Consider the following 144,179-nt stretch of genomic DNA (forward strand, 5'->3'; position numbering starts at 1 on the left):
TAAAAGTTACCAACAGACTTTACCCTACATTTTCAAAGTGAACTTAAGTGCATAAGTTTGCTTAAAAAACTCCAAGTTTAGGGCCCTGATACACACACAAGTTCACCGGAACAAAGTTATGCCTGCTCTATCAAGGACATAACTTCTGTGGGATAACTTACATGCGTGGGGTGAATTTTCAAAAAATTACGAATGTAAAAATTAGCATATACCTGTGGAAGCATCTACTCGCATATTCCGTATTTTATAAAAGTAAAAAATACGTGTGAATTTTTACTTTTGTGCACACATATACAGGTGTAAAAAATGGGAAGTCTAGCGGTACCAATTTATTCGCTTATTTGTAAACCAGCTAATTATCTGGTGTAAGTGATATTAAACATGTTTATTGTGTAGTTCTGACTGGGTGGGAGATCTGGGTGAACTGAGGGGAGGTCAGGCTGAAGAACCAGGCAGGTCTTTGAAAACCTGGAGAAGGACAGGGTGAATTGGTAGACTAATTGGTAAACTGGTAAATTTCATTTATGTGCTCATGGTTTAAAATTGGCTGACTTACACAAGTAATTCCTATTTCACGTTTGTGTGTAAAATATGCAGGCATATATTTTTAAAATAGGTAGGAAAAGTATACGTGTTAATGCATTAATATACATAGTTTAAATGCAATGCTTGTATTCATGCATAAGCCTGCATACAAGTGTATGTTGTGCGGTAGAGATATGCGTGTTTTATAAAATTCATATGCGCTTTACAAATACTTGTGTAGATCTGCTCGAGGCCATATACATGCGTATACGCTGCTGCGCATATTTGATTGAAAGCTATCCTCCCTCTTTTTAAAATAAAAGAAAGGGGAGATCATTTTCAAAGGAATTACTGGTGTAAATGTAACATACTATTGTAGCAATTTTCAAAAGCCCATTTATGTGCTAATGGCCCGATTTTCAAAGGCTGGCGAGCGTAAAAAATGGGAGATACGCGCGTGGCTGGGCCGCACACGTGCCCTGGGCATTTTCCAAGGCCCGTGGCCATGCGTGTATCTCCCTGTATGCGCGGAAGAGGCGGCTTTGAAAAAAGGGGCGGGGCATGAGTGGGGCGTGGGCGGGCTGGGACAGCGCCATTAGGCACTCTCCTAGTGAAGCGCGTTGCCGGCAGGCAGCCGGCCCATGCAACCTACACCTGCTCCAGAAAGCAGGTAAGTATTGAAATTAAAAAAAAAAACTAGTTAGAGGGTTTTTAGGAGTTGGGGAAGATAGGGGAAAAGGCAGGCAGGGTAGGTAGGGGGTGTAGAAAGTTCCCTCCCAGTCCGCTCCCGCCGCGCACATTTTGTAAAATGCCCCCCCCTTGCGCACACGAGTCGGCACTCATGCGCGCACACACGTGTGCTAATATAAAATCGGTGCGTCCATGTGCGCGCGCCGGGAACCACGCGCACGGGTATTAAAATTCCCCTTTATGGAGGCAATTTTAAAAGGAGTTACACGTGTAAATGTGATATACTATCATAGCAATTTTAAAAAGCCATTTACACGCATAAAGTGCACCTACACGTGAATATCCTATGGACAATTCAATGGCATATATTGTAGCAATTTTCAAGAGACCACTTACAAGGGTAAAGTGCATTTACATCTGTAAAACCTAATTTTAAGCATGTAAATGCTTTTGAAAATCAGGCGCTTACAGTGCGCATATGTGTGTAAAACCTATTGACCACTTAATAGAATATACTGTAGCAATTTTCAAAAGCCCACTTGCATGCGTAAAGTGCATTTACACATATAAAACCCAGTTTTAAGCACATAAATGCTTTTGAAAATTGTTATTAGCTACCATTACTTCTTCTATGTAATCTGATTTTATTTGTTCTATCTTCCTATTGCTCAAATAAACTCACTGTCCTAAATACCTGGCACCGTGATGAACTGAATCACAGTTTGTATGTGGCTCTTTGTGTAGGGCATAAACTCCTGGGTTCAAGCCCCCAGGTATAATCCCAGTAATTGTGTGTGGCTACTTGTGTAGGGGATAAGCTCCTGGGTTCAAACTCCCAGGTATAACCCCAGTAATTGTGTGTGTTCATATGGGATAAGCCCCCCATTTCAGAGCCCCTGGGCAGGATACTAGTGTGCACGATGTGAGCCCGTAACACAGGGCCAGAAGTAAAGTTACACGGATAACAAGCCAACATGTGCCATGGTCAGCTTTTTAAAAATGTGGACTTAGCATGTAAGTCTTGGCCCCTCCCAGAATACCCATGCCCCACCCGTACCCCATCCCTTTCCAACCCCCTTCTTCTTGACATGTGCACTGATATGTACGCACGTACTTCACGGCTTCTTAAAATGCATGTTGCTCATACAAGGTCCACATACGTGTTTATGTGGCCATTTCTGCATGAGCAACGCTTTTAAAATCTACCCATATGTGCATAAGTCTCAACTCCACGTTCTAGAACAGTGGTTCTCAACCTTTTTCCCATCATGACACACCTGACGGACAATGCTCATATGTGTGACACACTGCTCTTTACAATCCATGGCTGAAATATAAAATAAAGGTCCAGTATTATTTTTATTGTTAAGAATAACACAAGGGAAAGATAAGTACTCTGAACAGAAATCACATAAATAGTAAACATCCCACACCAAAACAGCACCAACTTCCAGCACTCAAACAGTAACCACCTTACCTAAGAAAAGGCAACACTGAAAATATTACACCAGGCCTTAAAACTCCAATACGCCTCCTGTTAGTATAACGGAACAAGCCAGGCTACTATAGAGCCCTACACTGGAACTACATGCCAGCAGAATACATCACCTCAGTCACATGTGCAGGACCCTCACCTCCAAAGGATAAAGAGACCAAAAAGCATATCAAGAAACATGCAGCCGAAAACTGAACTCGAAACTGCAACAAGCCAGAGAGACTGTATGCAGTGTAACAAAGGAAAAAGAGAAACATTACCAGATCTCATAAAACAAATCAAGAAATATAAAATCAATAGCAGTAAAACCATACTATTAAAAAGAACAGATTATTTCAAAACAGCTGATGAAAGAAATAGCCAATAATGAAAAACTCAAATAAAAATTTTCCAGACACCAATAAAATATTTCAAAACAGCAGACACAAAGACCAAATTAAAAATAATGATAAAAAAATGCTTTGCTGTCCATACCTGGGAACATTTGACATCCACTTGCCCTCAGGTTGTTTTGAATTAGCAGGAGGGGTGGAGGGGGGGGGGGGTTGCTTTCAACTTTGTCCTCTCTCTCACTCAGTCACACACAAGCTCTCTCTCTCACACTGGCTCTCAATCACACACATATACACATGCTCTCTCTCTCTTACAAAGGCTTTCAATTATGCACATATACACATGCGCTCTCTCTCTCTCTTACAAAGGCTTTCAATTATGTACATATACACATGCTCTTTCTCTCTCAGTTACATAGGCTCTTAATCACACATTTACATACATACTGTCTCACTTTCTCTCACATACACAGGCTCTCATTCACACACTTACACACATGCTCTTTCTTTCTCTCACACACATGCTCTCTTTCTTTCTCTCACTTACACATGGGCTCTCAATTGCATACTCACATGCTCTCTCTCACCTACACAAGTTCTCAATCACACAGACACACATTCTCTCTCTTACTTATACATACACATGCTGTCTCACACATACAGGCTCTCAATCACATTTTTACATACATGCTATGTCTCTTATATACAAAGGATGTCAATCACAAACAGACACACACACAGGCTCTCAATCACATGCAGTCTCTCTCTCATACACACACACATGCTCTCTCACACACACATCCTCTCTCTTTCACACACACAGGTTTTCAATCACACAGTTACACACATGCTCTCTCTCACACATATACCACACAGGCTCTCACACACTTACATACATGCTATCTCAAACACACATGCTCACAAACTCACTCACTTTCTCGCTCTCTCTCTCTCCCCAACCAAAGAACAACTGGTGGCAGCAGCCTCCTCTTCTTCCAACCCTCTCAGCCTTGAGAAAGGTGTCCCATTGGCCGTGGGGGCTGACATTGTTCCTCTTTTTGTTCCGGGCCAATGCTGCCCGCACTTGTAAATTACCATAGTCTCTTCTTCCAGCGCGCACGGCAGCTGCACACCACTTCCTCTTCCAGGCCGCGGGGGGCAGGAAGAAGATGCCACGCTGCTGGTGCCACTGACTCCAGCTATCCTGCCACATTCCGCCTGGGCTATCAGCATTTGAAGCCCAGACGGAAAAAGAGATTGCAGCTCGCTGGGGTAAAGGGGAGCAGCAGGACCAGTGGTGGCCTGGGAAGTGTGGCGACACACCTACATGTGCTTGGCGACACACTGGTTGAGAACCGCTGTTCTAGAAGGTCTCTCCTTAGTGCATGTAAACGTATGTGTGAAATCGAGTACTGCACAAACAGTTACACATACTGAGCTTCAGTACAGCCATTCAGAACACGGCTCGATATGCATAAACAGCTTTGAAAATTCACTCCCTAATGCAGAGGAAGAGTCAGTCCAGCCAAGAACTCAACTGCATTCTATATTAGGGGAATCGGACAACAGTCCAAAGAAGACTTGTTGTGCTTATGCTCTGAGTAATATGCATTTTTCTTTCCTCATTTTTGGGACAGCATCAACCTTTTTTATGTTCATAAAAGCATTAGAATTTCAAGTGGAGAATGAGATATTTAAATTTACCAGAACATGTTTAGTTTGTTTCTGCCCTTCAGATATCTTTTTCATCCCCATATGCTTACCTTCTACCATCACCATATGAACACAGATGTGAATTTTAAGACCCCCGCATGGGCACACATGTGCGCACTATTGTTGGCGGGCGCATGTGGACGAGGCGATTTTATAACATACACGCGTGTTATAAAATCGAGTGTGCATGTGTATATATGCGTACGATTTTATACTGACACGTGCCTCACGCGCGAAAGTGGGTGGGGGGGGGGGGTTTTAGTAGCTACGCACACTGACACAATAGCCCTTTTACTCAGTTCGCTCCCAGTTTGCCCCAGTAAAGGAGAGGACTTCCTAATATACCTAGCTAACTTGCTTCCCTTTTACCCTACTACCCCCAACCTTTAAAACCCCGCTGACTAGCCTATTTCTTTTGATTACATGACTTACACGCTGACCACTGCAGAAGTAAAGTTACGTGGTAGGGGACCCCAGAGTGCGCTTGTGCGCATAACTACTTACACGCTGGATTCATGTTACAGACCTGGCCTGCCCATGCCCTGCCCAGACTACGCCCCATCCTTTTTTGTCAAAAAGCTTTTTGTGTGCCTAACGGGAGATACATGCGTGGCTGTGGGCCTTTTAGAATCCACGTGGTGCACTCGGGTCCAAGTCACGTGCCTATCTCCAGGTTTTAGCGCACAAGCTATTAAAATTGACCAGTTTGTACAGAATCCAAGGCCAGCTAGCATACCTTCATTGTGGCTTTGCAGTATTCATACCTTGATTCATTAAATTGTGCTAATGAGTTTCTGGATGTTTTTCATCACAGGTTCCATTATTTCAAAAGGGGGTCTTATTCACTAATAATGTCTGTTATCAGCATTAACGCACTTCAGTGGAACGGCCTATTAATGACTTACAGTATATGCAGGTGTACCTTGCCCACCAGTGCTGGAAGAATAAACTTGGGTAGTTTATGCTCCCGGCGCTATTATTGATACAAGCGGTGCAGAAGCCCTGGAGCAGTAAATGTACGTACTCCCGGCAGGACTTATACTAAATCAGGGAAGATGAGGAGGGGTCAGGACATCCAGGGGAGTGGGGGGCCAGCCTCCTTTTACGTATAGAGAATCGGAAAAGCAAGCAGAGGGAGGCTCAATCTGTGGACTGGGGCAATGACTGTAAATGTAGGAGGGGTCTGGAGGGTGGGGGTGCACAGCCCAGCAGAACCTGATTTGCATTTTTTGAGAGGATGGGAGGAGATCAGGCTGCAAACCCGTTTTCATTTGTTGGTGTAAACAGTGCTACATAACCAGATATCTTTTGAAAATATACGATTAAGTAGGAAGTTATCTGACCATACAAGGCCAGATAACTAAAAAAGCCTAACCGGTTATTTTGAAACATAGTTGGTTAGGTTTTTTTTCAGTTATCCAGCTACATATAGCCGGATAAAATTAGGAAATGTATCCCGCTGAATATACAGGAGAAGTTATCTGGCTAACATTAGTCGGACAACTTCCCTACTAACTGGTTTACTGAATACGGTCTTTCAATTCTTAAGTGGAATATGATTATGGATTCTTCAAAGATTGGTGAGATTACTGTGACATTTTTGCTTCTGTGATGATTTATTGCATGCTCTGTTTCTTTTAACAGTTGTTTTATTTTACTGTCTGTATTATTACAATTGTGTGTTGCCATTGTTGCTTGAAATATTAGGATAACTGTAAACTATTTAATGTTATTAGGTATGGAGTTTATTGTAATTGCCTGGATGTGGTTTTGACAAGCAGTATATCAAGATAAATAAATAGTAATAACAATAAAAAGTTATCTGGCTAAGTTTAGCTAAATAACTTGTCCGCTCACCAGCCTACTGAATGTGGACCTCATGTTTCTTTGAGAGCTATTCCTTTGTTTTCCATTATTTTCTTTATTTTTCAAAGTTTGCTAGGTTGGGACTGGACCATCAAGGGTCCATCAAGCCCAGCATCCTGTTTCCAACAGAGGTCAAACCAGGCCACAAGAACCTGGCAAGTACCCAAACACTAAGCAGATCCCATGCTACTGATGCAATTAATAGCAGTGGCTATTCCCTAAATTAACTTGATTAATAGCAGTTAATGGACTTCTCCAAGAACTTCTCCAAACCTTTTTTAAACCCAGCTACACTAACTGCTTTAACCACATCTTCTGGCAATGAATTCCAGGGGTAATTGCAATGCTTGGCAGACAGTAACAGAAGGGAAGAGACTCAGGATGTGGGAAAAATAATGTGAAAAGTAGCATAGGCCACAGATAAAGGTTCCCTTATCCGAGAAGGATAACGAGAGGACCTGAATGATTTTTCTTACTTTGTGGGTACAGTTTAAAAGAGGAATTCTCATAATATCATAAGGGAACAAACTACCCAATGGCTGCCAATATTTAGTTTCTGTTTCTCCACTGGTTTCCAAACAGCAAAACTCCACAATTATTTTAAATTTGTCTAGAGCATTGTCAACATGGTAAGGTGAACCAAAACTAAAATCTGATAATGATGATGGACAGGATGCAGCAGTTTCTTTCTTTCATGAATACTGTTATTTTTTTATGTTATGGTTTTTAAATGATTTTATAACCATCTGAGAGGTAAAAAAATGCATCTGGAGAATTAAAAAAAAATAGCATGAGAGGGCAAAGCATACATGCAGAACTGAAAAAGGAAGTAGAAAGCTGAGGAGTAAACATTTCAGGAAGCTTTTCACAATGCTTTCAAGCTCGTCACAGAGTGCCAGAAATGTGTCTGGTTTATAGGCTCTCTGCAGGGAATATTCATGAGATGTGTTTGCCTATGGTGGTTCTAGTTTATAATCAGTTTACATATTTTCGCTTTGGTGAACACCAGACTTCCTCGTGGACATCAAAAATTGAGTTTGAAAGCCCACATGCCCGGTGCACAAGGAAAACATAGAAGTGTATGAAAAATGCTTATCAATCATCTTCACCTCCTTCAACCACAAAATACACGGTGGTTCTGCCCTTTTTCCCCTACACAGAGAGAGCAACTGCAGTGTCCTGTATGTGCTTCTATCATGAAATTACGGTACAAACGATGGAAGAAAGGGAGTCCATTAAGAATCCTAGGTAGACCCAGATTTGTCCAGTTTTTCTGATCTGCAAAAACCACATGTCCATAGAAGAAACATCTTACTTTTAGTAGTATATCTTTTTTTTCCAGTAATAATTCATCTTTACTTCTACAGCAGTCTCTAAACATTTCAAGCAGAAGAAAGAAGCCAGTCCAAGAGTGCTCTGAAATGACATTGGTGCTTCCTTCCAATGGTCTCCACTGTCCCAGAGAAAGCTATGCAGAGCTTCCGCTGCTCTAATACTGAGGGGCCCAGGGTGGCTTGGCAGTTGTGCAGGCAAGCATCCAATCTGTTCAGCCTGAACAAATGAACGAGAGGGAGCTGGTGGGGGTCGCGGGCAGGGGGAAAGGGGCATCCAGCCAATCAGCATCCAGAAATGAAAAAATGTCACCTATGCGCCTCCACCCACTGCTTTCTACGGTGCCTCTTTTTCTTTTTGGGAACATCTGCTGAGCTTCATCTCTGCCAGCTGAATATATCGTACGACGTTGGTATCTGGAGTTGAAATAAAAAAAATGCTGAACAAGAGAAATCTCACACACACAAAAGTACATTTTTAGTGTCTAAGATTTTACTTTACAATCTGATGTCTTTAAAAAAAACTCTGATAAAAATGTGTTACAACAGATGAGATTTTTCCAATAATATTACCCTTTAAGAAATGATACACGATACACTATTTGTCTGTTAGTCCTTGCAGTATGCTCAAGGATTCCTAAGTCACTTGAACATCTAGGACAGTGTTTCTCATCTAGGTCCTGGATGCACACCTAACCAGTCGGGTTTTCATGAATAAGCATTAGGTAGATCTGCATATGCTGGATCTCCCAAGTGTGCAAATCTATCTCCTACATATTTGTATGCCTGCCAAGGGTCACTAGCATGCTTCAGTAGATTCTATAGCTTTCTGGATGATTCCTGGTGTCCAGGGTTCACCCAAAGTTTAGGGGATTCTGTGTTCGATGTAGAACTCTCTTGCCTTATGCAAGCATCCTTTATAAGGAGGGGTACTAAGGGCGATGCGGTAATGCTGGTTGCAGACTATAAGATGCAGGAAGGAGATAGGATAGTGTCAGGGGGACGTACATTTCCTTCACAGGGAATGAGTTGGAGAGAAGTTAAGATGCAGTGAGAGGCATCTTAAAGGAGAAGAGTATAGGAGTACTTTGGAGTGCCAAGTCTTAAAGACAAATACTTGGTGATCACAGTACCATATCTTCTGAAAGCCCATTAAAATCACAGGTAAAGAAAGCATTTGTCTGATCTGTTAAGTGATAGAAGGCCTGAGAGATCCACTTGTGAATTCATCCTGCAACAAACAGTTCAAAGCAGCAGCTATAGGAAATGTCCTCAATCTAGGCTCTCCATAGCTTGAGGTATAGCATTCAGGCCGATACAGTAAAAGTCACGGGAGAGCGGGCGCTCTCCCGGCGCGCGCACAGGCCACTCTCCTCTGCGCCCGATTCTATATTCAAATGAGGTCCCGCGGCAAAAAGAGGCACTAGGCGATACTAGCGCATCCCTAGCACCTCTTTTTGGACAGGAGCGGCGGCTGTCAGCGGGTTTGACAGCCAATGCTCAATTTTGCCGGCGTCGGTTCTCAAACCCGCTGACAGCCACGGGTTCAGAAATCGGACACCGGCAAAATTCTCACGGGCCGATTTCAAATTTTTTTTTTTCTTTAACTTTTAACTTTCGGGACCTCTGACTTAATATTGCCATGATATTAAGTCAGAGGGTGCACAGAAAAGCAGTTTTTACTGCTTTTCTGTGGCACTTTCCCGGTGCCTGGAGAAATTAACGCCTACCTTTGGGTAGGCGCTAATTTCTGAAAGTAAAATGTGCGGCTTGGCTGCACATTTTGCTTTCTGAATCACGCGGGAATACCTAATAGGGCCATCAATATGCATTTGCATGTTGCGGATGCTATTAGGTTTGGGGGGGGGGGGTTGGACACATGTTTTCGAAGCGCTATTACTCCTTACTGAATAAGGGGTAAAGCTAGCGCGTCGAAAACGAGCGTCCAATCGCGGGTTAACAGCGCACAGTACTGTATCGGCCTGATTGTGACTTAATCAAGATAAAAAAACTCAGTGGCTATATCTGAAGTCATGATTCACAGGCCTAATTCTAGCCACAGGCCTCTCTATACCTTCTCCCAGCCTCAACAACTGCTCCTACCCACACACGGCCACTGTATATTTATGTGTGCAAGACACAATTTACAACTGCTTATTTTCAGGATTAAAGTTATGCTGTTTCCAGCTGCACGGCTTATAATTACACAACATGTTTACTTTCAGGAAATGCATATTAAATACAGCACGTCAGAACCTCCTTGCTAACACTGCAGATGCTAGAAAGCCTCAAGCTTGCAGAAACCTGTTGACTGAGGAGAGCCTGGCATTCAGAAAATAGCTTGGCTGTTTCCCATTTCTTTCTCCACTTTTGCTGAAAAAGCCTGGTGTACGGGAAAACTAAAATGTTTTGTTTTCCCATGTCAGCCTGGAGGAAGAATGTGAGAGAAGTATGAATGGAAAGCGGTCTGTGCAAGTTAATCCAGACCGCCTGGATCCATCTCAAAAACGTCTTCTCAACAGTACAGTTTATCAGGAGCAAAAAAAAAAAGAACTAGGTAGGGCAACTCAAACAAAAAAATAAATAAGGAGGTGAGAGCACAAGGGTGTCACCTCACAGTCCTACTGCAGTTATTCTCAACCCTGCCCCGAAGGCATATCTAACTGGTCTGATCTTCAGGATATCCCTACTGGGTACGCATAAGATATATGTGCATACACTTTCAATGTATGCAAATATATCTCACGCATATTCATCATGGGCATCTTGAAAACCAAACTGGGTCGAAAATCTCCAGGGCAGATTGAGGACCATTTTTCTGATATATTCCTCAGCCCTGGCTCAACCTCATTTCTCTTTAAATTAAGCAGCTGTCTGTGTGTTTGCTCACCAGCTCGGGGGCATGGAGATCAGAGCAAATACCTGTCCCACAGAGTGCATGGACAGCATTAAAACAGCACTTAGGCAAAGCCTGCAATTACTCAGCAATCCTTTCTAGTAACGAGACAAAGAGAGGTATTCCCAGAATACCTCAAGACCTGCCTAATCTATGCCCTGTCCATTTCTCTGTTACAGACATGACCAGCAGTTCCAGAAATCCACTTCTCCCATTTGCGTATTTGGTTACCACTGCCTTACAGCCACACCTAATTGGAATGAAAAAAAGGGAAAAAGAAGTCGTTGCATTGATTATAGCACAAAATGTCTACTGGGGACCAGAAAACGGTATAAACCTTAAATCTGATTTCATTAACAGGCACTCAGCCACTGATTATTCTGCAGAATGAATACTTTGGCTTTGGTCTTATTTCAGGAACGATCTTGTCATTACTTTGATGTCACAAAAAGATGCACTATAGATGAAAAAAAGGCACAACAAAGAACTGTTAATTGGATCATTAATTTCTGACAGTCACTCAGTGGAAGACATCTTGAATTAAGGAGAAGCATCTGGTAACCTTTTCTGTGCTCATTATACAAGTTCTGTTGTACAAATGTCATTTTCAATGAATACCTGAGTTTTCAACAGACAGAAAATTCTCCCAGTAGCGAACTTCTAACCCAGCCAAAATAACCTTCATGCTTGTCACAATAAGAACCTTAAGAGGCATTTAAACTTCACTAACACCAAGTTGGTAAGTTTCAAATACTTACTGAGAACCTATAATGTTGCAATACAGTTCTAGACAGCTTAAATGGAGATAATACATTTTGAAATCAAATTTAAGATTATTTTCTCTGTAGTTTTAGGCCCCTTGATCCCTTGTGAATCCCACCTGGGAACTGCTGCTACAGGAGTGTGCGCCTATGTGATAGAGAACCAATGGGCTGGAGGAGAAACGGATATACTCTTGCCATATGCCAAGCCTTAAATCTTGCAGAAACTAGCAGTGTGTTGAAAATAAAGATACCACTCGTGCCGGAGGATCTGCCACTGTAATTTGGCACAGCCCCGGCTGGGCCGCAGGGAGCAAGACCCGGCTGCTGCAGCCCTATCAAGGCAGTAGTCAGGGGACATGGAACAAGGACCGGCTGCTGCAGCCCTATCAAGGCAGTAGTCAGGGGACATGGAACAAGGACCGGCTGCTGCAGCCCTATCAAGGCACTAGTCAGGGGACATGGAACAAGGACCGGCTGCTGCAGCCCTATCAAGGCACTAGTCAGGGGACATGGAACAAGGACCGGCTGCTGCAGCCCTATCAAGGCACTAGTCAGGGGACATGGAACAAGGACCGGCTGCTGCAGCCCTATCAAGGCACTAGTCAGGGGACATGGAACAAGGACCGGCTGCTGCAGCCCTATCAAGGCAGTAGTCAGGGGACATGGAACAAGGACCGGCTGCTGCAGCCCTATCAAGGCAGTAGTCAGGGGACATGGAACAAGGACCGGCTGCTGCAGCCCTATCAAGGCACTAGTCAGGGGACATGGAACAAGGACCGGCTGCTGCAGCCCTATCAAGGCACTAGTCAGGGGACATGGAACAAGGACCGGCTGCTGCAGCCCTATCAAGGCACTAGTCAGGGGACATGGAACAAGGACCGGCTGCTGCAGCCCTATCAAGGCACTAGTCAGGGGACATGGAACAAGGACCGGCTGCTGCAGCCCTATCAAGGCACTAGTCAGGGGACATGGAACAAGGACCGGCTGCTGCAGTCCTATCAAGGCAGTAGTCAGGGGACATGGAACAAGGACCGGCTGCTGCAGCCCTATCAAGGCAGTAGTCAGGGGACATGGAACAAGGACCGGCTGCTGCAGCCCTATCAAGGCACTAGTCAGGGGACATGGAACAAGGACCGGCTGCTGCAGCCCTATCAAGGCACTAGTCAGGGGACATGGAACAAGGACCGGCTGCTGCAGCCCTATCAAGGCAGTAGTCAGGGGACATGGAACAAGGACCGGCTGCTGCAGCCCTATCAAGGCACTAGTCAGGGGACATGGAACAAGGACCGGCTGCTGCAGCCCTATCAAGGCAGTAGTCAGGGGACATGGAACAAGGACCGGCTGCTGCAGCCCTATCAAGGCACTAGTCAGGGGACATGGAACAAGGACCGGCTGCTGCAGCCCTATCAAGGCAGTAGTCAGGGGACATGGAACAAGGACCGGCTGCTGCAGCCCTATCAAGGCACTAGTCAGGGGACATGGAACAAGGACCGGCTGCTGCAGCCCTATCAAGGCAGTAGTCAGGGGACATGGAACAAGGACCGGCTGCTGTAGCCCTATCAAGGCAGTAGTCAGGGGACATGGAACAAGGACCGGCTGCTGCAGCCCTATCAAGGCAGTAGTCAGGGGACATGGAACAAGGACCGGCTGCTGCAGCCCTATCAAGGCAGTAGTCAGGGGACATGGAACAAGGACCGGCTGCTGCAGCCCTATCAAGGCAGTAGTCAGGGGACATGGAACAAGGACCGGCTGCTGCAGCCCTATCAAGGCACTAGTCAGGGGACATGGAACAAGGACCGGCTGCTGCAGCCCTATCAAGGCAGTAGTCAGGGGACATGGAACAAGGACTGGCTGCTGCAGCCCTATCAAGGCACTAGTCAGGGGACATGGAACAAGGACCGGCTGCTGCAGCCCTATCAAGGCAGTAGTCAGGGGACATGGAACAAGGACCGGCTGCTGTAGCCCTATCAAGGCAGTAGTCAGGGGACATGGAACAAGGACCGGCTGCTGCAGCCCTATCAAGGCAGTAGTCAGGGGACATGGAACAAGGACCGGCTGCTGCAGCCCTATCAAGGCAGTAGTCAGGGGACATGGAACAAGGACCGGCTGCTGCAGCCCTATCAAGGCAGTAGTCAGGGGACATGGAACAAGGACCGGCTGCTGCAGCCCTATCAAGGCAGTAGTCAGGGGACATGGAACAAGGACCGGCTGCTGCAGCCCTATCAAGGCAGTAGTCAGGGGACATGGAACAAGGACCGGCTGCTGTAGCCCTATCAAGGCAGTAGTCAGGGGACATGGAACAAGGACTGGCTGCTGCAGCCCTATCAAGGCACTAGTCAGGGGACATGGAACAAGGACCGGCTGCTGCAGCCCTATCAAGGCAGTAGTCAGGGGACATGGTACAAGGACCGGCTGCTGCAGCCCTATCAAGGCACTAGTCAGGGGACATGGAACAAGGACTGGCTGCTGCAGCCCTATCAAGGCACTAGTCAGGGGACATGGAACAAGGACCGGCTGCTGCAGCCCTATCAAGGCAGTAGTCAGGGGACATGGAACAAGGACCGGCTGCTGCAGCCCTATCAAGGCACTAGTCAGGGGACATGGAACAAGGACCGGCTGCTGCAGCCCTATCAAGGCAGTAGTCAGGGGACATGGAACAAGGACCGGCTGCTGTAGCCCTATCAAGGCACTAGTCAGGGGACATGGAACAAGGACCGGCTGCTGCAGCCCTATCAAGGCACTAGTCAGGGGACATGGAACAAGGACCGGCTGCTGCAGCCCTATCAAGGCAGTAGTCAGGGGACATGGAACAAGGACCGGCTGCTGCAGCCCTATCAAGGCAGTAGTCAGGGGACATGGAACAAGGACCGGCTGCTGCAGCCCTATCAAGGCACTAGTCAGGGGACATGGAACAAGGACCGGCTGCTGCAGCCCTATCAAGGCAGTAGTCAGGGGACATGGAACAAGGACCGGCTGCTGCAGCCCTATCAAGGCAGTAGTCAGGGGACATGGAACAAGGACCGGCTGCTGCAGCCCTATCAAGGCACTAGTCAGGGGACATGGAACAAGGACCGGCTGCTGCAGCCCTATCAAGGCACTAGTCAGGGGACATGGAACAAGGACCGGCTGCTGCAGCCCTATCAAGGCACTAGTCAGGGGACATGGAACAAGGACCGGCTGCTGCAGCCCTATCAAGGCACTAGTCAGGGGACATGGAACAAGGACCGGCTGCTGCAGCCCTATCAAGGCACTAGTCAGGGGACATGGAACAAGGACCGGCTGCTGCAGCCCTATCAAGGCCACTAGTCAGGGGACATGGAACAAGGACCGGCTGCTGCAGCCCTATCAAGGCACTAGTCAGGGGACATGGAACAAGGACCGGCTGCTGCAGCCCTATCAAGGCAGTAGTCAGGGGACATGGAACAAGGACCGGCTGCTGCAGCCCTATCAAGGCAGTAGTCAGGGGACATGGAACAAGGACCGGCTGCTGCAGCCCTATCAAGGCACTAGTCAGGGGACATGGAACAAGGACCGGCTGCTGCAGCCCTATCAAGGCAGTAGTCAGGGGACATGGAACAAGGACCGGCTGCTGCAGCCCTATCAAGGCACTAGTCAGGGGACATGGAACAAGGACCGGCTGCTGCAGCCCTATCAAGGCACTAGTCAGGGGACATGGAACAAGGACCGGCTGCTGCAGCCCTATCAAGGCACTAGTCAGGGGACATGGAACAAGGACCGGCTGCTGCAGCCCTATCAAGGCACTAGTCAGGGGACATGGAACAAGGACCGGCTGCTGCAGCCCTATCAAGGCACTAGTCAGGGGACATGGAACAAGGACCGGCTGCTGCAGCCCTATCAAGGCACTAGTCAGGGGACATGGAACAAGGACCGGCTGCTGCAGCCCTATCAAGGCACTAGTCAGGGGACATGGAACAAGGACCGGCTGCTGCAGCCCTATCAAGGCACTAGTCAGGGGGACATGGAACAAGGACCGGCTGCTGCAGCCCTATCAAGGCACTAGTCAGGGGACATGGAACAAGGACCGGCTGCTGCAGCCCTATCAAGGCACTAGTCAGGGGACTGGAACAAGGGACCGGCTGCTGCAGCCCTATCAAGGCACTAGTCAGGGGACATGGAAACGAGGACCGGCTGCTGCAGCCCTATCAAGGCATAGTCAGGGGACATGGAACAAGGACCGGCTGCTGCAGCCCTATCAAGGCACTAGTCAGGGGACATGGAACAAGGACCGGCTGCTGCAGCCCTATCAAGGCACTAGTCAGGGGACATGGAACAAGGACCGGCTGCTGCAGCCCTATCAAGGCACTAGTCAGGGGACATGGAACAAGGACCGGCTGCTGCAGCCCTATCAAGGCACTAGTCAGGGGACATGGAACAAGGACCGGCTGCTTGCAGCCCTATCAAGGCAGTAGTCAGGGGACATGGAACAAGGACCGGCTGCTGCAGCCCTATCAAGGCACTAGTCAGGGGACATGGAACAAGGACCGGCTGCTGCAGCCCTATCAAGGCAGTAGTCAGGGGACATGGAACAAGGACCGGCTGCTGCAGCCCTATCAAGGCACTAGTCAGGGGACATGGAACAAGGACTGGCTGCTGCAGCCCTATCAAGGCACTAGTCAGGGGACATGGAACAAGGACCGGCTGCTGCAGCCCTATCAAGGCAGTAGTCAGGGGACATGGAACAAGGACCGGCTGCTGCAGCCCTATCAAGGCACTAGTCAGGGGACATGGAACAAGGACCGGCTGCTGCAGCCCTATCAAGGCAGTAGTCAGGGGACATGGAACAAGGACCGGCTGCTGTAGCCCTATCAAGGCACTAGTCAGGGGACATGGAACAAGGACCGGCTGCTGCAGCCCTATCAAGGCACTAGTCAGGGGACATGGAACAAGGACCGGCTGCTGCAGCCCTATCAAGGCAGTAGTCAGGGGACATGGAACAAGGACCGGCTGCTGTAGCCCTATCAAGGCAGTAGTCAGGGGACATGGAACAAGGACCGGCTGCTGCAGCCCTATCAAGGCACTAGTCAGGGGACATGGAACAAGGACCGGCTGCTGCAGCCCTATCAAGGCAGTAGTCAGGGGACATGGAACAAGGACCGGCTGCTGCAGCCCTATCAAGGCAGTAGTCAGGGGACATGGAACAAGGACCGGCTGCTGCAGCCCTATCAAGGCAGTAGTCAGGGGACATGGAACAAGGACCGGCTGCTGCAGCCCTATCAAGGCACTAGTCAGGGGACATGGAACAAGGACCGGCTGCTGCAGCCCTATCAAGGCAGTAGTCAGGGGACATGGAACAAGGACCGGCTGCTGCAGCCCTATCAAGGCAGTAGTCAGGGGACATGGAACAAGGACCGGCTGCTGCAGCCCTATCAAGGCACTAGTCAGGGGACATGGAACAAGGACCGGCTGCTGCAGCCCTATCAAGGCAGTAGTCAGGGGACATGGAACAAGGACCGGCTGCTGCAGCCCTATCAAGGCACTAGTCAGGGGACATGGAACAAGGACCGGCTGCTGCAGCCCTATCAAGGCACTAGTCAGGGGACATGGAACAAGGACCGGCTGCTGCAGCCCTATCAAGGCACTAGTCAGGGGACATGGAACAAGGACCGGCTGCTGCAGCCCTATCAAGGCACTAGTCAGGGGACATGGAACAAGGACCGGCTGCTGCAGCCCTATCAAGGCACGTAGTCAGGGGACATGGAACAAGGACCGGCTGCTGCAGCCCTATCAAGGCAGTAGTCAGGGGACATGGAACAAGGACCGGCTGCTGCAGCCCTATCAAGGCAGTAGTCAGGGGACATGGAACAAGGACCGGCTGCTGCAGCCCTATCAAGGCAGTAGTCAGGGGACATGGAACAAGGACCGGCTGCTGTCAGCCCTATCAAGGCAGTAGTCAGGGGACATGGAACAAGGACCGGCTGCTGCAGCCCTATCAAGGCACTAGTCAGGGGACATGGAACAAGGACCGGCTGCTGCAGCCCTATCAAGGCACTAGTCAGGGGACATGGAACAAGGACCGGCTGCTGCAGCAGTAGTCAGGGGACATGGAACAAGGACCGGCTGCTGTAGCCCTATCAAGGCAGTAGTCAGGGGACATGGAACAAGGACCGGCTGCTGCAGCCCTATCAAGGCACTAGTCAGGGGACATGGAACAAGGACCGGCTGCTACAGCCCTATCAAGGCAGTAGTCAGGGGACATGGAACAAGGACCGGCTGCTGCAGCCCTATCAAGGCAGTAGTCAGGGGACATGGAACAAGGACCGGCTGCTGCAGCCCTATCAAGGCAGTAGTCAGGGGACATGGAACAAGGACCGGCTGCTGCAGCCCTATCAAGGCACTAGTCAGGGGACATGGAACAAGGACCGGCTGCTGAAGGCACTAGTCAGGGGACATGGAACAAGGACCGGCTGCTGCAGCCCTATCAAGGCAGTAGTCAGGGGACATGGAACAAGGACCGGCTGCTGCAGCCCTATCAAGGCAGTAGTCAGGGGACATGGAACAAGGACCGGCTGCTGTAGCCCTATCAAGGCAGTAGTCAGGGGACATGGAACAAGGACCGGCTGCTGCAGCCCTATCAAGGCACTAGTCAGGGGACATGGAACAAGGACCGGCTGCTGCAGCCCTATCAAGGCACTAGTCAGGGGACATGGAACAAGGACCGGCTGCTGCAGCCCTATCAAGGCACTAGTCAGGGGACATGGAACAAGGACCGGCTGCTGTAGCCCTATCAAGGCACTAGTCAGGGGACATGGAACAAGGACCGGCTGCTGCAGCCCTATCAAGGCACTAGTCAGGGGACATGGAACAAGGACCGGCTGCTGCAGCCCTATCAAGGCACTAGTCAGGGGACATGGAACAAGGACCGGCTGCTGCAGCCCTATCAAGGCACTAGTCAGGGGACATGGAACAAGGACCGGCTGCTGCAGCCCTATCAAGGCACTAGTCAGGGGACATGGAACAAGGACCGGCTGCTGCAGCCCTATCAAGGCACTAGTCAGGGGACATGGAACAAGGACCGGCTGCTGCAGCCCTATCAAGGCACTAGTCAGGGGACATGGAACAAGGACCGGCTGCTGCAGCCCTATCAAGGCAGTAGTCAGGGGACATGGAACAAGGACCGGCTGCTGCAGCCCTATCAAGGCAGTAGTCAGGGGACATGGAACAAGGACCGGCTGCTGCAGCCCTATCAAGGCACTAGTCAGGGGACATGGAACAAGGACCGGCTGCTGCAGCCCTATCAAGGCACTAGTCAGGGGACATGGAACAAGGACCGGCTGCTGCAGCCCTATCAAGGCACTAGTCAGGGGACATGGAACAAGGACCGGCTGCTGTAGCCCTATCAAGGCACTAGTCAGGGGACATGGAACAAGGACCGGCTGCTGCAGCCCTATCAAGGCACTAGTCAGGGGACATGGAACAAGGACCGGCTGCTGCAGCCCACAAGGACCGGCTGCTGCAGCCCTATCAAGGCACTAGTCAGGGGACATGGAACAAGGACCGGCTGCTACAGCCCTATCAAGGCAGTAGTCAGGGGACATGGAACAAGGACCGGCTGCTGTAGCCCTATCAAGGCACTAGTCAGGGGACATGGAACAAGGACCGGCTGCTGCAGCCCTATCAAGGCACTAGTCAGGGGACATGGAACAAGGACCGGCTGCTACAGCCCTATCAAGGCAGTAGTCAGGGGACATGGAACAAGGACCGGCTGCTGCATCCCTATCAAGGCAGTAGTCAGGGGACATGGAACAAGGACCGGCTGCTGCAGCCCTATCAAGGCAGTAGTCAGGGGACATGGAACAAGGACCGGCTGCTGCAGCCCTATCAAGGCACTAGTCAGGGGACATGGAACAAGGACCGGCTGCTGCCTAGAAGGCACTAGTCAGGGGACATGGAACAAGGACCGGCTGCTGCAGCCCTATCAAGGCAGTAGTCAGGGGACATGGAACAAGGACCGGCTGCTGCAGCCCTATCAAGGCAGTAGTCAGGGGACATGGAACAAGGACCGGCTGCTGTAGCCCTATCAAGGCAGTAGTCAGGGGACATGGAACAAGGACCGGCTGCTGCAGCCCTATCAAGGCACTAGTCAGGGGACATGGAACAAGGACCGGCTGCTGCAGCCCTATCAAGGCAGTAGTCAGGGGACATGGAACAAGGACCGGCTGCTGCAGCCCTATCAAGGCAGTAGTCAGGGGACATGGAACAAGGACCGGCTGCTGTAGCCCTATCAAGGCACTAGTCAGGGGACATGGAACAAGGACCGGCTGCTGCAGCCCTATCAAGGCACTAGTCAGGGGACATGGAACAAGGACCGGCTGCTGCAGCCCTATCAAGGCACTAGTCAGGGGACATGGAACAAGGACCGGCTGCTGCAGCCCTATCAAGGCACTAGTCAGGGGACATGGAACAAGGACCGGCTGCTGCAGCCTAGTGCAGTCCTACTTGGGCCACAGGAAGGAGGACCCACCACTGGAGTAGGGGGGAAAAGGAAGAAAATAGGTGGAGGGACGGAAGAGGATGGGAGACAAGGGTAAAACGAGAAAGCAATCACTCACCTTGCACCCCGAAAAATAAGAAAACAAGCAAAAACACTCTACCCTTATTAAAAAGAAAAAGATCACACTTTTCTTGGTTCCTAAACATTGTGCCTGGTGCCTATCTTTTCTAAATATTTTTCCACTCCTGTATAGAGTTATAGTTCCATAGATTCTTTTTTTTTAATTTGCTGTTTATTAAGTTTTTCAATGATATAACAACATACATTGAATAGAAACTGACATAACATGATATATAATTTATTTTTATCACATGGTACTTAAAGGAAAATATTATATTCATAATCGTACCATCCAATAGCCCACAATACAAAAGAGAGATCCATCACCAGAAGATGACTTATTTTGTACAGGCAAAAGAAAAAGAAAAATAGCATTCTTTATGAAAAGCGCTATTCAGGAGCAGCATTATTTTATAGAACTTCCACCTACTTTATGAGGTTATTTTTCAATCTCTGGACTAAACATTTAGCTCAGCCATATCCACAATTCTATCATTAACACATTTTTTCAATTGGGAGGGCTGGAAAAAAGTATAAGTAAAATCTCTATACTTTATAAAACATTTGCAAGGAAATTTAATAAAAAATTGTGCTCCCAAATTCACCACACTAGATTTTTAACTCAAGAAATTCTTTTCTTCTAAGTTGCGTTTCTTTAGTTAAATCGGGGAAAATCTGGACTTTCAAGCCAAGAAAAGGTTCACGTTGACTGCAGAAGTAAACTTTAGGGATCCAATCCCTATCCAAGTCCAATAGAAATGTTATTATTAATGTTGCTGGTATAGGTTCTTCCTCTGTAGATGTTTCAAGGATCTCAGTTAAATTAAAATTTATAGGAGACAACTGCTGCATTTCTTTTATTTCCAATTGATGACTTTTTTCTTGTAGGCAAATAATATATCTTAGAAAGCGGTGGTAGTGTCGCCTGTGGTATCTTCAAATTTTCTAAAGCATATTTTGTCCACATTTCAGATGGTGTAGTCGTCAATTTCCTTGGGAAATTAATTAGTCTAAGATTCTTTGCTGATTTTCTAGGTTTTCTATTTTTGTTAGCAAATAAATATTGTCCTTTGCCATTTCTTGATACTGATTCTTCAATTGCCCCATATCTTTTTTTAGCATGTTCATTTCTTTTCCTGATTCAATCTGCTTTTCCTTAACTGTCTTGAGCTGCTTACTTATCTGACCCATTTTGGAAGCAACAGAAGTTATCTGTGCTGTTACATTTTTATTAACAGTCTCTATGGCCAGCCAGATAGTTTCTAACGTAAAACGATCTGGTCTTACCAGTGGCATCGAGATAGGTTCCTTTTCCTCGTTTTGCCAGGCCAGAATCTCCTCCAGAGATTGAGTTTCACCTCGGTAAGTTTCTCCTCCTTCTAACCCGGCTACTGCTGGGGGCTCCATTCTATTCGGAATTCCTTCCGAACGTCGTGGGGACTCCTCCTTGGCGTCATCCAGGGACTTCTCCGGTCGGACCAAGGTAGCTGTCCGACTTAGTGCCGGGTTTCTAGGGGCCATTCTTTCCACCGGGGATAGAGATGTTAATGAATCTAGGAGGCTGTCGGATATTGTAGCATCTCCACGACTAACCTCCAGCGATTCTTCACACTGCTTTCCGCTCCATCTAAGGACATGGGCATCCATTGGTCCTCTTTGCGGACCCGGCGTCGAGGCTTCCAAAATCAGCCTCTCGCGGGCCCTCTGTTTTCGTCCTGAATAAGGCATTTCAGGAAATATTCACCAAGGTAAGGAGAGAGATGATATGCATCCTGTCTCTAGCGCGAAGACTATAGATTCTGTTATTTCCATAGATTCTATGAAGGAACTTTCTGGATTACTTAGCCACAGAGGTCAGATCAGTGTATATATCTCTTAAGTATGCACAAATTAGTTAATAAATTGGGCACTGCTACTTCAAAAAGGAATTTATCCCCATGGAGGGTGGAGTTTAAGTGCCTTTCGGTAAAAGAAAATAGACTTGACATTGAGCCTCAGACTGAAATGCAAATACACTGGATGAGGCAGTAGAGAGGTGCATTACTCAAGTCTAGAATTTGAAGAGGACAAATACAGTATATGCCTGCGGTAAATATCTACACAATAGAGCCTACAGATTCTTTTGTAACAATTACGTAGCCCGTGACCTCTGAAAGTTAATGAGTCCTTTTTTACAGTAACATAGTTGAGGAAGGCAGAAAAAAGCAGCTGCTCCATCCAACCTGCCCAGTTACTTCCTGTCTGTACTGTCAAACTTATCTCGGAACTGCCAGCCTTAGAGCGTGATCATGTGTAGGATATCACTCCTTATCTAAGACAGATTTGGGCACCATCCTCCACTGTACTCCCTCCTCCTGAGCAAGCAATATCCCCTTTTTAGTTCACACTCAGTTATTCCTCCCCTCCCATGCCCAACCACAAGGGACTACAACAAATCCAAAACAGCCACCAACACCAGTGCGGCGGTTACCTGAACCTCGGGCCTCTTAGGTACCTCGTGGCATTTCCAGATGCTACCCCATCACTGCTTACACAACTCATCGACCTGGGCAGCGTGAGGCGTGCCCAGCCTGCTACGGGAATGCCTGCATTTTCACTAGGACTTCTGGTGGGGGGGGGGGGGGTTATCGTGCAAATTTCAAAAAGACATCAAGCAAAATAAGTCTGAATTGGAAAATGACTGTTAATTGATCAGAAAATGCACAAAACGGAAAAGAAAATAACAGAAAATTACCACTTTGATTAATATTGTGATGCTAATCTGCTCTCTTGCTGTTTCCCATTTCACTCCTGGAATTCCTGGTTGATTATATTTAGTGAGGCGGCTTCCTCTTAAAACCATGTACAGGGGGCTTCAGGAATTTACAGTATGAGCACCTCTGCTTTATTTATAAAAAAGGACAAGGAATTCACAACATGGAAGTGTTCTGAGACAGGCTCCCCTCTAACCCCTTCCAACCACTTGTGAACTTTTGTGAACATTACAGAGAAAGCTTGACTGCAAGAAGCCATTGCTTTTCATACATTTCCTCTTCTGTACCATCTATTTTCGGGGATCAGTAGCCTCAATCATCGTTAGCAACCACGAGATCAAGGAGATACTGACGCCACCACATCCACATTTCCTTGAAAAGAAATTCGGTAGAAACAAAGAGAAAGAAAGCTATAGGAAAATATATTGGGGGCAAATTTCAGTAAACCACCTAGCGGCAAAATACACAATTACTCCTGCACCTACGTAAGTTTCTTTTTGAAAATGCGTTAAAACTTAGGTTGCCCCTGCTATATTTACAGATGGACTTTGCACTGGAAAATGCACATGTATGTTTGAAAAAAGGGGGCTGGGCAAGTAACTTTCAAAGCGTCAGCACGCGCCCAGTGTTTTTATAACTTGCACGCACATATGTGCATCCGTGTCATTGCCAGCTTCACCAGTTCGTCCACCACTTTGCCCAATTAAGAGCGAGGTCCTCCAAGCCCCCTTGGTTCAATAGCCTGCACTCCCCACCAGTAACCCCCAGAACATTTAAACCCCTCCAAAATGGCTCAATCCTGATATTTTATTACTTACACGTCATCCATAGCAGAAGTAAACTTACACGGCAGTGGGCCTAGGCACGTGCTTTGGTAATCTATCTAAAGGGTAATCTTCAAGATTACCCTTTAGATATGAAGAATAGCCCTTGGCGAGGTCAGAATCCTATGAGGTTGGTTCATATTTGACATCATACTCCCCTGAAGAAAGATCAGTATCTGAAACACGAACTGTTTGTGTCGGGATTGGATTTCAATGCTTGAAGATAACCAACATTAACAGGGAAGTCGGTCATGTACCCGCTTTAAATTAAAGGGTAATCTTGAAGATTATATCAGTTTTTTCTGCGAGGAAGGTAAATACCAGCATTACCACGGATGTTTTTGAATTGTTTGGGATTATATTTTCAATTCACAAAAAATTTTTTTAAAAAAATTTTTGTTCTCTTGGAGGTAGTGGCAGGTTGATGATTATAACCAATCATATATTGGTGCGGAGTCGCCTACACTATATATGAAACTTTCCACTCTCTCCATAAACATATTTTCAGCTTTTTTTGAAAAGTTTCTCTGAAATTCAGATCCACAGAGTGTAGGTTGATTGAGTAATTTTTGAATTTATATAAAACAAGATATTAAATAATTTACTGTAAAACACAGTTTGGCAGCGACAGAGCAGTTTTTAGTTGCTCTTGATTTATTTTCAACTCCTTAGTTAGGCAACTAGATGCATCTGAAAATGTACCCCACTATTTCTGTTTTGTCTTCATACCTGTTGGCTGTCGGCTCCTGGACTCTTTTAGGTAGTGTAGTGCCTTATCATAGTCCCCAAGGTGGTAGAATGCCACGCCAGATCGATAAAGTGCCTTGAAATTCTCCCCTTCCTTCTTGAGTACTTTGAGGCAATACTCTTTGACTCGCTCATAATTCACCAGCTCAGCCTGGAGCAGACATGCTATAGAAATGACAAAGAAGGAGAGAGGAAAATTAGTAACAGCCGAGAAGTTACTGCCATCAAATCTGTCTTGGTATCTAGCAGGTCAGTCGGGGAGGAATGAGTTTGAAAGGCAGTTAATGTTTGATAGACGAGCAGGGACTATTGCAGCAGACCAATCGCTTAGCCTTCTTTATGTCAGAGAAGTTGATCTGTATGATCGGCCTTCACATGATGTCTGTAGTACAAGGAGATATGAAGTATCTTAGCTGAAATATGTGTGTGGGGGGGAGGGGGGGGAGCTTCTGGTCTCTCATTTCCATAGTTTCTCCCTCCTCAAATCCTTTTTCCTCTGCTAGAGATATTTTTATGGAGGCTTTATTACTACCATTACAGAATTGTTCCTGTGCCTCTGACAATTAAATATTCTGAGATGTTCTGCATGAAAGTCGCTATAGTACAGAACAGAAAATCAAACTGTAAATAAAACTATTGTATTGCACCTTGCCTGATGAGCTGTAACTGAACAAGGCAAAGGCTGCCATCAGGCTTCTGCTTTTAATTTCAGAGGGTAATTTTATAACATCGCAGGTAACTTATGCGACAGCTATGTGTATATAAATTTTCAAAATGCACTTATGAGCGTAAGTTTGCTTTGAAAATTAAGCGACAGCACACACACAACTCCACCTGCACCAAGTTACACCTGCTCTTTGCAACATGGAACTTGTGCCTGTGAATTCACGGGCAGACTTTATAAAATACAAAGTGTGAGCGAGAATCCAAATGCCACGCCATCTCCGCCCTCCCAAAATGTTTCCTTTTTTGGGTTTTGTGCATATTTTTATGCATTCAAAGCCTGGGAAAGTTTACAACACCCAAAAGAAAGATGCACAAACTAAGCCAAAGCAGTATTATCTTATTAAAGAGGTAAAGTCACAAAGAAATACAATCCCAATTTTAACAAGAATATGGATTATATAAGGTATCAGCAAGTCATGTCGCATGCGGTTAAGTGGAACTGCTGCCCGATTGATCAATCATTTACCCCAAACATCCAAAAGGCCGGACATCAACCAAAATTTTGTGGATTGACTGCATCAGGGGCTAAATTTAAAGACCATACTCATCTGTTAAAGAGTCTTTCAAGCCATTTCCGTGCATAAACCCATATTTGATGCGTGTAAATGATTTTGACAATTCAGCCCTGCATCGCTATAAGCTACCAAAATGCATTAAAGAGATTAAAGAACCGCCACCCCCCCCCCCCCCCCAAAAAAAAACCCACTGTGTGTGGGAAGAAGCTGGCGGTGAACAATTTGTTTTGGACCCAATTTCCCAATGTGGAGGGTAATGGTCAGCAGACCACGGAGGGCTAAATTCTCTGGGTATTTTTTCAGAGCAGACTTGTGTGCCTAAGACCACTTTGAAAATTCCCGGGTACTGCGCTGTGACCTATCATGTGTACATTTACACCCCTACCAGCAAAAATGAGAAAAGGTTTTCCCTGCCCTGACTCCACTCCCCCCCCCCCCCCCCCCCCCGGCACGCCTCTCATTAATCCACAGAAAAGTCCAAGTGAAATTGTGTTCCATGAGCACTTTTCTCTGGAGAGTTTTCAAAAGCGGATCAACACGAATAAACCGGGCTTTATGCATGTAATTTCTTCTGAGAATTCCTCCCTCGAAGCTCTGATATTTTGAAAAAAATATTTTTGTAGGCTGATTCTACTTGGAAAACAGTTCCTAATATAAAAAGGCATTAACAAATATTTCTGTTCGGTCCTGGAGCAGGACCACATAAAACAAACACAAATAAGATTGGAAGTCAGGTAAACCTCAATCGATTTTCAGAACAGTGTGTTCGTGAGGAGCTAAATAAACTTAAAGTAGATAAGGCGATGGGGCCGGATGGGATACATCTGAGGGTACTAAGGGAACTTAGAGAGATCCTGGAGGGCCTTTTCAATGCTTCTTTAGAGTCTGGGGTAGTCCCAGAGGACTGGAAAAGGGCAGATGTGGTTCCTATTCATAAAAGCAGGAGTAAGGAGGAGGCTGGGAACTATAGGCCAGTTAGCCTGGCCTCTGTGGTGAGCAAACTAATGGAATCTCTGCTAAAACAGAAAATAGTGCAGTTTTTGGAATCCAAAGGTTTGCAAGATATGAAACAGCATAGTTTTACCAGATGAATCTAATCAATTTCTTTGATTGGGTGACCAGAGAATTGGATCAAGAGAGAACGCTAGATGTAGTGTACTTGGTTTTCAGCAAGACCTTTGACACGGTTCCGCACAGAAGACTTATAAATAAATTGTGTGCTCTTGGTATTGATCCTAGAGTGACTGACTGGCTTAGAAACTGGCTGAGTGGGAGGCAACAAATGGTAGTGGTAAATGGAGTTTTCTCTAAGGAGGGAGTTGTTACTAGTGGTGTGCCTCAAGGATCAGTCTTAGGATTGGTTATTTTCAACACTTTTGTGAGCGACATAATGGAAGGGTTGTCGGGAAAGTTTTGTCTTTTTGCCAATAATACCAAAATCTGTAACAGGATGGACAGCCAAGAAGGAGTGGAAAACATGAGGAGGGATCTAGTGAATCTCGAGGAGTGGTTTGAGTTTTGGCAGCTAAGATTTAATGATAAAAAAATGCAAAGTAATACATTTAGGTTGCAAAAACCCAAGGAAAAGGTACAGTGTTGGAAGTGAAATTCTTCTAAGCACAAAGGAAGAATGGGATCTGGGGATAATTTTATCTGATTATCTTAAGGTGGTCAAACTGGTGGATAAAGCCATAAAGATGCTTGGCAGTACAGGGAGAGAAATGGTCAGCAGAAAAAGGGAGGTGATATTACCCTTGTATAGGTCCCTGGTGAGACGTCACTTGGAACACTGTGTATAATTCTGGAGACTACACCTTCAAAAGAATATAAACAGGATATAAAAGAATATATAAAGAATATAAACAGGTCTAGAGGATGGCTACTAAAATGGCCAGTGGTCTTCATTCTAAAGCATATGGGGAAAGACTTAAAAGATCTAAACATGTATTTTTTTGTATGTCAATTGTTTTTTGTATGTCAAGTGTATGGTGGATTACATGTATGTTATTTTATTATGTATGTTTTTACTGTATATCGCCTAGGCCTGCTTGTGTTAGGCAATTAATACATTTTAATAAATGAAAATGAAAAATATACACCCTGGAGGAAAGGCAAGATAGGGGAGATATGATAGAGACATTGAAATCTTAAAGGATTCCATGCACAAGAGGTGAGAGCCTCTTTCAATGGAAGGGAGACTCTAAAACAAAAGGTCATGCAATGAGGTTGAAAGGGGATAAACTCAGGAGTAATGTTAGGAAATATTTCTGTACAGAGAGGGTGCTGGATATGGGGAACAGCCTCCCAGTGGAGGTGATGGAGATAAATACAGTATCTGAATTCAAGAAAGCTGTTACGCCGGTCAGCAGCAGGAGCCACGACCGACCGTGCTTACCTCCCCGGTCACTGCCGTTCCAACCCATTGCAGACCGCCGAAGTCGCCCACAGCGTGCCACATCGCGTTTCCTGCCTGCTCGGGCCTGCAGGCCTTGCCTCGCGGCAGGAATGCCGCCAACCTCAGGCTCCACCCCCTGATGCCTGTTAACGCACGCACGCGTGCGCCACACAAGGGAGATTTAAAGGGTCCAGAGCGGGAACCCTGGCCTAGCCTTCCAGATGACATCATCCTGGGAGGAGTATTTAAACCCCTTCCTGTTACTCCTCATCGAGTTAGCAAGGATCGTGAATGGACTTGAATCCATTCCTGTCTACGCTACTCTGCCACTTCCATGCTGCCGCTGGAAGCTCTCTCTACCCTTCGGGGCAACTGTTAACCTGAGTACCCATTCCTCGGGGGCCCTCTGCTTTATTTCAGGTGCCTTACAGGGAACAGGTACTCGCTCCTCGAGGGTCTGCTCTCCCTGCCTCTGTGCCTGCACTTTCTTCTTCAACCTGGTGGAATCGCAAACCTACTGCAAACACCTAGTGAGTACTCTTAACTCTCAGTCTATCTCACCCACAGTACTACCTTGCTGGGAAACCTGCTTCGGAACCTCCCTATACCAACAGGGTGAGAAGGGCTTCCTCTGCCGAGGTCCCTGAGACTGCTCCTACCAACCTGCCTCACTACTGCCACCTCTGGTGGTACTCTTCAAGCTGTATAATAAAGAACTAACTGTGTTTGTGCATTCTGAGTCTAGCCCAGTACTGTGGCTCCTCACGGGGCTTCTCCCCGTGGGCATGGTCATCTGCCACAGCAGAGTAGCATAGAGAGAAGCGGGTCCAGATGAATCCCCGTAATCAATCCTTGCTAACTCAACTCGTAAGCGCAAGTGAAGACCTTTTATGTTGGAAGCGGATGACGTCAATACAGGGGGACGCCCCTGAGGTTCGCGCCCTGCTGGTACATACTCGGAGCGTGCACGCGCCCTACGTCATCAGGAACATGGCGGATCCGCAGTGTCGAGCTGGTCAGGGGACGCTGGGGAGAAGCGGCATGGAGACGCCGCGGCAGCAAGCCGTCCATCAGACCTGGAGGGAGTCGCCACAGAGGTAGAGAGGGTGGAGCGAGGGTGAAGAGCAGCCTCGAGCGCAACAAAGGGGCATTAACTTTCTCCAATCCTGGGTCATCAATGCTTCTCCCCAGCCTCCCACCTGCATAGGCGCCATCCCCCTGGCTTCCCCTTCCCTCCCTTCCTCAGGGGCCTTACTTTCCCCATTCCCCTCAACTCTTTGCTAAAGCTATGGACCTTCATTTTTTCCTCATCTCTTTGCTAAAAACTGCACCTGGGCTTAACTAGCAGGAGAGAATGGTAGCAGCAGCTATACTGCCTTATCCATAAGAGTGAAAACTAGGATTACAGGACTGCTTCTACGGCCAGGTTCTTGTGACCTGGTTTGGCCTCTGTTGGAAACAGGATGCTGGGCTTGATGGACCCTTGGTCTGACCCAGCATGGCAATTTCTTATGTTCTTAAAGATGTGCAGGTTATGTTATTGCTTTTTTGTTGTGGGGTTGTTTGGGAGAGAGGATAAGTTGCGAGATGTAGTGAGGAGCAGGGAATGTAGAGCTATGTAAAACTAACAATAAGCAATAGAAGGACATTTTGAAAAAGATGTAATGCCTAAGAGAGTCTGTTCAATTTCAATATAGACATGGGAAATCCTGTTGGTCCCTGTGATAAAAAGACGCTGGCAAATTTAAGTTTGGCAAGAGTGATGATCTGGACCTTAAAGTACTGTCAAGTAATATCTTGAAGGAAAAGAAGGATATGAAAGACACAGAGAAGCTTTAATAATTTGCCCATACTGAGAGACCAAAAGAGATATAATGATGGTTGAGAGCAAACAGATAGTATGCAGAAATGTCACTTACCCTTCCAATATTGAATACCATGATCACAGCTTATAAACTTCTGTTTGTATCTGCACTAAAGTTTTGGTTTAAGGAAGGAGGATGCGAGGGGTGGAGGGGATAGAGACTTAATTAAATAAGATGGGAAGTTCGTACAGTTAAGGTATATGGCTATTAACAGAAAAAGAAAATAGGTGCTTCCAGGATTGATATGGCAGAGAGTGCATTAAATCACAGCCGAGGTTTAGGCTGGGAGGGCCTTCATTGTAAGTCCATTTTCAATTTGTTATCGGAGCAGAATGGAAATATATTTCTCCTGGGAAGAAGAACAGTGTTAAATGCATTTCCTGGAATGTGACAGAAACAGGATCTCCAGTTAAGAGACACAAAATACTGCAAGCAATAGAGGTACAAAACACATTGCTATGATACAAGAAACTTATTTAGACGACGGAGACATTCCAAATGAAAAATATCGGGTTAGTCTCATCTGGTACCAGGATGCAGGTGTAGTAATTCTTTTTCATTAAACTTTTTTCTTTGAACTTAAAGAAACAATACAGGAGCCCCAGAATTGTTCTGTTATTGTATTGGTTCTCTATTGGGACGGATGGTAGCTTTGTGTAATATATATGCATCAAATATCAATAATTATAGTTTTTTCAGTAATTTATTAAAAAAGAGTTGACAGGGAGACTTCCAGTACTTATGGGAGAAGACTTACTGTGTGAGAGAGCCACATCCAGATAGATCTAGTAATGCTCACCCAGAGAAACTGAGAGCCAATAAAAAGATTAACATTTTTTATGTAGAAGTTTTGATTTGTTGATATCTGGAGAGAGTAGCATCCCTCCGAAAGAGATTACACCCATATTTCACATCCAGTTAAGTCAATCTAACCTTGATTATCTACTAGCATCTAGCAGATGTTTTGCAAAAGTTATAGGATCAGAAAGAGGGTCACTAGAAATATTGGACAAATGGATGGATTTGGAATTGACGTCCCCTAGAACAAGGATCCAGATTATTGAAATAACCCTTATATATTTTTGCAGATTCAAAATTTACAGGGTAAATAATACCAAAATGAAAAGCATTTCAGGAAAATAAGGAACACATTGAAGCACCAATGTTATGTTGTGGATAGCAAAAATCATGATAAGAGAAGAGATCACAACATTTACCATTAGAAGGAAAAAATAAACAAGAATATTTTGAGGATGGAAAAGTAATTAAAAATAGACAAAAAGAAATGTATTGCCTCTTCTACTACCTTGACAGCGACTCAAACAATTTTAAACACCCTATTCCACTAATGAACTAAGATGTCATTGTTATTCTATAAACATAGGAAGCGTCATTTCTTAAGGTATTTCTGTGACTACAAAGTGCTTTTCCGGTAGAAATAGCCTGTTATAAAATTGCCCCCGATATGCAGATATACATACATATACATCCTGCTCTGCCAACTGCTATGTAAAAATGGTGCTAGCTGGCCTTACAGCTGGTACCATTTTGTTCTCAGACATGCATGCACTCTTGTGGTGCCACCCAGTAAACCCAAATGGTATTAGGCCTATTGTAACATGTGCTAGGTGTGGGTTTGGCCCTTAAAAAGTCTTGCGTAAACTAAATGACAATAATGAAATAGTAAACTTCCCATACAAAAACAGTACTAACTGGCAGCACTCAAACAGAAACAACCCTATCTATGAAAAAGGCAACACTGCACATATTACACCAGGTCTGTGGGAAAAACAGAACAGGCCAGACTGCTATAAATCCTTACGCAGAAACTACAAGCTAGCAGAATACCCTACCTCAGTTACACATGCAGAAGACAGAATTTCACCAAATACATAATAAAGAGACCATAAAGTATAAACAGAAACGTAGACAGAAACCAAACTGGAAACTGCAACAAACCAGACTCTGTATGCAATGCAGCAATAGAGAAACAAACGTCACCAGTCCTTATAAATCATTCATCAAACAATAAAATCAAGAAATACAAATCAATCATATTAGTAAAGCCGTACTAATAAAAAGAATATTTCCAATGAGCTGATGAATAGAACATCCAATAATTAAGAGCTCATACAAAATATTTAAAATTTTCCAAACAGCAATAAAATATTTCACACAGACACCCAATAATTTAAACTGATAAGCATGGAAAATTCACTGCTCTCCAAACTTTTCATGTCTAGTCACCCTCAGCATGTCGTAGATTAGTGGGGCAGCACAAACCTTCTTCACACACACACACACACACACACACACACCCAGGCAGTCTCCCATTCACACACACCTCAGACAAGCTCCTATTCATACACACACACACAGAAGCAGGATCCTCTCCTATTCATATCCACAACCCTTCCCCCGAGTAAGCTTCCATTCACCTACAGACATACCCCAGTCAGGCTCCCATTCACACTTACACCCTCACCCACACCTCAGTCAGGCTCTCATTCATTCATACATATACATACTATTGGGAGCAGATGGAAAAGCCCAGTCAGCTGCTCCTCCTTGTAATCTGGCCCCTGTGCTATTCAAATCTTGCAGGGCTAGCACTTCCTCTATGCTGATCTCGTGCATTGTGAGATCAGCATAGAGTACGTGCTAGCTGCATGTGTTTTGGATACCACACGACCAGCACAGAGAAGAAGCAGGAGAAGTGCTCCTTCCCAGTGGGTTCCTCTTCTTTCTTTGGCCGCCAGTGCAATGGGGCCATTGGTGGCCTCGCGAGTCTTCTCCTCTTCTCAGCCACCGTTGGGATGGGGTCTACCATGGTCTTGCAGGCCTCTTCTTCTCAGCCACCCCTCTCTCTCCAGGAGTGCCGCCCTGTGCAATTGCACGATGTACACACCTGGTAGCACCAGGCCTGGGCGGCAGTATGCGTCCTCTTCGCCCCCCAAAAAAATTCCTGCTGCGACCACCTTATTTTCCAGCCAAATAAGAGAGTCCAACCCCAGCACTTGAACAATGTATTGACATGCTGGTGGGGTTCCCACTCCCCACTGGCAGGAAGAGTGTGCTGCACTGACATTGCCTTATTTATCACGGATTTCACTAATTCCTCTCTATAACATGACTCTCTTCCAGACTCTTTAAAACAGGCCTCAGTCTGTCCCATAATTAAAAAACCATCAGCTGATCCAGCTCTCCTCTCCAGTTATCACCCAATTTCTTCCCTATCATTCAGGCAAAAATCATAGAGACAGCAGTTCTCTATTAACTCTGTAATTTTCTTGAATCTAACAATATCCTTAACCAATACCAGAATGGTTTCAGAAAACACCACAACACCGAACTACTATTACTCTCTAGCTTTGACATGGTGAGAAGAGGTTTTGATTGGGATATAGCCTTCCTCCATATCCTACTTTCTAGGTTGCACTCTCTTGGGATAACTGGTTCTGTTCTGTCCTGATTTTCTTTGTACCTCACTAATAGGGTCCAACAAGTTCACATTGATTCCTTTACCTTCTCTTGGACCCCCCTCAGTTCTGGTGTACCTCAAGGCTCTCCCCTTTCGGCGGCTTTATTCAATGTCTATTTAACACCATTATGCCGTATTCTGGCCAGCCTTTATGCTGATGACATCCAATTCTTTTTTCCTTTGAAAGAAACGGAATCATTTCTCATCTGCTGTCTTACAACCATTCAAAAATGGCTTCACTGTAATAAATTAGCGCTTAATATCTCAAAACCAGAAATCATTATTCTATCACGCTTCCCTGTCAAAAATACTCCTACGGGTTTTTCATTTGATAACCATACTATCACTGTTTCACAAACTGTTCGTAACTTAGGAGTCACCATTGACCCTTCTCTGTCTCTGCGTCAGAACTGTCACCCAGTCATTATTTCATAAACTCTGGCTGCTCCGTCACCTTAAACCTCTTCTTGAAAATTCTGATTTTCGTTCTGTTTTACAATCATTCTTATTCTCAGGCATAGATTACTGTAATTCCCTTCTAACGGATCTCCCAATATACACCAATCATTCTTTACAAATTATATAGAACACTGCAGCAAGACTTTTAACCAGTACTCATATCCATGATCATATTACTCCTGTTCTTGAATCATTACACTGGCTTCCAATATCATACCGTATACAATATAAACTGGCCAGAATCATACATTCAACTATTCGTAACATCCATTCCCCTTGGATTTCCTCTGTCCGAAAAATCCATATCCCTTCTCAGTCCCTTAAATCAGCAAGTCAATCGTTTCTCAATGTTCCCTCCCCAAAACTAACCCATCTCAATGAAACAAGAGAGTGTGCCTTCTTTTCAGCAGGTCCACTGTTATGGAACAGCTTACCAAAAGAAGATGCCTTCAGGATAGAAACTTCTTTAATAAAGCCCTAAAGACCCACCTTTTCAAAAAAAAAAAAATTTCCCAAACATAATCAACAATCCATAGCCCTGTGGCGTCCCTTCCTTCAAGCAATATTCATGCAGTCCTTCCTGGTTCCTCCGAGGGTTTTTCGCGTAGCAAAATGTATTGATTTACCGTATGTGCTTACCTGATTTGTTTTGTTTCTGTAATGTGATTTAATGATCTGTTATTTTAATTTCTACTGATTTTATTTTATCAAGGTGTAATTTTGTTATTTACTATGTGTGTTTTATTGTACACCACCCTGAACATAGGAAGAGCAGGCAACAAATGTTTTTAAATAAATAAATAGTAGAGTTCCATCCGAAGCTCATCTGGAGAGAGCGTTCCAGAGTAGTGGTCAAGCCATTGCAAAGGGTCTTGCATGCATCTCAGCCAGCCATTTTATACGGGCACATCTAATAAGCCTCAAAGCCTAGGATGGTCTGTAAATCCTTAATAGTGTGCTAATATAAGCTGGCACATCGCTGCTCAAAGCCTTATGTATAAATGCTATTCTCCACTGGATAGGCAACCATTAGAGTGACTGCAAAACAGGTCTAAGCCTAGATGATCATAATCAGGGTGATCCAGTACCGAGCGGTAGGAAGAGCTGCGTTAGTGCCTACGGCACCCGCGGTTACCGCCCGCACAGTGCAGCTCACCTACCGCTCGATCCTGAAGCCTAATTATATGTAAATGTAAGCCGCGTCCGAAAAGCCTTAGTCCCGCGCAACCCAGGATACTGGATAGAGCGCCTATACAGGATCCTGGGTGCGCGGGCCTAAGGCTTCACGCCACGCTGGTATCTGTCATTTCAAATGTCATTTGAAATGACAGATACCAGGAAGTCTGGTCCGATCGGGTGCAAAAGTAAGTTGCTTCGCCGCCGTCAGTTTTCCCCCCCCCCCTCCTCTCGGAGCAGGGAGCGAAAAGCAGCCTTGCTCCGGGAGGGGGGGGACACTGACGGCGGCGAAGCAACGCAGAAGCAACGGCGAAACGACTTTTCAGTGTCCCCCCCCTCTCGGAGCAGGGCGCGAAAAGCAGCCTTGCTCCGGGAGGGGGGGGGGACACTGACAGCGGCGAAGCTTTCCCCCAGCCCGGACACCGGCAAAACTTGCTGTTTTGCAGCCATGAGCCACGAGCAGGAACGCGAAGATCTGGCTCCGATAGCTCCTCCCGACAAGATGGCCGCCTGCACGGGGAAAGAGTACAATTGGCCGCTCAAGACGTGATGTCGTGATGTCACGTCTTCAGCGGCCAATTGTACTCTTTCCCCGTGCAGGCGGCCATCTTGTCGGGAGGAGCTATCGGAGCCAGATCTTCGCGTTCCTGCTCGTGGCTCATGGCTGCAAAACAGCAAGTTTTGCCGGTGTCCGGGCTGGGGGAAAGCTTCGCCGCTGTCAGTGTCCCCCCCCCCCCCTCCCGGAGCAAGGCTGCTTTTCGCGCCCTGCTCCGAGAGGGGGGGGACACTGAAAAGTCGTTTAGCCGTTGCTTCTGCGTTGCTTCGCCGCCGTCAGTGTCCCCCCCCTCCCGGAGCAAGGCTGCTTTTCGCGCCCTGCTCCGAGAGGGGGGGGGGACACTGAAAAGTCGTTTCGCCGTTGCTTCTGCGTTGCTTCGCCGCTGTCAGTGTCCCCCCTCCTCCCGGAGCAAGGCGGCTTTTCGCGCCCTGCTCCGAGAGGAGGGGGGACACTGAAAACTCGCTTTGCCGTTGCAGTCTCCGTGGCAGCCCCAGTCCGGACATCGGAGGGGGGCTGCAACGTTTTTTTTCGCTTTTTTTTTTTTTTTTGGCTTCTGGAGGAGGGGAGAGGACTGGGGCTGCCACGGAGACCGGCACCCATGATCGCGGCCGGGGCAGGTGAGCGGGGGCTGGGGGAAAGCTTGCCACCTACCCTTACCCATGCCTCTACCGCCTGGGTCAGGGTAGGCGGTAAATTTGCAGGTTAAATGCGCGACAAAACGGCAGGGAAAGGTAGCGTTAGTCGGGGCGCGGGTTACGGGATGCTAGGGGAATAGCTAATTGGCTCGTTTGCATGCAATATGCATGCCGCGGGCGGAAGGGGTTACCCGGGGAATTTAGGACGCGGTAGGAGTAGGTTAAAGGGGATTCGGGATCGCAGGAAGGGCTAACGCGGCCGAAACGTGAGTTAGAAGCGGCTTAGGAGCAGGGTAAACACGGCCGCACTTTACAGGATAGGCCTGAATGTATATAATGACACTTTTGCAGGTGGAAAAACAACTAGTAAATCGCTTAGACATGAGGCATACTTTATATGAAAGACCTAACTCCCTACCCAAGCATTTGAAAAACAATGTTATAATACATTTATTAAGACAAGCCTGGAAATGTCTGAAAAAAGTTAAATCAAAAACACCCATATCTTCTAATTATTATTTGTTATCATGTAAAGATTTATAACAAGAATTTACAAGAAACATTTCTTGTAAAGAAATGCATGTATTATAGTGTATAGAAAAACAACATTAAAAAAAAGAAAGAAAATCCTTAAGAAAAATATGAACAAAATCAAGTCCTCAACAGGAGGGAAATCCAGTCTCAATTGTCTAGCTCTAACAGAAAATGTAAAACTAAAAAAAAAAAAGGCAAGGATAACATACCCTACCCCACTTCTATAACAATATCTCCATGATAAGACCTACGTCAGCAATACAACCTTCAAAGCAAGGATAATGAGCTTTAATAGACATGCTCTGCAACCAAAGGAGCCTTACTCTTCATAAACACATCCAGCTGTGCTGAATGCACAGATGCTTGGAGAGCAATAATCCAAGTCACTTCTGGGGGTAAAACTACATTTTAGCTGTGTAAATGGGCTTTGGGATTATTGCTCACTTTAATCGCAGGTAAAAGCATCTGCGCAAGTCAGCTATGTGGGTACTTATACCTGTGTACCTTTGGAGGTGTTTCTTAGGCAGGGTTTGACTGGGGAAAGACACTTTAACTGGTAGTTTTCAATGATCTAAAGTACCTCCACAAAAAGTAGGGTCACATTTGTGCAGGTACTTTTCATGGAGCAATAACCAAAGCAAAACTGCCCTTGTAGCTTTGCTTTGATTGTTTTAGCAAACTGAATAGGTAAACATTATCCATGGAATTTGCCAAAATGCAGACAGTTTGATTATTGCCTCCATAAAGAGTAATCTTCAAAGGGATTTCCACATAAATCAGTTGTCTGAAAATTGTCCATCCTGGATATGGGTAAAAGTACATGGATAATAGGGTTGGCAAACCTCTGGGTTTGCCAGCTCCGGCTCTGGAACGGCTCTAGTAGTCTAGTTTCCAGGTTGGCTCCTGAGCCAAAAGAGGACCCCCCCTCAGCTCCAACTCCAGGAGTTGTTCCAGTGCCAGAGCAGGGGTTCCTGGAGCTAGAGCTGAGGCTTTCCCTTGGCTCAGGAGTGATCCTGGAGCTGGAGCTGAAATACTTGTGCCAAGCCAGAACTGGCAAACCTGGAGCAAACTCAACTCTAAAGTGTAGTTCCATAACCCACGCACTTTTACCTGCATCATAGTAGAGAAACTCCAGGGTGGGATGAGGTCAGGGGAGAAGACTATAAGCCCAGTTTTAGATTCTCAAAACTATGCATGTATTTTTCATCAGAAAAGATATCTGAAAAAAAATACAGATGCAAATCTGCACAGGAACTTTTCTCTTGGGCAATTTTCAAAGTAGAAGGTATGTGCACAAGTCTACTTAGGACATCAGTGCAAAGACTATGGGTGAAAAGCACCCATGGACTTTGCAACAATGCGGGTAGTAACGAAAATTGCCCCCATTACAGTCCCCCTGGAATGTGATCAGGAATTTGTAGGTGAACATTAATAAAATTCCCCTGCAAGTGAGATCCATGCTCAGTGCATAGCCAAAAACATCTTCGGGCTTGGCCTGAATGCCTGACTCACATCAGGAAAAATTCAAACATTGCATCCCAAGAAATTAACAGCTCTGTGACAGAAACAACTTCTGAGAGTAAAATCAAAACGAGAAAGAAAAATCCCAAACAGATGGAGGCCAAGATATCTGGAGAAAACAGAAAAAGTGGAGAGACTTGGAATGATTAACTGCCTTTATCAGCCAGTACTATAAGCTGCATTTCCTACCATCTAGTCCAAGATTCAGCATTGCTATATTTTTTTTTGGGGGGGGTCCCCCAACATTTTCTTCCTACTTCTATGGGCTTCCAGCTTGACCGGACCTGAGACTGGGAAGTGGTGCCGTGAGGTTTTTCTCACCACCATCCAGGAATCTTTTCCCCCCATTTTTATATTTCCTTCCCCACTCACTTAACTCAAGTCTCTGAAGATACAGTCCATGGCTGGGAATGATGCAATCATGAGTCCTAAATCTGACCACTAGATGTCACTGTTGCTCAATGATTGAGATTGCCTACCCCACCCCCACCCCAACCCCGGGGCTGTGAACAATACCTCTGTGCCTTCCTAGCCCCAGCTGTCCAGAGGAGCAGAAGCCCTGACCCAGGAAACAAATCCAGGTCCTCCATCATTCCACTGGGCCAGCACTAAGGTTCAGCAATGCTGCTGTCAGGGTAAAGAAAGGCAGCCTAGCACATGGTGACAGTACAGTATTTCCAGGTCTGTGCACGAGTTGGTGGTGTGATAATTTCAGATCATCGCGTAGGAGGATACTGGAATGTTTTTAAGCTATCATGTATGATGGTGCAGTATTTTCACGTTAGCATGTGGGATGATGGTGCAATATTTTCAGGTTTGTAACGAGGGATACACTGGCAAAAGTCCATCGGTACAGCACACTCCAGGCTTTGGCTGCCACTCTGCCAGCACTTGAATTGCAGCCGTAATTCACTACTCTGCAATTTATGCTTTGTGCGTGGGAGCTGTGAAGCAGAAAGGGGCAGGAAAACAAAGCAATGGAAATCTCCCAGGAAGGTGGTGGGGAGAACAAATTTTAATGTTTCATTATCCTTATTTCCAGTTGATACGACTTCCTGAAGTATATTTACAAGCAACAAATGTCAGCTTATGAATGCTCCGTTCACTTTTTTCCAAGGAGAATAGATTATCCATTTGTCAGCCTCAACTCTTTTTCTTCTGTGCCCTCATCCGCCTCTTTCTTCAAACCAGGCACTTATAGGCCGAGGCAGGCATGTATTAGGGTTGGCTTCAATGCACTTATCTCTTGCCTGAATCCATCTTACAGTGGCTTGGGTATTTTGACTATTAATCATTCTAATCTATTTCCTTTCTCATGCATCTAGTAAAGAAAGGTACTGAATTAGCAGACTGAAAATGCAAGCTCCCTATGCAGCCCAATCTATTATTACTACTTAACATTTCTATAGCGCTACTCAATGTACACAGCACTGTACAAACTGGCATGTAACTCCAAACACTCCCTTGCCAATGTTACTAGCTCCTAGTCTGGATGGAATATCATTATATTTGATACTTGTAGGTTACAACCCTAGCAGACTACGCCTCTAAGAATGCTCTGAGGTAACATGCACGGATTGGTGGTTACAACTCAAGCAGCAGTGGCAAAACTGCATTGGGCTTCCAAGAAGGCAATGGTGTAACTTACATGAAGTGACCATGGTTGAAACCCAAACTTCAATGAGCATGGAGAGGCTGGATGTTTCAGACAATGGCTTTGCTAATTTTGGTAGCTGTGTGGATTATTAGAAAACGTGGTATTAAAAAGTCAAGGGGACCTGTGCCTTGGATTTAGTGTTTATCTTGTAAGAATGATAGAGGAAGATGACAAGGCCTAAAATGACCTAGCATGGAAATGGTAGATGCCAATACTTTAACAAATTCTGGGCACTCTTGAGACTGATACAGAAGGCAGTGGTAGAAAAGAGATTAAAAGTTCAAGCTAGTGTTGAGTTCAGTATGGGAATGTATATGCTCATCTAACCAAAGTGTGTTGTGACCAGGGGGTTGTGAACCCTTGGACCGAAGGGGGTTTGTATGACTTTTAGGAGATGGCTCCTAAGGTTCCCCCGTCGGTTGGCGAGGCGGAAGAGAAGTTGGAACTGGCTGGGTCTTCGCTGTTGGAGACTTAGATGGGTCCTTGGAGAGGGCGAAGCGGCGTGAAGACGGAGCAAGGAACAACTGGATCTTCGCCACTGGAAGCCCGCGGCCCCCCCGGGAGGAGCCCCGTAGGGACCCGGGCCGCTGGGACTTAGGTGGGACCTTGAAGATGGATGCTCTGGAAGGAGTCCGAGGTCGAGTACCGGGGGATCACCACTTGCCAGTCCGAAGTCACACACTGAGGGTTCACCGCTTGCCAGTCCGAAGTCACACACCGAGGAATCACCGCTTGCCAGTTTGAAGTCACACACCGAGGAAACGTCCGAGAAGAAGCAGGAACCAGGAACCAAAGCACCAGGAGACTCACCAGAGCGAGCAGACTCGTTGCCAAGTCAAGGAGTGACTGAAGGAAGGCTCCTTAAATACTTCCCTGTACCTGGCCCACCAGAAGCAAGTGAAGGTAATTTAGAGGACGAGGTCCCTTTAAATTATCAGAGGAGGCGCGGCCTTGCGCCTAAGGGCAGGGTGGCCATCTTGGACCCGCGGAGCAGTGTGGAGTGGCCTGGCACCGCGAGGGGAGCCCCGGGGCATCTCCCCCGCTGATAATCGCTGCAGGGACCTACGCCGAGGTGCGGAGGCGAATGGGGCCGGACCCCGGCGGCCTCCCTGACGCTACGGAACAGGTAGGAGGTCGCGGCCGCGGGGCCGCGAGACACAACAAAGTGGAAGAATCACAGCTGGGCAGACTGGATCGATTAATTAGGTTTTTCTCTGCTATTGTTTACTATGTTACTACAGTTGAGAAGTGAATTTTCTGTAGCTATTTAATCTTTCACCTCTCTTCTGCTCAACAGGTTGCTAGCTATTGGGGTTATTTATCAAAGGCTTATCGCACGCGATAAGCCTCTATCGCACGCGATAAGCCTCTATCGCACGCGAAAAGGCCCTTTTCGCATGCAATAGCATGCAAATTGGGGGGAGGGGAGAAGTTGGGGTGGGGAGGGGGCGGAGTCGGCAGTGTCTTTGCTGCCGGCAATAACGTTACCCGCCCCCCAGTTTTCGCTGGATTCATCATTCAGCGATGAATGATGAATCCAGGCCTGTGATGGTAGTGGTAGTGATATAGACATATGTCAATGGAGAGTTCGCTCTGCATAGACCATGAACATCCATTAAGGGGATACTTTTCAAAAGGCCTTCTCTGCGTAAAACAGTGTTATAAGAGCAGAAGTGGCCTTTTACAAAACTGCCCACCAGATATGCAGATAATTTATTCACAAATGAGCTCTTCAACATAATTTCAGCTGGACTGAATAGAGTTATTTTGGGGGGCAGATTTTGGGTGGGGTTTGGACTTGTGTACATGCTTTATAAACTTAACAGGATGTGTGTAAATTTCCAGGAAAATTCTGTGTGCACCAATTAGCAGAGGTAATGTTTGTGGAGTAGATTTGGGGGATAATTTTCAAAAGCGGCCTTAGGTGCTTAAGCCCACTTCGAAAACTGGTGTACTTTATAAGCTTATTTGTAGTATTAGGTTATGTGGGATGTTTGAAAACCTCCCTCCCTGACAGCAATTTTCAAAGCCATTTATTTGGAAAGAAAACATTTTACCTGCAAAAATATCAGCCATCTGAAAATTGCACCTCCTCACTGCACATTGAGTCCAATCCTCAATCATCTGCGTAAATCACCAAATGTGCTTGTTAAGTAAGAAATTTGCTGTAGTAGAAGTCGCACAGTTAATAAAATACCACATATTTCTGAAAGTACATATGTTTCAGAACTTCATGTATATTTGTAATGCAGGAAAACACATTACCAATTTTATAAAATTACATGCATATACTTTACGTTTATAATAATATTCATATATGCGCAAAACAGCCCGAGTTATGTGCGGAGGGATGTATTTTATAAAGAACGTGCATACTCTGCTTCTGAAAATACTTGCAGTATTCCAGACCGTAACGCGTGAGGGTGCTGTGCCGGCAAAGCAGATGTCCACACAATCTGAGCACAATCCCCTCTCAGCTGTCTCTACTCCAAGCTGAAGAGCTCTATTATGTTTAACCTTTCTTCACAAGAGAGCTGTTCCAACCCCTCTACCATTTTTGTTGCCTTTCTCTATTTTTTGCAGTTCTTCTAGATCCTTTATGTAACTAATTTTATTATATGTTTTCCCCATTCTGTGCATTTCTAGAGGAAACTTTTGGTAAATGAGACTTTTGGTAAATGAGGCTTAAAGGTTTCATAATGCTGTTGTCCGGAACAGAAATGGGTAGTACTTAGAAGTGAAGTTTAAAATGAATTACCATCTCAAAATGACCCACAGAGACATAGATCAACTCAAAATCGGTCACAGTAAAACTTGGATTCAGAGTCATGATCTTGCAGTAGACAAGAGACACTATTACTTCTGTTCACAAGCACGGGTGGAATTCTAATGGTATTAGGAGTGAACAAAACATGCAAGCATGCATAAACCCCTATTCCCCCCTCAATTTGTATGTTATGAAATGTCCTTGATGAGAACTGAAAAGGTCTCCATGCTACACAGATACTACAGAAAGACCTGACTTCCAACTCTTGACAGCGAAGAAGGGGGCCTGCTGTAATCACTGCTGGAAACATGTTTTACTGTAATAGTTTACTGATTACTAGAAAACGATTTGTCTGTTTTGTATGTCACAATAATATTGTAAGCTCCATGGAGCAGGGACCATCTCTTTAATGCATCTGTACAGTGCTGCATACGCCTAGTTGCAGTATAGAAATGTTACGTAGTAGTGTAGCAATCACTGGCCATCTGATTCCAGCAAAGGACAGCCAGCGGGAAAACAGTGAAATTGCATTGCAAACCCTTAGATCACAGAGTGCACTGAAATATAATGAGTTATCTAGCCCAAAAACATACTGCTAACATGTTTTTAAAGCAATGCTCGAAATATTATTACTTTGAGTTATATGCTCTTGGAAGAGGCAATCTATTAATATTTCAGGGGATTGCCTCAAAAACTTGACTACTTTTTAAATTAGTTTTTCTTTATCCTTTTCTTCAGGAATCTCATGGATATCTATGAACTTCTTGCCTTGACAGAAAAAGAGCTAGTCTATAGTTAATTGCCCCCTACCTGGGACATAGCCACATGATCAGTATACTCCTTTTTCTCCCTCTCTTTCATCTTTTATTGTGACTATTTTGGAGATAATTTTGTAACAGCCTGCATTGATTCAAAGTCAATTACCCACAGACTTTACATCAGTTTTCAAAGGGAAAGTATGTGTATATTTTCTTTTTGAAAATTATCGCAGAAAAACGACAGGCATGCATTTACCTGACACGTTGTGTGGGTAGCTTTTCTAAGAAAATTTATGTGCATGCTTTTGAAAATTCAAAAATATGGAAATTGCTTCCTTCAAAATTCCATGAAAATTCAAAGCGTTATGTACATAAAAGTTAACATATACGTGCATTAGAAGCCTGTACTTGCGTAATCGGTATCTTATAAAAGTTGAAACTGCATGTGTACTTTACCTTTTGCGCACACAGATACGTGACTAAAAAAGGGGTGATCTAGGGATGTTCCAGGGCAAGGCCATGCATAAGTTACTATTTAAAAAATGCTTACATATGCACATCTGGCAACTTACTCACGTAATTTTACACCTGCTAATTATCTGGCATAATTATTTTTATTGTGTATTATTGACTAAGTGCAAGGTCTGGATGAAGGGAAATTCAGGCTGAAGAACCAGGAGGGTCTTGATGATCTGGAGAAGAACTGGTGGAATAATTGGTAAACTGACTTGTGTGCGTGAATCTGGTTTTACATTAGCAAGTCCTACTTTATTTTTGCATGTAAAATATATGCATGTATATTTTTTCAAATAGCTAGGAAAAGTACGAGCATTCAATGCAGTGAATGTTTTCACGCATAAGAACATAAGAAAGAACATAAGAAGCACACATACACACATATGTTCCAGGGTACAGTTGGGCATATTTTGTGATATACACAGGTTATAAAATACTCTTGTAGTGTACATGCCGCAGTGTGAAGTTGTTTGAAAGTTACCTTCCTTGCGTGTAAATGCAAACCCCTCCCCAGCATATCTGATGGTAACACGTCTCCACACTGGGGTAAAAACATGCACATCTCGCAGAGGCAATTTTCTGGCTTTGAAAAAAGACGCCCTTGGGGAGGCAATGTTAACTGTCCTTTTTACACCACAGACTTTGCACTGATTTTGAAAGTGAAACTATGCACCTGAAAATTACCCCAGTAAATGTACCTGCTAGCTTGTGTGGGTACTTTTCATGACAAAAACTACACTTGTACTTTTGAAACTTCTAAAGTATGCACATAGTTCCGAACCCTATTCCCGGGCAAAGTTCCCCCTCCTATGGGTAAGAGTACACACGTAGAGACTTTACACACTTTACTCACACATAGAGCAGGCAATTTTCTTGAATCATCTGTGTGAGCTGTGAAAGTTTGGGGCACGCGACAGAGCTGCTAGCGGGAGAAGGAGGGTCTGTGCACTATTAGCTTTGCTTAAGAGAAATTAAAGCCACAGCAAAACACCAAGAATACTTGTAAAACTCACAAATAACAGTTCCAGTATCAGAATTTATAATTCCCAAATTGCAGATGAAGAGCATAATTTGGTAAACCTCTCTCACTCTCCCTAACTTCACTTTGTTTCCCCATTTCTTTCTCCTCCTCGAGAAATTTACTCTCATATTTACAAAATTCCAACAAACCTTTGCTTTATAATATGAACATTGTACAAACTTCTCTTTTGAATGCCTAATGCATTCAATAAAAACTATACAAATATACCAATTTACAGAAGTGTCACTTACAAATCTTTGTTATTAAATCCATTAATGTACAAATCTGACTTTTCTAAGCCTTCAACAGGGAGAGGGGAGTCCGTGATGGACCCCCATCTAATCTAGGTACAGACCACAGTAGAAGAAGTCCTCTCTTTCATCCTTATCTGGTGTCTCGCAACACATTTTACTGAGTGTCTATCTACCAACAAGGATTGCCATATACAGTTAACAAGCATCTTAGTTTCAAAATCTGCTCGCTTTTTTTTTCTCACTTGTAATGCTGTGGTACTGGTAATGAAAGTTGTACAAGAAATGACAAAATAAACAGGGAACAGAAAACACACAAAAATCTTACAAGATGCCCCATCTTGATAATATGGGGACAGAAGCAGTAGATACGAGAAGACATAGGGCTGTCCTCAAATACTTGATATTTAATCGGGGGTTGGTGGGCATATGAAGGCTGAGAAATCCAACTAGTATGAACTATATGTTTTTTTCAAAAGTGCATGTATCATATTCTCATCTAGATTATCTCTTGATTGTCAAAACTTTAGTGAGGCAAATGATGGAAGTAAATCTGGGGAATATTACATGGTCGGACCATGTTCAAGTGTGGCTATCTATAAGGACCAAGAAAAGCAGTAAAGGCACACAGTTTTGGTGGCTGAATGACAGTCTTTTGAAACATAAGGCATTTAATGTGATGCTTATGGAAGAGATGAGAGAATATCTTAGCATTAATAACACAGTGTGAACCTCTCAGTGATTCTATTGGAGTGTATGAAGGTGACGGTATGAGGCAAGTTAATTTCACGAGCCTCATATCTGAAGAGAGAAGAGGCGGGGCATGCCTGCAAATTATGCAAAAAATTGCAAAATTAGAGTTGAGCCACAAGAGATCTCCAGGCCCTCAGACATTACATAGGCTAAAGGAGGCAAAAAGGGAATTGCAGTCATTACATTTGGCTAAAGGTGGCATTCTAACCAGATTTGGTAAAACAGAATCACTTTGAGTTTGGAAACAAAGCAGATAGATTGCTGGTGAAGCATCTAAAGGAAAGAATGACTCAAAATCATATTACCAAGATACAAAATAGAAAAGGCAAATTTGTGTATGATTTAGGAGACATTAGCAAGTATTTTATACAGTTCTATAGGGAGTTGTATGATTTGGATAAATCTGTCTCAGAGTATGATATTGACCATTTTCTCAGCAAAGTGGAACTTCCAGTACTTTCAGATAAACATAGAGAGGCTCTCAATAAAGAAATTACTGTTGGGGAGGTACTCGGAGTCATTAAAGATTTGAAAATGGATAAATCCCTGGGCTAGATGGTTTTACAGCCAAGTTCTGTAAAACATTCCATTCGGTCATTGTAGACCATTGGTGGACATGTTTAATTCTCTGAGGGTTGGAGGTTCACTCTTGGCCAATGCTAATTTAGCTGAGATTACCATATTGATAAAAGGGGATAGGGATCTCACTCCTTGTGGCTCTTATTGGCCTATAACATTGATCAATATAGATCTGAAAATACTAGCTAAAATACTTGCATTATGACTGTGTGCAGTAGCTCGGCTGTTAATACACAGTGATCAGTCTGGATTTGTGCTGGGAAGCTTGGCATCAGACTAACAGATCGATACTCTAAGGCCGCGGTAGAAACAGTGCGGCAGTGCCGGGCGCACCCTCGTTCCCCGCATGCACAGTTCTCTTCACCTACCGCTCGATACTCTCTTCAAATTGCATGCAAATGCATGCCGCGGCTGCGAAGCGTTAAGCAAGCGTTAGGCCCGCGCAACCCATTTTACTGTATAGGCGCTAATACAGCGCCTATACAGTATCCTGGGTGCACTGTTACCTGTCACCAGGCACCAGGAAGTGGATGGTTCCCCCCCCCCTCCCGAAGCAAGGCGCAGGGCGAAAATTAAAACGGGATTAAAGTGTAAAAAATGGGGGTAAAACCAAAGGGAGTAAAGTGTAAAAAACCATGGACGACCTCCATATTAACATCTTATAAGCATCTTTTGAGGTATTACTGGGGGAAATGAACAGCTATGGGAAGGTGTCAGGATTTAAGGTCAATAAGGTCAAATCAGAGATTATTCAATGTCTGGCAGACAATTTGAGTCTTTATGTGCTTAGGTCCCATTTAAAAAGGCTAAGAACATAAGAACATAAGAAAATGCCATACTGGGTCAGACCAAGGGTCCATCAAGCCCAGCATCCTGTTTCCAACAGTGGCCAATCCAGGCCATAAGAACCTGGCAAGTACCCAAAAACTAAGTCTATTCCATGTTACCATTGCTAATGGCAGTGGCTATTCTCTAAGGGGTAGATTTTATAAATTTGTGCGAGCGTGTAATTTTGTTCGCGCACCAGGCGCGAACAAAAGTACGCTGGATTTTATAAGATAAGCGCGTAGCCGCGCGTATCTTCTAAAATCCGGGGTTGGCGCGCAAGGGGGTGCACATTTGTGCAACTTGCGCGCGCCGAGCCCGGTGCGCACTGCCTGTTCCCTCCAAGGCCGCTCCGAAATCGGAGCAGCCTCGGAGGGAACTTTCTTTCCACCCCCCCGCACCTTCCCCTCCCTTACCCACCCCCCCGGCCCTATCTAACCCCCCCTACCTTTGTTGGCAGATTTATGCCTGCTGAAAGCAGGCATAAATCTGCGTGCGCCAGCGGGCTGCTGGCGCGCCATCACCCGACCCGGGGGCTGGTCCGGAGGCCTCGACCACGCCCCCGGGCCAGCGCCACACCCCGGTCCCACCCCGAACCGCCCCCTGACCCCGGACATGCCCCAACACGCTCCCTCCCCGCCCCTTTTACGAAGCCTCGGGACTTACCGCATCCCGGGGCTGTGCGCGCGCCGGCGGCCTATGCAAAATAGGCGCGCCGGCGCACGAGTGCCCTGCGCGCGTAAATCCAGCCGGATTTACACGCGTAGGGCTTTTAAAATCCGGCCCTAAGTGAACTTAATAGCAGGTAATGGACTTCTCCTCCAAGAACTTATCCAATCCTTTTTTAAACACAGCTATACTAACTGCACTAACCACATTCTCTGGCAACAAATTCCAGAGTTTAATTGTGCGTTGAGTGAAAAAGAATTTTCTCCGATTAGTTTTAAATGTTCCCCATGCTAACTTCATGGAGTGCCCCCTAGTCTTTCTACTATCAGAAAGAGTAAATAACCGATTCACATCTACCCGTTCTAGACCTCTCATGATTTTAATCATCTCTATCATATCCCCCCTCAGTCGTCTCTTCTCCAAGCTGAAAAGTCCTAACCTCTTTAGAAGTGGGTAAAATACTTAGGGATCAAAATTTGATCTAGGGAAGATTAATTATTTGGGTACAATTAAGATCCCTTACTAAAGGAGGTGCAAAGAGATTTAGATCAGTCAAACAGAATGGATTTTTCCTGGTTGGGAAGGATGGCAATTATTAAAATGAATATCTTGCCTTGATTTTGCTACTATTTTCAGAGACTTCCGGTGGTTATTCCTGATAAAATTTTGAAACTATGGCAGCAAAGGATTTTTGGGTTTATATGGAAAAGGCGACTATCAATGGTGGCAAGTAAGAAACTTTACCAAGTAAAATTATCGGAGGCAGGGGGGGCCTTAGTGTCCCTAATCTGATGTGGTATTATATGTCATCTCAATTGCGAGCATTAATTTACTGGTACCTGGTAGGGGAGCTCAAACCTTGGGCGCAGATTGCCCAGATAGGTGCGGGAGATCCTCCATTGACAGAGAGGGTTTGGGTAGGGAGGGGAAGTTGCCAGTGAAAGGTTTATCTCCCTTTTCTAAAGTGACTTTGGATATATGGGACAAATGGAGATCGAGATTTGTAGGAAATAAATTAGCATATCATCATACATCCTTTTTGCACAATAAAGATTTCCCACCAAGGAAAGATCCAGCAGAGGTCATGAGATGGAGGGAGAGAAGGATAGGAGCAGGTATGGGATGGTCAGAGTGGTTTCTTTCAGTCAACTATGGCAAAAATACTCTGAGGGAAAGAGACTGCTACTCATATAATCAGTTGGCTCATTATTTTAGTAGGAAAAAGTTAGGTCTGGAATTAAGAAAGTGTAAAACCTTATTTGTACACTTTTGTGAGCAAGCAAATAAGCTCCTAAGATCCATTTCAAAGACCTATGCATTACTGAATGCTGCATTGAGGCCGAAAACAGAACATTAGCGAGCCTGGAAGGAAGATCTGGGGGGCGTTATGGATGTGAGTGAATGGGATCAATGTTTCCTATTGATAAGCAGGAGTTCTATTTCATCTATAATAAAAGAAAATGGATATAAAATGCTATATTGATGGTATATAACACTATTACGACTGCGCAAAATGTTTACATCTGCAAATGATAGCTGCTGGAAGGGATGTGGTAGGGTGGGCACGTTGTTCCATTTATGATGGGAATACCCAATAATCAGTAGACTATGGGATGCAGCTTTCTGTTTTTTCACTGATGTAACAGGGTCTACTATAACTAAGGATCTCAAAACCTGCTTGCTTAACATACCAGGGAAGGAGGGGAACGAATATCTTAGCGATTCTTGATATTGTTCACAACGGCTGTCAGATGTAAAATAGCCTCTTTGTGACATAGAACTTCCGTAACCCTCCTTAAGGAGTGTACTACATGGGGAAGCTTACTGCCATAAAAAATGATAGGGTGGCTGGTTTTGAGAAACTGTGGGATCCTTATATAAGCTGGAAGAATAAATAAATGATTACTAAGTGGGGAGGGAAGGAGGGTGGGTTAGATTGCGAGGGGAGGGAGGAAGAAGATGGGTCTATCTTAGTTTGCCAGTAACCACAGTGAGATTGTTTCATTATCAAGGGTACTTGACAGATCCTATGTGTTATGCTATTGCCATTGTTATTCTGTGATTGTGGGTTTTGAAATGTAATATATATGCAGATAACTATGTTAGTCTGGAATTTAGGTTAACGGGAGGAAGGGGGTTAAAGCAGGAAATGCTATATTTCTTCCATTGCTCCTGGGACCTTAACAAACTTTATTTGAGATGCTGATGCAATGATTCAACATGGTAGAGCATTAACAGTTGGCCGTTTTGGACTAATCATGGGACACTGGTGATGGAGGGCAGGGAGGGCAGGGAGGGAAGGGCAGGATGGAAATGAAAACACAGGACTCCAATCATATTTTATTGTGCAGCAACCTTGGTTTTTCTGTGGTATAGAATGCTGTTCTTGATGAGACATTATTGTTGTATCCTGTTCAATAAATATTACAGTCCAAAAATCGAAAACATACAAAACAAGGTTTCCATCTGGACTCAAATAGGTCATTTACCAAACTTGCAATCTTGTATATAACTGTACAAGAGATCCCACCCTAAAAAAGGTTCTGTCGCCTGCCCTTTTTTTAAAGGAAATATAAAATGTGTATAGGAAGTGGAACATGAATGCCTGGACATTGATTTAATGTTTGTTTGACCCAGCCATCCAGACTTTCCATTCTCCCCTGGCAGGATCTAATATGTTTAGCCTCCCTGAGTACACAATGCAGAACCAGAAATGGGTATCAGTATTCTTAATGTCACCTATCAGTCTCAATCGCTGTTTACTTTTCTCCTTTAATTATGTGTCAAACTAATGATAAGGAATGTTTTGAAATTCCTACTGAATAGCAGTATAAACCACTCCAACTTTTACTGTGATCTAGGTGCACACTACCTTTTGACATGTATAATTATGCCTAAGGATTTTACATAATAACAAACTGAAGGATGGCAGATAAAGACCAATATGGTCCATCCAGTCTGCCCAGCAAGATTTGTTTTGGTGGTTGGGGGGGGGGGGGTGGTAGCAACTGCCACTCTATGCAGGCTATCCTCAAGCCTTCTATTAATGTGCAAGCTACTTCCAAGGTGTAATAGAAAAGTTATCCCATTTCTTCATTTCCATTCTCTAACCAGGAGGGATCCTCTGAGTTTGTCCCATGCTCTTTTGAATTACATTACCATTCTCGTCTTCACCAACTCTTCTAAGAGGGCATGCCAAACATCCACCACACTTTCCATGAAGAAATATTTCCTGACATTGTGCCCGAGTCTTTCCCCTTGGACCCTTAGTTTTACACCTTTCTTTCCATTGGAAAAGATTTTATTTTGGGGCATCATTAAATCCTTTCAGGTATTTGAAAGTCTGTATCATATCTCTCCTATCTCTTCTCTCTTCCAGGGTAGACATATTAAGGTCCTTCAGTCTTACCTCTTAAGACTTGATGTACAGACCCCACATCATTTTGGACACCTTTCTCTGGACCACTTCCTTCCTATCCTTATCTTTTTTGAGATGAGCTCTCCAGAATTGAATACAGTATTCCAGATGAGGCCTCACCAAGGATCTATAGAGGGGCATTATCACTAATTTTTTCCTGTTAGTTATTCTTTTTTTGATGCATCCCAGCATCCCACTGGTTTTAGCTACCACCTTGTCACATTGTTTCACCTCCTTCAGATCATTAGACACTATCACCCCAACGTCTCTCTTCCAGTTTATGCCCATCAGTCTTTCGCTCCCCAACACATACAACTTCTTTGGATTGCTTTACCCAAATGCATGACTGCATGTCTTTGAATCTCAACTACCAAACTCTTGATCACTTCTAGAATTTTTTTTTAGGTCATTTCACATTTTTTCTACTCCGTCAGGTGTGTCTACTCTGTTGCAGATCTTAGTGTCATCTGCAAAAAGACAAATTTTACCTTCTAATCCCTCCGCAATATCACTTAAAAGATATTAAACAGAACCGGTCCCAAAACAGATTCTTGAAGAACTCGCTTATCGCTCTTATTTCTTCAGAACAGGTTCCATTTACCACTACTCACTGACATCTGTCAGTCAGCCAATTTATAATCTATTCCACCAGCTTTGCACCCACTCCAAGGTTTCTCATTTTATTTATGAGCCTCTTATGCAGGACTGTATCAAAAGCCTTGTTGCAATCCAAGTAAACCATATCAAACACTTTTCCTTGATCCAATTCTCTAATCACCCAACCAAAATGATCAGTCAATTTTGTTTGACAGGAATTTCCTCTCGTGAAACCATGTTGTCTCGGATCCTGTAACCCATTGGATTGCAGAGGGTCCATTATCCATTCCTTTAGCAGTCTCTCCATTAATTTTCTCTCCACTGAAATAAGGCTAACTAACTTATAGTTTCCAGCCTCCTCCCTGCTACCACTTGTGAGAAGCAGGACCAAAACTGCTCTTCTCCAATCCTGTGGCACTACTTCCATCTTTAAGGATCTATTGAACAGGTCCTTCAGCAGACCCACCAGAACATTTTGGAGTTCCTTAAGTATCCTAGGATGTAACTCGTCCAGCCCCATGGCCTTGTCCACTTTCAGTTTTCCTAGCTCCACTCAACACTCTCCTCTATAAATGGGGATATATGTACCCTACCGTTATCCATACTCTTGCTAGCTAGCAACAGTCCTTCTCCTTTACTTCCTTTGTGAAAAATGAACTAAAGTATGTTTAATATTTCTGCTATTTCTTTGTCTTTGTCCACACCTTGCTTCTTGCTTCTTGCTTCCTTTCAATCTTATAATACCACCTTTGGTCTTCCTCCTTTCTCTGAATATCTTGAAATGTTCCGTCACGTGAGCTTTCACAATCCTGATTTCTTTCCTCATCTCCTTAAGCGTCACCAGTTATTTTTCCCTATGTTCCTTTTTTTTTAGTTCCTTTGTACTTTTTAAATGCCGATCTTTTTGCCTTTATTTTCTCAGCCACCTTCCTTTGAGAACCCCGTTTCCTTTTTCTCTTACTTTTACTTCTCTTACTTTTAATTGTTATAGTTCCTTTTAATTTGGCCCACTGATGTTGCACTTCACCCATTTCCTCCCAGCCTTCTAGCTCCTTCTCGACGAGTGTTGCCATTTTACCAAAGCCTGTGTTTTTGAAATACGGGACTTGATCTTCAAGCAACTTCCCTCCCTCTTGGCCGTTTTATCCAACCATACTGTTTGATGATCACTGGTGCCCAGGTGGGCACCTACCCGGACATTTGAGATACAGTCTCCATTTGTGAATGTTATCTCCAGTAGCACTTCTCCCATCATGGGTTCCATCACCATTTGTCTGAGTAGAGCCCCTTGAAGGGCACACACCACATCTCGACTTCTTGCAGATTCTGTAGCAGCGATACTCTAATCCACACCCGGAAGAGTCCAATGAGCAACATGTACAGGTAGCAAACATCTTCGTTTAAGCATGCCTAATTAAGCTCACAGTAAGAGCTGGAAAGGCTCAAAGTGCAGGGTCAAGGGAGTCTTAAAATATTTCCTGATCAAAGGATGTGGATCAGTCATTCTCTCAGAGGCTGCTGTAAATCAGATTCAGGAAACTTTTTTTTGGCATGACAGTTTGTACACATCTTGCCAAAAATACATAAAGTGAGTAAAAAAGTGTTTTGAATCTTTTCCCTTCCCCCGCCCCCACCTCTGTATGTGGATAAATATATGTGCGCTCTTTTACCGGAGTGTGTACTTTTTCCTGCATAAAAAAGGGGTGGAGTTAGGAGGGGGGAATGAAAATAAACATGGAGGTTTAATTGTCAAACCTCCGTGCATATTTTCACGTATGTACTTCATATTTGCCTCAATGCAGGTGCAAAGCATAGGGTACAACCACACCTGTGTGTGTGCGCGCACTGGCCACATTTTCCAAGGTAAAGGACACAGTTTCCCTTTGAAAATGAGCTTGCAGTCCACAGAGTCTCATTATTGCCCTCCCCCTGATTAAAGGTAATAAAAGAGAAAGAAAAGAATCTAGATATAATATAAATATGTTTGGTGGTGTCTGTCGTAGTTTGTGCTGTTTTGCTGGTAGCTGCTGAAGGAGCACTCTCTGCATTCCAAATTTGTGCACTTTTAAAGCTGCACAGCTCAGCTAAGCACAATTGCATGTAGGCAGGGAGCCTGATGGGCTGCAAGACACAGGATACCTGTGGAAGAACAAATGTGAAGGGGAACAGCAGAAGAGTTTTGGGGTTGGGTTGGAAGCAGAGACTGCTCGGGTTGGGTCAAAGGGATGGAAAGGAATCCAAAGTATTCTTCATTGAAGTATAAAATATGATTAGATGGGTACTCTCTGAGTTACACACATTAGTGCTAGGCTTTGTGAGTAGCTTGGAACTCAAGCACAGACACAGAGTCCACACACATAAACTCTGCACCTGGTAGTATGCTGAGTAACATTTGCACTTGGCACCAAACTATGTGCGTAGCCTGGTATGCTCCAAGATGTGCATATCGCCTCCTGTGGTATTCAGCACAAGTACAAGTGGGTGGTGCTGATGGGTGGTGGGAAGACCAGGGCCTGCTGTCTAGCACAGGCATGTAGATGGCAGTAGTATTCATCAGGAGATTCAACGGCAATCAGTTGTACAGACAGTGGGGAGAATGGGGCCTCCACAGACACACATGGAAGCAATTATGGTGGATGTGTGTAATTTGGCTTTTGAGGAGGCCAAGTCCTGTGAGCTGAAGAGGAAATTGTTACATTTGGTGGCTCAAGGAACTACCCTCGAGCCACTGCACTCACCCCAGCCACTATGGGAGGCCTTGTGCCACAGCAGAATGCCACTGTTGCTGCATGCTGCCGACTACTGCTGTCATTCCAGCTGGGCCACCTCCTTTCCTTCCTGTGCTCCTGTCTTGCCCAGCCTGCCTCATCCAGCCTTGTCTTGCCCTGTCTCGTCCCGTGTCTTCTGTGTGTGTGTGTGTGTCCTTGATCTGATCCCCTGGACCTGATTTCTTGCATTGCATCTGTCTACACGTGTCTGCTGCCTGGATCTGACCTCTTGCACTGTACCCTGTCTATGCTTGTCTGTCGCCTGCCCTGACCATTGGCCTGGTCCTGTTCTCTCCAGTCTGCTGCCTGTCCTGACCCCAGAGTGCCTCTGGACTCCTGCTCACTCCACCGCCCTAGGGACCCATCTAAGTACTGCCTGCCACCAGAACCCAAGGGCTCAACCTGCAGGGGAGGTAGCTGGTATAGGAGAAGCTCCAGTCTGTTCCGCACCAAGGTGCATTCACCAGCTGATGGTGCAGATCTCCTAGGTTAGCCTACCAGGCTGCGTCAACTGCGCCACAACAACAAGGGCTCACTCTCAAGCTGCTCATCACAGAAATAGTGCAATACAAACCGAGTGCACGGCAGGACCGGATTTATGTGATGGCAGGACCAGATTTAAGATGGTGACGCCCATAGGCAGAGGACTTGGGACAAGGGGTTCCCTTCTTCCCCACTCCTGGAAAGCGGAGTGTAGTAGGGGAAGTCCAAGTTTTGGCACTCAAGGCATATACCTATATTGCTTATGCCTAAATCTGGCCCTGGAGCACGGTGCGTGGTGAGCACAGACCCACCACCATAGCAGAAGAGCAGCTAAATTTGGATATGGTAGGGACATGAGGGGAAAAGGATGAAGGGAGGGAAGCAGGAGAGTTAGATGAGAGAGTAAATAGGTGAGGCAAGACAGTCTGAGTGGAAAGGAGAACGAGAGACCATGAAGATTCTGACCACTCCAACTCCATTCACTCACTTGTACACATACAGCCACACCGCACACACTCATAAAGAGACCACACCTCATCCACTCACTCACTCACTCACACACACAGCCTATACCCTATGCACTCACACCCAACCACTGTCATACAGAGCCTACATCCACCCTCTCACTGACACATATAGTGACCACATCAACACAAGAGGATGTCACCCACTTACTTATTCACTGATATACATAGTGCTTTCACCCCACCCACTCACATGTACCGCCGATTCAAAGATATTGTCATATACAGTACATAGGCACAAACTCATATCCACTCACTCACACATACACACTCACACCACCTGTTCACTAACATGCATACGTAGCCCACATACCAACTCAATCGCAAAGACTGACACACTCACTCAGACAATAGCGTTGCTAACTGGCTCCAGATTTTCAGGACAGGTTGATCCAATCCTGGTTTTATTCCCCTGCATATAGATACTTATAGTCTTGCTTTTCTTTGGGAAATCAGAATAAATTCTAGCATGCAATGAGGTAAAATCAGGACTGGATTAACTTGTCCTGAAAATCTGGAGCCAGTTGGCTACCCTACCAGACACTCATCCATATGCACCGGCAGAGACAAATTCCACCTATTTACTCACATACGCACCGATAACCTCATTCCACCCCCTAACCACAGCACACACCCTGTACACACAGACACCACCCACCAATCTCAGATTGTCAGGTTAGAATGTATTTTCAGCTAAGAGGTCCAAAAGGGTATCTTCTCTGGGGTTATGTGCATAGGATAGGGAGGTCGGGTTGGGGGGGGGGGTGTGTGTGCAGGGGTCAGGCAGGCTGCAAGGAGGGGGAAAGAAACTGGGGAGGGGAAGAGACTGCTCGGATTGCCTGGGTAGCAAAAGAGCACTGAGCACTTCCAATCTGACACCAGCTCTCCAGAACTTTCAGTAGGTATCTGCTAGCAGGAATAATACTAACAACAAACTAAAATTACAATTTATAAACAGGACTGTAACAGAGACAATACCCAGTTTCTGAGCCATACTGTCTCTGGTCAGATTACATTTCTGGCCTGATGGCAGCATACATACAACATATTTTGCTGCTAAAGTTGATGTTCCTCTTGTTTCCCCGGGATTTTCCTGCTCATTTCCATCCGGCAAAGGAATGTGAAAGCGAGCAGACACCCCCCCCCTCCCCCGTTGCAGCAGGGCTGGTGGTATAACCTCTACAGTGATCCTCAACACGAAGCACAAGCTATTCACGGTCCAAATCAAAACTCGGCACTCCTGTGCGGCATACTAAAATGTTGAACTGGAGTCTGCTTTAATCTATATGCATGTTATAAATCATATATATGTAGACATTTTTAAGCAAGTTTTACATTGCTTACATAACCCTACCCTGGAGACATCGCTTCTGGACAGAAGTTAAATCTGATGAGTATCACACTTTCCAAATGAGGTGAATAAAACTAATCACAGAAATCATTAATATGATAATCAGCCCTAAGAAGTGCAAATTTCTTTGCACATGAGGCACAGCACAGCAAGCCATTCTACTGTAATCACGTAGGATACCACAGTACTTCAGTTAATTGGAGAGTTTCATAGAGGAGAAGACTATTTTCTATTTCTAAACTAGTAACAGAGTATTGGTACGATACTTTTGTGCATGGAGAGCAGCTACAACTTTCAACGGCAGTGGTGGGATTGCATCTAGCCTCCAAGAGAGCACTGGGGTAACCCACATGAAGCAGCAGTTGCCAGTTACAACCCTCAACAGCACTGGGCTTCCAAGAAGGCTGGGGTCACCCTCATGGAGGAACCAAGGCTGAAATCAAAAAACTTCAATGAGCACGGGATTATTAGAAAAGCATGGTAATGAAACACAGAAGGGGGCCTGGGTGTTTGGCTTAAATATTGGTCTTGTAAGAATCAAAATTAAAGATGGCAAGGTTTGAAATAGCCTACTAGTGGAGGTAGCAGAGGCCATTGCTGTAACAGATTTTGTAGATACTTAGGACAGATATATAGGGCAGTGGTAGGAAAAGGGTTGAGAGGTCAGGTAAAAGGTATGGAGGAGAGGCAGGTTTGGATTAGTCAATAGGCACACTAGGCCTGTGCTTAGTGCAACAAAACTCTGGGGGCAGCATGATAGCTGAAGATTTGCTGCCTGCCAGCTGTGCACGCTATGGAGAATCCTGTTTATAAATAAGCAAACTTGCTTTCTCCATTGACAAACAGGCATGAATTAACCATAATGTGTAGGAAGTCCCAAGCTGAGGGCTGCAAAGTGGAGCATATACTTAAAGACAACCTGGCTTCGCCAAACAGAGTGGACTATTGGATGAACAGGCTGCGCAGAACTGCTTGTCCAAAATTACCGTCTCCTCAAAGTATGCTTTCCAGACAGTAATGGGATGTGAAGGTATGAACAGATGACCAAGTAGCGGCTTTGCAAACGTACTCAATAGCAGTGGTCCTGAGATGAGCCACCATGGTTCTCACTTGATGAGCCTCGACAGAGTTTGTAATTTGTAAGCCTGCCAGTGATTAACAGTGCACTACACGATCCGCTAGCCAACTAGACAGAGTTAGTTCTAGTTAGCCAGGGTTTTCTTACAATTCAATGAATGAAGAGCCTTTTTTTTTCATGCACATGTGTTCTTGGAAAGAATGTAGGCAGCACAATAGATTAATTAATGTGAAATGCAGATACCACTTTTGGAAGGAATTTGGGGTGACTTCGTAGAAGCACTCTATCACAAATAAAATTGAAGGCATGGTGAATATGAAACCAGAGCCTATAGTTCACTCACTCTTTGTCTTATACTGATGACTACGATAAATAACATTTTACAAGTGAGAAACTTCAAGTCCACTGAATTGAGAAGTTTGGAAGGAGATTTCATGAGTTAAGCTAGGACTACATTGAGATCCCAAATGTTGTGATTGATGATCTGCTGGCTAACCCCGCGAATTACCGCACTCACCTCCTGCCCGGTCCCCTACTGCCTTCGTTCGCTGCCGACATCTCTATGTGACAGGAGGCCACCGGCCCAAAACCGTCAGACTTCTGACGAATGCTTCCATTGTCTTCTTCTTGGCCGACGCCACTACCAACTCCTGCATGGCACAGGCTTCCTTAGGCGTGTCCACCTCAGGCCAGAATTTAAAAGGATCACAGCAGGAACTCCCTGCGGCCCCTACTGATGACATCAGCCAGCTAAGGCTTATAAAAAGCCTCCAAACTTTGACTTCACCTCAGCAACAGGTCCACTACTACTTTAGTAGAGCAAGTTGCCTCAGCGTTCCAGCATCTGTTCCTGTCTCCGTTTCTTCAGTTCTCATCTGGTCTTCATCTGTGGCCCTTGTCTCTTCAGCTCTTTGACTGTGGTTAGTCTTCAGCTCTTCGGTGTCTTCAGTGTCTGTGCCTGCCTGCCTGTGCTGTGCCTTACCTCCCTGCCTGCCTATCCATCCTGCCTTCCCTTGGGGATATCTCTGGTTCTGACCCCAGCCTGCCTCATGACTAAGCCTGAATTTCACCTGCCACTGACCACTACCTGACTCTCCACCATGCTGGACCTCTGCCTACCACCAATCATCGCCTGCTCTCCAACTACGCCCAAAACCAACCTGCCCTGGACCCTGGCCTCTGGCCTGTGACTCGACCATCTTTACCAATCTCCAGCTCATCAAAACAGGCCCCCACCTAATACCTGCCAACCCTGATACCAGAGGTCTCAATCTAAGGGGAAAGAGGGCTGGTATAGGTGAAGCTCCTGTTGGGCTTCTGCCTTAGCCAGCTCAGCCAGGCGATGGTGGGAATCTGCAGGGCTACACCCTGCAGGCTGCAATAACTCCGCTTCAGTCCAAGAGTCCACGCCCATAACACCAAGGCACTGGAGGTTTACTAGTAGAAGTTTTGGAATGCCACAACTTTTTCATGGACTTTGATACCAAATGGTAGAGACAGGATCAGTGTCCCTTCTACTTGCTGGGGATAAGCTGCAATGTACTGAGATGAACTTTGACTGAAAAGGCGCTATGGCTCAGCTGGCCGGTTATGAAACCGACGCCGAGCATATCGGCATTGGTCTTCAATGCGGCCGGCTGAGGTTTTTTTTTTCTTCTTTTTTTTTAACTTTTAAAGAAGTACAGAAAAGCAGTCTGAAATGCGTCTGAGACGCACATTTATTTTTTTGCATTGGCGTGAATCAGTAATAGCTTCATTCAAATGCATTTGCATGTGATGAGTGCTATCTCATTCACTCCACGTCGATGCACGTTAAATAGGCGCTAATCTCCCTTTTGCATTAGGTGATGGATTAGCGCCTGTTTAACCCCCGTCCGACTGCACTTGGCTGAGCACACTGTATTGCATCGGCCCCTTTAAGAGAGAAAGACTGGTATATGTCCATATTGTAGCTCTGACAAACAAAGACTGAGGGGCTCATGAGGCAGTGTGCATGCATGGAAATTTCCATACATGCTCAGTAAAGCTTTTACTGAGCTCTGAGAGATGGCTCTATGTCAACACCATCAGAGGATGTCACCCATTCATTTCTTCCTTTTCTTCTCACATTCCTCTCCCTTTTTCCCCACCTCATTCCTGGTCCTCTTCCCTTCCTCTTCCCATCTCTGATCCTCTCCCCCTCTTCTTCTCCTCTCCACATCCCTGAGATCTTCCTGTATGGATATTTGATATCCCTTTTCCTCACCCAATAAAAGGAAAATACAATTATACAGACACATGCAAGGTTGGAAAACTATTTTTATAATGCAAAATAAACGATGCAGTTTGCCTGTGTGCTTCAGAATACACTAATTTTTGCCATTGAATCTACCCCCATGTTTACTGCAGGAAACTGTTAGGCTGTACTTTAGATTTTATTCTCCCTATTGTCTGACCTTACAGGATTTGGTGCAGGGGTGTGGGGGAGGCAACAGCAACAATGTCCAAGGGTGGCAAAATCCTAAAACCATCATCGAAGAGAGGAGCTGATATGGGAATTTATATGCACATCTACCCAAAATAGATAAATCTCAACAGGACAGACTGAATGGGCCATTTTGATCTTTATCTGCTGTCATTTACTATATTACTATGTTTCTCTTTGTGACAAGATACATTGAGACTAAGAGGTAGCTGAATGTGCTGATTAATTTTCAGAAAATAGTACTACTGCTATCCATGAATGCAGCATGAACAACTAAAGGGTGACTTAAGTGGAAAAGAATTTGTCAAAGAAGGGCCACATGTACTATTTTTCTCATAAACACAAAATGGGGAAAAAATAAACATTGGTGTATCAAGCCCAAAGTTTGCAGAGTGGGCCCATAAATATTTTATAGCTATTTGAAACATTAAAATGTAAAATCAGATGTCTGACTCCAAAAGGGACTGCTTAATAATACGGCCAGTTGAGGCTAAATATAACAAATCTCTCTTCTCCTCCCTCCCGCCTCCAAACTGTATACATTCATGAAGGCAGTAAATACAGCTAGTTTAAAAATGTAAATAAACATAGAGGAACATGGCTCAATTAGCAAGTCCAAAACTTGGCAGGAATGGCACCAAGACTTCAGGCTTAGCTACTCATCATTTGTGCATGAGTGGCAACCCTCCTGGTTGGCCACTAGATGGCCCTAGGTTCCTACCTTAGGAATTAGCTAACTAGAACGAGATACCACTTATCAGCACCTCCCCCAGCATTGGCTACAGATGTTGAGTGTTTTTCAGCTTTCCCTGGACTACATGAAAGAGAACTGTTGGAATCGATGAACCTGTCTTTCAATCAAATTAGTTCTGCAACATCCACTACAGGTCACCAGTGCACTGTATTTTGTGCTGCTGATAGAGACTACTTTTGTGGCTGTCTATCCTGATTTTGTTTTTGCTGGGGTCCTTAGCTTCTTTCGGTTGAGAAGTTTGAGAAGTCTGTATATTCCAGCACCGATGCTTGATCAATTTATTGTCTTTGTTCTATGATTTCTGTGTATAATGTACCCCAACCTGAACATTGGAGAGTGCGGAATATAAATATTTTCAATAAATAAGTTCGATCATTACCTGAATTTTTAGGTGCGGCGGTCTGCTTAATAACTTTCAGAAAACATATGAATACCCAGTTCTGTTGTTGTCCAGTTCATCTGTCCCTGAAGCATTGCAGCAAAATACCCGCTAAGCTGCAGCAGGAAAATACCCCTAATAAGAGAAAAGCACACCACCGCCTGGGACATAAGCATCAGCTTCCTCCCATAGAAAGAATACATACCTTGGGAAGTAACTGGAGGTGAAAGAGAAGTAGCAGAGAAAGCCCCAGAAAACTAAATTCTTTTGTGTGCCCTTCGGGATAAAGAGACTCATAAAAAGGGATTACACATGTTCCAAAAAACATTCACAATTCAATTATTCAACAAAAAAATACAACCACACTCCTCTGTTCACTCACTTCATTTACCACCTCGGAGGTTTGAGCAGGTAAAAAAAAAAAAAAAAAAAAAAGTCAGAAAACACTACACCTAGATTTTTAAAGACTAAACTAGGGAACATAAACAACAGAGAAACAGAGAATATGCTGACTGATAAGGACCAAAAGACTCATCTAATCTGCTCATTTCTGATACAAATTCACAAACCCTATTCAAGACTTCTCAAACCTGTTCTGGTGACCCCACGACCAGTAGATTTTCAGGATAGCCATAATGAAATAAAACTGGAGACCTGGTATATACAAACTAACTCACGCATTTTTATTCTGGCTATTCTGAAAACACAACTGGCGTGGGATCACCAGGCCTGGTTTGGGAAGCCCTGCCCTACTTGATCTCTGGAGTTAGCATCACATCCTTATTTATTTTATTTATTTATTTAAAATCTTGTCTATACCGTCGTTCAGTTATATACCATCGCAACGGTTTACAAGCAGGCACATAAATTAAATTAGGTGAATGTGTACTATAGTACATTCTAACAGGTGCCAAAAGGTTCGGTTACATTATGTCATAAAAAAAACCAAAAAACAATTTTGAATTGTTACTGTTTTTGCTTCCACTACATCCACTGAGAAGCTAATCCATGCACCCACCACCCTTTCTGTGAAGAAATATTTCCTTATGTTACTCTTGATTCTACCCCCTTTGAATGTCATATCATAACCACTTGCTCTAGAGGTTCCTTTCCACTAAAAATGAATGCTTATTGTGCTTTATTTATACCTTTGAGGTATTTGGATGACTATCATATATCCCTCTTCTCCTCTAGGGTATGCATATTCAGGGCTATTGTCAGGCAGGTTGCTAGGCAGCTGGAGGGGCTCAACAGCTTTCACACTGCACAGGCCTGCCACTGGTTCTGAAGCATGGGTCAGCAGTAGCAGGAGGAAGCTGATTCTGATGAGCAGGCCCCCACCTCTTCCCTGTACCAGTCCTCTCCCAAAGCTGATGGGGGCCGTCCGACAGCTGGAAAAGCATGGTGGCAGCAGATGGTCAATGAGTGCAGGGCCTATGAAAAGCCCAAAATCCAGTATCACAACAGGCCCTACTCTAGCCTAAAGATAGCTGTGTACATAGTTTGGTCACTAAGGGGGTCATTTTTTAAAGCTAGCACATGCGAAAAGGGACATTTCGCACGCGAAAAGTCCTTTTTCGCATGTGATAGCTAAAAAGGGGCGGAGTCGTGGCGGTGTCTGCCCCAGAAGAGGAGGAGTCGGGACGGACGCCACGATGATAGCGTAGACGGCGAAAAGGTAAGGAGAATTTTCGCTGTCCATTTCGCGCCCAATGGCACCACCTTTTATGATGGCGCTATTGGATGCGAAAGCCGGCAGCGATCGCACCGCAGAGGTGCGATCGCTGCCGGCTTTCGCAGGCCCGCCCCCCTGCACCGCGCAATCCACACTGCCACGGTGTTTTAGAAAATATAGGCCTAAGTCTCACCTCATACAGCTTACGGTGCAGACTCTGTTCTATTGTCATAGCCAAGTCCACTGTTGTCTATGTTTTTAAAACCCTTTTTATTTAAACGTGGCACATAAAATATAAAGAAACTGCCGTTGTAGTACATGAGATGAGAAGTATAATATATAAAAAGTGCATATCTGGGCCGATGAAATAAATCATCCATCACTTCTTTTGAGGGACCGTCCTAATATATTATAAGGAAAAATCCAGTGAGTACCTCTGAGCACAAAGTATATTTTCACAGCTCTGTGTGTCTGCTCTGTGTAACAGTTAGAGACCTTAGTTTTCTTTTTTTATTTTATTTTTCCCAGGAATTTATCAGTGTTTATTACAATAAGGATAAAAATAACATTTACCTGAGAAAATAAGTCTTTTTTTTCCATTGATTTCTTCCATTTTTATCCTTGTTGAAATAAACACTGATAAATTCTTTAGGGAAAATAAAATAAAAACTGAAAACAAACGTCCCTACTAGCAGTTTACTGAGAATGGTATACTTGTCCTTTGCTGTTAGCTGGTTCCTATTGCTCTAATTCTGGCAATCATTACAACCAGACTTACTACCTTGTCCCATCTTTTGATAAACTTATGAAACAATATTTCAGATATATGGCAGAGGAAAAGATCACAGGAAAAGGAAGACAGACAACAATATCTGGAAAAATTAAGAGAAGCTGGGAAAATAGTCAGGAATGCGAAAATTCAAATAGAAGAAAAAATAGCAAATACAGTAAAAGAAGGTGAGAAGACTTTTTTTTTTTTTAGATATGTTAATGATAGAAGGAAGTGCAAAAGTGGCATTGTGAGACTCAGAGGTGAAGGGGATGAATATGTAGAGGCTAATGAGGAAAATGCAAAATTGTTTAACAAATATTTCTGTTGGTTCTTTGTGGAAGGGCCTGGAGCAGGACCACATAAAACAAACACAAATAAGATTGGAAGGGAGGAAAACCTCATATGATTTTTGGAACTTGTGTTCATGAGGAGCTAAATAAAGTAGATAAGGCAATGGAGATGGATGGGATACATCCGAGTGTAATAAAGGAACTTAGAGATGACTGGGCAGACCTTTTCAATGCTTCTTTAGATTCGGAAGTGGTTCCAGAGGACTGGAGATGGGCAGATGTGGTTCCTATTCATAAAAGTGGAAGTAAGGGAGGAGTCTGGGAACTACGGATCAATTAGTCTGACCTCTGTGGTGAACAAATTAATGAAATCACTGCTAAAACTGTGGATAGTGAAGTTTTTGGAATCCAATGGATTGCAAGATCAAAGACAGCATGGTTTTTACTAGACATAAATCTTTTCAGACAAATCTGATTGATTTCTTTGATTTGGTGACCAGAGAGTTAAATCAAGGGAAAATGCTAGATGTAATGATCTTGGATTCCAGTAAGGCCTTTGACATGGTTCTGCACAGGAGACTTATAAATAAATTGAGCTCCCTTGGTAAAGGACCTAGAATGACTGACTAGTTTAGAAACTGATTGAGAGGGGGATGCTACTAGCAGTGTGCCTCAGGGATAGATCCTTGGACCAGTTCTTTTCAATATTTTTGTGAGTGACATAGCGGAAGGATTGTCGGAAAGGTTTTCCCTTTTTGCTAATGATACCAAAATCTGTAACAGGGTGAGGGATCTAGCGAAGCTCTAGGAATGGTCTAGGGTATGGCAGGTAAGATTTAATGCTAAAAAAATGCAAAATAATGTATTTAGTATGCAAAAACCTAAAGGAAAGGTACAATATTGGAGGTGAAATTCTACTAAGCACAAAGGAAGAGCAGTATCTGGGAATGGTTGTATTTGATGATCTCGAGGTAGCCAAACAGGTGGATAAAGTGACGGCAAAAGCCAGAAAGACACTTGGCTACATAGGGAGAGGAATGAGCAGCAGAAAAAGAGGGGAGATATTGCCCTTGTATAGGTCCCTGGTGAGACCTCACTTCGAATACTGTGTACAATTCTGGAGACTACACCTGCAAAAGGATATAAACAGGATGGCGTTGGTCCAGAGGGTAGCTACTAAAATGGTCAGTGGTCTTCATTCTAAAACATATGGGGATAGACTTAAAGACCTAAACATGTACACCCTAGAAGAAAGGTGAGATAGGGGAGATATAATAGAGACATTTAAAAATCTCAAAGGTTTCATGCATAGGAGGCGAGCCTCTTTCAACGGAAAGGACGATCTGGAATGGGGGGTCATGGAATGAGGGTGAAAAGGATTAGGAAATATTTATTTACAGAGAAAGCGGTGGATGCATAGAATGGCCTCCCATGGAGGTGGTAGAGACAAAAACAGTATCTGAATTCAAGAAAGCATGAGATAAATACAGGGGATCTCTACAGAAGTCATGGGTGTAGCATCCATAATGCACAGACACACCAATTTGGAAACGGGGTGGGCCGTGCACCACCAACTGCATGCACATCCAGGAGAGTGGTGGCCAAGAAGAGGAAGAGGCCCGGGAGACTGCTGGTGAACCTCATCTTGCTGGCAGCCGAGAAGAGATACAGGCCCGGGAGGCTGCTGGCGGACCCCATCTTGCTGACAGCCAAGAACAGGAAGAGGCCTGGGAGGCCACCGGCAGACCCCATTTCGCCAGTGACCGAAGAAAGAAAAGGCCTGGGCAGCCGCTGGCTGCCAAGAAGAGTAGCAGCCCAGGAAGCCACCACCGGCCGAGAAGAGTAAGAAGCCTGTTCTCCCATTTCTCTGTGTGCAGGCCTTCAAACCACGTGTGGCTTGTGCAATGTGAGATCAGCACAGAGTAAGTGCTAGCTCCATGAGTTTTGAATGGCATGGGGCAGGCACACAAGGAGCAGCGAGAGAATGGGTAACTTCCTCTTCTTGGCTGCCAGTAGCCTCTCAGGCCTGCTCTTCTTCTCGGCTGCTGTTGGCCTTCCTGACCCTATGCGGAGCCTGCCTGTGAATGGTAAGCTGTCTGAGTGTGTGTGAATGGTAACCTGCCTGGATGTGGGTGTGTGTGTAGTATGAATAGTAACCTACCTGGATGTGTGTGGGTGTGGGTGTGAATGGGAGCCTGCCTGGGAGTGAGTGTCTGTGAATGGGGGTCTGCTTGGAGAGGGATGTAAATGGGAACCTGCCTGAGTGCGCGTGCATGTGTGTGTGTGTTTGTGTGTGAGCGCCTGTGTGTGGGTGTGAGGGAGCGTATGGGTGCGCGGGAGAAGGAGCATGTGAGAGCTTGTGTGTTTGTGTGGCAATATGAAGCTGTGTGAGAGAGAATGTGGTATCTATGGGGGGGCAATGGAGCCTGCATGTGAGAGACAGCATGTGAGAGTAAGAGCCGGTATGTGTGCAAGAAAGTGGCAGCCTGCATGTGAGAGTGAAAGCCTGTGAAAGCCTCCAAGTTAACTACCCTTGTTATATGTAACTTCCGCTTCTAGTGAATTGTTCTTGTTTAAGTTATACCCTTTGTTACATGTAAACCGATCTGATATGAAATTTTTTTCATGAAGGTCGGTATAGAAAAGTGTTAAATAAATAAATAAATAAATAAATAAATAAATAATGTATGGGAGTGGGAACCTGCATGCGAAAGCCTGTGTGTCTGTGTGTGAGAAAACATGTAAGAGTGAGAGCTTAAGTGTGTGTGTGTGGGGGGGGGGGGGAGTGGGAGCTTGTGTGTGAATGAGAGCATGTAAGAGTGAGAGCTTGCATGTGAGAGAGAGAGCCTGTGTGTACATGAGAGAGAGCATTGCAAGAGTGGGATTCTGTGTGAGAGAAAGCTTGTGTGTGAGAGCACATCTGCACGAGAGAGCCTGATTTTGTGTGTGTGTGTGTGTGTGTGTGTGTAAGAAGGAAGGAAAGAAGACAGGAGGAGAGAGAAGAAACAAAAAGAATAAAGAGACCCTGAAAAAAGAATAAGAAAAAGACAGACAAGGGATAAAAAGAGACTGGGACCAACTGATTAGAAAAATAAGATCAGACAACAAAGGTAAAAAAAAAATATTTTGCCTTTCAGCAATTGGAATATGCCATGTTTGGAAATGTGCATTAATTATATATTTATATTTTGCTTTTTCTACAGTATTCCAGAGTTCACAGAGTCTGGTTTTGCCTGCATATTTCTGTTTCTAATTTCTAGTCCTTTATTCTGTATTAGGTAAGGGTCTGTCTGTGATGTGCATATGTGACAGAAATGCAGCATTTTGACTAGCATGTAGTTTCTCTGTAGGGTTTTGTAGCAGTCTTGCTTGTTCTGTTTGCCCAGTAGGTGGTATATTAGTGTTCTATGTCCTGGTGTGTCACACACAGGCTCTCACAGGCAGACATGAGAGAGAGAGAGAGCCTGTATGTGTGAAAGAGAGAGAGGGAATGTGTATAAGAGCACTGGCATGTATATGAGAGAGGGAATGTGTGAAAGAATGAATGTGTGAGTGTGTATATGTGAATGAGAGAGAGAAGAGATAGTTTGCTTGGCTTACCTCCCCAATCTATGATAATCTCAGGGTGAGTGGAAATCAAAAGATCCGAGGTATGGAGAGCAGTAAATTTTTTAATCCTTATTATTTTTAATTATTGGGTGTATTTGATGTTTCTTTTTTTTGAAAATGTTATTGTTTTTGTGGGGAAATATTAGAACATTTTAAAATTATTGGATATTTTATTCAACAAATGTTCTGAAATTTCTTTTATGTTTCAGAAATATTAGAACAAATGTATCCAAGTTTTTTAAAATTATTGGATGCTCGTCTGCTGTGTTGACATTTATTCATTTTATTATCATGGTTTTAATATCATGAATGATGCTTTATATCTCTTGATTGTATTGCTTGATGTTTTGCGAGGAATAATAATACAGTCGGATTTCTGGTTTCCAGTACAGTTTTGTGGTGGCACATTTCTATTTCGAGGGTTTGTCTGTATTTTAAAGGTTTAGTTCTTGTGCGTCTTGAATTGTTGCTGTGAAAATTAGGGTACTTATCATCACTGGCTTTTATAGCATTATGGTCCTCTCTCATTTCTTTCTTAAACAGAAGTTTGCTGTTTTTTAATTTCATTTGCATGCAGAAAAATGATTTTGAATGTTCTTGCAGAAAATATTTTTTCGTTAACATATTTTATTGTAACTGCTGTTAATAGATTAGGCGATTATTTTAAGGGATTAGCTAATGTTCCTTCTAAGGATTGGGTTGCTATGAGCATAAAATCACATCAAAGAAAAGTAGTGCTCACAAAGCAATGTAGGAGGGTGGACTGTGCTCTAGGGCATCTGACAGCAGCAAATTTTCTGGTGCACCACCAACTTCAGGAGTCACCCTACGCTCCTGACAGAAGTTTTGGGAATTATAATGCTAAATTAATTGGGCAGATGGGCAGACTGGATGGGCCATATGGTCTTTTTCTGCCGTCATGTTTCTATGAAAGGTTTGAAAGGATAAACAGATGTTTTCTTGTTAGGTTTCATATCCAAACAGGGCTACTCCATTTAAAAGCTTCACATAACATTTACTCAGAATTAATTTTGTATATCATTAGAGTCCTCATATACCCCATGAAACCCATTCTCTTCTGATTCAACATTACCCGCTTGTTGATTACCCATAACTTGTTCAAAGGCCGTGACAAACTGCCATTGATGCCCTGATGATTTTCAGAAAACTGTTATAAAGTTGGATGCATGCAGCAATCTATTATTTCTATTAATCAGAGGTGGAAACATTTTCTGTTAAAAAAAAAAAGTCATTGCAGCTTTCTAGTTGTTGCCTGTATTTGGTTTTGTCTATTTTGTTTTTTCTGCTTACTTTGCTTTATTTTGTTTGGATCTCTTTTCCACTCCCTGCCCTCATCTCCATTTTCCCCCCTTCCCTTCAACGTACCTAAGCCTCTTCTGCGGAACGGCAGGAAGGGGCAGTCACCACAGCGATTCCTCTACCAAGGGCCCGCCAATGCCACTGCCTGGCAGAGCTCCTGCTGGCAGCCCCTGTGCTACAACAGAGCCATTCCCAGCAGAGCTCCTTGCCTGCTAGCATCGCTCACCCAGCAGCCCTGGCACAACATCCCCTGGCAGCTCCTCCTACCTTCTTCCTGCAGCCATCTCAGAACAGCTCATACTCCTCCACTTTGGAGCTGCATTGGCGACAGGCATCACACTTTATGCACCCAGGTGACCTGGTGTCTGGGATTTTTCCAGCCTCGTTACTGATTAGTCTTTTTTTTTTTTTTAACCAAATGCAATATGAAAGCAGAAGGGAAATCTAATAGCTATTAGCTAACATAGATTTGGGGGTCTAGAACTACTAGGTTCCAGTGGAGCTCTAACTAATCCTCTGGCTCAGTAACATTTTTTTTACTATAGAGAAAGAGTCCTTTTTGAATACAGCTGTATGGGACACATTTACAAATCTGCGATAATTTTCTCCAATGGAAAAATTACCGTGGGAGTCACAAGGGGCCATGGTAATTGGCTCTGCTGCTTTGTGATTCCCGCAGTACTTTTCCTCGCAATTAAACAGCACGAGGAAAAATACTGAGATGGTAAATGCCCCCCCAAAGAATGTGCAATGGCAGCCCTGGGAACTGTAGGGCCACCACTGCTTAAAGGGCCAACAGCCCCAAGTAAGTGCCCTCCCTGAAAGTAGTAAAAAACGCCGGGGCTCTCCATAGAACCCCCCCCCCTGTTCCCTCCCCCTGCTGTCCCTGGAGGTGGCCTTTTGTAAAAATTAGAAAAAAAAAAATGTTTAATCCATGCCAGGCCCTGCTCACAACCCATCCCCTTCATTACAAAAATCCAGGCCCCAGAGGCCAGAACGCCCACCCATCGGACCCCACCTTACTCATGAAAATAGCCCTGGTGGTCCAGTGGGGGCCTGGAGCACCCTTTATGCTCTGGGCCCGACAGCAGCCATTTTTAAAAATGACGCTATATTTGCTATACGGCAAAGGCCAAGAAATGCTATATTTTCTAAAGGACAAAGGCCAAGAAGTGCTATTTTGAAAAATGGCCCCTGCCAGGCCCAGAACCAAGGAGCGCTTACTTGGTGCCATCAGCCCCTTTAAACAATGGCCCCAGGAGCATCAGGACATGCGTTAGCATCCTGATGCTCCCAGGGGAAGATATCTACAACTCAAGAATTGTAGCCAACTTCAGGTCAAATAACGTGGCTTGCGATTTTTTTAAGTAAGTCATGTTATTTGTTTTGCATTATTTAGGGTATTAATGAGCTGATTACCATGCATTTGCATGCTAATCAGTTTATTATAATACACATGGTGCCAGGGCTGAAATAACAGTGTTTATCACACAGTAAATGGCCAAATGAGACTTTGTGAATGAGCCCCTATGTTTGTAATTTTCAGTAAGACACTTTGCTGTATCTCTTTGGCTTTAGATTACCCAGACACACAGGCCAATACAGTACAGTGCGCTCCAACGGAGCGCACTGTACTGTATTGGCTCCAACGGAGCGCACTGTTAACCGGCATTTGGACGCGCGTTTGACGCGCTAGCTTTAACTCCTTATTCAGTAAGGGGTAATAGCGCGTCGAAAACGTGCATCCAACCCCCCGAGACTAATAGCGCCCGCAACATGCAAATGCATGCTGATGGCCCTATTAGGTATTCCCGCTCGATACAGAAAGTAAAATGTGCAGCCAAGCCGCACATTTTACTTTAAGAAATTAGCACCGACCCAAAGGGCAGGTGTTAATTTCTACCGGCGCCGGGGAAGTGCACAGAAAAGCAGTAAAAACTGCTTTTCTGTGCACCCTCCGACTTAATATCATAGCGATATTAAGTCGGAGGCCCCAAAAGTTAAAAAAAGTAAAAAATAAAAAAAATAAAAAATTTAAAATGGGCTCGCGGGTTGAAAACCAGATGCCCAATTTTGCCGGCGTCCGGTTTCCGAACCCGTGGATGTCAGCGGGCTCGAGAACCGACACCGGCAAAATTGAGCGTCGGCTGTCAAACCCGCTGACAGCCGCCGCTCCTGTCCAAAAAGAGGTGCTAGGAACTAGAGTCCATAGCGCCTCTTTTTACCGCGGACCCTAATTTAAATAAATTAATTTACTGTATCGTGTGCACAGGAAAGCGGGCGCTCACCCGCTCTCCCGCGATTTTTTTTACTGTATTGGCCCGACAATTGGGTAGGAACACTACCATAGCTGGGATCTCTCCGGATTTGGGCCGGAGACTCCAGAATTCTAAACGAATTGTTGGGTCTCCGGGCCAATGTGAGAAAACTCCGGGAGGACCGAGAAAGTGCACGCGCAGCCCAGGTGACTTTTTCCTGGCCACGTGGACGTGAATGAGGAAGAGATGACAGTCACATGGCAGGAAGGAGGGAGTAGCAGCGAGAGCAGCAGCTGCCTCAGTGCTGCTGCTGCAACACTTACAGTCACCGCAGCAATTTCACTTCAGTCGCGATGATCACAGCTCACATCTCACCCCTCCTCTCATGTCACTTTCTTCACCGCCGTGGCCCGACGGCCGATCCACTTCCCTTTGGAGCCGTGGGGCGGGGAACCCTCGCGGCAGTCCTGATCAGCTGGCTGCCTTCTTCTCTCTCAACCACGGTGATCACGGCTGCTAGGAAGAGCCGATTTCTGCCTCCCGCCTCTCCCTGGCAACTCCTCTCTGCCTGCCCCAGCAGCCACAAATCAAGGCCGGGACATGCCAGGACCCGGGAATCTTCCAACATGGGCCATGACAGCCCCAGATCAGCTCCTCAGTGCCTCAGGAAGAGGAGGAAGTTGCTACTGCACCACAGGTCAAAAGGAGGAGGAAGAAGCTGCTGCTTGTGGTGGATTCAGGATGGAGAGAGAGGATGGTTTAGCTTGTATATGAGAGTGAGTGAGAGATAGAGTATGTATGGGCATGTGTGTGAGAGACTGTGAGAAGGTGTGAGCATGTAGGAGAGAGAATGGTTATGTGTGAGCAAGCGGGCATGTGCAAGAAAGAGGGAGAGAAGAGAGCTAGCATGTGTGTGAGAATAAGGGTGTCTATGGGAGAATGAGTATATGTGTGTGTGAGAGTGGAAATGTCAGTGTATAACACCCCACCCGACCCCTATCCCCCTGCTAATCGACGACAATCTCAGGGTGGCCAGAATTCAAAAGTTCCCAGGTATGAACACTACTCTTTTCCTCTTCTATAAAAATAATACATTTATTTCTTGCACACTCCTCAGTCTGTGGTGAGCTAAAACACAAACATAAAAAACAAATTATTTGTCACAATTTTATTAAAAATAGGGCCTTAACTACTGCTAACCAAATGCAACAAAAGCTTGCTTAAACAAAAAAGGTTTTAGAATCTTTTTTTAAATAACTCATGACATTCCACTGACTGGAGGTTAGCCAGGAGGGTGTTCCATAAGGTGGGACCTACTACAGAAACCACCCTCTCTCAAGCCTTGCTTATAAGAACTTGGGAGAAAGAATCTCCAACCACCCTTGGCTACTGGAATGCAATGTGCAGACTGGGCAGAAGCAATGCATATGGGAGCCTCCAAGTTCAGCACTTTTTAGAACTACAGTGGTTAATTTGTATTTTGTATGCCACTCAATGGTTAGCCAATGGAAAGCCTTCAAGACTGGAGTGATATGTTCACGAAGCCAAATCTCAGTTACAAGCTCCGATTGTATTAGAGCAGTGGTTCTCAACCTTTTTCCCATCATGACACACCTGATGGACAACGCTCACATGGGTGACACACTGCTCATTACAATCCACAGCGGAAATTCAAAAAAAAAAAAAGGCCCCTATTATTTTTATTGTTAAGAATGACACAAGGGAAAGATAAGCGTACTTCCCCTGAAAAGAATTTACATAAATAGTAAACCTCCCATACCAAAATAGCACCAACTTCCAGCACTCAAACAGCAACCACCTTACCTAAGAAAAGGCAACACTGAAAATATTACACCAGGTCTTAAAACTCCAATACGCCTCCTGTTAGGAAAACGGAACAAGCCAGGCTGCTATAGAGTCCTACACAGAAACTACATGCCAGCAGAATACATCACTTCAGTCACATGTGCAGACCTTCACTTAAAAAAAATAAAGAGACTATAAAGCATAAATAGAAACATGCAGACCAAAACTGAACTGGAAACTGCAACAAGCCAGAGACTCTGTATGCAGTGCAACAAATGAAAACAAGAAACATCATCAGTCCTCATAAAACAAATCAAGAAATATAAAATCAATAGCAGTAAAACCATAATAATAAAAACAACAGATTATTTCAAAATAGTTAATGAATGGAATACCCAATAATTAAAAACTTATATATAAAAAATGTATAAACACCAATAAAATATTTCAAAACAGCAAACACAAAGACCCAATAATTAAAAATAATAAGGAAAAAAAATAATGCCCTGCTCTCCATACCTGGGAACATTGGATTTGCAGGTGCCCTGAGATTGTTGTGAATTAGCAGAAGGAGGGGAGGGGGTTTGCTAGCAACTTTTTCCTCTCACGTCACAGGGTCTCTCTCTCTCTCTCACTAACATAGGCTCTCACACACATATGCACATTCTCTCTCTCTCTCACTCACTTACACACACGCTCTCAATCACATATACACACAAGCACTCTTTTTCTCTCAATCACATACACACATGCTGTCTCTCACACATAAGGGTTCTCAATCACACACTTACATTCATGCTGTCTCACACACACGCTCTCAATCACACACACACATGCTCTTTCATAAAAACAGGTTCTCAATCACACAGTTACACACACATACGCTCTCCCTCTCTCATATACACAGGCTCTCAAATCACACACTTACATACCATGCTGTCTCTCTCACATATACACACACACACACACACACAGGGTCTCAAACACACATGCTCACTCAATCGCTCTCTTTCTCTCTCCCTCCACCAAAAAGCAACTAGTAGCAGCAGCAGCCTCCTCTTCATACAACCCCTGTGACCTTGAAAAAGGAGTCCCATCGGCTGTGGGGGCTGACATTGCTCTTCTCCTTTGGCCCGATGCTGCATGCACTTGTACCTTAGCATGGTCTCTTCTTAACTCGCGTGTGGCCACTACACACCAACTCCTCTTCCAGGCCGCGAGAGGCGGGAAGAAGAGACCATGCTGTTAGTACCGCTGAGTGCTTCTTCCAGCTCCCCTGCCGCCTTCCGCCCAGGCTATCAGCATTTTAAGCCCGAGTGGAGGAAGAGTTTTTGCAGCTCACCGGGGCTGGGGGAGCAGCTGGGCCAGCAGGGGTCCAGGAAGTGTGGCAAAACAGCTGCATGTGCTTGGTGACACACTGGTGTGTCGCCACACACCGGTTGAAAACTGCTGCTCTAGGAGATTCTGTTTAGATAGAAGATACTATTCAACCAAATTATTAGTGTAATCCCCTCCCAATCTACTGCTTGCCCTTAGGACATCTCTGAACCCAAAACAACTTATAAGCAATGCACCTTTAATGTCTATGAGAGACCTGTCTCCAGGGCCTGGTGCTAGCGTTTTTGCTGCCCTGAGTGAACAATTACTGCCCTGTCCCTCCTCATTCTGTTTTTTAACAAAGAGCTTTGGTTTTCCAATAACAGAAACATACAACAGAAATGGTCAGTCTCACACTCTGTTCCAGGCCCTCCTTCCCTGCTGATAAAAAGCACTGCACTTCCAGCAATCCAAGCTTTCAAATGTGACATACCCCCTGAACCTATCTAACTCCATTCGCAAGTCCAAAACTCCTAAACTAGGCAGGTGTCCTGCCCCACATACCAGTATGTAAAAATGGCACCAGCTGGCCCTGTAGCCAGCACCATTTTGTTGTAAAGAAATATATGCACTGCTGTTGTGCCACCCAGAAAACCCTGCAAAAAAAGACACTTGAGGAACCCATATGGTATTAGGCCTACTGTAATGCATGTTGAGTGTGGGTTTGGCCCTTGGAAAGCCTTGAGAAAACTGAATTACAATTACAATATAGTAAACTAACTGCCAGCACTCAAACAGGAATAATCCTACCTAAGAAAAGGCAACACTGCAAATGTAACACCAGGCCCTAAAACGCGAATACATCTCCTTTTAGGAAAACAGAAGAAGCCAGGTTGCTATAGATGCTTACACAGAAACTACACGTTAGCAGAATACCCCCTTTCGGTTACACATACAGAATATAGACAGATTCTCACCAAATTCAGAATAGTAAGTGCATAAAGTATAAATAGAAACAAGTGGATGGAAACTGAACTGGACTCTGCAAAAAGATAGACTCTGTACACAATGTAACAACGGAAAAACAGAAGCATCACAAGTCCTCAGAAATCAAATAATAAAATCAAGAAATATAAAGCAATCATAATACAAACATTTCCAAAGAACTGATGAATAGAATAACATCCAATAATTAAGAACTCATAAAAGTTTTAAAAAATGCTCAAACAGCAATAATATATTTCAAAATAGCAGACATATCAAACACACGCGCAAACACACACACACACACATACAAACTGGGCATGCTCCCATTCTCTCTCTCTCTTCTCACTCTCACTCATACACACAAACACATACACATACACACACACACACAACCCAGACAGGCTCCCATTCTTATATACACACACTCACACAATCTAGGCAAGTTTCCATGCTCTCACACACACACACACACACACACACATAACCAAAGCAGGCTTCCTCTCTTCGCCAGTAGCCCCACTGGTGGATGTCTTACTCTGCTCCTCCTGCCTCGATGGGAAAAATGCAGGAGCCCACTCTGCTTCTCCTCCTCATGTGTGGACCTCACAGTATTCAAAACTCACAAGCCTGGCATTTTTTCTATGGTAATTTTGTGCATCATGAAATTAGCATAGAGGAAGCGCCAGTCTTACCAGTTTTTACTATTCAGGGCTGGCACACGAGAAGGAGCAGCGGAACAGGCTCCCTCTTCTGCTTCTGGTTGGGCCATTTGCAAGGGCTTCTGATTTCTTCAGCCGCCAGTGGGGTGAGGTCCACCAGCGGATGCACAGGCTGTTCTTTTTTCTGCCGCTGGTAGAATGGGGTCTACCGGCAACTGCACAGACATCTCTTGGCTCTACATCCAGTGGGTATGGGGTCCACCAAGCAGCCGCACGGGCCTCTTCTTTTTCCTGCTGTCGGCGGGATAGGGTCTAATGTTGGCTGCATGGGCCTCTATCATTCAGCTGCTGGTGGGATTTTGTCCAATGGCGGCAGCATGGGCCTTTTCTTTCTGCTTCCTTCTTGGCCTCCTTCCTCACTTCCGCCGTTGATGTCCCAGTAATCCTAACCCAGATTTGTTCGGTTCTGCTTATGTTTCTCTTCTGTTTTTAGGGACTGTGCCACCAAGCTGCTGGGATTCAGAGGTAGATGCTCCACACAGGCAGATTAGGAGAGCAGGAGAGCAACTACTCTAACTGGAAGATGCATGGCATGTTTTAATAAATCTGTTTAGGTTAGTTTCAAGCAGAAGTCCCTATTTCTAAAACATACTGGGACTCTACAATGGCAACAAGGACAACAGAGCCTGACCCTGATTTCCAGGAATGAAGTTGCAGAGACCCAAGCACAAGCAATTGTGCAAAAAGACTTTCGTAGCCAAACTGAAAATGCTCTGTCAGTCGGACAAACCCACTGTCAAAGTACTACAAATATGGAGGGATTTTTCCTCACCAAAGTACTCCATTTTTCATATCCAAAGCAGGCGCCAGCTGCCAGGGTTATGAAAACGGGAACCACTTTTAGAAAGGTATGCCACTTTTCCAGGTCCAGTTAATCAAGGTTCTGATAGGTCCTCCAGACAAAGGCTAAGTTTGTGAGCTTCAAGATGATGCCTTAATTAATGGATGAAGGTGATTGTACATTCGTAATATCTTCCATCAAATATTCTAGCCCTACAAGCTGTCCACAATGTCATATGCTGATACATGGATACCCTATAGAAGAGCTTACTTCCACTTGAGCATTAGTAAACATATGTTGAATTACCAATAAACCAGCAGTGAATATAACACCAGTATACATCTAGGCCTATCGGTATCTAAAACCTCTGCAAATGTGCGCTATGTTTCAAGCTCATATTACTTCCAGGTACTTGTCTACTGTTGTCCCTAACTAAGCAGTAGCTAATGACCCTGACATTCTACTCAGCTACCAATGAATTGGCACTAAACCAGACATCCGTACTATGCCATCTGACTGGTTGGACTACCCAGTACAGCCGTATATTGCCATGTTCCAGGGAACTAGAAAACTAAAAAAGCAAGTAAATGAAATGACATATAGATAACTAACATTAATCACAAATAAAACGGAAATCGTATGGCTAAGGTGAAATCCCTCAATAGTTAAACCGCCACCCATAGACCTGGGCAATTTTCAGATTACACCCTCTGAACAAATATGAGACCTAGGAATACAGATCGTTGAGAACAACACAATGTAATAGCACATAAACAAATTAATTAAAACAGGATTCTCCAAGCTGCGAATATTACAATCGGTTGAAACCATTATTAACATTCCAGGACTTCTGCAAAGTTTTACAAGCACTAATTTTCTCAAATTTAGATTACTATAAACTTCCTATTACTAGGTCTTTCTTCAGGACTTCTAAAACGGAAATTCAACCACATCACCCCCTCATTGATAGCTCTGCACTGGCTTCCAGCTCAGGCCAGAATCCATTATAAAGTACTAACAATAATTTTTAACATCATTAACGAAGGAAACCCCTGCTTAATAGGTGTGAATCTCCAACCATACACAGCACAGCGAACACTACCTTTGCAAAATAAAGGTCTATTATCTGTGTCCACAACACGAAATACACACCTAATGCAAATAAGTGACAGAATGTTTTCAATAGCAGGCCCTAAACTGTGGAATTCTCTTCCAGAGACCTTGAGCCTGATAACTGAAAGAAAGAGGTTAAAATGTGAGCTGAAAACCTAGCTCTCCATAAATGCATACAACTTAACATAATATATCAATACTCAGAGAACTACAATATTAAAAAAACAGTAAATGTTAGAAGAATGAACGACAAGGAATGAGTGAAACAACTCTCTGAATAAGGTATTAAGACCATTGAAATGGAAATTATATGGCACAATGTACTATATAAACACTAGTGTTAATATGTTTGAAATGTCTGGTGGACCTATAATATGAACGTTGATTTTGTAAACATTGTGATCTTCTTCTGGAGTGACGGTATATAAAAGCTCTGCCATACTGGAGAGTTCATTTATATAGCTGAAAACTTGTAAAGAAAAATGTAGAGAAAATGCTTGCACAACTAGAAGAGGCTTGTTAAGCCGACGGGAGGATGGAATACCTTGTTCTCCCGTCAGGTGGCGAGGCGGGAACCGAAGACGTGACCAGTGGACCCTTGGCACTGGAGACTGCGGCGACAGTGGAAGCAGAGGAAGAGTCGAGAAGAGGAGCGGTGTCTTCACCCCTGGAAGTCTGCAGTTCCCCCAGGAGGAGCCCATAGGAACCCAGACCGCTGGGACTTAGGTGGACCTTTGAGAGGTCAGGTGACGGTGCAAGGGCCGACTGGAGCTTCACCCTGGAAGCCCGTGGTCCCCCCGGGAGGAGCCCATAGGGACCCGGGCCGCTGGGACTTAGGCGGGCCCTTGGAGATGGTAGTCTTGAAGAAGTCAGAGGTCGAGTGCCAGAGGGTCGTCACTCACCAGTCCGAAGTCGTACGCCGGAAAATCACCACTTGCCAATCCGAAGTCAGGAACCAGAGAATCACCGTAAGCCAATCCAAAGTCAGGAACCAGGAACACGAAGACGAAACAGGAACCAGAAGCCAAGCTCGAGGAACTCACCGAAGCAAGCAGACTAGACAAAGCTCACAGGAGACGTTGCCAAGTCAAGGGATGGTCAGAGGAAGTCTCCCTTTATACTTCCTCTGACTCTGGAGATAGGAATCAGCTGAATCCACTTAAAGGGACGAGGTCCCTTTAAATCAAATGAAGAGGCGCGGCCTCGCGCCTAAGGATGGTGGCGGCCATCTTGGATCCGGGCCGCGGAAGAGAGCAGTGGCGGCCGCAAGGGAGGAGCAGGAGCGGCTCCAATCCCGGCGGTCAGCCCGGGGACTCGCGCTGCCACGCGGAGGTGCCAGGCCCGGCGCGGAGCGGTCGGCCTCGCCATGGTTGGAGGATGAGGTAGGGGACCGCGCCCGTGGACGGCCAAGGACGCGGAACACAACAAGACTGAACATAACAATGGATAATCCTGTAGGTTTCCCAATTGTGGTTACCCAGAAACCCAAACAACCAGGTAAAGTCCAGCTTTGATTTAAAATGAGGCTCTCAATGGTGTCATTAAACCACATCACATCCAAAATGGATGGCATGATTATAGATTTGAACCAAGCACAGTTTTTCCCCAAATTAGACTTATGAGTTGGCCATCACCAGTGTCTTTCTTCTCCCATTCCAGTGGTCCTTATCTTGTCCGTCAGTCCCAGTGGTCGTGTCTTCAGTTCTTCAGCTCGCCTTGCCTCCTGTGTTGCTCGTCGCCCACCTGTCTTGCCTCTCCGCCCTGCCTTTCCCTACAGACTGATTCTTGGTATTCACCTTGGCCTGACTTCTGGACATCCTAGAATGCCACCTGCCACTGACCATTGCCTGCCTCCTGGACATCCTCAAATGCACGTGCCACTGATCCCAGTCTGTCTCAGGATATGCCAGGTCTCAGATCACTCTGACCTTGCTATGTCGAAGAATCTCTGCTGTCCACAGAGGCCCCCTCCTAAGACCTGCCGACCCCGGTACCCAAAGGCTCGATCCAAAGGAAACGAGGGCCAGTAAAGGCAAAGCTTCAGTTGGGCTTCTGCCCTGTCCTGGTCCTTCCTGCAGGTTGTGTCAACCCTGCCTTGGCTAAGAGTCCATGCCCACAAAATATGAGGATAATGATGAGCCAGTGGAAGTAGTGTATTTGGATTTTCAGAAGGCTTTTGATAAAGTTCCCCACGAGAGACTCCTGAGAAAAGTTAAAAGTTACAGGATAGAAGGTTGTGGATTGCAAACTGGTTAAAAGACAGGAAATAGAGAGGAGGACTAAATGATCAGTTTTCTCAGTGGAGAAAGGTAAACAGTGGAGTGCCTCAGGAATCTGTACTAGGACTGGTGCATTTTAATATATTTATAAATGATCTGGAAAGGGGAGCGACAAGTGAGACAATCAAATTTGCAGATGATACAAAATTATTCAGAGTTGTTAAATCACATGCAGATTGTGATAAATTGCAGGAGGACCTTGAGAGACTGGACGACTGGGCACTCAAATGGCAGATGAAATTTAATGTGGACAAGTGCAATGTGATAAACATGGGGAAAAGTAACCCACACTGTAGCTACTTGATGTTAGGTTCTATATTAGGAATTCCTACCCAGGAAAAGGATTTGGGTGTCATAGTGGATAATACTTTGAAATCCTCAGTTCAGTATGCGGCAGCAGTCAACAAACAAATAGAATGTTAGGAATTATTAGGAAAGGAATGGAGAATACAATGGCAAATGTCATAATGCCTCTGTATTGCTCCATGATGAAGCCGCACCTGGAGTATTGTGTGCATTTCTGGTGGCCACATCTCAAAAAAGATACAGTTTCATTGTAAAAGGTACAGAGAAGAGTAACCAAAACGATAAAGAGGATAGAACGGCTCTCCTATGAGGAAAGGCTAAAGAGGCTAGGGCTATTGAGCTTGAAAAAGAGACAGCTGAGGGGAGATATAATAGAGGTCTATAAAATCATAAATAGAATAGAACGAGTATGATAGAAACATAGAAACAAGGAAATGACGGCAGAAAAAGACCAATCGGCCCATCCAGACTGCCCAGCAAGCTCCCACATTTATTTTCCCAAACTTATCTGTTTCACCAACCACCAAGTTCAGGGCCCTTGTTGGTAACTGTTTGATTCAAATTTCTTGCCATCCCCTGCCACTGATACCTGTGTCAGGTCGATCCAGTATCGTCCGCTCAAGGATTGCCCGTCTGTAACGTGCTCGTAGCGCACAATTCGGGCGCGCAAGGCAATTCGGCGATACAGTCTCCAGTTTCACGCGTCCGTATCGCTTCTGAAAACAGACGCATAACCCTTTCCGCACCCGGCATGTAAATGAACGAAAAAGCTGTATAATGAAGGAATTAGCTATTCCCCTGCGATACTGTAACGGGCGCTGATATTATCTCCTCCGTAACCCGCTGTTCTGCCGCGGCCTTAACCTGCTAGTTTACCGCCTCCCCCTAGTAGGAGTTAGTGTAGTGTAGTGTAGGGTAAAAACATTGCTTACCCGCCCTGGTCCCGTCCGGTCTCCTGCAGCCCCGTCCGGACCGGATGGGGCTGCAGGAGACCGGACGGGACCAGGGCAAAAAAAAACAAACGAAAAAGTAGCAAGGCTCGGGCCTGCTATGGTAAGTGTAAAAAGTGTAAAAAACAAAAAACCTGTGTGTTATATAAAAAAATAAAACAATTTTAAATACCTGTCGGAGGGCCGTGGGTCCAGGCGGCCGGTGGGCGGCGGGCAGCCATCAGCGGCATCCGGTAGTCCCTTCTCCCTTCCTCCCTCCCTCCCCTGCCTGGATGAGCGCCAAAATCGCACGGGCGGGGCGGCAGCGGGGGGGCGGCAGCAGGATCCGGGAGCGGCGGGTAGGCAGCAGCGGGGTCCGGGGGGGCAGCGGCAGCGGGGTCTGGGGGGGGCAGCGGCAGCGGGGTCCGGGGGTGGCAGCGAGATCCGGGGAGCCAGCAGCGGCAGCATGTTCGATCGGGCAGGCAGGTAGGTGGCAAAGTAAAGATGGCCGCCTGCACGGGAAAATCGTGCAATTGGCCGCTGAAGACGTGACGTCACACCCCGTGACGCCAAACGTCACACCCCGTGACGCCAAACGTCGTGACGTCACGTCTTCAGCGGCCAATTGCACGATTTTCCCGTGCAGGCGGCCATCTTTACTTTGCCACCTACCTGCCTGCCCGATCGAACATGCTGCCGCTGCTGGCTCCCCGGATCTCGCTGCCACCCCGGACCCCGCTGCCGCTGCCCCCCCGGACCCCGCTGCCGCTGCCCCCCCGGACCCCGCTGCTGCCTACCCGCCGCTCCCGGATCCTGCTGCCGCCCCCCCGCTGCCGCCCCCCCCGCTGCCGACCCGCCCGTGCGATTTTGGCGCTCATCCAGGCAGGGGAGGGAGGGAGGAAGGGAGAAGGGACTACCGGATGCCGCTGATGGCTGCCCGCCGCCCACCGGCCGCCTGGACCCACGGCCCTCCGACAGGTATTTAAAATTGTTTTATTTTTTTATATAACACACAGGTTTTTTGTTTTTTACACTTTTTAAACTTTTTTACACTTCCTGGTGCCTGTCATTTCAAATGTCATTTGAAATGACAGGTACCAGCGCACCCAGGTTACTGTATAGGCGCTGTTACAGCGCCTATACAGTAAAATGGGTTGCGCGGGCATAACCCTTCCCTAACGCTTCACAGCCGCGGCATGCATTTGCATGCGATTAGAGGAGAGTATCGGGGAGTTAGTGAAGAGAACTGTGCGTGCGGGGAGGAAGGGTGCGCCTGACACTACCTCACTGTTTTTACCGCGGCCTTACTGGATCGACCTGACAGAGAGTAATGGTGGAGTTGCATCAAAGGTGAGCATAAGGCTTAATGGTTAAGAGTAGTAACCGCCACATCAAGCAAGTTACCCCGATGCTTGTTTATCCAGACTGCACAGATCAATGCCTTTTTCGATGTTGTCTTAATGTAAATCCTCTTTTCCACATTTCCCCCTGCCGTTGAAGCAGAGAGCAACAAAGGACATCTATAAACATATAGATGAAAATACAACATCACCAAATGACAGCCTGAACATTCCTCTCAGTCTGTGAGTATTGCTGCTCAGTTTGCTTGCATAGGCAATGGTATAAATACTGCAAGACTACACAGTCTGCATGAGGTTACTTCCTAAGCCAGCAGGGCTAGCATCTACAAGAATCTCTGTGATTCTTTTGGAATCAAAACAGATCATTACAGCATCACTGTCATTTAGCACATTAAGAGCATTCTAATAGCTCTCTGACCAGTCCCAAACTTGTTTTTTTCAAATGAGCTCTCAAAGGTGTTGAGTTATAGTAGTAAGGATAGAATGAACCAGCCACAGTAGTTTGCAAGCCCCAGAAGGCTTGAAACTCTGAAATATGTGGTAGGCATAGCAGCCTCTTGGATCACTTTACTTTTCCATGGATCAACTAACATCTCATCTTCGGAGAAGATGAAACCAAATAATTTCAGTGAGGGAAGTAATATTCACATTTCAGTGGATTTGGGGATGTGATTGTGTTTCTGGAGTTGCACAAAACCAACTGCAAGGCAACTGTTATGTTCTTTAGTTGTGCTGCCATGCACCAGGATGTCATCGCTGACATTTAAAACTTCTGCAAGTCATGAGAACACTTCACAAATGTTGTTTTGGAAGAATTCTACAGCAGAAGAGAATCCAAAGTTCAAACACTAAGCCAATAACCAATATGAGTGCCAAATGCACTTATATGCCTTGAATATGGATGAAGTTCATAAGAACATAAGAGATGCCATACTAGGTAAGACCAAGGGTCCATCAAGCCCCATATACTGTTTCCAACAGTGGCCAATCCAGGTCACAAGTACCTGGCAGGATCCCAAACAGTAAATAGATCCCATGCTGCTATCACACAGTGATAAGTAGTGGCTTTCCCCAACTCTACTGGGTTAATAACTGTTTATGGACTTCTCCTCCAGCTAACTGCTGTAACCACATCCCTCTGGCAATGAATTCTAGAGCTTAATTGTGTATTGAGCGAAAAAGAATTCCATCTGAAAGTGCTATTTACTAACTTCATGGAGTGTCCCCAATTCTTTGTATTTTTTGAAAGAGTAAATAATTGATTTATCATCATCATCATGTGGGGAAATGTGGAAAAGAGGATTTGCAATCAGACAACAATCAACAAGGACTGAACTTCACAATCTGGGTAAACAAATAAGCATGGGGGTAGCTTGTTTATTACGGCGGTTACTACCCTAAACCAATTAAGCCTGATACATCACTTTGAATGCATATACAGCACTGTGGTCTCTGATCACAAGTATTTGGAGATCATGTCCAACAACCCATTGAAGCAACTACCAGTTCGTAGTGAGCACTGAATGATAAAGTTGAAAACCCTAAACTGCAAAGTCATCTATTTTCCAGTCAGCAACAATTATATTAAAAAGTCATGGGATAGGAGGTGATGTCCTTTTGTGGCTTGCAAACTGGTTAAGAGACAGGAAACAGAGAGTAGGATTAAATGTTCTGTTTTCACAGTGGAAAAAGGTAAACAGTGGAGTGCCTCAGGGATCTGTACAAGGACCGGTGCTTTTTAATATGTTATAAATGATCTGGAAAGGGGCATTGCAAATGAGGTGCTTAAATTTGCAGATGACACAAAATTATTCAGAGTAGTTAAATCTCAAGCGAATTGTGATAAATTGCAGGAGGACCTTGCGAGACTGGAAGATTGTGCAGCCAATGGCAGATGAAATTTAATGTGGACAAGTGCAAGGTGATGCATATAGGGAAAAATAACCCTTGCTGAGGTTACACAATGTTAGATATAATTGCGATGGAGAAGGTACAGAGAAGGGCTACCAAAATGATAAGGGGAATGGAACAGCTCCCCATGAGGAAAGACTAAAGAGGTTAGGACTTTTCAGCTTGGAGAAGAGACGGCTGAGGGGGGATATGATAGAGATGTTTAAAATCATGAGAGGTCTAGAACGGTTAGATATGAATCGGTTATTTACTCTTTCGGATAATAGAAAGACTAGGGGGCACTCCATGAAGTTGGCATGGGGCACATTTAAAACTAATCGGAGAAAGTTCTTTTTTACTCAACGCACAATTAAACTCTGGAATTTGTTGCCAGAGGATGTGGTTAGTGCAGTTAGTATAGCTGTGTTTAAAAAAGGATTGGATAAGTTCTTGGAGGAGAAGTCCATTACCTGCTATTAAGTTCACTTAGGGGTAGATTTTCAAATAGCGCAATTTGGCGTACTTTTGTTGGCGCATCAGGCGCCAACAAAAGTACGCTGGATTTTAGTAGATACGCGCGTAGCCGCGCGTATCCGCTAAAATCCGGGATCGGCGCGCGCAAGGCTATCGATTCCGTATAGCCGGCGCGCGCCGAGCCGCGCAGCCTACCTCCGTTCCCTCCGAGGCCGCTCCAAAATCGGAGCGGCCTCGGAGGGAACTTTCTTTTGCCCTCCCCTCACCTTCCCCTCCCTTCCCCTACCTAACCCACCCGCCCGGCCCTGTCTAAACCCCCCCCCTTACCTTTGTCGGGGGATTTACGCCTCCCGGAGAGAGACGTAAATCCCCGCGCGCCAGCGGGCCGCTAGTGCACCGGGACGCGACCTGGGGGCGGGTCCGGAGGGTGCGGCCACGCCCCCGGACCGCCCCGGGCCATAACCACGCCCCCGGGCCCGCCCCCGAAACGCTATGGCCCGCCCCGAAAACGCCGCGTGGATCGGGCCCGCCCCCTCGACACGCCCCCGACACGCCCCCCTCGGAAAACCCCGGGACTTACGCGAGTCCCGGGGTCTGCGCGCACCGGTAGGCCTATTGAACATAGGCGCACCGGCGCGCAGGGCCCTGCTCGCCTAAATCCGCCCGGATTTAGGCGAGCAGGGCTCTGAAAATCCGCCCCTTAGAGAATAGCCACTGCTATTAGCAATGGTAACATGGAATAGACTTAGTTTTTGGGTACTTGCCAGGTTCTTATGGCCTGGATTGGCCACTGTTGGAAACAGGATGCTGGGCTTGATGGACCCTTGGTCTGACCCAGTATGGCATTTTCTTATGTTCTTATGTTCTTAGATTCCATATTAGGAAAGAGATTGAGGCGTCAGAGTGGATAATACATTGAAATTGTCGGCTCAGTGTGCTGCAGCAGTTAAAAAAAGAAACAGAATGTTGGGAATTATTAGGAAGGGAATGGTGAATGTCATAATGCCTCTGTATCTCTCCATGTTGCGACTGCACCTTGAATACTGTGTGCAGTTCTGGTCACTGCAGCACAAAAAAAGATATAGCTGCACTGGAGAAAGTACAGAGAAGGGTGACCAAAATAATAAAGGGGATGGAACAGCTCCCCTATCAGGAAAGGCTAAAGAGGTTAGGGTTGCTCAGCTTGGAGAAGAGACGGCTGAGGGGGGATATGATAGATGTCTACAAAATCATGAAAGGACTTGCATGTAAATGTGAATTGCTTATTTACTCTTTCAGATAATACAAGGACTAGGGGGCACTCCATGAAGTTAGCAAGTAGCTCATTTAAAACAAATTGGAGAAAATTATTTTTCACTCAATGCATAATTAAGCACTGAAATTAATTTGCAGAGGATGTGGTTACCGCAGTTAGTGTAGCTGGGTTTAAAAAAAAGTCTGGATAAGTTCCTAGAGCAGAAGTCCATAAACTGCTATTAATCAATAGGGATTAGTTGTTTGGGATCTATTCACTTAATGTTTGGGTATTTGCCAGGTACTTGTGACTTGGTTGGCCAGCCTTGGTCTGACCCAGTATGGCATATCTTATGTTCTTATGTTTTGATTATTTCACCAGGCACCTATGCCACCACCAACTGGCAACAACTTTCCACATTGCTACTAAAAGTGCTAAAGTAGAAGTCTATATCAACTTTCTTCTCGGCTACACTGTTCCCAAGGCCAGGACCCTCCTGCAGATAGAAACACAGAGACATGATGGCAGAAAAAGACCATATGACCTATCTGGTCTGCCCATTCACACCAAGTATTTAGCTTTACAATCCCTAGATAAAAAGCTAGTACAGCTTCAGACACCTGCTTACAAAATAATTTTCCAAACAGATAGGGGCAGTGAAAGCATCTTTATGCTCAGATGCAATGTCTAACCACAGAAGCGTGTGAAACTCCTATTTCTTTCTCACAAGTCCCAAAAATAACTCGCTGCCACAGAGGATGGCCTGATTTTGGAAGGCTCAAAACATGTCATGCTTCATTCCCTCTGGACTCAGACAATCGATCTATCCCATGAAGGTCACCAAGGTATTATGGAAACAGGTCCTGCCATTTGTCTCAAATCCTGCTACCCCACTGCACCATTTGTCTACCATCCAGCCTATGATCAAAAAGGTCAGCATGGATTTCTGTGAGTTTTCTACAGGACAAAATCTTCTTCTTGTCACTGTACTCATGCATGCCTGAAGTGGAATTTGTCACCAGGGCTGTAATGCCCAAGTTAGACAAAATGTTCTCTTCATCCGGTACCCAAAATGCTATCAAATCAGATAATGGTCCCACCCTTCCAGAATATACAGTTCTCACAGTTTGCTGAGCATCTGAGTTTCAAACACTGAAAAATCACTGGAATAAACATCATTGTGGTAACCTCTCAGAAAAGTGACCACAGAGTCACAGGAAAAGCCCCCAAAGTGATGCATGCACCTCGTTCTGCGCCCAGCAGTGCATCTAACTGTATCTGCAGTTTGCCATCTCAATTAAGCACCCCTATCTTCACCACTGCTACCTCCAGAACCAAAGTAACCCGAGCCAAGGGCTTCCAGGACTGAAACTCCTTGCTGCAAAGGCTGCAGATCAACAGTGGTCTCCTCAGAGGACACATTGACCTCTTCTTTGATTTCAGTATTAAATGTTTTAATTTATCCAAATTCTCTTACTTAATCAGCATATACACTCTGTGCTTGGACATTAAATCTGTCACCTTATTATTATACTACTTCATTTATCCAGTGCCATATTTTCATTTGCTGACTTCTCACCTGTTTAAGATATTTGCTAACTGTATCATGCAATTTTGCATAAAGTAAAGGGGGGATTTAAATATCCTGGAGAGACATATCCTACTAGCCCTGAACAGGATTTGCTTGTGCTTTCTACTAGATCAGTTCTGCTTATACTCCACATCAGGTTTTGGGGATAGCACCACTAAGTTACCAGGGTTCAGCGGTTCAGGCTCCACACAGGCCGACAAAGAAAGTAGAAAAGCAACTACCCTAACTGTAGGCTCCACAGCATGTTTGAATAAGTTTATTTAGTTCAGTCTGGAGCCTAGATCCTGATCGCTGAAGCACATTAGGACACTGCAACACCCTGCACTCCTGATGAATGCTGTGGCTACATCTGTGTTCTTTCAATTAAAGGGGGTAAAACCATCTTGCACACTTTGTATATTGGGCTCTTTATCCTTACAGAAGATGCAAATACAGGGATTTTCCTGCCAGCTGGATTATTTTTAAGTTAGTTTGTTTTTAAGCTCCAGAATCAGTCTGCTTGCTGCTTTCTCACCTTCTCTTTGATGGTGTCAGAATGTGTCCCAGGATGCACTTCACTCAGTGATACCACCGTGCTATTTCCTCTGCAGCCTGAGAGCTACAATATTTACTAGTGTCTCCTCCTAAATGCACACAGCTTCTGCGATTGTTCCATCACCCTCCCAACCCCCTGTTCCTACTCTTCCCCAGGCTTTCACCAATCTCCAGCCACCAGGGCTACTATGTGCACCTTCCTCTTCCCCTCCCCTCCCAAACCCAGCCATCACCACCTCTTCTCAGTGCTTATCAATCTTCAACTACCATTGCTGTTGCTCTCTGGCCTTCCCCCTCCACTCTTTACTCCTCTGACCCTCCCACTTTTATTTGCTGCTGTCACCTCTGCTTGGGCTCCTTTCCTGCGGATGCTGTTCTCATCACTCTTCGGGTCCTCTTCCAATCTCCTGCCTCTTCCACTCCAAAAAGGAGGCACACCACTCACAGCCTTTCACCTGAGTTTTGCCCCTGCCAATTCTGATCCCTGCTGCCTTACCTAATGCATCTTCCAACAAGAGGCCTCCTTGATGGAGACAAAACATGCAAGTGTGCATGAACTCTCCACAGCACTGTGATATCACTTTGAGACAACAACCCTTGCAGCGGGTAACACAAAGGAACTATCACAATGGTAATTCTGAAGAAAAACAGGAAATGATTCCCTAAGCAGTATTCCTGGTAAGATACTAGCAAACCAAGAGAATAAAAAGTTTAAAATGGTAGATTCCAGGGAAGCAAACAACAAGGTACTTAGAACCTGAAAAAAAAAAATTGGGTCAGAAATCTTGTATTTAAATCTACATAAGCATGGGGGTCATTGATAGGGATGGTTGTTCATTACTGTTTCAGCTCTGGATACCCAGCTTAAATATTATAAAAAATGAATTTAGTTTTTGCACAATCTAGTTCCAAGTATACTCTCCTACAGAAAACTGGAATCTTAATGGGTTCTCGTAAGTTTTAAAGGACCAGCAAAAATGATTTCTTAGGACATGAGCTTGTGAGCCCACACAGCTCCCATCTTCATATGTGTGGTCTCAAAAGCTCACATGAGGTCTACACCTTCTTTGCTGGTCCTTTAGCAGGTATCACAGCCTATTAAGAGTCCAGTCGATCACCAAACAAAGTTTTGGTCATATCAGAAAGTCACCAAGAATGTTTGCAGCATTAGGCATGACTGGCAGTGATTCCTCCAAGGAAGGAGAAAACAGGGGTATTTCAAGTCTAGACCAAGGTGCATCCTCAGAGAAGCTCGTGGAGGAAACTTGTTCAGTGACTACCTGAATATCTGACTATGGGCCTGATTCATCAAGGCATTTTCCCCTAGACACAGAATGGGAGAAATGCCGTTGTGAATCAGGCCCTATATTTGACTCTCACCAGAACTTTAAGTCACCCATTTTCATGTTCCCTGATACTCACCAAATGTAAGCAGTGAAATTAGTGTAAAAGAATATATTTTTTTATTATATATTTATTAATTTTCAATGTATTACCAGAGAAAATAAGGAAAACTTGATTTATTTCCTTCTGTATGTCTATTAGTACAATAATATTACAAAAGCAATAACAACTGTATGCTCCAGGTTCCAATAATCATGAGGGAGAATTTGAAAAGAAATTAATCTAACAAAGAAAAGAAATTAATCTAACAAAGAAAAGAAATTAACAAATAGGAGAGGAGTCAAAATACTAATTTATAAGTCATGTTGACATTCAGCCAGCTAAGCAGAAGTATCACATGCAGTAATTTTATCTGCTATAAAAGTCTCCAAGTGTAATGGGTCAGAGTGAACACACATTTTTTTGCCTGAAAAGTAACAAAACATCTGCAAGAAAATTTTAAGAAAAAAAGAAGTTCCAATGGCTAAAGTTTTACTTTCAGAGAAAGGAAATGTCTCCTTCAAGCTTGGGTAGCTCTGGAAACATCAGGGAATGCACAAACCTTCTGACCACAAAAAAATAGCAGCCTTATTTCTAAAGAATTTTTCAAACACTAGATCCTTGTCTTGTTCAGGGCAGAAAAACACTAACAAGATAGCTCTATTAGATATCAAATCAACAGACTCTTCTAAAAAGGTGGTTATACCAGGTCTAGTCACTACACTCTTCATTCTCTCTTTGCTCAATATCATTAACATTTCTTTGTCTTGGTAAATACAATTTTTTTGAAATAGCTGGGATGCTATCTTCATCATAAGCTAAATCTCTTTCAGAAATGTTTTAAACATTTCAAAGGCTGACTATGCGTAATTTTTTTGATCTAACCAAATTTTCAATATTTTCCATCTCATTGTGTAAGAACGAACTATCTTTAATATGTACATTTTCAGCATTTTGCAATACTTGAACCTTTGAATTGAATAAATTAACAGAGGTTTCTAATTCTTCAATCTTTCTACCTTGTGTCTCAATAAAGGATCTATTTGCCATAATTAAGGAAGATAAAAGTGCAGTCCATTGGGAGACGTTTATAATATGTTTAGCTAACATCCTCCATAAATTATGAGGGTTAGTTTAGGAGGTTCGGCAGAACCCCACTGATCAATATCGGAAACGGCAGATGTAAAACACTCACAGAGTCCAAAGATCAATTAACTGGAGATCTCTCAGTCTGATCCGCAGTTATAATAGGCGCAGGCTCAGTCCCACTAGGAAGCTCCAGCTCTTCTGCCAGCAACGCTTCGCCTGGTAGAGCTCCAGTTGGTTGTGGAGGTGGTAGACCACTGCCAGGACTCAAGGAGGCACTATTAGGCATCTCGCTTACTCTGAGCAAATGAGTGTCCATGGGGCCATGGAACGGAAGAGAGGCAGGAGAAAAAGTTAATATCTTAGCCTTTTTTTCATTCCCATTTCACACAGACAAAGCCGTGCACCCCTTTGGCGGTGCGCCGGCAGTGCCGCACAGCCAGGAAATTTAAAGGGCCAGCAGGGCACAGGTTGACGACGTCGCTCCTGCAACTCGTGGTGGAGAGGGGTAGGTGTACATGCATCTTAAAACAGCTCCAGGGTCCGAATGAAGCCCCAATGACTCTACGACTCCTTCTCTCCTCCTCCGGAACTCCCCACTGGTGTGCCACACAGCCAGGAAATTTAAAGCGCCAGCAGGGCACAGGTTGATGGCGTCGCTCCTGTGACCAGGGTTGGAAAGGGGCAGTGTACACACCTCCTAAAACAGCTCCGGGGTCTGAATGAAGCCCCAGCAACTCTCCAACTCCTCTCCTCCTCCGGAGCTCCCCCAGAATATTTTTGCTCATTAACAGAATTATATAAAACCTTACCCCTCTTCCACCAATTCCTTGGATGCCAAAGCACAGAAAGATGTTATCCAATCAGAAGGTTGGATTTGATGGATGGGTCTATGGTCTTTCATTCTAACATCTAACCAATTAACCATTCAACTGTACCAAACAGTTAAAATTAGTTCTCATTTCCTGTCCAATAATCAGGCTGATACAGAACGGTGCGCTCAGCCGAGCACACCATTTAACCCCTGTTTGGCCGCGTGTTTTAAAAACGCTATTATTACCCCTTAAACTGGAAGGGGTAGTAATAACACGTGGAAAACGTGTGGCCAACCCCCCCCCCCCCCCCCCACTGAAACTAATAGCGCTCATCACGTGCAAAAGCATGTTGATGAGTCTATTAGTTATTACCCTGGAATAACTATAGACTCCCTTGATCAATGTAATCTCCCTTGTTCAATGTAATCGCATTCTTACATGCTTGTTAATGTTCTAATGTAAACCGAAGTGATATGTAACTTTGCTACATGAATTTCGGTATATAAAAATGTTAAATAAATTAAAATAAATAAATAAATACTGAAAGGGCAGGTGTTAACATTAGAAAGCACCAGGAAAAGTGTACAGAAAAGCTGTACACTCTCCGACTTAATATCATAGCAATATTAAGACAGAGATACCAAAAATAAAAAAATCCAAAAATAAAATCTGCCCGCCAGTCGGCGGGTTTGAAAATGGATGCTCAATTTTGCCGGCATCCATTTTCCGAACCTGTGGCTGTCAGCGGTTTCGAAAACCGACGCCGGTAAAATTAAGCATCGGTTGTTGGACCCGCTGACAGCCGCCTCCTTATTAGTGCGTGGCCTAATTCGAATAGAGAATCGCGTGCCCAGGAGAGGTGCCTGGGCGCGCGTCAGGAGAGCGGGCGCTCAACTCGGAGCGCCAGCTCTCCCACACGTTTTATTGAATTGGCCTGAATGAGGGCAAAATTTCCTGAAAATGTAAATGTTTACCATCAAACAATATCAGTTAATTTGAACACAAACAACTTCACAATGATTTCATTATGTGTAATTGCAATTATTATTATATTTCTCTAACACTGGTATATTGAATGAGTTACCTATTAGCCAAAATGATATCTTCCTAGGCCATTTCATATATCTTAAAACGATATCAAAAACCACTACTGATGTAAAAAAAAAAAAACCCACAAAAAACAAAAGCCACAATCTGACACCCTGGATTTTTGTTTTACATATTTACTAACTTGACTTTCTTATATCGAAAAGCAAAAGTATTTGAGTATGAACCATTATTTTTAAACAGAAATGGCTGCTGGTGATTTCTAAGCCTTTTTTTCTGTGGGTGCACTGTGTCTTTAAAACTGAAAAATCTTACTGGCCAATTTTTTTCCTGAAGCAAAAAAGTTAATCAACCTTGTCCAACACAGCTAGATTTAAAGTGGAACGGGACATACATGCAAACTGCGCGGCTTTCCACATCAACCCTGAGAGTTGCCAAACGCTTGAAGAAGTCCAAAACTCCTACCGTATGCAGGGACCAGTTTTGAAATCGGAGGCGATATGTTAAAGCAGCAGCAGAAATGTTAATCCGACAAATTAAACAGAGCTCCTTCCTTCTCTTCCCCTCCCCGCTTCGGACGTTCAACAAAAGGGGGTAGATTTATTATTATTATTATTATTACAGGACATGCCAGGGCAGATACCTGAACAGGAGTCATCCAGGTAAACACGGTTGGTTGATGTCATCCATCTCTCCCTTTACTCCATTATATGGCAAAGAAGGGATTATACCTAATTATTTCCGTTCCTCATCCTAACAGTACCGCACTCCTCCATCTTCGGCTTAACTGAGACTTACTAACGGGGAGGAGGGCGGAGAAAGTACTGCGTGACCTTAGGAGAAACATTCATTTTATGTTATGAAGAACAAAAACCAAAGATCCCCAAGGAAGGACCGAAGACAACCCCCCCCCCCCCCCCCAAAAAAAAAAAAAAAAAGTAGCGCCTTAAGTGAGATTCTAAAATATTCCTTTTACTCCACGCATCCCCAATCTGTCAACGTGATTAATGACCCGGCAGATCCCTCTTTTCTCTCTGTACGATTTATTTTTGGTGGATGCAACTACACCTTTGTGCGAAATCTACCGTCCCTCCCGCTAGGCTAGTAATAAAAAGAGAGAGAGAGAGAGAGAGAGAGACAACCTCTCTCCTTTACCCATCCCCCAACACAACCGAACAGTCAGAAATTCTTGCAAAAATAAGCCAAGCATGCATTTCAAACAATGTACACAAAGCCAAGCCGCCTCTGACCTGCCAGGCTGTTGTAGCAGTCGATCTCGATGCTCTCCACCATCTGGCTCTGCTCCTCGGTTAGCCGGCTCGGCTTGGCGGCCGAGGAGGAAGACGCGCAAGGGGAGGCTGCCTCCTGCTCCCGGTCCTCCTGCGACAGCAGCAGCAGCCCCTTCAGCTCCAGCAGAGCCCGGTGGTACTTGCCGATGGCTTCCCGGAATTTCTTCTCCTTGTAGCACTGCGCTCCTTGGCTCTTGAACTCCAGGGCTCGCTGGATCAGGTCGCCGCCGTCTGCCGCCTGGCCAGGATGGGGACCCCCTTTCATGCCCGCTGTGCCCCCGTCGCACGAATCCGCTCGGGAGACCTTCGTGCCCGACACGGGACACGCTTTGTCAAGGTGCCCATCCCCTGCTCTCGCCGGATTCAGCCCTGCTGGATTTTTCCTTTCCATCTCAGTGATTCCTTTTGATCTTTTGCTTTTTTTTCTTATTGGAAAAACCAAAAAGCAAGGGTGGTATTCATTTCTCTTTCCTTCTTACTCGATTACAATCTCTTTCCTTTATTCCATTTCTCGCCAGCTTCTCTCCCGGCGCTGATCCTGTTTTCCCTTTCGCCTTTGTAGACCTTCAGGCTCTCCTGATGTCTGAAATCTCTCTGCCTTATCCTACACTACTGTATATTATTGCTGACCCGGAAGGAGCTCAGCCGGAGAAAACGATGCGATTCCTTACGTTCAATCCTGCCCGGTGTAGTGTCGAGAGAGGGAAAGGCAAGCAAAATGTTTAAAAAAAAAAAAGAGTGTTCCCCCCCCCCCAAAAAAAAAAAAAATCGGACAACAACAAAAAAAAAAACAAACCCACCACCTTCGTGCAATCTACAGCCAACTACTTGTGCTTTTAAAGGAACAGCGTCCCTACTTCCGCTGAACGCTGTCTTTTAAACAGTTAAGGAGCTTTGGGAAGTGACTGCCGAGCAGGGAGCTGAGGAGGGAGGGGCGGCAGCCTCAGACGCCACAGCCACCTTGGGTGGCCCAGGGGCGCATAACCAGGCCCTGGCGTTCGGATCGCCCACCACCACCACACACCACACACACACACACACCAGCTAGCGAGGCTGCGGTCCTGAGGTCTAGCCGTAGGGAGCCCAGGAGAACAGCACAATAGAGGGTGGGGACAGGACTGAAGTAAGCAGGTACAAAGGGGGATGGGGGAATTAGCATGAGAGGTACTAGTTGGTCAAAGCAGGTACAAGGGAGGGATAAGTAAGATAAAGGAATAAGTGGTGAGGTTCAGGGAGGGGTCGACCATTTATTTTTGAATGCGGCAGCGGCAGGGGAGAGAGAAGGAAACGAGTTCAGAAGGGTCCTCCTGCCTCACCCTTGTTGAATGGTCTAAAGGAGCAAGGAGAGATTTAGGATGAAGGAAAGGGACAGCAGATGGGAACAGGATTAGCAGCAGAAGGAGAGAGGCTGGGAGACAACATATCTTTTTTTTTTTTTTTTTTTAGAGTTACAGATGAGAATCCTGTTTGTTTCCTGTAGAATAGGAAAACTAGCAGTGCTGCTTATCAAGGAGGAGGATTGTGGCTGTCCCAGTACAGCACCACCATAGAGATCACTAGGATTGTGTGCCAATCTGCTCCAGAACAGGACAGGACATTGATCCAGGGTGCAGCAGACAGAGGCTTAGCAATATGAATATCAGGTACATGGGGTGGCCTATGAAGTTATCCTCAACATGAGAACCAGACTAAAGGACCTGGAAGAAGGTGATGGTAACATGAAGGTGATGGTAACTGCAAAGCTGCGCAGTATAGACTGGACAGAGGGGGGTTTTCAGTTTCACTACATGGCGGTAGTGCCTGTGGAGCAGCAAAGTAGGTGATGGGAATAAAGATGCATGTAGAGTTTCTGGACAGCAAGGGATTGGGGGGGGGAGAGAGAGAGAGAGCAGAAGGAATGGCGAGGGACCAGAGTTGCAGAGAGAAAAGGAGCAGCAAGGGACCTGAGAGAAATGCATACAGACGAGGAGCAGCATGGGTATAAAGAAAGCAGCGCAGAGGGCCCCTGTTAGTCTAGAAATCATGTGGGCTGCAGGAACAGAGAATGTAAGTATGGCGTGCGTCTTCGCGTGCACCCACAGCTGGGAAGGGGGTGAGAAAGGGATACTTCTAAGATGATTGTCCTCTTTTTTTGAAAGAAAAATGTTGTGAGAGCCATATTTGTGGCTTAGTTTTATAAACAAGATAACATATCCATTGGTTTAATGCAGCAGCAGAGAAATATAGGTATTAAAGTTAACTATGGCAGGATGTGGAATGGGCTTTGGCACCTAGCCAGGAACAGTAAGGCAGGTAATCCGAATTGCTAGTAGTGTTAGTATATTGTTTAAGAAGCTGTTTTAGATATACAAAGATTGGCAAATGGATGGGTTCCCCAGCAATGACAAACTGCAGTTTTCTATAAAAGGATCTGAATAGTAGCAAATTCACCAGTTAGAGGTTGCTGGAAGAATATGATGACACCAGGTACCGAGGGGTCTCTGGTTAGGGGGAGAGGGAAGAGAGGTTGTAGGTATCAGTGGCGTAGCCACGGGTGGGCCTGGGTGGGCAGGTGCCCACCCAACTTAGACCCAGGCCCACCCAACTGGCACCGGAACTGCAAGGCTGTCACGGGATCCCATCCCCGCGACAGCGAACAAGAGAACCCACGCCTCGCGCGCCATCACGGCACACATGGGAAAGCGCTGCTGCGGCCGTATGGCCAACCGGTCTTCCTGTTCGGGGGGGGAGCGGAAGCGCCGCGCGCAGCTTCCGCTTCCTTCCCCAATGCAGGAAGATCAGCTGGCCTCTCCTGCTGCCACCCGTTCTCCTGCTATCTTCGGGCCAAACGGCCCGCCGAAATTCCTGTTTGGGGGTGGGGGAGCGGAAGCGCCGCGCACAGCTTCCGCTTTCTCCCCCAGAGCAGGAAGATCAGCTGCCTCTCCTGCTGCCACCGGACTCCTGCTATCTTCGGGCGTCGGGCCGTATGGCCCGCTGATCTTCCTGCTTGGGGGGGGGGAGGGGGAGGGGGAGGGAGGAAGCGGACATTGTGCGCTGCGCTTCCGCTCCTCCCCCCCGACAGGAAGTTCGGCGGGCAGTACGGCCCGACGCCCGAAGATAGCAGGAGTCCGGTGGCAGCAGGAGAGGCAGCTGATCTTCCTGCTCTGGGGGAGAAAGCGGAAACTGTGCACGTGCTTGAATGTGTATGTGTGGATGAGAATGGGAGTGAGTGTGGGTGAAAACTGGAGCCTGGGTGTGTATGTGGGTGAGAATGGAAGCTTGAATATGTGGGTGAATGGGAGCTCGAATGTGTGTATGTGTGGTTGAGAATGGGAGCCTGGGTTTGTGGGTGGGTGAGAATGGGAGCTTGAATGTGTGTATATATGGGTGAGAATGAGAGCCTGGGTTTGTGTGGGTGGGTGAGAATGGAAGCTTGAATATGTGGATAAGAATGGGTGCTTGAATGTGTGTATGTGTGGGTGAGAATAGGACCTTAAATGTGTATATGTATGGATGAGAATGGGAGCTTGAATATGTGTGGGTGAGACTGGGAGCATGGGTTTGTGGGTGAGAATGGGAGTCTGGGTTTATGTGTGTGGGTGAGAATGGGTGCCTGGATGTGCGTCTGTGTGTGCATAAGAATATAAGCCTGGGGAGGGGTGAGAAAGTGAGAACTTGTATGTGTCTGCAGAGAATGTGAGCTTGGGGGGGGGGAGAGCAAGTGAGAGTGACAGCTTGAGTGTGTGAGAGGGAGTCTGTGAGAGAAAGCGTGTATGTGTGTGTGTGTGTGTGTGTGGGGAAGGGAAGAAGACAGTAATAGAAGAAAGACACTGAAAAGGAATTAGGAAATGAGCTATAAGGGAAAAAATGGGAAAAAGAGACCAGGACCAACTGATTAGAAAAATACAAAGATCAGACAACAAAGGTAAAAATATATATCTATATTTTGAGATGTTAGCAATTTAAATATAAGCAACACAACCGCTCTCTCAAAATTTATGGACAGGTAGGAGCCGTGTATAAAATCGTAATAATAAGAAGGCTAAAGTACCACAAATCACCGTGAATTATGTTTGTATCATTAAGTAAACCTCATACTTAGGCGTAGATGTGAATGCTATGCTGCATAATTTGGCATTATTTATCAGTAAAAAAACAACTAGTAGACCTGCATGCCTACAGCCCACCCATGTTAACCTTGTGCCCACCCAAAAAATCAATTCTGGCTACGCCACTGGTAGGTATATGTGCACAGATATAAAAATGGCTAACATATGATGCATGCAAAGTTATTTAGTTAGAATACGATACAGTTAATTTTGGCTAAGTTTGTCTACAAGTTGTACTTTCAAATAATTAAATGGCAACAGTATACAGTACAAGAAAATAATAGTTCAATTACATTTTGCAAAAGTTGTGGAGGTTACTTGGCTATTAAATTATAACTTAAAGAGAAACAGTTCTAAACGTTTCTGGAGGGGATTGATTTATTTTATAATACCAACAGTTTTTCAGTGAATTAACAAATTCATTCAAGGATGTTTTCATTTACCATCAGAGCTAGCTTCTATCCTCTTTGAAAAAGCTAGATAAACAGAGAGAGAGAGAGCACTTGTGAAAATAAAAGGTTGAGAATAAGCAAGCCTCAGTTTTGTGATGTGTAGGAATGTAAAGTTAGGGAGGTTCACATTATGCATTAGGAGCTAATACAGGAGACTGGAAATGGTTCTTTATCATACAATAGTGAGATCATAGTAATGCAGTGGGGAAAGTATATTCATATCTTTTAGAGCTTGGGCAAAACTGGCTTGGGAATGGCAACAGTATGGAGCAAGAGTTAGAAACCAACTGTAGGATAAAAAGGTAGAGATGAAGTTTAAGATAATTAGAGCAGAACATGTCAGGGATCTATGAACAAGAGGAAGCCATGGAGTTTATCAGCCAAATGGGTGGGGGCCAGCTAGTGAGGTCTGCAGAGCACTGATGAACAAAGGGTTCAAACAAAAAGCAATTAACTACTACTAACTTCAGGCCGATAAAGTAAAAATGGCGGGAGAGCGGGCAAGCGCCCACTCTCCCAGCGCGCGCACAGGCCACTCTCCTGTGCACACAATTCAGTAAATTCATTTATTTAAATTAGGGCCCGCAGTAAAAAGAGGCACTAGGGACACTAGTGCGTCCCTAGCAACTCTTTTTTGACAGGGTTTGACAGCAGATGCTCAATTTTGCCGGCATCAGTTCTCAAACCCGCTGACAGCCACGGGTTCGGAAACCGGACGCCGGCAAAATTGAGCATCCGGTTTTCAAGCCGCGGGCTGATTTCAAATTATTATTATTATTTGGTTTTTTACTTTTTTTTAACTTTCGGGACCTCTGACTTAATATCGCCATGATATTAAGTCGGAGGGTGCACAGAAAAGCATTTTTTACTGCTTTTCTGTGCACTTTCCTGGTGCCGAGAGAAATTAACGCCTACCTTTGGGTAGGCGCTAATTTCTGAAAGTAAAATGTGTGGCTTGGCTGCACATTTTACTTTCTGAATTGCGCGGGCATATTTAATAGGGCCATCAACATGCATTTGCATGTTGCGGGTGCTATTAGTTTCGGGGGTGTTGGACGCGCATTTTCGGCACACTATTACCCCTTACTGAATAAGGGGTAAAGCTAGCGCGTCGAAAACGCGTGTCCAAATGCGGGTTAACAGTGCGCTCTGCCAGAGCGCACTGTACTATATCGGCCCAAAGATAAGCTGGAGCCAATCCATAGAGAGCATGCTAAGGGTTATTGGAGACACACAGGAGGGGAAAAATATAAAGAACTGGAAAGTTTAATGCAAAGCAACATGTGATATTGTACAACTTTTGAGGGCAATCAGTCCATCTTGATTAGCTACTTTGAGGACAAAATTAAATTCTGCTTTCAACCTAATTTATAAGCAAACATCAAGCGGTGCTGATGGTTAATCATTATTCGGGCAAAGAGCTGGGTCACATTCTGAGTAATCAATTAAAAGTACAGATTATGCAGCTCTGGAGTTCTGTTGGTATAACTGTAAGTACAAAGAGGGAGGTAGGAGCACCCTGTGCAGATGCATGCATAGGTGTATATAAGGCAGGTATTCTTAGGTATCTTAGTCAACCTACAAGGGCGGAATCAGTCATTGACAGAGTTGGGGCTGCAACTTGGCTACAGTGGGGGAATAAAGCAGTCTTTTCAAAGCCTGGTACAGGTAATCATTTCAAAGTCTGCTATAGGCAGATATTACATATTTTAATAATAAATGTAGCTGAGCTCAAGCTGAGGGCCTCTTTTGTCACTGTACACAATAGTAAGCTGCATTCTAATTGTGAGATAGACAAAAGATCTAGAAATCCCCTCCCCTCATTCAGGGATGCAGCTATAAGCGGCTATGAGACATGGGTTTTGAAATGTTCCAGAATAAGTGTCTCTTACAACAGAAGGTAATGTGCTGACGCATCTCCGGTTGTCTTATTCCAGGTTACTGTCGTCTGTGCCAAAGGAGCGAGCCGTGAGGATTCCAGCATAGTAATGGGGCTTGGGGTTCTAGAGTAGTAGCACTGAGCTAAGCAGGAAGTTTATGGAAGGGCTTCTGGAGGATCTAGAAGAAAATTCCATTATTTGACTAAATGTAAGGGAATGTAACCACCCAAGGCAGGAGCAATCTATTCTGATCACAGTTATTGCCCTCCCAGAAAAGCTGGCAGGATGAAAGCAAAGGTACTCTGGGAGGCTGTGAGGATCCTCATTGTTTCTCATGCCCAGTCTTAAAAATAAAGAAGGAAAGAATTAAATAAAATTGGACAGCGTCACTGGCAAATTGGGGAAGGGGGCATTGGCAGCTTAGTCAGATTATGAAGTAGGGAGGTGGTGTTGTAGGTGACTAAAACCAGCTGTCCATAAACAGGGAACACTGATACTAAATTCAGTTTCACTTTTTCTCCTATTGAAACAGAAGTTTCATATTTCTTCTGCCGCAGGGACATACGTGGCACCAACATAGCATCGGTTTATCATCAGAAGGGAAAGGGGTACCCAGATCACGATGGTGCTATTCGAGACACGGGATGAAAAATTAATGCCCCATTAGGGCAACCATGTGGACATTCATGGTAAAGGAAAGTAATGGAGCAAATGTTCAGGGATAACTATGGGCTGGAGGAGGCTGATAACTAGTAAAGGCACTAGGAGATAATCTCCAGATATGGTTAAGAAAGTCTAAGACAGATAGAAATGAGGAAGGGTGCAGGAATTTTACTGGGCTGGTCACAAGGTAACATTTTATGCCTAGTTAACAGCAGTGGGAGCCAGGGGCAGATTGCAGGAAAATATTGGCCAGGGGAATTTTTTTCAAAACTGGCCCATGGGTATATTGATGCCCTCATGCACTTTCCCTGCAGCACGTGTATCAACAGCTCCCAAAAGGCACATTAAGTCAACCGTGGAACCTGGCAGAACTGAGCCAAAGTATCTCCAAAATAAACTTCATCTTTCCTAAATAACTGAGAAGTTAAACACATTCTAGAGACCATGGGTGAGCAGAGTTGCAGCCCCGTTCCATCCATGCTTCTATCTGCTTCTATCTCTTTATAGAGATATCCTGGATTCCTGGTCTGGCTCTTGAACCAGCCAGTGTCAGACACACATACACTCACTCACAAACAGATTAGACTGCAGAAACTTTATTGGCACATACACACTAACAACCACAAAGACACACACTCTTTCTGAGACACACCCACACACTGAAAGGTGTGTGTGCGTCTGTGTCAGAGACAAAGATACCCACACACACACTCTCTCACAGACAAAGTGTGTATGGGTGTGTGTGTGTCTCTCACTGTCTGACACAGACACACAAACACTCTCTCTGACGTGCTACTGTTGTACTGCTGTTTATGTACTCACACACAGGCCGATTCAGTAAAGTCCGCGGGAGAGCGGGCAAACGCCCACTCTCCCGGCGCGCGCACAGGCCACTCGCCTGTGCGCGCAATACAGTATTTAAATGAGGCCCGGCAGTAGAAACGGGCAAAAGGAGGCGCTAGGGACACTAGCGCGGCCCTAGCGCCTTCTTTTTGACAGGAGTGGCGGCTGTCAGTGGGTTTGACAGCCGAAGCTCAATTTTGCGGGCGTCGGTTCTCGAGCCCGCTGACAGCCACGGGCTCGGAAACCGGATGCCGGCAAAATTGAGTGTCTGGTTTTCGACCCGCTGGCCGACTTCCAATTTTTTTTTTTAACTTTTTTTACTCTTTGGGACCTCCGACTTAATATCACCATGATATTGAGTCGAAAGTGCACAGAAAAGCAGTAAAAACTGCTTTTCTGTGCACTTTCCCGGTTCCGGAAGAAATTAGCGCCTACCTTTGGGTAGGCGCTAATTTCTGAAAGTAAAATGTGCGGCTTGGCTGCACATTTTACTTTCTGAATCTCGCGCGAATACCTAATAGGCTCAGCAACATGCATTTGCATGTTGAGGGCGCTATTAGGTTCGGCAGGTTGGACACGCGTTTTCCGCCCCGCTTCACATCTACTCGTTCAAGACCTCTCATGATCTTAAAGACCTCTATCATATCCCCCCTCAGCCTCCTCTTCTCCAAGCTGAATAGTCCTAATCTCTTCAGCCTTTCCTCATAGCGGAACTGTTCCATCCCCTTTAACATTTTGGTTGCCCTTCTCTGTACCTTCTCCATTGCAACTATATCTTTTTTGAGTTGTAGCGACCAGAACTGTATACAGTATTCAAGGTGCGGTCTCACCATGGAGCGGTACAGAGGCATTATGACATTTTCCGTTTTATTAACCATTCCCTTCCTAATAATTCCTAACATTCTGTTTACTTTTTTGACTGCTGCAGCACACTGAGCCGACGATTTTAAAGTATTCTCCACTATGCTGCCTAGATCTTCGTCCTGGGTGGTAGCTCCTAATATGGAACCCAACATTGTGTAACTACAGCAAGGGTCATTTTTTCCCTTTATGCATCACCTTGCACTTATCCACATTAAATTTCATCTGCCATTTGGATGCCCAATTTTCCAGTCTTGCAAGGTCCTCCTGTAATGTATCACAATCCGCTTGTGATTTAACTACTCTGAATAATTTTGTATCATCCGCAAATTTGATAACCTCACTCGTCGTTTTCCTTTCCAGATCATTTATAAATATAATGAAAAGCACAGGTCCAAGTACAGATCCCTGAGGCACTCCACATTAACTGTGACACAAACTCCCTCTTCTTCCAAGCAGTTTGTGAAACAATACAAAACCCTGCAAAAAGCACACTTAGCACCTGTTTAGCACTTAGCACTTAACTCCCAGAACTCAAACAGAAAAAAAACATGTCTATGGAAAGATGGCACTGCAAATATTACAATGTGTCCTAGAACACCAATATACCTCCTGCTGGGAAAACAGAAGAAAGCAGGCCCTACACAAAAACTACATACTAGCAGTATACATCACCTCAGCCACACTTGCAGAATACAGACCCTCACCAAATATAGAATAAGTGACCAGAAATTATAAATGTGCAGACAAAAACTGAAATAGAAATCCAAAGACGTCAGACTCCCCATGCATTGCAACATTGGAGAACTCAAACAGAAATACATTTCCTCCTCTATTGAGCAAAATGAAAGGATAAGAGATGCATATTTCCAGAACCAACATATTCCAAATCAATAAACTAAAAATAAAATGCTTTCTTCTACCTTTCTTTTATGAGCATCTTATTTTTCTAATTTTGTTGATCTCCTTCAATGACCTTGTCCAGGGTCTCCTTTCCATTTTTAATTTATTCTCTCTTCTCCTGTCTTCGCTTCTTCCTTTTACTTTCATCTTATTTTTATTCTGTCTCTAGCCCCTCATAGAAAGATTGCGCCCCTCTTTCTTCCCCTCACTTACCATCCTCCACTCCCACCATCTTCCCAGACCATGTCCAGGCATTCTCTCTCTTTCCCATCTTTTATTCTCAAACTCTCTAGTCCCCTATTTCCACTCTTTATCCTCACTTCCTCTCCAGTCCTCAGCTACCTTTCTCTGCATCTAATCCTCGTATCAGCACTCTCTCCTCCTGTTTTTCATGCCATTTCCCTGTCTTCAGCCTCTTTCTTCTGTCTTTTACCCCCCCTATGCAGCCTCCAAGTACCTCTTTTTCACCACCTCCTCAACCCATTCCTGTTCCCTTCATAGCTCCTGCATTCTTTTCCACTGCCTCTCACTGCATTGATATGTCCTCTAAACCTCTCTACCCTTTGGCATCTTTCCCTGCTTCCCATCTCACACCCTCACTCATAGTCTCAGCCCATTTAACAGCTCCCCCAACTCATATCCACCTAATTTGGCAATTTTCCTCTGCCCCATCCCCTCATTAGTCCCCACACTTCCCCCCGTAATTCTCTATTCTTCCTCTGGCATGTCCATTCTCAAATCTCCAGGTCCCATTCTCCCTTTTCTCTCCACTCTCTAGATCTCAGTCCCCCTTCCCCCAGCAGCCTGGTACAAAGGCCATGCCCTTCCCTGTTCATATATTTGGCCAGCAGGGATTGGGCTCCCTGCCAGCCCTATCTACTTCTGGGTCACATCATCTTCAGCTGGCAGGGCTTGGGTTCCCTGCCGGCTCACTGTTCCTGGGGTGCTTCTTCACCTGGCATCTCTGTCCAGGTTGCTGCTCCTGCCTAGTGCCAGCGCATTCAACTAAGTGAATATTGTCCCTGGACCCTCTTTTGTCAGCTGTTTGAACTGCAGGGCTGAACGATTTAAACAGCTAATGTTTAGAACTGCATGGCACAGGAGCAACAAAAGAGGTGCCAGCCTTGGTGTTAGGGACAGCATTCACTTATCTGAAGGCACCGGTGCTGGATGAGAGAAGGTTTTAGGCTGGGTGGACTGCTGCTGGACTTCATAGCTAAAATCCAGATATTTTAGCCTTCCTTCTGGCTTCTGAATATTTCCACAAATATCTGTACTGTCTAGAAACAATTCAGATAGTTGGCAACCATATTCCTGCCCAGCTTATTAGGGATGTGAATCGTTTTTTGACGATTTAAAACAATCGTCAGATATATTTTAAATCGTCAAAAATCGTTAGAGCCGCGATACAATAACAATTTCCCCGATTTATCGTCAAAAAATCGTAAATCGGGGGAGGGCGGGAAAACCGGCACACCAAAAAAACCCTAAAACCCACCCCGAACCTTTAAAACAAATCCCCCACCCTCTCGAACCCCCCAAAATATTTTAAATTACCTGGGGTCCAGTGGGGGGGTCCCGGCGTGATCTCCCGCTCTCTGGCCACAGCTGCGTTAAGAGAAATGGCGCCGGTGGCCCTTTGCCCTTATCATGTAACAGGGCAAAGGTAGCGCCGGCGCCATTTTGGTTCCTGGCTCCCGACGTCAAGCGTGCAGGAGATCGCCCCCGGACCCCCGCTGGACCCCCAGGGACTTTTGGCCAGCTTGGGGGGGCCTCCTGACCCCCACAAGACTTGCCAAAAGTCCAGCGGGGGTCCGGGAGCGACCTCCTGCACGCGGGCCGTATTGCCAATATTCAAAATGGCGCCGGCGCTACCTTTGCCCTCACTATATCATATGGGCGACTGGCCAGAGAGCGGGAGATCGCGCCGGGACCCCCCCCACTGGACCCCAGGTAATTTAAAACATTTTGGGGGGATTCGGGAGGGTGGGGGATTTGTTTTAAAGGTTCGGGGTGGGTTTTAGGGTTTTTTGGTGTGCCGGTTTTCCCGCCCTCCCCCGATTTACGATTTTTAACGATTTAAAAACAAAACAAAACACGACGATCAGATTTCCCTCCCCCCCCCTCCAGCCAAAATCGATCGTTAAGACGATCGATCACACGATTCACACCCCTAAAGCTTATATAGTGAAGTCTAGTATCTCACAGGAATTTTTTGTTCACATTATATTTGATTTTATCACATATTTTATGTGTTGCTTATTTTGCCATAGGCAGGCACTTGTTTCTATATTTTTTCACATAGGAGAATTTTAATATTCTACATTTGAAGAAATGCCAAGTGACCCAGTTCAAGGACAGAGATTTTAGATTAGTTCTGGATTTCAGACACTTCCATCCTGATACATTCTGGCACTTGTAGCAGAAGTAATAATCTTTTAAAGTTATGATCCAAGAGTCAATCTTTGTGGCTAGCAGAGCACCCTTTCTTTCAAGAGGGGAAGGAAGAAAATGTGTTTTTGAATGCACAACTAAGCATTTGTGTGTGGAAGGATAAGTCATTTAAAATTGTAGTAAAAGAAAGTTTTTCCATTCAAGCACATTTTTCTGTGAGATAACCCCAAAAATTGCTGCATCTACAGTAGGTTTATGATGTGATGTAGTTGTAATATTGGCTTTCTGTTATGGCCATAAAGCACAATGTAAATGGTAACAATTGTTGTTATAGGCCAACATAACTTCTTTATAACTGCAAGGAAAGCATTCTGACTCATTGTTTATTTGGCTGATTTTCAAGCTTGGCATGGCCATCTTGTATTGTTGAACATATATTATCATTTGGAAAAAGATCAGTCTTAATCCTTCCATCAAATTAACTGAAAGCTGTGTCCTGAAAGGAGGAATTTTAGGTATTCTGCTGCAATCAGAGAATTTTAGAAAAATACACCTGAATCATTCTTAACCCTCTGCCTCTGCTTCATTCTGCATTTTGAGGAACAGAAAGTCAAGAGAGCCATACTTGATGGATGCAGTGCCAGTGGAAGGGTGTCCAGCTGCCTTAGATGGTGATGTCTTCACATGATATCTCTCTCTCTCAAATCATACACGAAAAACGACCCCCAGCTCCTCAAAGAAATACACACCTAAAAAATGGAACACACCCTCTAGCTCCATGCCTCACCCATGCCACTTCTCATCTCATCTGTCCTTTCAAAACCGCCGCCCTTATTGGCTACTCTGCCGCCCCCGCCCACTTCTTGTGCCCTAGGCCGCTGCCTATCCTGCCTAATGCTTCTGCCGGCCCTGGATGGAGGCGAGGTACTGATTAAGGTTGCCAATTGGCACCATGCCATAAGAAAAAGCTTAATCTAGTTCTGGCATTACCCCAGTGCATGCATGGATTTGGGGTTCTGATTTTCATAAGGAAATCAATGGGAAAATCAGAATTACAAATCCATGCATGTAACAGGGTAAAATCAGGAATGAATTAGCCAGTTTGTTAAAAGATGGAGCCAGCTGCACCTTACTGATGAGCACCAAACAGACCGGAGAGAAATTTCAGGGTGATCATATCTAATGATCTCATAGTAGCAAGGAAATGACAAGAGTCAGAAGAATGCTAGGGTGCATAGGGAGATATAGTATTAGTCGTAAAAAGAAGGTGATAACATTTCTGTGGAAGTCATTGGTGAAATTTCATCTGGCGTGTAGTGTCCCTTTCTGGAGGCCATGCCTCCAAAAATATATAGAGCAGATTAGAGGCAGTTCAGAAAAAGGCTACCAAAATGGTGCAGTCAGCACCATAACTCATTTGAAATGAGAAGAGTGAACTTTTGAAAACCACTTAGCTGGGTAAATTGACCTGTCTGAAAATTGCCTGCTTTTGCCAAGCTAAAAGTACTTATGGGCTTCCCTAGTATGCATACCTTTAGCTGGGTTAAAAAGAGGCGAGTAGTAGAATGAGTACACCATTCATCAAACCAATTGACAGGTGCGATGACAGCCAATCTATTCATGTCCTGGTCTGGCCATGCCCCTTCCATGCCCTACCCCAAACTGCTTCTCAGCCCTCCTCAAATGTCCCCTATGATGTCATCAGAAATTCTCCTTTTACTTTTGATGATCACAATTAATGGACCCTGGTTATTTTGATGATATCATTAGAAATCCAACCAAACCAAACCCCCTATTATAATCAGAAATGGCCCCTATCCCTTTTCATGAAATCACAATTAATGGACTCTGGATGCTTTTTGATAATATTACCAGCAGTCCAATCTACTACTACTGGACTCGTGACACCGCTGAAAACAGGTTTTCTGACCTGGAATTCCAAGTTACTGCTACAGGGTGACCTGTGACATGGGAAGCTCTCAATCTGTGCTTGTCAAAAAACAATGACAGAGATATATCCCCCCTTCCCTCCTCTCCTCTCCTCTCTCTGTGAAAATATGCATACATAGTGAAGCTGCTTGTCAGGTATCCAAGTGAAGTTAGGGCATATCCATTGCAGTACACACAAAAAATGAGAAAATTAAATGACTAGTAGTAAAAACCCATCCAAGGACAAGGAAATACTATGGTATAGGACATGCATAATTGAGCTGTGTGGTAGTACAAAGTACAGGCTGAGCTCAGGTGTACTGTGGGTAGTAGAGAGGGGATTGGATAATTCAGAAAGGATGGGGGGGAGGAAGCAGAGCTGAAGACTACAGCTAGAGACAGAGGCAGAGCCAGGGCCAGGGCAAGGTTATTAGGCGCCCTAGGCAAAACGTACAGCGTGCTGCCCCCCCCCCCCCCCCCCGGTTCACACACTCTCTACACACAAAGTTATGCATTTATCATAATTTAACATAAAAAAGCATTAAAGTACAGTCTTCAGCAATAAAAATATCACTTATAACATGTATATTATATTTACATGCACTGCTGTGGTGCCAACCAGAAAAACCTGCAGAAAAAAGTAAAAAGGACACTTGGAATTGATATTAGGCCTATTGTAATGTTTTTTGGGTATGGGCTTGGCCCTCAGAAAGTCATGAATAAACTGTATTACAATTATTGTGAACTTCCCATGCCAAAACAGTACTAATTACCAGCACTCAAACAGTAATAACTCTACCTATGAAAAAGCAACACTGTAAATATTACACCAGGCTCTAAAACACCAATACACGTCCTATTAGGAAAATAGAACAAGCCAGGTTAGTATAGATCCCTATACAGAAACTACAAGCTAGCAGAATACCTCACTTTTGTCATACATGCAGAACGCAGACAGATCCTCATCAAATACAGAATAAAGACACCATAAACTATAAATAGAAATGTGTAGACAAAAACTGAACTGGAAACCACAAGAAGCCAGGCTCTACGCAGGGCAACAATGGAGAAACAGAAACATTCTTCATTAATCAAACAATAAAATCAAGAAATATAAATTACTGAGTAAAACCATACATAACAGCTGACAAATAGAACAATGTCCAGTAATTAAAAGTTATACAAATTTTCCAAATACCAATAAAATATTTAAAAACAGACACATCAGACAGCACCCAATAATTAAAATTAATAAAGATGAAAAAAAAAATCCATGCTGTCCATACCTGGGATCTTTTGAATTCCAGATGCCCTGAGATTATTGTGGATGAGCAGGGGATTAGGAGGACAGAAGTGTTGCTCATAAACTTTATCCAGTCTCTCTCTCTCTCTCTCTCATATGTACACACGTTTGCTCTCTCCTACATACACACACTTGCCCTGTCTCTCATACATGCACACACAGACATGCTTTCTCTCTCATACATGCACACACACATATAGAAATGATCTGTCTCTCTTATATGCACACACACACACATGCTTTCTCTCTCATACATACACATACAGATATGATCTGTCTCTCATATATGCGCACACACAGACATGCTTTCTCTCATACATGCACATACACATACAGATTTGACCTGTCTCTCATATATGCACACAGACATGCTTTCTCTCTCATACATGCATGTACATACCCTCTCATACATGTGCACACAGACATGCTTTATCTCATACATACACATACAGATATGATCTGTCTCATATATACACACACAGACATGCTTTCTCTCTCATACATGCATGTACATGCTTTCTCTCATACATGCACATATACATACAGATATGATCTCTCTCATATATGCACACACACAGACATGCGTTCTCTCTCATACATGCATGTACATGCCCTTTCTCATACATGCACACACAGACATGCTTTCTCTCATACATGCACATACACATACAGATATGATTTGTCTCTCATGTGCACACACAGACATGCTTTCTCTCTCATACATACACATACAGATATGATCTGTCTCTCATATATACACACACAGAGACATGCTTTCTCTCTCGTACATGCATGTACATGCCCTCTCTCATACATACACACAGACATGCTTTCTCTCTCATACATGCATATACATGCCCTCTCAGACATGCATACACAGACATGCTTTCTCTCATACATACACATACAGATATGACCTGTCTCTCATATATGCATACAGACAGACATGCTTTCTCTCTCATACATGCATGCACATGTGCTCTCTCAGACATGCACACACAAAGACATGCTTTCTCTTATACATGCACATACACATATGACCTGTCTCATATATGCACAACACACAGACATGCTTTCTCATACATGTACACACATGCCTTCTCTCATATATATATACACCCCCCCCCAAATATACTCTCTCCTTCACTGTTCCTCTCCTGGCAGCACAAGGCCAACAGCAACAGCCTCGTCCTTCATGCTCTGCAGCCCAAGGTGCTCTTCCTCTTTCTTCATACCTACAGGTGCTGATGCTTATCTGCCTCCCACGCAGCTTCTTTCAGCTGAGCAGGCACCAGGGCCAACGTTAAGGTTTCCTAAGTGAGCATGGCCAGGTTGCCTGGCTGCTGCTGCTTTTCATTGCAGCACAGCCTGGGCTCTAACACTTCTTCTTGCAGCGAGGATGCGCTCTTCTTCCTGCCTATGTTGCCATCGGCATGGTCTCTCCTTCTTCCCGCTTGGGCGGGAAGAAGGAGAGACAAGGCCAATGTCGCCCCCTGATCGGTGGCACCCTAGGTCGCCTAGTCCGTCTAGAGCTACCACCGGCCCTGGGCGGAGCTCAGTTTCCATATATATAGTAGACAGTGAATTGGACAATATGGAAAGAGAGGGGGCAGAGCTGGAGAGTACAGTGAGAGAGGGGTAGAGCTCAATGTCCATACAAAAAGAGAAAGAGGGGCAGAGCTGGAGAGGACAGGGAAAGAATGGGGTGGATCTGGAAAGTACAGGGAGAGAGATGGACAGAGCTCAGTTTCCATACAGAAAGACAGGGGGATGGGGACGGAGCTGGAGAGTACAGGGAGAGAGAGGGGAGGAGCTCAGTGTGCATACCAGCAATACAGGTACAGAGCAACTTTCCTCTTTATTAGAGTTAGATTAATAACAGAGGTTAGGAATAACAGAGGTTAAGAAACTTAGAAATAGTAGAGTTTGAGACAACAGAGCAGGCACATTTTATTTTGAAGGTTTATTGTCTCGAACAAGTGAAGTGAATAAACTGAACATTGAGTTTTAAATACAAACCACTTGGTCGGCCGCACTCACCCCAGGATGCTGACAGATCCCACGCCACCATTCCTGTCCCTCTAGCTCAGCACTGACCTTAGGTGTATGTGCACACCACATGCCACACTAAGTAGGGCCCCATGGTAGGAAACTCGGGAGCGGTGCCTACTGATGACGTCAACACGGCAGGGTAATTTAAATTCTTGCTGTGCTACCAGCTAGTGCCATTGCCGGCAGAATGGGTTGCCTTGTCTTGTCTCCTGCTCCTTACCTCGCCTCATTTTTCCTGTTCTCTGGTCCTGCTTCTTGTTTTGTCCCAGTCTTCCTTGCCGTCTCTCTCTGTCTGATTCTTGGTTCCTGACCTTTGCCTGGACACCAACAGCAATGGATCTCCACCTGCCCTGACCTTTGCCTTGAAACCAGCAATGCCAATCTCTGCCTGCCCTGATCTCTGCCTGGACACCGACGCTACTTCATCTCCACCTGTCCTGACCTTTGCCTGGACACCAATGCTGCTTGATCTCTGCCTACCCATCGCCTAAGTCCTGCCAGCCCCAAAACCCATGGACTCAACCTGTGGGGTGAAGGGGTTGGTATAGGTGAAGTCTAGAACTTGTCTCATTCCAAGAGAGCCTGCCTACTCTTGGTAGGGGCCCAACTGGTTCACCAGCAGGGCAACGTAAATTCCACCACCGCTGAAGGGCTCACATTCCATGACACCACTGTGTTTAAAATTGCACTTATCAACCATGCATGAGGAGCTGTTAAATTTATTATGAACCAGGAGCAGTAGTGAGTTTTGGTGGGGTAAATCCAGTTCTTTAAGCTGCTAAAAAATGTAATAAATGATTGTCCAGAAAACAAGTAATCAAATGGCTCACAGACCAAAAATGCTTATTCTTTACGCAGACTGGCTAGGACATATTTCAAAGGAACAAACTAATTGCATCAGTCATGGATGCACAATGACGGGCTGATTAGTCGACATGGCCGCCTTTTCCAGATAACAGCAGCTACAAATACTTCTTGATGGTGATACATATCTTGTCAAAATATACACAGTACTTGAGTCTAAAAACAAAGATAGTCTGTGAAGTGGCCAGGGCATTTGAAAACATATTTAATGGTGGCCATATTCTTGATAAAATGCAAACAAATAAGTAGATCATGTGCAGGGGCGGATTGGCCTATCGGGGGATCGGGCATTCCCCGGTGGGCCAATCGCTCCAGTCACGTGGTCTGCCGTGCACGGCCGTGACAGAGCTGCGCTCGGCAGACCACGTGATGTTTTCTGGGCCGTTCTGGGCGGCGAATACCTGGGCCAGTCCGACATCGTGAATCCGCTGCTGATCATGTGAACCTTGACATGCATAGTATCTATAAACCTATAACACCACAAACCATTTATTTATTTAAAACATTTTTGTCTCACCTATCCTAGGCAGGTTACAGCATAACAAACACAGGAGGTCATTCACTAAGATGTGGTATCACAAAGCCACAGTAAATGACCCAAAGGCTTTGCAACTCCCACAGTATTTTCCCTGGGGGAAAAAATACCATGAGAGCAACCCCCCCCCCCCCCCCCCCCCAAAAACAATACGCAATGGTGGCCATGGGACTGTAGGAGCCATTGCTTAAAAGGGCTAACACAACCCTGAGTAAGCCTCCCCACAAAAGTAGTGCCAAACTCCAGGGGTCTGCATAGACATCCTGTCAAACCCCCTCCAATGTCCTAAAGACGGCCATGGTGTAAATAAAAAAAAGTAACTTTTTACCACTGGTACAAGCCCATCCTCAATCCCAAACCCCTCCTCTTCACAGAAAATATCTGGCCTTCGGAAACAAGGACCCCACCCTAGATCACCCTGCCCCGGAGCTTCCCCTTTCTCAGAAAACAAGCTCTGGTGGCCCTCCACCCTAGCGCCCCCTGGACCCCCCACTTTATCAGGAAAGGATCTCTGTTGATCCCCAGGCCCCTGCTTATTCACTGAGAAATCCCTAGAAGTCTATTGGGGGCCTGGAGCGCTGGATGACCTTTTCAGTGCTTCTTTAGAGAGAAGTAGGTCTGGAGGACTGGAGAAGGGTGGATGTGGTTCTTATTCATAAAAATGGAAGGAAGAGGCTGAGAACTACAGACCGGTTAGTCTGATCTCTTTGGTGAGAAAACTAATGGAATTGCTGCTAAATCAGAGGATAATGCAGTTTTTGGAATTCAGTGGATTGCAAGATCCGAAGCAGCATAGTTTTACCAAAGGTAAATCTTGTCAGACGAATCTAATCACTTTCTTTGATTGGGTGACCAGGGAGTTGGCTCAAGGGGGAACGCTAGATGTGGTGTACTTGGATTTCAGAAAGGTCTTTCACACGGTTCTACATAAGAGACATAAATAAATTGTACGCCCTTGCTAAAGGACTTGGAGTGAATGATTGGGTTAGAAACCGACTGAGTGGGAGGCGATCAAGAGTAGTAATTTAGTTTTCGCCAAGGAATGGGGAGGGAGTGTTGCTAGTAGTGTGCCACAAGGATTGGTTCTTGGATCCATTCCTTTCAACAATTTCATGAGCGACACAGCAGGAGGATTTTCGGAAACGTTGTGGGTTTTTTGCCAATGATACAAAATCTGCAACAGAGTAGACAGCCAGGAAGGTCTGGATATCTTGAGGAGGGATCTAATGAAGCTTGAGGAATGGTCTAGGGTCTGGCAGCTAAGATTTAATGCTAAAAAATGCTGAGTAATACATTTAGGGTGGAAAAACCCAAAGGAGAGGTACAGTATTGGAGGTAAAACTGAAAGAAGAGCAGGATCTGGAGGTGATTGTATCTGATGATATTAAGGTGGCCAAACAGGAGGATAATGTGACAGCAAAAGTCAGAAAAATGCTTGGCTGCATAGGGAGAACAATGGTCAGTAGAAAAAAGAAAGTGATATTGCCTCTACATAGGTCCCTGCTGAGACCTCACTTGAAAGACTGTGTACAATTCTGGAGAGCGCTAGGGATGTGAATCGTTTTAGGACGATTAAAATTATCGTCCGATAATTTTAATATCGTCTTAAACCGTTATGGAACACAATACAATAGAGATTCTAACGATTTATCGTTATAAATCGTTAGAATCGTGAGCCGGCCCACTAAAACCCCCTAAAACCCACCCCCGACCCTTTAAATTAAATCCCCCACCCTCCCGAACCCCCCCCCAAATGACTTAAATAACCTGCGGGTCCAGCGGCGGTCCGGAACGGCAGCGGTCCGGAACGGGCTCCTGCTACTGAATCTTGTTGTCTTCGGCCGGCGCCATTTTCCAAAATGGCGCCGAAAAATGGCGGCGGCCATAGACGAACACGATTGGACGGCAGGAGGTCCTTCCGGACCCCCGCTGGACTTTTGGCAAGTCTTGTGGGGGTCAGGAGGCCCCCCCCAAGCTGGCCAAAAGTTCCTGGAGGTCCAGCGGGGGTCAGGGAGCGATTTCCCGCCGCGAATCGTTTTCGTACGGAAAATGGCGCCGGCAGGAGATCGACTGCAGGAGGTCGTTCAGCGAGGCGCCAGAACCCTCGCTGAACGACCTCCTGCAGTCGATCTCCTGCCGGCGCCATTTTCCGTACGAAAACGATTCGCGGCGGGAAATCGCTCCCTGACCCCCGCTGGACCTCCAGGAACTTTTGGCCAGCTTGGGGGGGGCCTCCTGACCCCCACAAGACTTGCCAAAAGTCCAGCGGGGGTCCGGAAGGACCTCCTGCCGTCCAATCGTGTTCGTCTATGGCCGCCGCCATTTTTCGGCGCCATTTTGGAAAATGGCGCCGGCCGAAGACAACAAGATTCAGTAGCAGGAGCCCGTTCCAGACCGCTGCCGTTCCGGACCGCCGCTGGACCCGCAGGTTATTTAAGTCATTTGGGGGGGGTTCGGGAGGGTGGGGGATTTAATTTAAAGGGTCGGGGGTGGGTTTTAGGGGGTTTTAATGTGCCGGTTTTGCGATTTTACGTTTTTTCGATTTTTTACGATTTTTCACGATTTTTCACGATATTTTACCCCCCCAAACGGCAACAATACGATTCCCTCCCCCTCCCAGCCGAAATCGATCGTTAAGACGATCGAGGACACGATTCACATCTCTAGAGAGCGCACCTTCAAAAAGAGACAAACAGGATGTGATCGGTCCAGAGGGTGGCTACTAAAATAGCAGTGGTATTCATTCGAAAGCATGACTTAAAGATCTAAATATGTACACCCCAAAGGAAAGACAAGATAGGAGAGATAGAATAGAGATATTTAAATATCTCAAAGGTTTCCATGCACAGGCGGCAAGCTTCTTTCAACGGAAAGGATGCTCTAGAAACAGGTCACAGGATGAGGGTGAAAGGGGTTAGACTCAAGAGTAATCTTAGGAAATATTTCTTTAGAGAGAGGGTAGTGGATGCATGGAGACAAAAACGGTATCTGAATTCAAGAAAGCATGGGAAAAATACATGGGATCTCAAAGGGAGTGATGGGGTTTATAAAGCTTAAATTCGTTGGGCGGATGGGCAGACTAGACAAGACATGTGGTCTTTTTTTGCTGTCATGCTTCTATGTTTTTAGAAAGTGAACCAATTAGCAGGTTCTAGTGTAGGGGCCTCCTAACCCTTTCAAAAAGAAGCCCAGATGTAGAAAGTCTTAGAAGCTTATTCACAAGTCTAAGAAGAGAAATATCTGTCCCAGGAAGCAAGGTATATTCTAAAGCACCATAGTGTTTGTAGACCATAGAGCTGGAGAATGAGTTAAATTAGAACTGGATCTGTTTCACCTGCTCTCTACTCAAACCTTTACTGAAAAAAAAAATATTTACCTGGAAATCCATCATTATCTGCCTTGTCAGAAACAGTTCCTTTAGCCTTTCACATTGCTGGGCATGGCAAGGATTATCTGGATTTATTTATTTATGTATTTATTTGCAAACATTTGCTCTTCTGTTTTTTTACCGGTCTGAAAGCAGATTACAATCAATTCCAAAAGACTAGAAAGTACATTAACCGTTACGTTAGTCATACTATCATGTGCAGTCATCTTGAGCCCGATATTCAAACAGTTCCCCTTTTCACTTTCAAAACGTGTCATGGATCCCCCACACAGTTTTCATTAATTTTTGCATGATGAGATGCACGCCAGAATCATTCATAATGTATACACATTTTTTTATACAAACTGAAAACATGGAGAGGGCAATTTCTAAAGCTATTTCAAATTTGCCCTTATAAAAGAAGGTTAAATCCATTCCACCTTCCAATCCAGCTGCAATGGGGAAGAAGAAGCAAGATAAAAAAAAGTTCCAGGTTGGCAACTTGGTACAATTTGGCGGAAAATCAGCACCGATACCTGCAGACCTGCAATCAAATTTTTGAAAATTTGGGCCGGTGGGGGAAAGCCAGTAGTTTTTTGTTTCTGCATACTTTTTCACCTTTCAAGCAGGTGCAGAGTATATGCATGAAAGTATGCAGGAGGATTTCAAAATTAAATCCCTGCATGGACTTTCCCTCTCTAAACCTAGCCCTGCTCCTCCCGCCCACAGGTAAACGTCTGCAGGCTGTTCACAGCACAGGTCCTTTTACCCTCAGAGGTGGGGAACAGCAAGTTTCAAAGGACCTTTTTACGTGGATAAGAGGGGTTTATCCACGTAAAAGGTTTTGAAAATTGATTCCTTTTTTTTTATTTATTTATTTATTTATTTATTTATTTATTTATTTATATATACCGGTGTTCGATTTTACATATCACATCGGTTTACATTTAAACAAAATTTGCAGGAAAGCATGCGTTACCTTTGTCAAATACATTAAACATTTAAATATGGGGATTGTTAACAAGGGATATAAAAGAACATGGGGAATGGCTAACACTACGGGATGCACGAAGGGGTGCACAAAGGGGAGTGCCCCTTTGTCGAGCCCCTTCGGCGCACGGCGCACAACGCCTGGTGTTCTGGCGCTTTAACGTCCGTCACAGTCCTCAGTGACGTCAGAGGGTCGGGTCTCCTGATCGAGGATCACTCACCGCCCCTCCCCTCTCAGTTCCAGATGGATTATTTCACCTTTTATTTCTTTCTTTCTGTCTGTCTTTCTCATCACTGTTAGTTATTTCAGGGAGCCCGGTGGTGATGGTGTGTGGCGTCCCTGTGTGCAGGCACCTGGTGTTCTGGCGCATTAACTCCCGTCACATTCCTCAGTGACGTCAGAGGGGGCGGGTCTCCCGATCGAGGATCACTCACCGCCCTTCCCCTCTCAGTTCCAGATGGATTCTTTCACCTTTTTTTTCTTTCTTTCTGTCTTTCTCATCACTGTTAGTTATTTCAGGGAGCCCGGTGGTGATGGTGTGTGGCATCCCTGTGCGCAGGCACCCGGTGTTCTGGCTTTAGTCTGTTTTTCTTTTATACTTTATTAAATATTTTCTTTTATCATTCTTACAAACACAGGGGTAGATTTTCAGACGAGCGCGAATAGCCTACTTTTGTTTGCGCTCCAGGCGCAAACAAAAGTACGCTGGATTTTAGTAGATACGCGCGGAGCCGCGCGTATCCGCTAAAATCCTGGATCGGCGCGCGCAAGGCTATCGATTTCGTATAGCCGGCGCGCGCCGAGCCACGCAGCCTACCCCCGTTCCCTCCAAGGCCGCTCCGAAATCGGAGCGGCCTCGGAGGGAACTTTCCTTTGCCCTCCCCTCACCTTCCCCTCCCTTCCCCTCACCTTCCCCTCCCTTCCCCTACCTAACCCACCGGCCCGGCCCTGTCTAAACCCCCCCCCTTACCTTTGTCGGGGGATTTACGCCTCCCGGAGGGAGGCGTAAATCCCCGCGCGTCAGCGGGCCTCCTGCACGCCGGGACGCGACCTGGGGGCGGGTCTGGAGGGCGCGGCCACGCCCCCGGGCCGCCCCGGGCCGGAGCCACGCCCCCGGAACGCTCCCGACACGCCCCGAAAACGCCGCGCGGTTCGGGCCCGCCCCCGACACGCCCCCCGACACGCCCCCTCCGAAAACCCCGGGACTTACGCGAGTCCCGGGGCTCTGCGCGCGCCGGTAGGCCTATGTAAAATAGGCTTCCCGGCGCGCAGGGCCCTGCTCGCGTAAATCCGCCCGGTTTTGGGGGGATTTACGCGAGCAGGGCTCTGAAAATCCGCCCCACAGAGAATATTAGTTGATAAATTTACATTTTAGAAAAAGCAAAACAAAGGAAAGAAAAGTTAGGAGAGCTCCATCTTTCTTTGTGTGTCCTCCTAATTAACTTTTGTGTTTAATGTCTCATCTTCCCTCCTCCTTGATTCCTGGTGGTCATCTTTCCCTTCTTCCTTCCTGGACTATGGTGGTCCTCTATCCCGCCCTTTCGCTCTACCTCTGTCCAGCATGATTCCTTGGGGTCCTTTCTTTCTCTTCCCTGAAAGGCTGCCATCCACTCTTATTTCCCTTAACTAGGTCACTCATGGATTTCGGTCTCCCTCTTTAGCCTCCATTTCCTCCTTCATTTCTGTCTTTCCTTCTCCTCTCTGTTTTTCCCCTCATACTGTCAATCCCAGTCCCATTTCCACTTTTCTTCCTTTGAGCCATTCTACTCATTTTTCTGGTGTATCTCCCCCCTCCTCACTCTCTGTCAGGCCAGTAGGAGAACATGTGGCACTAATGGGAAATGTTTCTCACCACTGTGATAATCCAGCCTTTCCTCAGCGTGCAGCCGAAGTTACAAAGGTTCTGACAGCTGCAATGGGCACCTCTCTTCCCCATATTCTCACAAAGTGCATCAGTGGGGTTTATGATTCTTGAGGGCTGCAACTGGTCCCTGTTTTTCCCACCTCTGCTAAAAATGCGGCACTGTGGTTTGAGGCTTCTAATGGGTGCAAATGGCCCCACTCTGTCCTCCTCTTCCTAGTCTGTAGCAATGTGTGGTGAAGATTTTTGGGCTATAAATAAACCCTAATCTCACCCTCCAGGCTTATGGTAGCAGCTCAACTAATCACAGGTAGCAGCAGCCCACTCAATTTCTCCCCAGCTAAACTTTCTTGGATCCCAACTAGAGGACCTCCTGGGATGGTCTCGCGGACTCCTGGGGGACCACGGAACCCAGGTTGGGAACCTCTGGTCTAATTGGCTGATGATTAGTGCATGAATTACTGTAGCAAGGTTATGTTGATGGAGGTAGTTGCATAAATGTCAAATCTGGCATAGGTACATAAAAAAGGCTCTCACTACTTTTGAGATGAAGGATTCCATCGTGAGATTTTGGTCAAGTTGAACCCCTAGGCTTTGTACACATTCTTTGGGCTGAAGGAAGGTTTCTTATAGGGAAGGTAGAGATTTGGATAGGAATTCAGATTTGGAGGGGTTAAGTTTGAGTTTGTACTTACTAAGCCATTGGGCTACTACTGTAAGACAGTTATTGGCAATGGACGAAGTTTGATCGGATCCTATTTTGAGGTGAAGTTGGATGTTATCTGCAAACAGGTGACATTCAATGTTGAAGAATTGAATTAGATTGTAGGAGAGAATTGTGGAAAGAACAGAGCCTTTTAGCACTCCACAGGTGAGATGTTTAGGAGAAGATGGTTTGTTGGCCCACGAGACAGATTGTGTTCTGTTGGATAGAACAGATTTAAACTTTTTAAGGGCAGTATCATCAATGCCAATGTTTCCTAAGCGCTGAATCAGGAGACTATGATCGACCGTGACAAAGGCAGCAGAAAGATCTAAGACTATTAGATGAATACTATTGGTGATGGGATTCAGTTCCATGGCCTTTTCTGAAGCTGGAGTGGTGAAGATGCAAGATGATACGCTCTTTGAGTAAGTCAAGGAGTTGGAAATAGACTGCATTTTCTACTAGAGTGGGTAGGAATGGGAAGCTGGAGACTAGACAATAGTGATCAATTATTTTGAGATCAAACCCTAGTTAAATCAGACCTTCAGATAGGTTTGATTACTGCTTCTTTAAGTGTGTTAGGTAGGGAGTCTTGAGATAAGATGACATTGATTATATTGGATAGCCATGGGGCTAGGTCTTTTTTTAGGTTACAAATGAATCTTGGGGGGATTGGGGCTAGCAGGCTAGGTAATTGAGGAGGATTTTCTGTACCTTTTGGGAAGCGATGGTTCAGAAGTAAGACAAAGCGGTGATGTCTAGATGGAGTTGACGTGATCCTGTCAGTAAAGAGGAGGGGGTTATAATGTTAGGCAGGGTGAAGTAGATGCATCAAAGGAGGAGTGTATTGGTAAGATCTCATCCTTGAAGAATTGTGCAAAGTTTTCTGTTGTGAGATCCCCTGTAGAGATGGAAGTGGTTTGAGATTCAGGTTTGGAGAGCTTCTGTACTAGTTCGAAAAGTTTTCCTGATTGGTTCATAGAGAGTTCTAGTTGCTTGGAGATGTAGTCTTTCTTAGCCTGTCAAATGGCTGCTTTATATTTTTTTGCATATTTCTTGCAGATATGGAAGTTGGTGTCTGTTTTGAGTTTTTGCCATGCTCATTCAAATTGATGGGGTTGCTTCTTGAGGAAAAGACCACCCCCACGGAACCATGGATAGTTTTTAGATCTGGTGGGGCTGGGTTTAAGAGGAACTAAGGTGTTGATAACTGAAGTGAATTCATCATTCCATTGTTGGACTTCTGGTTGGTCAATGATACCTGAAGTTTCTGGAATGTTGAGGAGTTGTTTTATGCTATCGCTTGTATCTATCAAACAATGTATGCTTTTTACAAGGAAGGGGTTCTTTGATCTTCATAGGCTTTGTGAACATTTCAGCAGCAGTCTCTGGGAGATTCTCCTTGAGTTGTGCCAGTAGATCCCCTGTTGGCTGACTTTCTCATTACCATGGAGAGCATGTTTAGTTCTGCCAAGATTTGCATAAACTCTCCCCAACCTATTGGTATCCTCCAGTGTGAAAGAGCTTGGGTCTGTATAGCTTCATTTACCAGGTAAAATAAGATGGAACCACCGACAAGCTTTCCCCTGTATTCAAAAGTCCCATTACCCTCTCAGTATGCCATGTCCTTGTTTTTTGACAATTTATTGAGCAGCACGTCAGCATTTTTCTATAGCTCATGCTGATGCTATTTAATACCACCTGAAAGATAGGGTCTGGTGGGGCTAATGTTTTGCAGCAAAACTGATGCCAATGTTTCATCTTATAGCAGATAATACAGGTGTATGTTTTCTTTTTCCATTTCCCCATGTCTTTTAAGCACCAGGTAGCATTGTAGCACTCCAGAATAACATTTGGCCTTTTCATGTTCAGACATACCAGAGCTTCAAAGAATCCCTCTCATTTCTTCATCTAGTTTTTCGGCGGTGGCAGTTCTAATATTTTCCTCTAGGCCTGAAAGACTTCTTAAACAATCAAGTTGTTGACTAGGCACTAAGTACATTTTCTCCATGTACTGCATTTGCACCTAGCTTAAAAGGCCTGTGATAAGCAGCAATACAAAACTAACTGGGCTAATAAACCCCCACAACTGTCTCATTGGCTTCTTTTTCTTCTTTTGTTGCCCAGATTGTTTATGGTGGAATGTTTCATTTTCAAAATATGTATCTGTTGTGGTGCTAAAGATGTAATACTTTTGAGGTGTTGAGGGCGATGTCGGCTATAGCTGTCGCTAAATCGTTAGAAGCTGTATTTAGGATAGCTTTTCTCTGCTGTGGATTAGCATCAACTAAAAGTGCTAAAAGCGCCAGATTTCTCTTTACACGATTAGACATGCTGTCTGAGATACACAAGCAGATGTGAAGGGACAGAATACATAGTCACTTCTTTTTATAGGGGATATATGCTTTTTCACAGTACGCCGTGGCCCAGTCTGGTGGAAAGATCTCTGGTCTCAGGCTGTAAGCCTCCAGCATCATAGCATTAAATCCCATGATGAGAGAGCCATGCGGTTACCTGGTGAAATCCTCAAAGGCTTCTACAAAGAATTGTGACTTGATGAGGTACACCTGTCTGGCTAGAACAGCAATTTGTAGCTTATCTCTAGGGTTAAAGAGTGAAATATATATGGTATTTAAAGTCATAATTTGGCTTGTTTTCTTGTACAATATATATAATATGTATAATAGTTTCTGTGATGCAAGTACTTGGTAAAGGCTTTCTCAATTTCATGACTTTTTCAGGCGTGGAGGAGGAGTAGCCTCATGGGTAAAGCAGCAGGCTGAGAACCAGGAAAGCCAGGGTTTAAATCTACCTGCTGCTCCTGGTGACCTTGGGTAAGTTACTTCATCCTCCATTGCCTTAGGTACACTGAGCATTGGACTGTGAGCTGATGTGTGCTTGCAATCCTGGTGGCAGCCACCCGCACTTCATTGGGTTTCCTAATTGAAACCCATGGAGGAGAAGTGAGTGGGGCTGCTGTAGGGACTGTAAGAGTGATCTGCCAGCTCACAGTCCCATGCACAGTGTAATGTTCTTCCTGGTTCTCCTCAGCAGCAACCACACACCTCTGCTGGGGGAGGATGGAGAAGTGCGTGTTGGCAGCAGAGGAGATGAGTAGCGGTGGGGGTGGAAAGGGGACTGGGGCAAGAGGAGCAATGATCTTAGGGGGTATGGGTGAGAAGGGACATGCCAGAGTACAAGTTGGGTTCACTCAGAATTCTCCAAGGTAGAAAGCTATCTGGTCTTTTCATATATATATACGGGATTGGGGATCCATGTGTAACATGATTAGAAGCCTGTTACTCCTACTGGGGCTGGTACTGATTAGCCTTTTAAAGTATAATGTTTCTGTTGAGGCTTAGGTACATTTAAGAAATTAACTGCCTTCCAATAAATCTCAGAAATACATAGAAAGCAGCACACAGCTATTAGTTTTTATAGTAACAAAAGAAATAGGCCAGAATTAAACATAGTAATCGTCTTACCTGACTAGTTTGTAAGAAGGGATTATTACATAAATACTGCATTTTCCTCAGGCTATAATTATTTTTGTTGTGGAAGGCAATAGCAACATAATTATGCAGTCGGATGAAAAATATATACCACTTTCAAGGTTTTATGTTGTTGTAACGTACAATCCAATTGTTATGGAGAGAGCAATTTAGGTTAGTGGCAAGAGCAAAAACCAGGTCTCACTACAGAGTAAACACATCAAAATACAATCACAGCATTTTATTTTTTAAAAATCAGAATTTGTACATTTGTGAATAAAATTATGTGTCTGCCCAGGTCAAATGACAAACATGCAGCTTGAGGTGTTGTTGTTCTTAGCCTGGAGACAACTTCTGTGTTCTCTTATTGATGTCTTTGGCATGCCTTGTTTTTGTAACTAGGATCTATTACTATATAATAGATGTCCACTTGTTAGTGGAGGATACATCTATGACCTATGTTTGAGATCATCTTACTCCTAAAAAGATAAATATTGGAATGTTTTGTCTTTCCATCATATTTTTAATGAGACACCACGTTTTGTTTTCATCAGAGTTGAAATGGGGAAAGCTTCCAATACAAGAAGTGGAGAGGGGGATTTACAATTGTTGAATCAGTATTTTATGATTGGACTACTTCACGTCAAATAAAGATTAAAATAATTTTTCCAGCTTTCAATGTGTGTAGTATAATTTCTTTTGAACTTCACACACCTCATTCTTCTTGACTGAATTAAGCAGAGTGGGGCAGATTTTAAAAGCCCTGCGTGCATAAATCCGACTGGATTTATGCGCGCAGGGGGGTTACGCGCGCTGAGCCTATTTTGCAAAGGCCCGATAACGCACGCAAGCCCCAGGACAAGCGGATGTCCCAGGCTTTGAAAAAGGGACGGGAAGGGGCGGGGCGTGGGCGGGACACTGGTCCGGGGGCAGTCCGGGGCTTCTGGCACAGCGGCCAGCCGGTGCGTGCAAGTTATGGCAGGCGTAAATAGCAAAATAAAGGTAGGGGGGATTTAGGTAGGGCTGGGGGGCGGGTTAGATAGGGGAAGGGGGGGGAAGATAGGGGGGAGCGGAAGGAAAGTTCCCTCCGAGGCCGCTCTGAAATCAGAGCGGCCTCGGAGGAAACTGGGAAAGCCAACGGGGCTCCCAGTGTGCACCTTGCGCGCGCCGACCCCAGATTTTATAACATGCACACGGCTGCGCGCGATTGTTATAAAATCAGGCGTAGATTTGTGCACGCCGGGTTGCACACACAACTCTACGCCTGCGCGTAGCTATTAAAATCCGGCCCAGTGTGTAACATTAATAATTTTGTGATCACCTCTGTCCCCAGCATACTCATATAGTTCCAAGTTACTGCCCTGCCCCTTCCCTCCCCTCCCCCCTAGTTATAATATCAGTTACAATGTAAAGCCCTGTTGGCTGAATTTGCTGTTGTCTGGAAACCGATGTGATGTCTCGTGCGAATGTCGGTATAAAAAAAATGTTAAATACATAAAATAAATAAATAAATGATGTAAACCCAGAAAAGAACAGTGTGAAAATCACATCCTTTGTATATTCAATAACTTAGGAAGAATAAATTGTTCAACATCCTGTGCTCTTTGTATTGTTTGTGTGTTTCCTTTTTTGTACACAGGAAAGATTAGATGTGTGGTGGAAACATAGATAATAGAACATAAATGTTTTCTCCAGACTAAGAAAATCAACGCGCCAATGGAACATTGTATTACTTTGGAACATTCTTTTCAAGGTTTGAGATTTTGCATCAGCGATCTGGCCTTTGTGGATACTAGTTACTGGATTTGCTTGGAAGAACACCAAATTTTTAGATGTAATTCTGTATCTCCTCATGATTTCAAGAGTTGAGACTGTTTGGAATTGTTTCTTAGAGTTCCAGGACTGTCTGCACCTATGTTTGCTCTTGCTTCTCTATTCCAGTGATGTAGCTATCCTTATGTGCTGTGTATCAATAGGGACATTCCTTATGTAAGTAACAGGCACTATGGTCATGTTACCATTAAGCCCTGGGTTTTCCTGTATTCAGAAAGTGTAGTATAGATTAGAGAAAGGGGAGGTGCCATTCAGATGCAGCCCCTCCCTAGAGGGTGCTGGAATGGCCGTCCCCTGGTGAGTTAACATAAGCAGCTCTCTCCTGAGAGCTTGGGGACAGTGCGGTTCAGTTGTTGAGTTGAGAGGAAGCTCTCGAGATTTTTGGGCCAACCCTTGGATTCAGGTACCAGCTGCCTGCAGTTCCTGGGAAAGGTCAAAGGAGCATTCCTTTCAGTCCACTATCTGCCTGGCTGGGTTGTTCTTGGGGGTTTGAAGGTTTTTACTTTGTAAGAAGGCTGTGTGACTCCTGAGTATTGCTTGGGGTGAGGAAGCCCAGGATAGGGAAGATCTGCCCCCACTATGACTTTCCAAGGAAGCAGAGGAGCAGTGGTGACCTGCTGCAGCGTTTTCTGGTGTTGAGATCAGTTTTGGGGGAAAGAGACATTTGGGTTAGAAGATCTGGGAGGACGTTTTGCTGCCCCTACTTCCTGCCCTATCAGAGCTGTGGGTTCCAGAAGATCCCTTTTCAACCTGGGATTTATAGACATTGAGTGAGATTGAGGACGGAGGAGAACGGTGAATAAAACCACATTTGAGTTACATCTGAGGACCCCTATTGGGAAACTTTACCCTTGAGAAACAGATATTTGGGAATCTGTGCAGAGACTGTGTATTCGATTTTTGGTCAGTTGGAAGGGATTTTTCCATCCCATCACGGATGCCCTTATCCACCTTTGAACCTCATAAATTCAAGCCCTGCATGGTGAGTGTTTTCCTTGCACAGATAGAGAAAAAAGAACCGTAATAGTCGCCTGGGGAAACCAAACGATTTGAGTTGAATATTGTGCTATGTTTTCTTCTGATTACCCATCAGCAATTTTTTTTTTTTTTTTTAATTTTGGGCACTGAACCCAAAGTCTCCTTTGTATTCTTTCTGGCACCTACAGCATCCTCAGTGTTGGGAAAAGTGTCCATCCCCCGGGGAACACAAATAAAGTCACCTCTGTCACATTGGGCCCTGAAAGTAAAATCCCCCCCCCCCCCTCCCATCTACAAACAATCCAGCCTTGAGGGTAAGAGAGACAGTGAGAGAGTTACCTGGTGAGTAGTTCCAGCCCCAAAGAAACCCCAATACCTTTATGGCCCCATTGGAGTACAGTCTGCCTCCTGGGATGGGGTTACATGTATGATTAGACTTTTTGATTTAATGTCTTTGTAGTTCTTGGTGTTTAAATGCACTGTGGAAATATTTGTGCCTTTTTAGAGTTCATATCTGTAGGCATGCATGCACAACCCTCTTCTGTTTGTTCTCTGCAGGTGCTATAAGATCTGCCCTTGTTGATCGACACAGGCTGCATTTGACAACTTCTGGGACATACATGGCCTTTTTATGAAATATTTGCAGATATCAGATCATCATAGTGACTCTGAAGTTTTTGCCATGTGCTGGGGAGGGTTTTAATTGCACATTTTGCACAAGACACTTAAGTTTTGCACATTAGCTTTGAACACCCCACAAAAAGTAAGTTGTTCTAGGGACTGATGATTAAAGGTAAAATAAAAAAGCTAAACCTGCACGGAGTGGCAGTTACTGCCCTTAAGAGAAACGTGGGGGTAACCTGCATGGAGCGGCAGTTACTACCTTGGGAAGCTTGCTGGGCAGACTGGATGGACCATTTTGGTCTTTTTCTGCCGTCATTACTATATTACTATGTAAACGTGTTTATATTTATGAATTGATCTAAAGAAATATTAAATCACCTATAAAATTTGATATATCAGGTTATACATACTGCACATTGCATATGGTTGGTATTTTTTAGAAAAGTATACTCTCAAATTAAATTGTATTATGATATAAAATTGCCCCATATTCTATCCAGACCCTCTTGTCCAAACCCTAATACAAAAGTCCTCATGCTCTATAATAAAACCTCCAAACTTATACAAATGAACTGTGATAACTGAGAATAATACTCCCAATTGTTATCCAATACTCAAATTATATACCTCACTGGACAGAATTCTAGGCCAGCCCTTAACATTTTGAGAGTCATAAAATATACATCAAGTGACAGATCTTGAGCTTATTCTTCATGCTGCAATACTTTCCTAATAGGCAGCAGTCTTGGATATAAAGTCATTTTCCTTTTGACTATAGTGCTTACCTAGGATGCCCATGTAGCATCATGTTCAGAGAGACAAGTTGAGCCAGTCCTGGTTTTTACCCCCATTGCATGCATGGAAATGTAGTTCTGCTTTCTTTATTGAGATCCATAAGAAAACCATCTCCATGGATGCAATGGAGTAAAACCAAGACTGGCTCAGCATGTCCCCCTTGACATTCAAGTATAAGGTCTCCTTATGTGTATCTAAAGGCATATTTGCAGTTCAAAAAAGGTTACGTAACTGAGCAAAAAGTAAAAAAAAAACAATATTAATCAATGTTAAGGCAAAAGTTGCTCTGGCTAGCCTTGATCCAGGATCTGCTCAATCAGATACTGCTGCCATGTATATATTCAAGTGGGCCTGTCCCTGAGGAACCTGATTGGTCCTCAGGGCTTTAAGGGTAAATTCTGAGAATTCACCAGTGTTCCCAGTAATTTGACTCTCGGAGGCGAAAGCTGTTGCAAACCCAGTGAAGACGCCCAAGTTCTATTTTTTTTTTTTTTACCCTGCTTCTTTATACTTCAAGTTCAATTAGAACCAGGGCTAGGATCTGGCTCCAAAGTGCCTTTATTTGTAACCACCTGGGGATTTGTTTTTTTTTTCCTATTTTATATCCTCTCTGTTCCCAACATACCTAATATGGTCATTGCAGTGATGGTCCTGGGCCAGAAACAATGCACCAGAGCTCCTTCTGCAATGGGCTCTGAATCCAGCCTCTAGCTTTCACCCTTAAACAATGCTAAAAATAAGCAAGGTGCCAAAGGATCTTTGTAAACAACTAACTCAACAAATTAGCCTTTAGATTGTGTATTCATAGAGGACCATCACACTAAGCACTACTGGTCATAGACCTTCGTTGCTTTTTATATAACCATAGGTCCAAAGTGCAGTCTTAAGAATATATATATATATATTTTTTTTAATTTAAAGTGTTTTTATTGCTCAATTTTGCAACATTACAAAAAGACAAAAATTACAGAAATGAAGTACCTGGTATGCATTACGTACAACAGAAAGCTCCATTATTAATACTTGGAAAAAAGTAATGACAATAAAAACATTGAAAGAGCAACTCCCATAGTCTTGTGTCCTTATTGTGTGTTGCAACGCCTGGTAACAATAGAAAACTCAGTGTACACATATAAACTCAACATTCCCCCCTCCCTCCCCCCCCCCCCCCATCTCTCACAAGTAGTATGAAGGTTATATCAGACTTCGTCCTGCAATACCATTAAATACAAAGAGGTTTACAGCAGACCAAAGAACTCATGAACTCATGATCTTTGAAGAAACTGTAAGTAAAGAGAGTGTGCCAAAGACCAACCCTTTATGCCATAGAGCTGCCACTTAATCATTAGAAGAATTACCCAAACCCTCTTTCCACATACAATACTTGCACCAGGTATCCCGAAATCCTCCCAAAGTTTTCCGGAGATGCTCCACTTTATCTTGCACCACCGCTAAGGAGGGAATCTGAGGAGATTTCCATCTTCTCGCAATTTCAATTCTAGTGGCCGAGAAGATAAAATTAGCCAGAGCATTAGACTTATTCTTCCCCTGGGATAATGGAAAACCTAACAGGGCCTGCTGGGGGAGGATATGAATGTCAGTGCGATATATCTGGGTCAGCCACGCTTCCAACTCAGTCCAAAGCGGCCGGAGCACTGCACATTCCCACCACATATGGAAAAAACTACCAATTGTAGGGCATCCTCTCCAACAATGTTTGGAGATCATTGAGGACATGCGACTTAATCGTTCTGGAGAGTAGAACCAGCGTAGCACCAATTTCCAGGAGTTTTCAATCATATGTGCTGCTAGTAATCCTCTAACAGTATTAGAAAAGATCTCCCAAGTGCTTTGAGATAAAGAGATATTCAGATCCACTTCCCATGCTACTACATAATTGGGTTTCAGAAAGTTCTCTTTACCCAGGAATGCGTAAACATTCGAAAGTAGTTTAGCTGTTTGGTGCGTATTTAAACATAAGAACTCAAAACCAGACTTCCCCTGTGAGAAGTGCCCCTGAAGATGATTGGAATGTGCAAAGTGGCGGAGCTGTAGATACAAAAAAAGGTCAGAGCTCGCAAGATCATATTTCTGTTGGAGCTCAGGGAAACCTAATAAGCCATGTGATCCCCAGATCTGGCCCCAAAATTGGATCCCCTTCCGAGCCCATCCCTGAAATGCAGAGCTCTCAAACCCCGGAGTAAAGAAGGAGTTGGCATAGAGATATGTGCTGTAATGATATTCTTGGGATCCCACTAACACAAATTTTTTTGATTCCCAGAGCTGCAAGGGTAATAGCATAGATGGCGGTAATACTGCTCGGGGCTGGATAATCCATGTCTTTTTGGGCTGCCAAAGAAAGCTAGACAAGGGAACTGGATTCACAAGTTGTTGGCTAAACAGTACCCAGGGTTTCTGTAAATTACTCCTGTGCCATTCCACCAGAGTTTTAAATATCGCTCTAAGTTGGGTATGCCCAGGCCCCTGTGAGTTTTGGATTTATAAAGAATCTTGCGTGCTAGTCTAGGTCGTCGACCACCCCAAATATATAGTAAGAGTCGCTTCTGCCAGTTAAAAATACTCTTCTTGGGGATAGCAATTGGAAGGGTTTGAAATAAGTAGAGGAGTTTGGGTAGTATCGTCATTTTCACTGCAGCGATCCTCCCAAACTATGATATCCGATACCGATTCCATTCCTCGAGATCCCTAGTAATTTGAGCCCACAGCTTATCATAATTGAGTTTGAATAAATCCTGAGTGGCACTAATATAAATTCCTAAATATTTTATGTGAGTATGGGCCCAACGAAATCGGAATTTCTCCCGTAAAGAATATTTTTTAAGTGTTTTGCAAATATAATATATAAATATTTACTTATCAGAAGAATTAAGCCATAGTTTCTGATGTAGACATTAGTGATAATACCTTCCCTGATTTCATATCTTGTGTTGTATATATTCCAATGTCCCTTTCATGCTAGATGAATTCAAAAGTCCTAGATCAATTAAAGAGTTTCAGTTCCACAAGTCTGGACACTGGCAAAGTTTTGAATATGACATCTGTGTCAGGGGTATCACTTTGGTTTCCTGGCAAACTGTAGGCTATAAGAGATATCATTGTAAAAACTAATGGAGAAGCCAGCATAAAGCTCACCAGTGTGGCTGCACATACCTTTTTATTATATTCATTTGGCGCCAAGTTCAATATCAGCTACCAGATGTTCACATTTGCGGTTTTTTATAAAATCTATTCATTTCTTCACCAATAGAAAATGACTTAAAAAAATGACGTTAGGAGTAACTATACAGGAGAACTCTTATATCAGTGAATACCATTCAGTGGCTGCATTGAGACCATGTGGCATAATTGTATTTATTTAGGGGTAGATTTTCAAAGGGGTACAGGCGTACCCCCCGAAAACCTACCCCAAACCCCCCCTGCGCGCGCCGAGCCTATTTTGCATAGGCTCGGCGGCGCGCATAAGTCCCGGGGCTTGTATGGAGGGGCGTGTCGGGGGCGTGTTGGGGGGCATGCCGCGAGTGATGTGGCATTTCGGGGGCGTGCCGCGAGTGCTGCAGCGTGGCGGGGGCGTGGTCAAGGCCTCCGGACCAGCCCCTGGGTCGGGTGATGGCGTGCCAGCAGCCCGCTGGCGCGCACAGATTTACATCTGCTTTCCGCAGGCGTAAATCTGCCAACAAAGGTAGGGGGGGGGGTTTAGATAGGGCCGGGGGGTGGGTGGGTTAGTTGGGGAAGGGAGGGGAAGGTGAGGGGAGGCGGAAGGAAAGTTCCCTCCAAGGCCGCTCCGATTGTTTGATATAATGAAATACTATCAGAGAATTCATTGTTAAACAGCTTCTGTGTTCAATGAGCCAAGTGCATATCATCCTCATCATTTTTCTCACATAAAAATAATTACAGGGACATTTAATCACATAGATCACATTAGCTGATGAACAATCAGTGACACCTAGTATGTTGAAGGTTTTTTTTGTCACCGAATCATCCCAAGTTTGTGCTGTAATCATAGTGGTGCTGCTTGTACATACAGAACAATTACCACAAGGGCAACAGCTATTCATTGTTTTTAAACCATATTTGAAGTCTGCGTTGGTAATATGGATTTAACAATAATATCTCTTATATTGCAGCCTCTTGTATAAGCAACCAATGGTTGATTTTGGAAAATAGAATGCAAGCTTAAAACATACCAGTGTTTATGGAGTATAGATACTATAGCCTTGACAGAAAAAGACCAAAATGGTCCATCTAGTCTGCCCAGCAAGCTTCCCAAGGTAGTAACTGCAGCTCCGTGCAGATTACCCCCATGTTTATCTTAAGGATAGTAACTGCCGCTCCGTGCCAGTTTAGCTTTTTTATTTATTCCCATCCTCTAGCCTTTAGGGATCTACAGTGTTTATCCTATGCCCCTTTGAAATCCTTCACAGTTTTAGTCTTCACCACTTCCTCCAGAAGGGCATTCCAGGCATCCACCACCCTCTCAGTGAAGAAATATTTCCTGACATTGGTTCTAGCTGGTTTTACGACAGTCTCTCATTATCCAAAAGAAACCATTCTCTATGTGCGTTTAATGCATGCTTGTATGCAGGTTTATTTATTCTCATTGGGTAAACACGTTTGAATAGTCTAGTGCAGAGATCTTGCGTATTTATGATAAAATCCTGCTTTTCTGAGCATAATCTGCGTAACCGCAAAAACTGCCCAGTAAGAAGATTTTCTCTCAAACTGGCTTGCTGGAAGTTGTCAAAATGTAACAATTTGTTGCGATTTATAGGTTTTCTATAGATAGGTATTTCCAAATGCTTGTTTTTATAAATGAGAATATCCAGAAATGGTATATGTTCACTGTGAGAATCCATAGTAAATTTTAGATTCCTATTTAGTGAATTTAACTATTGTATAAAGCTAGTGAGATTTTCCGAGGATGAAGACCAAAGAAAAAATATATCATCAATGAATCAAGAGTACAAATGTAAGTATTTAAACTGCAGTGATGTATACAAATAGGGGTAGATTTTAAAAGAAGCACGCTCGGCCTACATGTGTGCGTGCTACCCGGTGCGCACACATGTACACCTGATTTTATAACAAAATCAGAGGTCGGCGCCCGCAAGGGGTTGCACAGTTGTGCACCTTGCGGGCGCCGAGCCGAGCTGCCTTCCCCCGTTCCCTCCCCCTAACCTGACCTTTCCACTCCTTCCCTTAACCTTTCCTCCCCCTAGCCCTACTCTAACCCTCCCCCCCCCAAAAATTTTTAATTTACCTTTTGTGCCTGCCAGCCAATTGCCGGCGCGCGATCCCAAGCACAGCGGCAAATGACCGCTGTGCATGGAGCCTCTAACCCCACTCCCCGCCCCGGACCACCCCACCCACACCCCCGCCCCCCTTCCTGCCCCTTTAGTAAAGCCCCGGGACTTACACGCGTCCCAGGTTTTACGCGTGTCGCCGGGCCTTTTGAAAATAGGCCCGGCGTGCATAGACCTGGTTACGTGCGTAAATCCTCTGGATTTACACGCATAACCCTTTTAAAATCTGGTTCATAATGTACTTCAAAATCGCATACATATAAGTTTTCAACGTTGGGAGCCCACCGTAAACAATGAAAATTACTCCCTGCACGTGGGGGCTGTGAATACTGCCTCTGTAGCACCCCTAGCCCTGGCCAATTAGGGGAGTAGAAGATGCAAATTGGGGATCGGACCATGGACCTTCTTCATAGCAGTGCACAATACTTACCACCTGAGCCAATATGCCAGCCCCTGAGAGTTCTTAAATCTTGTGTACCATATGTTGAATAACATTGAAGTATTAAAGCCTTATCAAGTGTTGTGTTGAATTATTGTTCAAGTGTGTGCTGCATCTATTGTGAAGATTCACTTTGTGTGTAGAACTGACTGGATTAAGCCTTGCTCTAAACGTAGAGAGGATAACTTTCAAACTACTGCATGCAGTGGCACACAGCCTGGGATAAATGCAAGGGGTCCTTCCTCTTTCCTGTTTATGGAAAGGGGAGGGAGAGGATAAGCCATATTGATAACTTCAATGTATGGCTCAAAACATGGTGAAAGGAAGAAAGTTTTGGATATATTGGGGGCTGGGACTGTGTATGGAACAGTAAATGGCTCTAGGTCAAAGATACCTTACATCTGTCTGTGGCAGGAAAAAGGATCCTACGTGAAAAATTCAAATTGTATGCCATAAGGCATTTAAACTCGAGAACGGTGGTGGCAAAACATAAGAATATAAGGTATGCCATACTGGGTCAGACTAAGGGTCCATCAAGCCCAGTAACCTGTTTCCAACAGTGGCCAATCCAAGTCACAGGTACCTGGCAAGTACCCAAATATTAAACAAATCTCAAGCTGCTATTGCTTATTAATTAATAGCAATTTATGGAATTTTCCTTTAGGAACTTATCCAAACCTTTTTATAAACCCAGTTACACTAACTGCCATAACCACATCCTCTGGCAATGAATTCCAAAGCTTAACTATGTGCTGAATGAAAAAGAATTTTCTTCGATTTGTTTTAAATGAGTTACTTGCTAACTTCATGGAGTTAATGTAAAAAACTGATTTACATTAACCTATTCAAGTCCTTTCATGATTTTTTAGACCTCTATCATGTCCCCTCTCAGTTGTCTCTTCTCCAAATGAAAAATAGCCCTGACTTCCTTAGCCTTTCCTCATAGAGCAGCTGCTCCATGCCCCTTATTTTTGTCACCCTTCTCTGCACTTTCTCCAATGCAACTATATCTTTTTAAAGATGTGGCGACCAGAATCGCACACAGTATTCAAGATGCGGTCTAACCATGGAGCAATACAGAGGCATTATGACATCCATTGTTTTATTTGCCATTCCCTTCCTAATAAATGCTGATATTCTGTTTGCTTTTTGATCACCACAGCACACTGAGCCGACAATTTCAATGTATTTTCCACTATGACGCCTAGATCTCTTTCCTGGGTGGTAACTCCTATGATAGAACCTAACATTGTGTAACTACAGCAAGGGTTATTTTTCCCTATATGTATCACTTTGCATTTGCCCATGTTAAATTTCATCTGCCATTTGGAAGCCCAATCTTCCAGTTTCGCAAGGTCCTCCTGCATAAGAACATAAGAAAATGCCATACTGGGTCAGACCCAAGGGTCCATCAAGCCCAGCATCCTGTTTCCAACAGTGGCCAATCCAGGCCATAAGAACCTGGCAAGTACCCAAAAACTAAGTCTATTCCATGTTACCATTGCTAATGGCAGTGGCTATTCTCTAAGTGAACTTAATAGCAAGTAATGGACTTCTCCAAGAACTTATCCAATCCTTTTTTAAACACAGCTATACTAACTGCACTAAACACATCCTCTGGCAACAAATTCCAGAGTTTAATTGTGCGTTGAGTAAAAAAGAACTTTCTCCGATTAGTTTTAAATGTGCCCCATGCTAACTTCATGGAGTGCCCCCTAGTCTATCCACTATCCACTACTCTGCATTATTTTGTGTCATTCACAGATTTGATAACCTCACTCATCGTGCCACTTTCCAGATCATTTATAAGTATATTAAAAAGCACCTGTCCAAGTACAGTTCCCTGAGTCACTCCACTGTTTACCTTTTTCCACTGTGAAAACTGACCATTTAATCCTAATCTCTGTTTCCTGTCTTTTAACCAGTTTGTAATCCACCAAAGGACATCGCCACCTATCCCATGACTTTTTAGCTTTCTTAGAAGCCTCTCATGTGGGACTTTGTCGAATGCCTTCTGAAAATCCAAATACACCACATCTACCGGTTCACCTTTGTCCACATGTTTATTTACCCCTTCAAAAAAAACTGTAGGAGGCTTGTAAGGCAAGACTTCCCTTGGGTAAATCTATGCTGGCTGGTACCTTAAACCATGTCTATCTAAATATTTTGTGATTTTATTTTTTACAACAGTTTCCATGATTTTTCCCGATACTGAAGTCAGGCTCCACCGGTCTATAGTTTCCTGGATCACCTCTGGAGCCCTTTTTAAATATCGGGGTTACATTGGAATATGACCAATCTTCAGGAAGAACGGATGATTTTAATGATAGGTTACAAGTTAATTGAAAGAGGTCTGATATTTCACTTTTTAGTACTTTCAGAAGGGTCCAGGTGATTTATTACTCTTCAGTTTGTCAATCTGGCCTACCATATCTTCCAGGTTCACCATGATTTGGTTCAGTGCATCTAAATCGTCACCCTTGAAAACCATCTCTGGAGTGGGTATCTCCCCACCATCCTCTTTAGTAAACACCGAAGCAAAGAAATTGTTTAATCTTTCTGCGATGGCCTTATCTTACCTAAGTACCCCTTTAACACCTCGATCATCTAACGGTCCAACGGACTCCCTCATAGGCTTTCTGCTTCAGATATATTTTTTAAAGTTTTTATTATGAGTTTTTGCCTCTACAGCCAAATTCTTTTCAAATTCTCTCTTAGTCTATCTTACATTTATCTTGCCAATGCTTATGCTTTATCCTATTTTATTCTGATGGATCCTTCTTCCAATTTTTGAATGAAGATCTTTTGGCTAAAATAGCCCCTTTTACCTCACGTTTTAGACATGCTGGCAACCGTTTGACCTTCCTTCCACCTTTCTTAATGTGTGGAATACATCTGAAATGTGCTTCTAAGATGGTATTTTTTAACAATGTCCACCCTTGTTGCACATTCTTTACATTTGTAGCTGCACCTTTCAGGTTTGTTTTTTTTAAACTATTTTTCTCATTTTATCAACATTTCCCTTTTGAAAGTTTAGTGCTAGAGCCATGGATTTACTTACTGTCTCCCTTCCAGTCCTTAATTCACATTAGATCATATTATGATCCCTAATGCCAAGTGGCCCCAAGCGCCGTTACCTCTCTCACCAAATCCTGCGCTTTACTGAGAATTAGATATAATATTGCTCTCTCTCTCATTGGCTCCTGAACCAATTGCTCTATAAAACTTTCATTTATTCCATCCAGGAACTTTATTTCGCTAGCAATTGAAATCCCCCATTACTACTGCACTATCAATTTGGTTAGCTTCCCTAATTTATCTTAGTATTGAACTGTCTGTCTCACCATCATCGCCAGGTGGATGGTAGTATACTCCTATTGCTATACTCTTACCCAGCACACAAGGGATTTCTACCCATAAAGATTTGATTGTGCTTTAGTCTAATGCAGGATCTTTATCCTGTTGGCCTCTTTGCCATCCCGGACATAAAGTGCCACTCTACCACAAAATGCTCCTCTCTGTCATTACAATATAATTTGTTCCCTGATATAGCACTATCCCATTGGTTTTCCTCTTTCCACCATGTCTCTGAGATGCCAATTAAGTCCATGTCTTCATTCACTGCTGTACAATCTAATTCTCCCATCTTACTTCTTACACTTCTGGCATTAGCATTCAAACATTTCAAAGTGTATTGTTTGTTTGTATTAACATTCTGCTTTTCAATTGACAGGAATAAATTGGAATCTTTTAGTTCAGGTGAGTTTTTAATTATAGGCACATGGACTGCTTTTGCTTTTATTGGAAACTCTCTGTTGGGATGCCCTAACTCTAATGCTTCATTAATATCCTTTGAAGATATCTCCCTCAGAACTATGGCTGCTGCGCGACTGTCGGCTTTCCCTTTTGATTTAGTTTAAAAGCTGCTCTATCTCCTTTTTAAAGGTTAGTGCCAGCAGCCTGGTTCCACCCTGGTTAAGGTGGAGTCCATTCCTTTGGAAAAGACTCCCCAAAAGGTTCCCCAGTTCCTTACAAAACTGAATCCCTCTTCCCTGCACCATCGTCTCATCCATGCATTGAGACTCCGGAGCTCTGCCTGCCTCTGGGGACCTGCACATGGAACAAGGAGCTTTTCAGAAAATGCTACTCTGGAGGTTCTGGATTTCAGCTTTCTACCTGAGCCTAAATTTGGCTTACAGAACCTCCCTCCCACATTTTCCTTTGTCAATGGTGCCCACATGTATGACAGCCAGCTCCTCCCCAGCACTGTCTAAAATCCTATCTAGGTGATGTGTGAGGTCTGCCAACTTCGCACCAGGTAGGCATGTTACCAGGCAATCCTCACGCCCACCAACCACCCAGCTGTCTACATTCCTAATAATCGAATCACCAACTTTGATGGCTGACCTAACCCTTCCATCCTGAGCAGTAGCCCTGGGAGACACATCTGTGGTGTGAGAGGGCAATGCACTACCTCTAGAGCAGGTCCTTCCAAAACAGATGAGATTGGTGTATAGGCAAAAATCTTTATTCACACAGTATATGGGCCCGACTCTGGCCGAGTTTCGCTCTACAAATAGAGCTGCCTCAGGGGCTGTATGTAGTATTATATTTTCTTAGAATGAATGACACGGGTCACATCAGAATCTTGTTGCTCACTTTAAGTAAAGTGTACGAAACTAATCTACTGACTGCAAAAAATGACCCTGTATGAGCCTCCGCATACTAGCGAGCAGCACACCGAAGCACGACAGGCCTATGTATCCCTATTGAAAAGCTATATCTTGAAGATTCAACATTAAACAAGTACAACAGGTTATGGTGCATCCATTTTCTTGCAGTCAATAGATTAGTTTCGTACACTTTACTTAAAGTGAGCAATAAGATTCTGATGTGACCCGTGTCATTCATTCTAAGAAAATATAATACTACTACATACAGTAGCCCCTGAGGCAGCTTTATTTGTAAAGCTAGAGCAAAACTCAGCCAGAGTCGGGCCCATATATTGTGTGAATAAAGCTTTTTGCCTGTACACCAATCTCATCTGTTTTGGTCGCTACAAGCCATATTGGATCGGCTTCCGGTTTGTTTTTTGAGCAGGTCCTTCCTACAGGATCATTTCCTGCTGCATCAGGTTGATGCTTTCCAATCATCAGACCTTTCTTCTCCAAGGCAGCACCAGGGCTGCCAGACTGGAGTTTGGACTTAGCTATTTTGTCCCTGAAGGTCTCATCTATATACCTGTCTGCCTGAGCTCCTCCAGGTCTGCCACTCTATCCTCCAGAGATCAGACTTGTTCTCTGAGAGACAGGAGCTCTTTGCACTGGGTGCACACGGTCAGCTTCTCACCAGCGGGTAAAAAATCATGCATGTGACACTCTATGCAAAAGACTGGGAGGCCCCCTCTTGCTGCTGGACTGCTGCCTTCATCTTAAATTTGTTCAGTTCCTAATTAGGTTGCTATGGGAGTAGGAATGTGCATAATTAGGGTCCTTTAAATGTATTAGTGCATTCACTATTTATCTGGTCTATAAGGGAATGATAAAACTCTTGATAAATTCAGAAATTCCCCACACCTTAAGTAAAAAAAAAAGTGATTAATTAATTTTTTTTTTTAGTGTGAAAGTGTCACCTGCCTATAAATTAAAGGATAAGCTAGGGGTGGGTGACAGGGAAAGTCAAACACACAAACTCCTGGTTTCCGCCTGCCCTCTGACTAGCTATTTAATACAGACACAAACACACTAAATAATATACCCCCAATAGTTTACTTCTCCCCAAAACTTTCAAGTTCTAAAAATTTCCTCAAGCCGTACTTACTGATTCTTTTCAGCCACCAGCAAGGTGATCCTATCCTCTCAGTGCTCCCACTGGATTGGAAAAGTCATTCCCCCCCCCCCCCCCCCCCCCAACATGTCCAAGAAAGGGGAGAAGAAACCAACAAAATTCTGCTGAATAGAGCAGATAAGATGTCCAAAAAGAGCAGCAAGCTGAGGGAGAGAAGATGGAAAACTCTGAATACAAGTGCTCAAAGTCTGGGTAATAAAACCCCAGACCTGCAATCTCTAATGGAGGAAGTGGACTTAGACATCATTGCTGTTACAGAGACATGGTTCATGGAGTCTCATGATTGGGATATGTAAATTCCCGAGCCATAACTTATTAAGGAAAGATAGAAAGGACAGAAAAAGAGGAGTTGCTCTTTATGTCAAAAACAATATCCGGCTAACTAAAATGCAAGGGACATGGGGTAGGGAAGAAGCATTATAGGCTGTCCTAAAAAAGAAGATGGTGCTTCCATTTACATCAGAGTGGTATACTATACAAGCCTCTGATTTAGAAGAGCTGAACAGAGATCTGGTTAAAGACATCCAAAATGTGGGAAGGAATGGAGAAGTGTTGCTCATTGGAGATTTAAATCTGCCAGATATAGATTGGAGTATCCCTTCTATGGAATCTGCAAAAAGTAGAGAGTTAATGGATGCCCTTCAAGGAGCCCTGCTCAAGCAAATGGTAATGGAGTTCAAGAGAGAGGGTGTGATTCTCAACCTGGTGCTCGCAAAATGGGATACTGTTTCTAATGTATGAGTAGGTGCTCATCTGAGCAACTGCAAATAAGATATGAGAAAGTTGCACGGAGACCCAAGTTTTGAATTTCAGAAACACAGACTTTGTCGAAGTAGGGATGTTCCTAGAGGAAGAACTGAAAGACTGAGAGACAATGGGTAAAGTGGAACAACAATGGGCCAAATTAAAAGAAGCTATTACAAAGGCAACAAGTCTATATGTTAGAAAAGTAAAATAAATAAATAAATAAGAGGAGAAATAAACCAATCTGGTTCTCAAAGGAGGTGGCTGAAAAAATAAAGGCAAAAAGAACAGCATTCAAGAAGTATAAAGGATCCCAAAAAGAGGAACACAGGGAAGAATATCTGGTAAAACTAAGGGAGATGAAGAAAGAAATAAGGAAAGCAAAAGAACAAGCTGAAGAAAGGATTGCCAAATAGGTAAATTGAGGTGACAAAACATTTTTCAGACATATCAAAGAAAGGGGGGAGGCTCACAGTGGTACAGTTAAATTGAAAGGTGATGAAAAGCAATGTGTGGAGAACGATGAAGAAATGGCAGAAATATTAAACAAATACTTCAGTTCAGTGTTCACTAAAGACTCTGGAGAAGGACCCCTGCTATTTGACAAGACCATGGATTGGAGTGGACTAGATGCAACCCCGTTTACAGAAGAGAATGTATGGAAAGAGCTAGGAAACCTAAAAGTGGACCAGGCCATGGGGCCGGATGAAGTACAATCCAGGATACTGAGGGAGCTCAGAGATGTGTTGGCAGGTCCGCTGATAGACCTGTTCAATAGATCCCTGGAAACAGGAATTGTGCTGCGTGATTGGAGAAGAGCGGTTGTGGTCCCACTTCACAAGAGTGTTAGCAGAGAGAAGGCTGAAAACTAAGGGCCAATTAGCCTCACCTTGGTGGTGGGAAAATTAATAGTTCACTAGCCTTTCCTTCAGCAGAGTCTCTATTTACAATCTGGTGGGTTGCTCAACCCAAGGCAGCATGGATTCACCAGCGGAAGGTCCTGCCAGACAAATCTGATTGACTTTTTTGATTTGGGTTTTGAGAGAACTGGATCAAGGAAGAGTGCGTGATGTGATTTACTTGGAATTCAGCAAAGCTTTCAATATGATCCCGTACAGGAGGCTTGTGAATAAAGAGAAGCTTGGGCATGGGCACCAAGGTGGTGGAGTGGATTACTAACTGGTTGACTGATAGGAAACAATATATAATGGAAAATGGAATCCGCTCTGATGAGAGAATTGTGTTAAGTGGCGTGCCTCAAGGATCGGTTCTGTTCAATATTTTCATGAGCGACATAGCGGAGGGGTTAGAAGGAAAAGTTTGCCTTTTTGAGGATGATACTATGATCTGCAATATGGCAGACATGCCTGAAGGAGTAGAGGGAGTGAAAAGTGATTTAAGAAAAATTGAAGAGTGGTCGAAGATTTGGCAGCTGCAATTCAATGCCAAGAAATGCAGAGTCGTGCATCTGGGGTGCAGAAATCAAAAAGAGCTGAATATGATGGGGGATGAAAGACTTATCATGCACGGTCCAGGAGAGGGACCTTGGGGTGATTGTATCAGGCGATCTGAAGGCAGTGAAGCAATCTGACAAGGTGGTAGGTAAAGCCAGAAAGATGCTGGGCTGCATAGAGAGAGGTATAACTAGCAGGAAAAGGGAAGTGATAATGCCTTTGTACAGATCCTTGGTGAGGTCTCACTTAGAGTACTGTGTTCAGTTCTGGAGACCATATCTCATAAAGGATAGAGAGCAGGATGGAAAGGGTCCAGAGGAAGGTGACCAAAATGGTGTGGGATGTTTCAGAAAACCCAAGAGGAGAGGCTGAAGGATCTAAATATGTATACCCTGAAGCAGAGGAGATGCAGGGGAGATTTGAGACAGACCTTCAGATACCTGACAGGGATGCATAAACTTCTAATCTTATCCATTGGAAAGGAAAGGGTAGAACTAGGGGGTCATATGAAAATCCAGGGGGGACAACTAAGAACCAAAATGAGGAAATATTTCTTCACAGAGAGGGTAGTGGATGCCTGGAATGCCCTCCCACAAGAGGTGGTGAAGACAAGAACAGTTAATGAATTCAAAAGAGCATGGGCCAAACCCTGTGGATCCCTACAAACTTAAAGAAAGGGATGGTATAACATTTCTGCATGGGAGCAACTTGCACAGAACAGCAGTTACTAGAGATGTGATTCGGCAGAACCTTTTGGTTCGGCCTTCGTTATTGGCCCGCCACTGGAAATTTCGTTTTCTGCGATTCGGGCCGATTTTTTTTCGTCTGTCCTGAACCGAAAAAACCCCCCACCCCAACCCTTCAGATTTAATTAATTACAGCCCCCCACCCTTCCAACCACCCCAAAACTTGCCTAAAGTCCCTGGTGGTCCAGCGGGGGTCCCGGGAGCGATCTCCCGCTCTCGGGCTGTCAGCTGCCAGTAAACAAAATAATGCTGGTGGCCCTTTGCCCTTACCATGTGACAGGGGCTATCGGTGCCATTGGCCAGCATCTGTCACATGGTAGGAGCAATGGATGGCCGGCGCAATCTTAAAAAATGGCGCGGGCCATCCATTGCTCCTACCATGTGGCAGCTGACGGCCCGAGAGGGGGAGATCGCTCCCGGGACTCTGCTGGACCACCAGGGACTTTCGGTAAGTCTTGTGGGGGGTTCGGGCAAGTCTTGGTGGGGGTGGGTCCAGGAAGATGGGGGGGGGGGTTTGCAATTAATTAAATTTGAAGGGTTGGGGTGGGTTTGGGTTAGTTTTTTTTTATGTGCCCTTTCTCCACCCCCAAAACAACGATAAGAAAACCACTCAAAATTTTGTGGGTTTTTCTATTGTTTCAGGGACCCCCCCCCCCCCCGCAACGCGATGAAATAGGAAATACAGACGATATTTCCTATTTCGTCGCAAACAAATGCACATCCCTCCCAGTTACTACTCTTAACAGAAAACATGGGGGTAACCTGCATGGAACGGCAGTTACTACCCTTAATAGAACACATGGGGGTAATCTGCATGAAGTGGCAATTACCATAAGCAAATTACTGGGAAGACTAGATGGACCATTTGGTCTTTTTCTGCTGTCATTACTAAGAGCGATGGTAATTGTAAGGGCTAGATAAATTAGATGGATGGGCAAACTAGATGAGCCATATAGGTCTTTTTCTGCCATCATATTATCTATGTTTCTAACCAGCTGGAGCACGTATGTTTTGCTAGGCATGCAGTTCTATTACTGTGTGTCTGTCTGAATTTAGAAACAGTGCACTTAAACAAAAAATAAGTGTGCAAATGGTTGTGCTAAGTGTGGATATAACTCAACCAGTTCATCAAGTATTTTCCTCACTTTTTTTTCTCTTAAAATATGTTAACATTTTTCTAATGAACGTTAGCCCATATTAAATGGGGGGAAAATCCCAGCAGTGCTGAAAACTGAAGTCTTCCATTTAGCCAATATAACAGGTGCTGCATGAAGAGTGGATGTGCAAGCTTGATCCCCCACTGTACTGCCAATATGCCTCAACCCTGCTCCAAGGGCAGGGGGAGGGAAGAGAGAGGGAAATTC

At 44.7% G+C, this 144,179-nt stretch overlaps 1 protein-coding gene across 1 annotated transcript; it reads right to left on the bottom strand.

The window, feature by feature from the left end:
- Nucleotides 1-6,831: 6,831 nt before the first annotated feature.
- Nucleotides 6,832-95,546, bottom strand: TTC9 (tetratricopeptide repeat domain 9). The gene is made up of 3 exons (XM_029598755.1): nt 94,810-95,546; nt 24,491-24,673; nt 6,832-8,369 (listed from the first exon to the last, which is right to left on the bottom strand). Exons 1-3 carry the CDS (start codon nt 95,237-95,239, stop codon nt 8,290-8,292), a joined length of 693 nt encoding a protein of 230 aa, XP_029454615.1. The 5' UTR covers nt 95,240-95,546; the 3' UTR covers nt 6,832-8,289.
- Nucleotides 95,547-144,179: the final 48,633 nt, after the last annotated feature.

The sequence above is a fragment of the Rhinatrema bivittatum genome, chromosome 4 (genome assembly GCF_901001135.1).
Source record: "Rhinatrema bivittatum chromosome 4, aRhiBiv1.1, whole genome shotgun sequence".
NCBI lineage: Eukaryota > Metazoa > Chordata > Amphibia > Gymnophiona > Rhinatrematidae > Rhinatrema > Rhinatrema bivittatum.

Coding starts and splice junctions, on each gene's coding strand:
- TTC9 (XM_029598755.1), bottom strand. CDS start 95,239: ATGGAAAGGAAAAATCCAGCAGGGCTGAATCCGGCGAGAGCAGGGGAT. Junction 24,674..94,809: donor CTGCTACAACAGCCTGGCAG/GTCAGAGGCGGC, acceptor TCATTTCTATAG/CATGTCTGCTCCAGGCTGAG. Junction 8,370..24,490: donor CAGGAGCCGACAGCCAACAG/GTATGAAGACAA, acceptor TTTCAACTCCAG/ATACCAACGTCGTACGATAT.